The sequence below is a fragment of the Carassius auratus genome, chromosome 14, assembly GCF_003368295.1.
Source record: "Carassius auratus strain Wakin chromosome 14, ASM336829v1, whole genome shotgun sequence".
NCBI lineage: Eukaryota > Metazoa > Chordata > Actinopteri > Cypriniformes > Cyprinidae > Carassius > Carassius auratus.
In genome coordinates this window covers 19,867,281-19,980,978 of record NC_039256.1, presented here as the reverse complement: position 1 = coordinate 19,980,978, position 113,698 = coordinate 19,867,281, and the positions used below count along the sequence as shown (strand labels likewise).

The 113,698-nt window shown below is 37.4% G+C and overlaps 11 protein-coding genes and 1 long non-coding RNA gene across 18 annotated transcripts; 3 read left to right on the top strand and 9 right to left on the bottom strand.

Annotated features, from left to right (window-relative positions):
- Positions 1 to 5,419: 5,419 nt before the first annotated feature.
- On the bottom strand, positions 5,420 to 8,996 carry p2ry4 (pyrimidinergic receptor P2Y4). The gene is made up of 2 exons (XM_026280560.1): positions 8,831 to 8,996; positions 5,420 to 8,447 (listed from the first exon to the last, which is right to left on the bottom strand). Exon 2 carries the CDS (start codon positions 8,441 to 8,443, stop codon positions 7,349 to 7,351), a length of 1,095 nt encoding a protein of 364 aa, XP_026136345.1. The 5' UTR covers positions 8,444 to 8,447; positions 8,831 to 8,996; the 3' UTR covers positions 5,420 to 7,348.
- A 2,851-nt stretch (positions 8,997 to 11,847) lies between these two features.
- inppl1b (inositol polyphosphate phosphatase-like 1b) lies at positions 11,848 to 30,881 on the bottom strand. Of its 2 annotated transcripts, none has more exons than XM_026280558.1 (27): positions 29,531 to 30,881; positions 27,280 to 27,343; positions 25,802 to 25,940; positions 23,979 to 24,117; positions 23,740 to 23,880; positions 23,530 to 23,617; positions 22,423 to 22,512; positions 22,183 to 22,305; positions 21,988 to 22,102; positions 21,795 to 21,895; positions 21,623 to 21,725; positions 21,328 to 21,524; positions 20,489 to 20,606; positions 20,222 to 20,318; positions 18,434 to 18,572; positions 18,110 to 18,209; positions 17,870 to 17,958; positions 17,605 to 17,686; positions 16,904 to 16,990; positions 15,943 to 16,056; positions 15,746 to 15,834; positions 15,550 to 15,637; positions 13,751 to 13,906; positions 13,402 to 13,483; positions 12,460 to 13,267; positions 12,226 to 12,341; positions 11,848 to 12,078 (listed from the first exon to the last, which is right to left on the bottom strand). In XM_026280558.1, the coding sequence occupies exons 1-27, from the start codon at positions 29,665 to 29,667 to the stop codon at positions 11,985 to 11,987; spliced, it is 3,696 nt and encodes a 1,231-aa protein (XP_026136343.1). In that variant the 5' UTR covers positions 29,668 to 30,881; the 3' UTR covers positions 11,848 to 11,984. The 2 variants fall into 2 exon arrangements, with proteins under 2 accessions (XP_026136343.1, XP_026136344.1); XM_026280559.1 differs by having other exon boundaries at positions 15,943 to 16,050.
- Positions 30,882 to 36,696: 5,815 nt separating this feature from the next.
- LOC113114500 (arrestin-C-like) lies at positions 36,697 to 45,002 on the top strand. Its single transcript, XM_026281412.1, has 15 exons — positions 36,697 to 37,019; positions 38,915 to 38,948; positions 40,939 to 40,969; positions 41,431 to 41,491; positions 41,626 to 41,670; positions 41,751 to 41,944; positions 42,025 to 42,084; positions 42,172 to 42,248; positions 42,337 to 42,472; positions 42,576 to 42,660; positions 43,140 to 43,212; positions 43,394 to 43,531; positions 43,736 to 43,840; positions 44,117 to 44,166; positions 44,511 to 45,002. Exons 2-15 carry the CDS (start codon positions 38,941 to 38,943, stop codon positions 44,546 to 44,548), a joined length of 1,101 nt encoding a protein of 366 aa, XP_026137197.1. The 5' UTR covers positions 36,697 to 37,019; positions 38,915 to 38,940; the 3' UTR covers positions 44,549 to 45,002.
- A 915-nt stretch (positions 45,003 to 45,917) lies between these two features.
- Positions 45,918 to 50,271, top strand: LOC113113953 (NF-kappa-B-repressing factor-like). 2 transcript variants are annotated; one of them, XM_026280555.1, is made up of 3 exons: positions 45,918 to 46,057; positions 46,996 to 47,120; positions 47,342 to 50,271. In XM_026280555.1, the coding sequence occupies exons 2-3, from the start codon at positions 47,012 to 47,014 to the stop codon at positions 49,564 to 49,566; spliced, it is 2,334 nt and encodes a 777-aa protein (XP_026136340.1). In that variant the 5' UTR covers positions 45,918 to 46,057; positions 46,996 to 47,011; the 3' UTR covers positions 49,567 to 50,271. The 2 variants fall into 2 exon arrangements, with proteins under 2 accessions (XP_026136340.1, XP_026136339.1); XM_026280554.1 differs by lacking the exon at positions 45,918 to 46,057 and adding an exon at positions 46,533 to 46,836.
- Positions 50,272 to 50,365: 94 nt separating this feature from the next.
- Positions 50,366 to 54,052, bottom strand: ube2a (ubiquitin-conjugating enzyme E2A (RAD6 homolog)). The gene is made up of 6 exons (XM_026280556.1): positions 53,839 to 54,052; positions 53,534 to 53,614; positions 53,102 to 53,127; positions 52,207 to 52,296; positions 52,028 to 52,116; positions 50,366 to 51,285 (listed from the first exon to the last, which is right to left on the bottom strand). The coding sequence occupies exons 1-6, from the start codon at positions 53,880 to 53,882 to the stop codon at positions 51,157 to 51,159; spliced, it is 459 nt and encodes a 152-aa protein (XP_026136341.1). The 5' UTR covers positions 53,883 to 54,052; the 3' UTR covers positions 50,366 to 51,156.
- A 370-nt stretch (positions 54,053 to 54,422) lies between these two features.
- On the bottom strand, positions 54,423 to 61,510 carry LOC113113952 (uncharacterized). Of its 3 annotated transcripts, none has more exons than XM_026280553.1 (16): positions 60,983 to 61,510; positions 60,188 to 60,299; positions 59,672 to 59,885; positions 59,219 to 59,361; positions 58,297 to 58,456; positions 58,164 to 58,216; positions 57,858 to 58,057; positions 57,671 to 57,778; positions 57,455 to 57,580; positions 57,193 to 57,297; positions 56,955 to 57,113; positions 55,720 to 56,317; positions 55,553 to 55,616; positions 55,291 to 55,400; positions 55,102 to 55,190; positions 54,423 to 55,007 (listed from the first exon to the last, which is right to left on the bottom strand). In XM_026280553.1, the coding sequence occupies exons 1-16, from the start codon at positions 61,280 to 61,282 to the stop codon at positions 54,915 to 54,917; spliced, it is 2,634 nt and encodes an 877-aa protein (XP_026136338.1). In that variant the 5' UTR covers positions 61,283 to 61,510; the 3' UTR covers positions 54,423 to 54,914. The 3 variants fall into 3 exon arrangements, 2 of the variants coding, with proteins under 2 accessions (XP_026136338.1, XP_026136337.1); XM_026280552.1 differs by having other exon boundaries at positions 55,291 to 55,466; positions 60,983 to 61,509; XR_003293655.1 differs by lacking the exons at positions 54,423 to 55,007; positions 55,553 to 55,616.
- Positions 61,511 to 64,946: 3,436 nt separating this feature from the next.
- On the bottom strand, positions 64,947 to 67,437 carry slc25a5 (solute carrier family 25 member 5). Its single transcript, XM_026280551.1, has 4 exons — positions 67,213 to 67,437; positions 65,706 to 66,192; positions 65,485 to 65,625; positions 64,947 to 65,404 (listed from the first exon to the last, which is right to left on the bottom strand). Exons 1-4 carry the CDS (start codon positions 67,321 to 67,323, stop codon positions 65,247 to 65,249), a joined length of 897 nt encoding a protein of 298 aa, XP_026136336.1. The 5' UTR covers positions 67,324 to 67,437; the 3' UTR covers positions 64,947 to 65,246.
- A 648-nt stretch (positions 67,438 to 68,085) lies between these two features.
- Positions 68,086 to 73,222, bottom strand: LOC113113950 (solute carrier family 25 member 43-like). 2 transcript variants are annotated; one of them, XM_026280548.1, is made up of 5 exons: positions 72,805 to 73,222; positions 70,756 to 70,997; positions 70,196 to 70,368; positions 69,336 to 69,470; positions 68,086 to 69,006 (listed from the first exon to the last, which is right to left on the bottom strand). In XM_026280548.1, the coding sequence occupies exons 1-5, from the start codon at positions 73,074 to 73,076 to the stop codon at positions 68,791 to 68,793; spliced, it is 1,038 nt and encodes a 345-aa protein (XP_026136333.1). In that variant the 5' UTR covers positions 73,077 to 73,222; the 3' UTR covers positions 68,086 to 68,790. The 2 variants fall into 2 exon arrangements, with proteins under 2 accessions (XP_026136333.1, XP_026136335.1); XM_026280550.1 differs by having other exon boundaries at positions 68,892 to 69,006; positions 69,325 to 69,470.
- A 7,415-nt stretch (positions 73,223 to 80,637) lies between these two features.
- Positions 80,638 to 86,741, bottom strand: LOC113113949 (uncharacterized). Its single transcript, XR_003293654.1, has 3 exons — positions 86,656 to 86,741; positions 80,940 to 81,035; positions 80,638 to 80,679 (listed from the first exon to the last, which is right to left on the bottom strand). It is a non-coding gene; the product is annotated as an uncharacterized LOC113113949 (long non-coding RNA).
- On the top strand, positions 82,712 to 100,080 carry LOC113113948 (ligand of Numb protein X 2-like). 2 transcript variants are annotated; one of them, XM_026280546.1, is made up of 10 exons: positions 82,712 to 82,941; positions 87,706 to 88,259; positions 91,085 to 91,275; positions 92,128 to 92,324; positions 94,523 to 94,924; positions 95,077 to 95,211; positions 97,552 to 97,726; positions 97,810 to 98,053; positions 98,197 to 98,355; positions 99,043 to 100,080. In XM_026280546.1, exons 2-10 carry the CDS (start codon positions 87,865 to 87,867, stop codon positions 99,176 to 99,178), a joined length of 2,034 nt encoding a protein of 677 aa, XP_026136331.1. In that variant the 5' UTR covers positions 82,712 to 82,941; positions 87,706 to 87,864; the 3' UTR covers positions 99,179 to 100,080. The 2 variants fall into 2 exon arrangements, with proteins under 2 accessions (XP_026136331.1, XP_026136332.1); XM_026280547.1 differs by lacking the exon at positions 82,712 to 82,941 and adding an exon at positions 86,343 to 86,783.
- Positions 100,081 to 102,051: 1,971 nt separating this feature from the next.
- LOC113113947 (cysteine-rich hydrophobic domain-containing protein 2-like) lies at positions 102,052 to 107,435 on the bottom strand. The gene is made up of 6 exons (XM_026280545.1): positions 107,264 to 107,435; positions 106,278 to 106,332; positions 105,223 to 105,378; positions 104,757 to 104,813; positions 104,267 to 104,326; positions 102,052 to 103,075 (listed from the first exon to the last, which is right to left on the bottom strand). Exons 1-6 carry the CDS (start codon positions 107,404 to 107,406, stop codon positions 103,025 to 103,027), a joined length of 522 nt encoding a protein of 173 aa, XP_026136330.1. The 5' UTR covers positions 107,407 to 107,435; the 3' UTR covers positions 102,052 to 103,024.
- Positions 107,436 to 109,641: 2,206 nt separating this feature from the next.
- Positions 109,642 to 112,619, bottom strand: cdx4 (caudal type homeobox 4). The gene is made up of 3 exons (XM_026280544.1): positions 111,992 to 112,619; positions 110,150 to 110,295; positions 109,642 to 110,027 (listed from the first exon to the last, which is right to left on the bottom strand). The coding sequence occupies exons 1-3, from the start codon at positions 112,425 to 112,427 to the stop codon at positions 109,794 to 109,796; spliced, it is 816 nt and encodes a 271-aa protein (XP_026136329.1). The 5' UTR covers positions 112,428 to 112,619; the 3' UTR covers positions 109,642 to 109,793.
- Positions 112,620 to 113,698: the final 1,079 nt, after the last annotated feature.

The window sequence follows — 113,698 nt, the reverse complement described above, 5'->3', positions numbered from 1 at the left end:
GGGTTAATGGGGGGTCCACTCTCAGGTCTCAGGGCTGTGGGCTGAAGAGGGGGGCGTTTCCTGTGCCTTGGCCTCTCTCACACAGAACCACACACACACAATGAAAAGAAACTCAATCAAGATTCTTAGTATATCTACAGTCTCCAACTCGCTCTGTGCTCCCTAGCCTTATCTATACTATTTTCTATTCCTATATTCAAATATCACCATCACATCTTAAAGGGATAGTTCACCCAAAAATGTAAACTGTTATAATTTACCTCATGTCGTCGTGACTTTACTCCATGGTATATAAAACGAGAAAATAAACCCCTTTTTTTTGTCCATTCAGTTAAAGTCAATTTGGCTTTCAAAATATCTTCTTTAAGTTGAACTGTACCTTTAAGGCCTAAAGTTGACCTGAACAAAACAGTGAGTACACCATCTAAACATTTCAACTGACAGGAGAACACAAAAAATGACATTGTTGAACATAAAACACATTTATTAATCTACCCCTAGTTATTAGTGACAGGAAATGTTGCAAAAGTAACTGTACAAAGTTCACAGAGTTTTCTCTTTGGAGTTTTACATGTTCTGAAGAATACATCTCAGAAACCTTAAGTAAAATGAATGAAGCAATGTATTTTAACATCTCAATACATTTTAACAAGGTACAGTTCCACACTCTGCAACTCTTGTGAGAAAGAATTAATGAATGTGAGTAATTCAATGACAACTTAACTCACTTCTCGGGGGCATTCAGACTGAATAACCCGAGTTCTCAGAGAGCCATGAAAGCTGTCGCTTCAAAAGTGCTTGCCGTTGAGAAAACGATTCCCGTCAGCCAAAACTTCCTGTTTATTTACAGGCAATGACTAGATAAAAATAAATAAATAAACACACATTGTGTCGAGCAGAGAGACAGCGGCGAATCTGTTGGCAGTTAAGTGTAAGTGGGAATATGAGAGGATGTGCATGCGCGTAAACACGCAGTTTGGGGGTGGTATTGGAATTACCTGAGAGAGATAATGGCAATGCATTAGATTAACTCTCCTCCCTTAAATGCGACACATTTAAGTAATCTTGTCCCCCGAAAACATGTCAATGGCTGAAAGGCTGCCTCAGCGCTATCAGGACCCTCTGGTCCCCCACACTGATGCAGCTGGCAAAACGCTACCGTCGACTGTCAAAACGCAGCGCGAGATCTAGTTATAATATAATTGAATTTTCATATCAGAGGAGACCAGAGTTCTAGCAGACAATAGGAGTGCTGAGTCCTCTCTGATATTGGCACAGACCCTTTGCCACGCGCATGAAATCAGTATGTTAATGTTCCCCGGGTTTTCTTTTTTTAAGGGCACTTGTGCCTCAGCAATGTAATACCGATGTGGTTTCAAAAAATTGCAACTATTGATAAGTAGGCAGCTAGAAACCCTTAGACCACCCCCTCCTGCTACCTTCCCCATCCAAGCAAGCAAGCTCCCAGACACAGCAACACCCCCATCCCACACCCCTTTATTAAAATTGTAATTTATTTTTCTAAATCAGAATGACAGCTTGCTTTCTTTTCTCTGCAGCAGGCGGTGAATCAAGCTGGTTTAATTACTTTCGTAACTTCGCTGACCCTGGCACTGCGCGCCTTGTGCTGAGGAAAATGGGACGGCGACAAAGCTCTCCCACAGCCGCGGCCGCCTCTGTTCATTTAAAATGCAGGAATTTATCAAACTCAGGATTTTCTATGATTTTGTTAACATTTCACCTCCTATCTTTTCCACGTTCTCATTTGACCCTCTCGGACCGGCGTCTCCCAGCCTTCCACCGACAGCAAAAGCTTGGTGCATACAGAAGTTAAGTTCATTCAAGGAGAGTGAGTGCACTCACTTTGCTGGTTGGTCTGATGTACACTTATGTGCATGTATGTCAATTAAGAGACATGTTTATCACTGTCCTAAGTGGTTTGTCGTGGCCCAGGCGGTTGCACTCACAGCAGAAGAACAGATCTGAGATGCTCAGCAGGAATCAACAATGCACTTGATCTCTCAGCAACTTCTGACCAACAGAGGTCAGAGTCATCCTGAAGATGAGAAAGAGCATGTCAACACACAAGTCACATGACGGTTTAAAAGTGTCGACTGGGCCCGTTTAATCAGAAATATTTCTTGTTCAAAAGTTTCTCTAAAAAAAACAAACAGAAGCCAGATATCAGGTCTCCCGGAACCTGCTCCGCATTAACCCTCCCAAGCTGTTTGTTTTATTAAAGGCTTTAATGTGGTGTAATCCCTGCTATCACCCTCACCTCCTGACTGGCACCCCTCTGTTCCAGCCTGCCCGGCGACTGAGAAACGAGGCTAACCCGGTGGGCACGATCGTGGGCTGACGGTCTGATAATTGAATGAATGATTATCTGTCTCATTAATAGACAATGATACAGAGTGCACGACCATATATCTAGAATATTAATGAGAAGCTGCAGGGGGCTTGATAAGAAGGAAATAGTGTGGCTGCTGTAATGGGGTTTAAAACAATTTGCCCAGGTCGGGGTGGCCCAGCTGATTTGGGCTGTTTAATCCCCAGTAACCCTTACACACAGCTCCCGGCTCTATATGTGTGATCATCAGCCACATACAGCCGTGAGCCTCCAGCATCCCTGCTGCACCCGGAGCAGATTGATCAGTAACCCTCTGGCTCTGACTCAAGTCTAGGATTTTATTAGCAGTTTTTAACTCCGAAGGAGGCTTATTTATTTCTTATATATTTTTTATATAATATTATGATATCTTTGAAATATCTGAAGATTTTTCACATGCCTTATTTCAATTATTTAAGTCCACATTACATTGATTTATTTCATTTATCAGACACTTTTAAATGAATAAATGCTAATATTATTTTAATGAACGTTTGTTAATATTATTTATTTGAATCTTGAATCTTTTTAAAGAACTCCAATAAATAAAAACATTCTATTTTACTTTCTCTCTCATCTATATATAATTAAGCAATATTATTAAAATGTTCTATTCAAAGACATTTAAATGTCTGAATCAAAATAGATTTTACAAAAGCTTTTTTTATATACATAGAAAGCACATTAAATGCAAGTAAAGGGTCTAATTTTAAGGTTTCAAATACATTTTGGAAGAATTAAAATATCATAACGTGGTGGTAATAATGTTTCATTGTCATTTGTGTAACACTTATATTTATGTAAAAAGTTAAATTCTGACCTGTACATACTCACATATTTAAAATAATAAGTAAGCACACTAAATTTTATTGCATTTCCAGTGGGCAAATTTTTTTTACTGAATAGACATTAATATTTGGGATAAAACTATTTAGTCTTTTATTATGTCATAAATTAATTCTTGTGTTTAACTTGTCTGACAAGATTCTTACACGCAATTACTTTTTAGTGGTTGTTTTCTGGAAATCATAGTAAAAATGCATTCACTTCTTTATCATATAATATGATATTACTTTGTTTAGTAATATGATTAAGAAAAGTTATTTTGTGAAAATGTTTATGTGGCCAAAATCTGAATTAAGAGGCAAATTAAACATTTATACTGAAGGTCTGCTTGAACACCCATGTGAATCAATATCTACCACCTATTACACTGGAAAGCAATATTTCCCTTTTTAGCATGCAATAATTGTGTTTAGGCCAGTGAAGTACCTTATTATAGGTTTGTCAGAGAGAGAAAGCCCTGTTCCCATGGCGACTATGAAAGCCATTTGCCTCCTTTTCAGCTGGGTAATGAACTTCTTTCCTCTTTATGTCACTCTTCCTCTCCACTCTCAGCATCTCAGTCCTTGTCCACGTCCTTGAAATCATTCGTTTATTCTTGAATGTGACAAACAACAGAACAGAGAGACCATGAAAGTAAAGTCATCATGCATCCCAGGTTGAACAGTTTGCTTAGAAAAAGTACGTCTCAGTAGGTAGAAACAGAACGTCTGTATGATAGGAAAGTACAGCCTTAACTCCTCATCTACCTTTATATAAATCAGGGTTAATTCTAACATGCAGATTTTGCAAATGTGTATCATGTTTATTGTTGTTGACTGCATACATGTAAAACATATGTGGCAATGTAAAAATCGAATGTCAGTGAACTTACACAATCGTCTACATAGACATTGCTATCACTACACCTTTTTGATGAGCTACCTGAAGATCCGATGTCACCTTTCTCTAAAAAAGCAAAAGCAAAATAAAACACACTTGAACTGCATGTATGTGTGTGTGCATACAGTATGCATATATATTTTGGTGATTTCATATACATAGGGAGCATTTCAAATGCAAGAAAAGTATATAATTTAAATGTTTCAAATAACTTTTATGAAAATACAAAATTTAAAATACGGGCAAAACAATGTTCTGTTGTAATTCAGTATAACAGATACAGACCAAAGGTTTGGAAACATTACTATTTTTTAAGTTTTTAAAAGAAGTTTCTTCTGCTCATCAAGCCTGCATTTATTTGATCAAAAATGCAGAATTTTTTTAAAATATTGTGATATATTACAATTTAAAATTATTGTAATAATAATAATTAAGTTCTGCTGCTTAATATGTTTTCAGAACATGTGATACTTTTTTAGGATACTTTGATGAATAAAAAGTTACAAAAAGAAGCTATGTTTTCTAAATATAAATATTTTGTAATAACAATATACAATATAAATTAAAATCACATTTATTCCTGTGAAGCGAAGCTAGTCATCAACATTTGAAAGTGAATCAAAGCTTTTCATGAAAGTTGTCCTAAAACCAAAATGCGTTCTTGTCTAAGGTCTAACTTTGATTCACTTTTTTGATCCACTTCAAAAGTTGACTATTGTATATTATGTGTGTACGTGTGTATACACACCACACACTTTGTTTTGCTGTTTCATAGATTAATATGAAATACTACCTTTTTATTATCATTTTACAGAGCTATATATATATTTTTATATAGTGATTGATCGAAAACATGCTTTTGTGACCAAATAAATCAATTATCTTTAGACTGTGTAAAAGCCCTTATGTCAGTGAACAACACAAAACACATAAAGGTTACTTATTGCTAGAACTGATGGGAAAAACCATGCTTCTTTGGCAGTTACTTTTTTTTTTTGCTCAATGTCTTTTATGAGTATTGAATTGCGGTGCTCACAACATTGATTTCTCCCAAGCCTTGTCCTTGGGTCGTGCACAAGAATGAGAGCATGAAAACAGTTGAGGACATGAGAGACAGAGAGGGAGGGAAAATCAGAACTATTAAAGAGAAATAAATGTCAGACTTAAAACATCACTCACCTTCTTTAACAACAACATATAAAGGAATAATATTTACCCGTAAAAGTATTACAATAAAAGGCTTACCACTTCAAAAAAAAAAAAAAAAACTTGTAATTGGCAACACTCAAACACTTGTTTGTTTGCTTTTAATTATATTTTTCACAGAGGTTATTTACAGATGTTTTTTGCCATTTTGAACAAAAATCCATAGAGTAAACTTAGGCTTCACTGTATATCTTTTTGTTTATATGCATGTATTGTGTATGGGCATTGACTTATTTGATGCCGTTTGTTTCCAAATATTCAGTGTTTTTCGAACAAGAAAAGAAGGGTGATATTAACCTTCTATCTCCTGTGCATATTAAATTATTCATGACCTGAACAACCCCACAACAAAAGCAGCAGCCAACAGGTCCATTTATCACAGTCAAAGGCACTGAGCTCAAGGAGATGTGGGGATTAAGTCCATGCACTTATTACTTATCAGAAACATTTGAAAACAGCTCTGGGGACCTCTACTGACCGAAAGAAAAAAAAACTATTTCACGATCAAAAAAAAAAAAAAATCAAATGCAACATGTGCTATATTATGCCATTTCACACAAATATATAAAAATTACTTTTTTATAAAAGCACTTTCTTTATAATGACATTTGAAAATTTAAATTGTCAAATTTTTAAACTTCAGTTTAATCTTTTTCTCTGTATCCTTAAATGACACCCACAATCTCACACTGTACAGTATATATGGTTAAATATAAATAGTTATACAAAAATGCATTGAAGTGCACAATAAATGTTGGCAGTATAAAAAAAATACATGAAAATACAAATTAAACAAAAAAGAAAAAATATATGTCTGAACATATCAGACATAAATTATTGCTTTACAATACATTATCTAGCATGCTGTCAATAAAATAGATCCTTTCATTCACTTAAGTATTTTGTGAGCAAGTATGGTCTCTGCTTCAGATTTATTTTAGTTATGATTTTGTTTGTATCAGAGAGGGGCAAATAAAACACAGGATATGCACAGAAAACTCAGCCAAAGTAAACACAAAACACATGTTAATGCAATTTAAAATTAAACAAAAGCCATGACCAGAGAACCGTCATAAAATATAACATTATTTTAAAAGAAACTTAACATGAAATAATAAAATGCATAAATTCCTAAACATTCCCACAGAGGTAACATCTGGATAAAAAAAAAATCTCTCCTCAATACGCCAAAACAGATCTGATTCCTTCAATCTTTTTTTCCTTCATTCAGCCCAGCTATATAAATACTCAAACATGCAGCAACACAGCTGTAGATCTGCTCCGCCAAAGGAGAAAAACATATGTACGAGGAATAAAACCAGCCAAGCAGGGATAACTGCACAACTGCAGCTTGGATTTCAGCCTCCCCCACAACCATTCACCTTTTCACTCAAAGTGCCTTTCCAACTTTCCTGTTTGATTCAAATAAATGATATTTTAACAGCATTTCATTTTATCTTTACCATGTGTTCAGTATCAACAAAGAGAGTTGGATAAAATGGGTATTCTTTAATAATCAATACAAATGAATTTCTTTCACTGGTTAAATACTATGAAAACTCAAGTCCTACTTTTTGGCAGGAGGATTTCACTTTTACCATAGGACCTTTTCAAATAACATAAGACACAAAAGGCTTTGTACTGGCATTTCTGTAATAACATTCACAGGCCAGAGTCCATCTCTTCTCTATAGTAGGTTTTGTTTTCAGTGTTGACAGAAACCCAACACTGTCAAACTGTCCTTGACCAACAGTGAGAAACTTAAACATTACAAGTAACCAGGAGTGCAAACTGAATGAAGAAAAAAGAAGAAAAAAAAAAACATTAGGAGTGCACAAAGGAAGCAAAATGAATCCTTTACTTTTATCTTCACTGTAGTGTTTACAAGAGTGTCCTGATTTTTTCTGGATGCGTATCTGCAGAACGATGTCTGTTGACAGAGAATGCTTGGGATGTCTTTACAAAATTTGCAGCAGTCTTCCATAACTGATTTTTAAAAGATTACCCAAAATGTCTGGGTATGTGTATCTAGAGTCTCAACTCAGTGCCAGCTTTGGCATCTGGATTCTTAACGGCCAGCCCGATGTTGTTATCATGCACATTAGCAGTTGAACGAGTGTTTGGAGTCTTTCTAGTGAACACTCGGAGGAGTTTAGAGCGGTACAGATCCCCTGCCAGGAAGTAGAGGATGGGGTCCAAACAGCTGTTCATGCTAGCAAGTGGGCGAGTGATTTTATAAGCAAAGTTAACGATATTAAGCAACCTGCAATCTGCGTCTAGAATACGGTAGGCGTAGTAGAGCGAACGGGTGATGTGGAAGGGTACAAAGCAAATCGCAAACACAACCAACACCACTATGATAAGTTTAATGGACTTCTTCCGGGATGAACTCTGTTGACATTGGGACAGGCCCTTTCGGGGTTGGCAAAGGGCCCGTGCCATTAAACAATAGCACACCATGAGGACCAGAAATGGCAGGATAAACAGCAGGACCATCACCACCGAGTTGTAGGTAACATAGTTGTGAAATTCATCCGGGCGGCTGGTGTCATGACACAAAGTGTCATTTCCTCTTTGAGAAGTGCTGACAAAAATCAGTGTGGGCACCAGGCAGGCTATCACAGCAGTCCAGACAAAACCACACACCATGTGGGCATGGCGTGGCTTGATCAAAGTCATAGCACGAATGGGGTGACAGATACCAAGGTAGCGGTGCACACTGATGCAAGTGAGAAACAGGATGCTGCAGTACAAATTAGCATAGAAAAGAAACCGCACAGTTTTACAGAGAAAAACCCCAAAAGGCCAGTGGCTGCGGTTTGCGTAGTAGTATATGAGCATAGGCAAGGAGAGCACGTAGAGCGTGTCCGACAGGGACAGATGGAACATATAAATTGTACTGGGTTTCCAGGGCCTCATCTTAGTGATGAAAATCCACAGAGCCACAGAGTTAAGTATCAGTCCCAGGAAACACACTAGGGAGTATGATACAGGGAGCAGAATATACTTGAACTCCTCATTGAAGAGACAGCTGAAATTCAATTTATTCTCAGATGTCGGTATCAGTGTGGTGTGCGGAAGGGACACATTCCCTGAGATGCTTTTCCTTAAGAATGAATTCATGTCTCTGTTAAAATAACAACAAAATATGTTTATAGCAATTTTTAGAAACAGCAAGTTACAAGGCAACACAAAGTAAAGTTGATTTAAGTGTATAACATTGTCATAAGCTAAAATCTTTTGTGTGATTATAAGTCTTAGAACTCGTTAAAAAGGAGTCTAAAAATGTTTTCAAAATCCACAAGAAAACTTATTCTCATAAATCATGACAACTTCCGAGATAAGCTCACACGAAACTATCTCACGTTTGAGTACTATGCTGTTTTATAATACATCACAAAAAAGAAAGAAAAACTTTTTCGCACACATTTAGCGCACACGAGAATTTGTTTGGGAAAACACAGAGAGAAAGGGGTGCACGCGGAGTTGTTTTCACGTGCTAAAACTTACCGTTCACTCAGCTTGAACGAGGTACAAACGTCCCTTAACAGATCAAAACATGCACTTAGATGGTTGATGCTAGTGATTCAAAAATCAGCTTGTTTAAATGGTTTAGGTCTCCAGATTTAACGTACTGGGAGCTCAATCTGCTGTGGCTGTGGAACTGGGTGAGAGAGAGAGAGAGAGTTAGCTGAGGGGCGGGGAAGTTTCTCCCCTCGGAACTTCAAAACCAATTCACCAACATTAGTGACAGGCATTGGTCAATATCTCGTCACTTTTTTTGTTAAATACTACGAGAAACCTGCTAAAACATTAAAAGTCTTGGTTTCAAATAGCCTATTAAAAGAGGAACTCTTCTTTTTCTACTCTTTCATGTAATTTTCCAAACTTAATTGCTTGAACTCCTCTTAGTTTCATATCATGTGCTTATCAGTTTCTGACATCTTTTCCCGTCACACAGATAGTCATTTACAATCGAAGCTCATCTCACATGCTCTTTAAACTTTACATGTTGGCTTTAGTAATAGTAAATGATATAGCCCAGTTTTTATGATAAAATCCTTGACGGTACATCATACGATACTTTAACCCCCAACGCACGCACACATGGTGCTGTTTTCTTTCCGGTGTACATAACAACTCCAGACAGATAGGCTACGCTTAATATTTTAATTCCAGGATTTTAGAAACGTTTTAGTTGGTTCTAATTTTCCCCGCAAATGACCTTCCTTTATTCTATTTCTCTTTGTCATGTCACTTCCAGCAAGCCATGTGACTGTATGTGCTACATACCATGTGCAAGTTATGTCTTTACATTCCAAAATAATAATGCAGTACAGTTCCAAAGAAGTTCCAGGTTTTCCAAATCCAGTAACAGCGGAAATAAAGAAATGCGTTTCCCAAGAGTTCTAGGGGAGCTTATAGACCTATTTGTTTGGAGCAAAGTTAATATTTAGTAAAAAGTTGAAACACAGTCCTATTTGACCAGTGAAAGGTTAGCAGTGCATACCTGCCTTAGAGAGGAGACCTTAATGCTCATGTGCTGTAACTGATTCTTTAGTAACCATTTAAATAATCACAAACGTTTATACATCCACTCATAATATGATCCGTGTTTGGCATACAATGTAAAAATGGAAGACTGGGTGTCTGGAAAGCTAAATAAACAGGACAAAAGGTTACTGTAAGAAAGATTTTTAACTGCTAGTGATCAGTTGGAGTGCCATTAGGGTGCATTACTGCTATGCTTGCAATTGTTTTATGATGTTGGCTGCAGTAATAAACTACATAGTTTGAAATCAAATAATCTGTGATGTGGTTTTCAAATTTATTTGACATTGTGTTAGTATTATATCACTGACATCTAGGTTGTTCTAAAAAAATTTAATGTGTCATGAAATAAAAAATAAATCAGCTGTATGAAGGCTGGGGAGATTAGTTTGCATTGTCGGTAAGGTAAAACCCACTTCCTTTGCAGTGCTGACCTGATGGTTAATCCAAAAGGGAGTTATGGGATATTGCGTAAATTGTACAGGAATATGAGTGGGACAGTGATTCAGGAAATGTGATGTAACCTGTTGGTCACCGGGAATACAGCTCAGTTTCACTCTTCATCTCTGGAATACGTATAATCTGATATCTGTCAGGTGAAGTCAGGCAGGCCAGTGCAGAATAAACGCCTACTACTCCCACTTTCCTCTGTGTCACTAAAAAGCAAATCAATTTAACGAGTCAAAGAGAACCACAAACTGGAGTGATTAAAAAGCAGAGCACAAAAGATAGTTTGTTTGTGATAAGGTAATGTATCGTTTAAATGATGTAATACCCAGACTCACTGAGATGCTTTCTACAGCCAAGAGTGCACAGGATGTGAACTCACACTGAACTTTCTCCAATTCATATTTTTTCTCTCTGTACATCTGTACATCTAGATCCATCCGTCCATCCATCCATCTATCAGATTACCGTATTTATGCAAAACATGTCTCTGGACATCATTAGGACATGTTGATGTCATTACAAACACTCCAGACTCACTGTTTTTGATATGTCTAAGACTCAACTATATCCTAAATGTATATACTAAAGTTCCCAAGGATCCTTTATATATGCAAACAACCTTCTGTACCAAACTTTGTTCAAGTTTAAAGATGATCAAATATTGACCCTCAATAGTAGATTTCAAATGTAAAAAAAAAATGGCACCCTTCAGTAAAAAATGTTTCTGTGACTTAATAAAACCATCACCATAATCTAAAGTGAATATTACATAATTTATCATTATACAATTGCAAGAATAAAGGCTTTTAGGGCAGTGGAGGATAATTCAGTTAACGTCAAGGTAACATCATAAATTAAGCATACCCAGTTGGTTTTATAGCTTTATATGAATAAAAACAAATAGACCAACACTTTACAATGTGTATAAAATCCCCGTGGAACATAATTTTACACCTACAATGTTCAGGAAAAATGTGAACAGTACTTATTCCATTTTTGCAGGTTATATTTACAGTCGGCCAAGCGATGTAAGACCACACTGGAAATCATTGTGTTTGTTCAATAAAGCATTACAAATCCATGAGCTTATCTTTTAAGTAAAGAGGAGTACAGCATCACTGCAATTAAATCCCTGGGGTAAATAGTAAAATATGCATTCCTCTTAAAATGAGCAGATGACTCTGTTAGCAAACAATTGGTTTATGCACTTTTAAAAGGGTAATTATAGCAAAGGGTTTCCTAGGAATAAATACACTAGGCTAAAAACATGGATATAGGCAAGCTGTGACAAGGTACTAAAGCAGAACATTTCACAGCTAATGCTCAGATAAGACAAGGTTGACTTGTCATGCTATTATATACACATTAACTAAGCATGAGTATCAATATGCTCAATGCTAAAGTAAACAATTAAAGAGTGTGTTTTAGTGATAGATATGATTTGTTTGGATTGTTAGAAGCAAGTGTTGGACTGTAAGTGGTTTATTCCACTCTGTATGTTCAGGACCACAGGGACAGAATGAACACATTGTGTGATTAACTTTATTATTAATGGAATTTAAACTTGAAAATTACAAAGAAGAGTAAAAAAAATAATAATAATACAAATACTGAACTTGTCATTTATGGTCTCCTGATAAGACACCTGATAAGTCTTTTCAGTTCAGTCCCAGATCTTGGGAAGGTTCTCCAAAATTCTTCGTCGATGAGATGGGTTAGACACACCTGCTGCACACAGCTCCTCCTCTGTAATACCACTGCATGAGAAAAGCACACAGATTGACATATATATATGTTCATGAAGCGCTGTTGCTGCTTCTGAATCATTGACTGAAGCAAATGGCTCTGAGAACAGAAGCAAATGAAGAAGTCTGTGTAAGATGGCTACATCACATCAGCCTTACCTGAAGTAATCGAGATCATCCCAGCCATTACGGCTGAGGTCCAGCGTGTAGCGCTGCAAACCCAGAGTGTTGAGCAGCTCCCGCACTGTTTCTGGAGCTCCATGTAAGACTGACACCTGCGGACACACGTTGCTTTTCTATTCAACAAAGCTTAACCCCAAAGCTAATCCTAAAATCTATATTTACACCTTGCACTAAACAACATAATCCATATCAGAAAACCACTCAACTTACCTCTTTCTCCCAGCTGTAATTTCTCTCACTATCTAAACCATAGTTATATCCATGATGCCTTTGCTGAGACGGCATTTGATTAAACTGGTACTTTCTGTCTACTGTCTGAAAATCCACCTCACTTAGTGATTTAGCAATTTGGAGGGCTGTAAGCGAGTTGTCTCCTGAAGCTGTAGATGGCTGCTCTACTATCCAGGGTACTGAGGATTCATGAACTGAAGCCCTTGTGGATATATATGGGTACAGCTTTGGTCCATTTCTCATTGACGGGGGCAGATCTTGGTGTAGCCTTTGATGGTCCTTTCTGACTTTTTCTTTGAGTGGCGCCTGTATGTCCCGGGAAAAAACAGAACTGTTCATGTAGGAGTTTGTGACTTTTTTAACTGATACTACTGAATCCTGTGTTTTATTGTTCTTATGGGACTGTAACAGTAAAGATGTATACGAGGAGGTGGTGTGTCTTTGGTTTGGGGATGTATAAGGAATGTCTGGACCTGGGAAAAGCTGATAAGACGAGGCAGTTGACGCCAGTTCGCTTTGATTCTCACATGATGATTTATAGGGTGCTAAAGATCCAGGAATCTCAATCTCTGTGAAGTCTGACCTCCGAGCAGACCTTTTGCCATGGCTGTGACCTCCAGTCACTCTAGGGAGCTGTATCACAGCATCTTTGGCATATACCACTTGGGATTCATGGCCGGATGAGGGAATCTCTTCAACTCTTCGCAACACAGGCACCCCCTCAAAGATGAAGTACGCAGGATTGGTGTAGCTGTTAGGTGCTGCCATATATGAGGATGATGGTGCTCTGCAGATGGAACATGGAGTGTTATAAAAGTTATGTTCAATGGAAAAAGGTATCAGAAAAGGAACATCTGAACAAGCATGTGAATAAAAATTATGTACCATAGATAAAGTAACCTAGGTCTATCTTTTACTCACTGGTTTGAGAATGCACAGGAAGACTGGCGAGACAAATGATCCTTCATCATTTCCTTCTCATCTTTCTCCATGCAGAGCCACTCTGCAATGTGCAGAAGATATGTCTCATGTCTAAATGTTTAAATATTGTAGTCATCTGTGACAAAGCCACTGGGTGGTCAGTGAACAATATGTTAAAGGTCATATTTCAGTGAAGGTCTCGGAATGCATCTGGACAAGATCAGGCAGCATAGCAGCAAAAGAGGAAGCCATGGTAGATAGGAAAGTGAAAATAGAGCCAAAGCAGAGGAGAAACTAAAACAGTGTATATTTGAGGAAATGATTGAGTGAGATCATGTGGATAACCCACCATAAACCCTTTCCCGGATCCTACGGCGGTCTGGTGGTACATAAACCTCAATTCGTCCTCGAATAGAACCCATCTCTTCTCCTCTGTGAGTTAAGCATGTCTCAAATAGATCCGATGATTTCCCTGTTACTGAGCGAAGAGCCACACAGCACTCACCTGAAATGTCAGAACTCCCATTACATATACAATCTATGGGCCTCCCCTGTATACACTGGGTAACTTCATGCGTTTCATGGAAAGACGAGGTGTAAATAACCTCCAAAACGCTTTCGAGATGGATTTAAATCTGATGGCTCAGCCGACTTCAGGAGGTGGTCTGGGATGCATTCCAGATGAAACTGGACAAGTTTCAATGCATCTGGTTGTTGAAACCACATATGTAAATTTTACTCTTGCCAAAATGTTGAAATAATTAACGTTATAGGCTACATGTAGGGTGGCCGAGGGAGCTCAACGCACTGCAATTTAAGAAAACACATGCAAATTGAAAAACACCAGCAAATTAAAAAAAAACATCTTCATCAGTTTGACAACACAAGTGTTGCAAATCCTCACAGCACATGCATATAACGAAACATGCTGCAAAATCTCACAACACATGCATATAACGAAATGCGCTACAAATCCTTCACAACACATGCAAATAAAGGAAACGCTGCAAATCCTCACAACACATGCAAATTAACAAACGTGCTGCAAATAGCACAATGGAAATGTTTCAAGGAGACCCCAAAAAGTGTCGGACCTGGCTGGGATTTGCTTATTATGCAGTGACTACTGGTCAGTGTAAGATTAGGGTTTTTTTGTTTTTTTTTAAACACCCTGATTGCATGATTCATTTATCTTTTGGATATTATTAGATTAAATAAGCTGAATAATTACATCATTAAATGTAAAACGTTACTTAAGATGGCTAACTTTAATATCCTCCGCTAAATATAATTTCAAGTTTAATGATAATAAATTTGCAATGCGTCATTAATAGTTTCTTAATGTGTTGTGAGGATTTGCAGCACGTTTCGTTATATGCATGTGCTGTGAAGATTTGCAGCGCGTTTCGTTATATGCACGTGTTGTGAGGATTTGCAGGGTTTCTTAATTTGCAGCGCATTTTGTTATATGCATGTGTTGTGAGGATTTACAGTGCGTTTCATTATATGCATGTGTTGTGATGATATGCAACACTTGTGCTGTCAAACTGATGAAGATGTTTTCTTCATTTGCTGGTGTTTTTTCAATTTGCATGTGTTTTCTTAAGTTGCAGAGTGTTGAGTTCTCTCGGCCACCGTATTATATGACATAGCCAGATACGAGGGGGAGGATTAACAGAGTACCTTCAGCAACTCGACGTGCAAACTGCCACAAATAAAACTGAGAGTGAGTCACAGACACTCAACACACAGTCATCTTCATTAAAAGTAGTAAGACTAACATTGCGGTCTTTGATTCTGAAATTAGCTGATGATCAGTAAAACGCTGTGAATATCTGTTGCTTTCGTTGACATGAACTCCATTAAATTTGCATAGAGCATGGGAACAGAAGATCGGATTTATATCCGTTTTGCATTTATGTGGCCAAATGTAAATGGAACCGTTTGAACAAATCAAATAGATATCCTCTCAGAAAAAATGCACGAAGTGACCAGATGTAAACAAGCTCAATATGAACATGTTTCAACAGTGCCTTTAGTTCACAAGAAATTAAGAGGATGTGTATATTCCAGTTAATGATGTAATGGTTTCTAAGAAACCATTATTGAAACTTCATTCAAAAAGACATGATGAGCTTGATATTGTACCATATGACTCAAAGCCATCACAAGACTTCACAGACAACAGCAAGTGCTGATCCCGGAGATGCTCTAGATCCGAGAACACTGGGTGGAGCTGAAAAAGAAAAAAGATAATTTCACTTGGTGTACCAACCAAGAGTGTCAAATCCATATTAAACTGAATATATCTCCAAATGACCACATTAAGCCAAATAGTATCAACCTTGGGGAACTGTTTTGAAGACCAGCCAAGTTTGAGAAACCCTGGTACCTCACAGCACTGAGAGTCATTCTCAGCAGAACGACGAGGCTCTACACAGAAGGAGAAGAAAGAACTTTCACATTTATCATACGACCTCTTGACATTTCAAAAGGAAACAGATTGGTAAAAAGAAACATTGATTATTGCACAAAAGATACCTTCTAGACAGCGTGAGTGGAACTCAATGAAGAACTTGGCCTTGCTAGCAGTTTTCACTATGACCTCAATCGCTTCCAGCTCAATGCTGGCTCTCTCTGAACCCAATTCTACATCTGTAGAGATGGACAAAGAGGACAGTCAGATAGTTATGACACTAAGAGAAGCGCTAAACAAATACTCAATTTAAAAAATACTTGTTCAATTATGACAGCTGATTGTATCTGTGGGAGTTAGTTCACCCAAAAATAAATATTCTGTCACCTTAATGTTATTCAAATCCCTTAAGACATTTGTTCATCTTTGAAACACAAATTAATTTCCAATGAAATTTCCAATGAAATCTTAAATGTTTATATTAGGTTTAAAAAGATTGCAAAGAAATCCATTTGTATCAAAACATTTCAAAGGCTTCTGAAAAGGTACAACTGCATAGAAAATTAAATGTATGATTTATTCACATAAACATTGATCAAAGCACATACATAAATCACATCAAACTCAGTAAATGGAAGCTCAAATGTGTTTGGTTGACATGAGAACCAGTGAGGTTTGTCCTCATGTACTGTCACATTTTAAACTTGCGCAACAAACAATGTGGTTTGTTCTGAGTATCAGATTTGATTTAAAAATTTTGATTTAAGAGTTTCTAAGATGAACAATGAGTTTGGAACAACATTAGACTGAGTAAATGATGACTAATTTATACATTTTAATTTATGGGTGCACTAACCCTTTAAGAAATATCTAAAAGTTAAACTGTTTTAGGCTTAATCATGCTGGTGCTGTTAAAATGTACCAGCCTCGTAAAAAAAAAAAATGTGTTCAGTAGCAAGGGGAAATGGTGGTTCCTTAATTAAAAATGCACGTTCAGCAACCTCTAATATAACTCTCTGAGTTATGCAATGACCCAAAGGTCAAAAACTCCAGAGTCAAAGACTTCAGCTGGAAAGGACCCCATACCTGTTCTAGAAGACTGTGATATCACACCCACTTCGAAAGTTGCAAAAACAGGAGAGTGATCACTGGTGAAGATGTCATCTGTGCATCCTGATATGATAAGTAAAAATATTAGTTTAATATGTGCCTATTTGGGGTGCATGCTAAGAAAATCTGTCATTAAAGCTGTAAAAGTTTTTTTTATTTTACGAGTCTAAAAACATAAAACCATCACCATCACATAAACATTAGTAACATCCCATTAATAAATAACCTAATTAATCAAACATCAAATTCCCATTCCATTGAAAATACTGCAATTTAGATTAGTTACTAAACATACTAATGTGATGTAGTTATGAAATAATAAGCGTCTGGTCAGTGCTTGCTAGCTTAATATTTGTTGGAGGCCTTTGCTGAGGAGGCTGAATTGACATGTTTGAGAAGCAGACGGACAGGATATGACTTTGATGGTGGACCACAGACCTACAATCATACCCAAAGTAAACCTTTGTAGTGCAGGGTAGCTACACACATCTCGTTCCAAAAAGCTACAAAAATAGCAGTTCAGTGTTTTAGTTACTTCCCTCGAGCTAAAGTGCAAACCAACAAAGGATTTTGTCAGATCATGGTGGTTACATAGACTACATTTCACATAACTTTTTTTTTTTAGAAAGCTTCTACACTAATGAGAATAAGAATCGAAAGAAATAGGAGTAACACACCATATGAGGTACAGATTATGTGAGACTCAGGGTAGGACTTCCACAGAACTCTATCACACCATGAGGGCCCGTTGACTTGCACCTGAGGAAAGTTTGAATAGTTTTAATAAAACAAAATAATACAAAACAAGAAGGATGAGATGTGTAACTATAATATTCTATGCTGTCACACCTAATGACTCCAGTAATATCACTCATTTTGATTCACAGGTCACTAAATGTGTAAACAGGATAATATGATGTCATTAACAACAAAAAGTTTTACCCCACTGGACTTGTATTTCTGCCATAGATAACAGTCTCGAGAACCACGTTCATACCGATAGGTGGGTGGAAACAAAATCTTCTCCTCCTCTAAACAGAGAGAGCAAGAACAAAATCAAAAACGAAATATTAAAGTGTCTTTTAATGTCCAAAATCTTTTGTGCAATCACTGATTACACAAAAATTTGATTTCATGTGTCTGTGGTGTCCGCGGGAGGAGATCAGCAGCCGTGGCTCTTACTAAAGTTAAAAAAGGCCTTTCTTCTGTGCCGCTCTCTAGTCAGTTGGTCTGCGCACATTAGCTCCTCAAATTCTCGCTTTGAAACGTGCTTCAATATGTCCTGCAAAAAGAGAGACATCGGTCAGGGACAGATGATCTTCAATATATGATGCAAGCAAGTGAGGACAAGGATTCACAAAACAACTCAATGCACTTAATGGGGTCTCCTTGGAGCAATGTTTGAATGGCTATGGATCAGTTAAATAAAAAGCAGTGAACAGGAAATAAGTAAAGCAAGAGTGACTAATATCTAGAGAGAAATAAATTGGATTTAAGTTATGTGACCAGTGCATCCAGGTCCAGGCGGTAGTTGAGGTCTCCACACCAAAAGAGATGATTGAAGCGAAGGCTAATGTCAAAAGTGCCGAGCTGCTTTTCTCCAAGAGACAGGAGTCTGAGGATGTCTTGGAAGTTGTGGTTCCTCCTAAGACAACAAAATTCGGGGTGTGTAAAATGTTTTTGAAATCTGCAATTACTTTCTCACAAATACAGCAAAACCAGTACTTGTTTTTCTATTTTAATATATTTTAAAATGTAATTTATGACGGCAAACGTTTTCAGTGTCACATGATCATTCTAATATGCTGATTTGATTGTCAAGAAAACATTCCTTATTATCACTGATGAAAACAATTGTGCTGCTTTATATTTTAATCTTTGATGAATTGAAAATTCAAAAGAACAGTGTTTTTTTGAAACATAAATATTTGATATCAGTGCAAGACTGTCACTTATAATCAATTCAATGTGTATTTTTTTGAATAGAATTATTCAACTTTTATCCAAATTTTTGAACGATTGTGTACCACAGATAATTACACAATGTCATCTAGATGTTTCACATTAAATATTACATATCATTTGGTAGTGAACCATAGATTAGTTTGTTCTTTTGAACATCATTAGCAACTGCTTCATCATTTAATTAGAAGCACCATGATTACTAAATTGTGTCACCTGTTATAGAGGTTACTAAACGGAAATTTAGAAGTGTATTTTTAAATGCAAAGTACTGAAAATCTAAATAAAGCAATGTAAACACTTGCATTTTGAAAACACTATAAGTGTGTCCATCGGATAATGGAAAATTGTACATGCACTTGTCTTTACGGCCACTTTAACACTTGGGCCAAATACAGGAAATGCGTCATTTAAGTAGTAGTCAAGTGGTCAAGTGCAAAGACCACAAGTATGTGTATTTGGGCAAACTCATCCTGTGTTTATTTGACATAATTTCCAATGAAGTCTCAGGCCAAAGCTGTTGAGCTCGGTAAAGCCACATTTGACTGCGTATAGCAGCCACAGTCTAATAGCTAATACTGCAGTCTAACTGTTACTAAAGTAAAACAGTGGTGATCATAATCATGCTGAGTATGTGTAGTTTGAAAATATATTGGTAAATGGCACCGGTGTTATCTGATACTCATCAGTGCTGGTTCTAATATCGAGTTAGTCAAAACAGTTTCTCCTCCTAACGTCTCCGCCGATATGTGCATATGGATCCATGCTATCATGCCTCTGGAGCACACCGTGTGCATAACACAACACCAAACCAGACTTAATTTGCCTAAATGAAAAGCATATTCATACTGTCTGTATCGTGCACTGTGTGGTGATCATCAAAATTGATCATCAAAATTGTTGATCCATATTAGCAGAAGTGAGAGACTGAAAGTTTTGAATGCTTATATCTTCTAAATGTAAAATTATAGATAGAACTCATACTGAAATCCAAAAACTATTCATGGGGACTTTAAGTAGAGTAACAAATGCAGTGGTTCTCAAACAGTGGTCTGCGAGTTACTAGCTGTTAAAAAAAATATTTGATCTTAATAAATAATTAATACACATTAAAATAATCAACTGAGTCATCCACTCAGAATAAACTCATTCAGAATAAACTGATTGTGTTAACACTCATAGTTGATAATCTTATATTTTGATATGTTGTCATGCGTTCATGTTCTCTTTTGTCATGCGTTGATTAGCCACCTGTATGATGACCAGTTTTTCTCTGTAACCATTTAAAATAGTTTGAAATCACTGCTCTATTTTAAAGATATGTGTGAATACCTGAGTGCTTTTTCACTACCAGAAGTCAGATGACAGTTCACAAAGCCCATTGAAGTGCCATTAAAGAGAACAGAAACTCCTACTGCTCCCTTATTTCCTGTAACAACCGAGAAAAAAAATTTACATTAAAAAATATATCAATATGATTAATTTATTAATTTGTTTTGCTTGGCTAAAAGACAGTGACATAAAGGATATGAGAAGACAGCAGAAAAGGAGAGTTAGGGAGTGTGTTTATTTGTTTGTTTAAGCAAGACAGACTTGTACCGAGTGTGTTCCCCAGGCCAGTTTTTACACTAGCAGTGTTTACTTGACTGATGCGTCCTTCATGCTCTGGTTTCACAAACACAGCCAGTCTGATATTCCAAAGGGACTGTACTGCCACCTACAGGAGAAACACAAAAAACACACTCTACTCTTACCAGTTTAACAAACGTTAAAGGCATAGTTCACCAAAAAATAAAAATCTTGTCACTAATTACTCACCCTCATGTCGTTCCAAACCTGTAAGTCTTCATTTCATCTTCAGAACACAAATTAAAATATCTTTGATGCATTCAAAAGAGCTTTCTGACTCTCCCAGAGACAGCAAGGATCTTTACACAATCAAGGCTCAGAAACGTAGCAAGGAAGAGATGGTTAAAAAAACAACAAAAAACAATGTGACATCAGTGGTTCAACTGTAATTTTATGAAGCTACGGAAATATTGTGCGCAAAGAAAACAAAAAGAACGACTTTGTTCAACAATTGGTCTCCTCCAAATTCAAAATGGCGTATATAGGGTGAAATTGTAAAATAAAGTCATTCTTTTTTGCGCACAAACAGTATTCTCGTCACTTTGACGTGATGCAAAAGTGAGCCTTGATTGTGTAAGGATCCTTGCTGTCTCTGGGAGAGTCAGAGAGCTGTCAGAATGCTTCAAAAATATCATAATTTGTGTTCTGAAGAAGAGAGGAGGACTTACAGGTTTGGGAGGACATGAGGGTGAGTAATTAATGACAAGATTTTCATTTTTTGGTGAACTAACCCTTTAATGCTATACAATCAAATGATTCATACTGCTATGTGATTACATACGAAGAAGAATGATTTCATGAAGTCAGACCTGTTTGAAGTCAATGTTGGTTGCACTCCGAAGCGTGGCTCTGATGTGTTCAGCCCATTCTCTCTCGCCCTGTGGGTTGTCCTGAGTACCCACTGCATAGATATCATGAGGCAGGGAGGCGATGGACTCATCTGGGGTAAGACCCAGACCACAGCAAGTAACCCAGGACTGAAGTGAACCGGGTGGTGGAGTGCCCCCTGCAGGCAATATAAAAAACAACAACAATGAAATATTTTGCTGCAACTGTTGAGGCCATACTATGTTTTACTTTTAATGATACACTGCACATCCATACCCATGTTCCATGTTCCCACAAACACAGAGATGACATCCAGCTCAGACTGCTGGCAGTGAGCAGTCTTCATAAGCTGCAGCAGCCGACAGAAAGCTTCTCGCTTCTGTGGGAGACGCATCAGTACTTAGATTTAGACCATTTAAGGTAAGCCAATTCAAGTCTTTCTACTCACCTTCATGCTTTCAAACACAAGTTCTCTCGGCGGATTGTGATGACTGTCTATGACCATTTTCAGCTTGGCAGGGCCTTTCTGAATCTTCACCAACTGCACGACTAAAACATAAAGTAAAAGATTCCATTTACTAGCCTTGAATGATAATAATAGAGACTGAAGTATCTAAGGTTTTAAGGCAAGATAAACTCACTTCTGTCGTGTGTCACAGTCTCCAGACCGAATGAGCCAGTCTTCTTGTCAAACAGAAGCACTCCTGCATCTATGTCTACCGACACTGTTTGCCTGCCATACCTGACCACCTTGACCTGGACATCCAAACACATGCACATAAATAAAATGCAAAAACTTGCATATTACCAGCGAGCAAAAAAAACGAATGTGCTACCTGAAAGCTGTGGACAGAATTAGGTCTGGCCTGTTTTTTGGAGGCTGTGACAGATTCAGGAGGTGTGGATGCTTGCAAAGATAAGTTGTGATTGGTAACAGCTTCTTGTAAAGCTTTGAGAACCTGAAAAAAAACATTACATTGTTATCATCATCATTTTTATAAAAACAGCAGTGCAAAAAGGATGACATGCATGTGGTTTGTGCGTGTTTGCATGCTGTTACTGTCATGTGTCTCTACCCTTTTCTCCAGCGATGACAACAGGTTACAGAGTGTAGTGAGCTTGTGAAGTAGATTATCCATGTTTTCTTCAGGGCTCTTCCCTGTATTCTAACAAAAATAAAGTTTATGAGACAAATGGAATATATGAGATGAAGGAGAAGCTGAGCCTTATAGGCACAAAACCTGCTTCTACAGGTCGTTGCCTTTACACTGCATGCAGAAGTCGCCTACACAATGCAGAAGTGCTGTGGGTCATGCATGGTGCTGCTAAGACAATCTGGGGTGTTGCAAAGGTATTTTGGGTGGTTGCTATGGGATTGTTTCCTGGCACAATTTATCTTATGACATTCTGGTTTCAGGCATGGGTTCTCAACTGGGGGCCTAAGCCCACTAGGGGGCCTCAGTAAACTTCCAAGGGCGCTGCAGGATGGCATTTGTTTTTAATTTATATATAATTATTATAGTAATAATACAATTAATAGTAACATTGTATTGAAATGCTTTATAATATACAATCAAGATGTACAGTGAACTATTTTTCCTTACAACCCAGCATTAATTGTGGTTCATTTTTATATGAACACACTTAATTAAAGAAGCTGGAAAACAAGCAGATCTGTCATATTTACAGCAGAAATACCATATGAATTAACTTGCATTATATTGTGGGGCCTTTGAATATTGAATATCAATATGGTTGAGAACCACTGATCTAAGGTTTTTTTCTACCTGTTTAATCACCAGCGAAATTATGTCAGTCAGATCACTTAGAAAAGCAACAGTAAACCTTTTTTTCAATGATGATTTGAGCTATTATACACACATTATGCACTTATAAACTTAGGGTTTAGGCTTGGGGCTTTGTTCAAATTCCTAATAAGAAGTATGAGCAATAGTAATAGTTATGCCTGTCTGTGCAATAAAGACCAAAAAAAATCCCATTCCTGTTTGAACATGTTATAAATCTTTGAATCTGTGGTTCCCTATATGAGCCACACAGAGTGAAATGCTTCATATTTCAGTCAATGTTGCATGTGAAGCCAATTTTTTAATAATGTCTTTTTGATAATAGCAGCCTGTATAAGCCTTATGTATTTGTAAAAATAACATTTAGGGGGGTTGTACCTGCATTGTGGAGAAGTTGAGGTGAACACTAGGATGATCAAACACTTTTGCTAAGGTTTCCAAACTGGACAGCGTCTGGTCAATCTCACTATTGTAAACAAATCATGAATAACTTTTTTCTTGCAAATGTAACAGTCATTATTCAGATATTCATATTTCAAATGATTGCAGCAATGTGTGACGGGACATGCGGTGTCTGAGAAACAGCACCTGTGCAGACTGTCGCATGCACGGCTGAGGATGCACTGAAAGTGTTGCAGTCCTGATGCGCCTCCTTTCACATTCTCCAGGTCCTTACAGACATTACCATGCAGATACTCATCCAGTAACATGATGATCTCACAGCCTGCACTGCAGTGGTTAAAATTGGTACGTTAACATTTTATATACAGGCACAGACAATAGTTTGATATTGATCCATAGGTCATGTCATGTGTGAATGAATGTACCTATTTGTGCTGAGCTCCTGAAGCCTCTGCAGCAGTAAATGAGGGGCTCCTGAACTGGAGGGTGGAGGATGGCCTGTAGGGGACTTTGCACGTGGTGGAGGGGTGGCAAATGTTGAACCTGGCTTCTCATCATCACCATCTGCACCAAGAAGACACCTGCGTTTGAACTTAAACATTTGAATGTTATACCTGTGGGATGAAGTGTGCATTAGCAGCCTCACACAAAATACAGGCTAATAACGTGTGCTCCGATTAGCTATTAAAACAGTCGCAAACAAAATAAAAATGAGCGACAATAAGTTTAAATCTGTTTGGGAATACTTTGTGTACTCCGTCCATATGGTTTTCTGTCACAAAAGTGGGCAAATCCATGATGTCCAATTCACAAACAAATTATTCTTTTTAACTGGTTCTCTGATGAGTCAGTCAAAATGATTCACTAGCAGTTTGAATCAGACTCACTCAAACAGTGAATCTTTCGGAGATGTTTGTTTTCACAATAGACTCCTTCTCAATGTTAGGGTTGAAATACATTGGTATGTTTAATCTCTAATATATGTATAATAAAGATAGTTATAAATAACATACTTTTTATTATTGTTGTATTTAATTAATCATTGTTTTCTGAAATCATTCAAATAGCGATATTGCACAAATACAACCAGGATCACACAATTTGTAATAAATGTATACTAAAACAACCAAAACACTATAATTTTGTATAAACTACAGTGAATCATTGTAATCTACATAGCTACCGAAATGTCCCTTCTTCACAGCTCACAGCATCCAGTGAGTGAATGTTGGTTAAATGCTTAAAGCTCAAAGCTGCAAACACTAAACTTAAAGGGTTAATTCACCCAAAAATGAAAATAGGCTGCATTTTACTCACCCTCGAGGCATAGGTGTATATGACTTTCATTTTTCAGACAGTTGTATTAAAAATTGTCTTTGATCTTTCAAGCTCTATCATTGCAGTCAGCCGGTGTTGCACTGCTTCAGTCCAAAAGATTTTAAATAAAAAGCACCCATCCATTAAAAAAAAGTGTCTCACATGGCTCTGGGGGGTGAACAAAGGCCTCCTGTGCGTTTTTGTGAGAAAAATATCCATATTCAAAACCTAATAATCACATTAATTTAGCTTGTGCCAATAGTTGTACACAAAAGCAGCTCTGGGAGCATGACATATGAGATCAGTGTTGTACATGCGCCGGTGAGTCTTGAAGCAAAGGAAGCAAAGTTTTCTTACTTTAGCAAATTAAAATCAGTCTCTTCTTATACTGAAATCCTCCAACATTGTTCTTTACAAATCCTTTGTTTTGTTTTGGTCTCTCTGCTGCTTTTCCGTGTTCGTCACTTCTGAGCGGCGCATGGGCAAAGTTAAACTCATAAATCATTCTTCTTGAATTACTTCATTTACAACAGTGAGCGCCAGCTAGAATCAGTTAATTATATTACTTGTTGAATGTGGATTTTTTTCTTACAAAAATGCATTGATTGATGCCTTTGTTCACCCCCCGGAGCCGTGTAAGACACTTTTGATTATGAATGGGCGCATTTTATTAAAAATCTTTTGGACTGAAGCAATGCAACTCCAGCTGACCGTAATGATAGAGCTTGAAAGATAAAAGACAGTTTTTAATATCACTCCGACTGGACTTGTCTGAAAGATGAAAGTCATATACATCTAGGATGCCTCGGTCGGGGGTGAGTAAAACGCAGCCTAATTTAAATTTTTGGGTGAACTAACCCTTTAAGCACTACTAACAACTTATTGAGAGATTGTTTTTTTGTGGGTTAAGGCTTTTATTATCCCATCTTACCTGAGCTCTCATCGTTGGGCTCTGATTCACGCATAACAGGGTAAAGCAAAGGGGCCACCAGACCTTTGTGTGGGTGTTGATAACCCACAACTAAATCAATAAGAGTACGGAAACAATTCACCTGCACTCCCTGTGTGGCCTGAAACAAAAACACATGTCTCAATTACTCATACAGGCAAACAGATTCAGAGATCAGTACAACATAAGTATTTACAAAATATCACAGTTATATCCTGATTAAGGGAAAGTGCAAAGGGAACATCAGTGTTTTAGAAGATTAACAAGAAAAATCATACAATCCAAAGTGTGAAAAAGTGTGATGACGAAAGATTTTGAACTTTTTCGTTTTTAAACTTTTTTTTTTTCACAGCTCAGCTCAATAATTGAATAATAATCAGCTCAATAATCACTTTTATTAAATAAGAAATATTTGGAATTCTTGTACACACAAAAAATAATTTGAGACACTATATCCTGCATAAACTATAAAAGGAAGGCAGAAATAGCAGAATTACTAGGTTTGCCACAACAAGAAGTTGGTCTAGGTATAGGGTAACTCCCAAAACATTACAGTTTTTCCGCTTTACAGACCAAAGGTACAATTACATTATGATGTCCTCATTCTTGCATCTGCCAAACTCTGCATACCGCGAACAGCCACTAGCCAGCTACCCACTGTGCACAAGTGCACACATACACACACACACACACACACTCTGTCTCTCTACTTAAACCATCAGGCATCATGACAAATAAAATAACCCGCTCTTTGAATGCCTTTTTTTAGAAGCTTGTATTTTCAAAGCATGGTTGATGAAACCGTTTTGGCAGAAACATTTCATTATTTCCCCTAAAATCTCCAAATAGCAGCATGTTTTCCTTCCAAGAGCGCAGCTCTTGAAAAGCGATTAAAGGAAAACAGAAAATGCCTCTTTTTCACAACACAAAGCAACTTAATATGACTCTTTTTGTGCATGTATGTTATTCATTCTGCGTTTTACATGAAACACACTAACATAATGTATCTCATCTCATGCATAGAAAAGAATTCGCAAAAAGACCAACAATGGATCTAGTACTGCTGTGTGGCCAGAATCTTTGACACAGAAACAATTATGTCACACATATCTTAATCTCCACACAGACAGACAAACCCATTCCAGTCATTCCCTACTGGATCAGGAGCGTGGGTACAGGAGGAATCTGTGTGAAACATTTTATTGACAGCAAGTGCCACCGAGGTCAATTTGAAACCACGCAGCTGCATGCTTCAGACAGCAGACAAGAACAAGTCGGCTTCTTTTTTGAAGAAAAAGAAGAAGTGAAAGTAACTAGATGAGTGTCAAGTAATTTCCATGTGAAATTGCAAATTCATTCAAAGGTAATACCATCGCTTAAGGTATCCTGTCTAACACGGCATAATTTTCACCTGCATTTTCTTTCTTGCATATAATTAGCAAACTCCTTTGTCTGCTCACCTGCACAGCCAGTAACCCGTCTGCATCAGGGAGGATTCGGTATGTATGAACATGTCGCTGGAACCTATGGATAAGACAGACACACTGTTGAAGATACAGTGAAATAAATCATTTTAAAGCAGAAGTTCACCAAAAAACATTCTGTCACGTCAACCAAAATGTAGCGAATGTCTTTCTGCTATGGATGTTCATGCTGCCTTTTACCATACAATGAAAGTGAAGGGTAACATAGACTGTCAAGCAAGATTTTCACTGAACAGCAACTTAAACTACAGTCTATTTTAAACTCATAAGGCTTCATAAGACTGCACATTCTGTGTACAATATTTATAATGATTTCTGCGCTTCTCCTCAGCTTGTACAGAAGAGATCAGCTCAGACATTCTGCTAAACTTCTCATCTGATGTTTAGTGGAAAATAGCTAGCCAAACAACATAAATGGAACATTATGTGGTTTTATGAAACGATATGTGAACGCCTGACATTGATGGTTTCCATGGTCATCACAGGGCAGCATATTCAATTCTGAAAGTAGGGTAAAAATTAATTTATACCATGTACAAGGCCACAGTCAAATAAAAGACAGCCTGTTAATGTGGTCACCGAGGCCATCAGTATGTGTCATATCATAAAAGATCATATTTCTGTGCCCGTAGGAGGTTAGACAAACCAGAATTTGTGCTCATTTGCATTTGGCCACACAGCCTGCATGCATTTAACTGGGTCCAATGAAGACACAATTAGAAAGCTCAGTGTTTCTAGGTAATCTATGAAGAGAACAAAGCACAGAGAGGAAGTGTGATTGTGTGAGTAGACGTTTTGCATGTGAAATGTCTTCTCAGAGAGAAGAGATGAGGTAGAGAGCATAGGGAAAGAATGAGCCAGAGCTAGACAACGAGTGAAAAGGAGAATGAATGAGAGAGTAAGAAAGTAGGGAGAGCAGTTGGAGCTGGAGGGATCAGCCTTCAGGAATGTGTCTGGCTGTGGGCCGCAGTGGATTGAAAGCAGTGCGGTCACTGAAGCCTGTTCCCTCCTACAGGGGCCAGAGACAGGAGGAAAACAGGGAAAACTAAGTCCTGAATAAAGCTGGGGCCTAGAGGGACTGATGTGGACCGGATCTTGTCTCCTGGAGCTCATGTGCATTGAGATAGACAGTACTAAACTAGCTGAAAGGTGACCATCTTGCCAAAGTTCTGTTGAAACCTGATGGTGAAGGCAGACACGTGGCTGTAAAATCCATTTCACAGTTACAGACTGTAGAAAATGACTGTAACAGTTCACTGACTTATGTTATTGGCAATACCTGGTAACTATTGTGATTTACTTAAAAAGGTCCTTGTGACCAGGAAGTGGTGTGAATAGACAGCTGGGTGTGGTGCTAAACCCATTTGATAAATAACTCACATCTCAATCAAGTGTGTGTAAAAGACTGGAATACAATATATGAATTTTTAAAATCTGAACTGTTTTTAAAAAGCTAGGCACCATACACCTAACCTAACCCTAACCCTAACCCACCATACACAAACGACTGACGATCACACACTATCAAATGTGACCCTGGACCAAAAAAAACCATCATAGGTAGCACAGGTATATTTGTAGTAACAGCCAACAATACATTGTAAAGGTAAAAAAAATAATTATTATTTTATGCCAAAGATCATTATGATATTAAGTAAAGATTAAGTTACTTGAAGATATTTTGTACATTTACTACCTTACATATATGAATATATAATTTTAATTTTTGATTAGTAATATGCATTGCTAAGAACTTCATTCAGACAACTTTAAAAGCTATTAAAAATTTCAAATAGTTGCATCTCAACCAAATACTGCCCTATTCTAACAAACAATACATCAACGAAATGCTTATTAATTCAGCTTTCATATTATAAATATGAAATATATTATAAATCTAACATTTTACCCTTATGACTGGTTTTGTGGTCCAGGGTCACAAATCTCATGTTGTGCTGAACACAAACTCATGCAAAACATACACTTTGTTGCTAGAAGATGCATGACTATATGTCGTGCAGATCTGGCTAGATATATATTAGCATAGAAAGCATAGTCTGAATACCTTATTAGACACTATGTTAATTTTGGATGAATACTTTAATTCTAACCACCCAAAATCTGCAAACTGGTTCTGTCTTTTGGCAGTTAGCATTGACTCATTACTCATCTGCAATTCTGTGCAGAAGTTGTGTAGTGTATTCCATTCTTGAAGTGTTTTACTCACAGCAGACACAAGGCGTAGGCTCCAGGCACAGATTCGCTGTCCCTCACCAAGAAGCTGCCGTCTCTCCCCGCGCAGGCCAGCAGCTCTTCGGCTCGAACACGGGTGATGTCCCGATGGTACCATGCTGCTGCTGTCATGGTGCTTTCAAAAGAGATTCTTAGCAGAGTATTCTACAGACTAATTTCCAAAAACCAGAGTGGTTGATACAAGTGAGCTGAAAGATCTCATATTGATACTGTTGATTTCCAGTGATGCCAAAACCAGAGGTCCATACCGTCATCCCCTCTCTGTCATAACATGAGCATGCAGAATCAGTTCCTGAGAGTGTTACGATATCCAAAAGCTTTGTTGTTTACACTGTCTGTTGTGTTTGCCTTCCAGTGAGCATTTTTGTGTTCTAAAGGCAGAATGCGTATTTGGCTTGAGGGCAGATACAGGACCGACCTACTCCTCTCGTGATTTGCGCCAACTCCGCTTGTGAGAGTGAGACTGAGGTAGATGACAGAGCGTCCATATGCATGCTGCCCACCCACTGACAAACACTCCTATTGTCTGGCAGCAAACATCCTCTGTGCAAACATATTCAAGAAGAAGAACCAAGAGTGAAGACAAGCACCAGCTCCAGACTTTGCAGATATGAAAAAGCAGTGGAGCAGTAACACCGCAAATTCAAATACTTTTCCACTCGGTTGCTTTTGCCTTATAAGGGCAAGGCAACACCCCTCTGAGAACTTCAGCTGATGTCTGCAAACTCTACTAAAGGACAGTTAATTCCAGCCAGAGGTTCACCAACAAGCCTTAAGGTAAGAACTAGACCTGGAAGTCATCTAGTTCTTAACATCTTGAAGATGTCAAATCAGAATGTTTGGAACCCTGGAGAATGGAAGGAAGTGCTTCACAGCTCCAGATGGCAGAGGAGGAAGAGATCAGAAAAACTGAAAACACTATCCTGAATTCCTCTAAGTGACCTCACGTCATCAGTGATGCATGAAGCGGAGTGCAGCGCTTCTGGGAACTTCCAGTCTCTCTCATTCTTCTCTCTATCCCTCCCAGGGATTTTCAGAAAAACCTATCCTGTCCCATTCACAATCAAGCTGTAACTAAATTATAGTCACATGCTTTGAGTCAGAATCTACAGCTCTCTCCCAGTCATCCGCTCACAGCTTCAGAAGATCTGGGTTACTGTGCTATACTTCCAGTTGTTTTTCTCTCACTCCTTTTTGGTTTTCCAGCTTTCTCTCCCTCTTCCTCTAGCCTCTCTCTCCGTCTCCCTCTCTCTGTCCAGGAAGTGAAGAACACAAGCTCCACCATATGGATACGATCATCCCCTTTTCTCTGCGTCTCTTGTTTTGTCCTTTTTCTCCTCCTCCTGCCCTCCTTTTCTTCTCTCTTTCTGTTTCCAGCTGCTTGACTAACACCATCCCACATTACTCAGCAAAAAACAGTCTGCAAACCTCACCACCAAACACAAATAAAGCACTCCACCCCCAAATCTCTGTTTGTTGTGAGTGGGCTATAAAAAGTCATTGTTTTTCCACTATTAAGTAGATATGAAGGAAGTCAGTCCCTAGAAGTTTCTACTGCACCCTTTATGCGTAGTGTTGTCTGTTCAGTGTTGTGGCAATAGACCACAGAGGTGCCAACATTTAGAGCACCACCAGTGAAGACAAACGATCACAGAATGTATATAACATTTATTTTTTATCCCCTTGAATATGTAAACCTGAAATGTTCGTGCACAATTTTCCAGCTCTGCTCTTGCTGTTGCTTTGATACCTGGATCTGATTTGCATTTACATTTTGCATTTGAAGTCAACTTGAAATGCTGTTAGCAACCTACTGTGAAATATATACAGATCAAACACAGTTAGCAAATATGTGAGGACAACAGGAATGTCTTATTTTTCCACTGGAGGAAGTGTTAACATGGATAATACACTGAAGCCACGGGTTAAGGTTAAAATGCAGTTTTCACTTCAGAAGATGTTAGCTGTTGGACTGGAGTTGTGTGGACTCTCTTTCTGATGGCACCCATTCACTGCAAAAGGATCCAATGATGAGCAAGTGATGTAATGCTAAATTTCCCCAAATCTATCCCAAATGAAGAAACAAATTCAACAACATCTGTGATGGTCTAAGGAGAAATAAATATTTTTGGGTGAACAGATAAATAAAGAAGTGAGTGAGTGAGTGAGTGAGTGGGTGAATGTATGAATGAATAAGTATTATATACAGTATACTATATTTATCTTATTTTTCCAGTTAAAATATCAAAAATATAAATTGACATACAGAATGCAGAAAACATCAAGATTTTTCATATTTCTTAAAGTACTACTATCTACCTCCAAATTTTTTTTATTTTGTCTTGCTGTAGTGAAAAAAAATACTGGTGTATTAAGATGAACTATGCTTTTTATTAATCATACATTGTCCAAAAGCAATGAAAATATATTTTGAAATTTGGCTTCCCAATTGAATTTGTCTTATTTCACAGATTGAACATTTTAGATATTGTTAAGTAAAAATAAAAGAGATTAATTAAAAACATATGAGGTCATGAAGTCTTATTTGCAGTGTAAACCTGGTTAAAGCATCTGAGTGTGATCCAAACTCTTTAGATGGCCAGTCATGGATACATATATGAAGGTCACATGGTTTAACCTGCCAGTTTTTCTGTGTTCTTTTCTGAAGGTACAGTCCATCCAATTACCCCCTGAGGCATGTTTACAAAACACACAATGGATTACATCCATCTCTGACTAAGCCTAAGCCATCTAAGACATGCTCTCAGAGTCCAACTTTTCATACAGTCACAGAATATATTTCTTCTCTTCCAGCTGAGGGAATATTGGTCTTTGTTAGCACCAAACACGGGCAAAGAACTGTTTGCAGGTTTTCTTTTTTTGGCAAACTGTTTAGATGGATCATGACTCAAACCGCACACTAAAACGCCTCAATCCTAGCCCAAGCAGAGCTTAAGCTTTATGTTAATCACATTAATTTTTGACTGCATTGGCTGCTAATTCAGAGTGAGCCATTAAGACTTGCAAAAATCAGACTAGCAAAGAGCATTACCTACTTATTCCAAAGTATTATGTGAAACAAACATGTGATGGAAGAGGATTTGCCCTCTCTAAAGATAGATCCCTCATGCTTAAATAGAAAAATATATGGCTATTTAAATTGCTTAAGTAAAAAACACCTATGAAAATAATATTACATTGTCTAGCCTACTTTCTATGAGTGAGTAGTTAATTTTAAAAGAAAATGTTTGAAATATATATATATATAGCTAAACTCAACTACATTTTTTTCTAATTAAACATGATTTCTTCTTGTTTTTTTTTTAAGTGATGGGCATATCTGCAGTCGTTAGATAAGTCATTTAAATTAGTCATATGGGGAGTGACTAAGCGAATGAGAACACAGGAAATGAAACCAAGATGTTTAGTGCAAAGTTGAAAACAGAATTTGGTTTGGAAATTCTGCGATGTGAACCTCAGTAAAAGTATTTGTGGCTTGGAGATAGCAAAGTCACGTGTTGTCATCTAGACCACCCAATTTCAATATGTCTCTGAACCAAAAAGACAAATGAAACAATGTCATTTTCAACATTCCTTTTATGACAAATAAACTAAAAAAATAACATATTTGCAATGTTCCTAAGTGAAGTCTTAATTTTGAAAGTAAAAACATCATACAACATATTATACACATACATATGTGATTGTGTCTAATCAATAACTTAAACCAAAATAAGCCTAAAAAATATTTTTGCACATAATTTGCACAATTGGATGCTGACTTTTGGAGTGTGTTTGTTTAAACTGCCATCAGTTAGAGACAGAAGCTCTCCAAAGCTTTGTCATGAAACACTAGATGGCGCAGTCCGATAGGTCCAACTCAGTCTGACATTGTGACATCATCAAATGGTGTAGCTATTGTTTTTATATATATATCAGCAGCCATTAAGATATTCTGCTTAACATTCAAATAGCCTACTTGAATACAGCAAGTGATTGTGATAGCAGTGCGCTTCAGAAACCCTCCACCTTCCCCAGCTCCACCTGTATAGGTCTGCTACAAGGTGATTCATTATGCTACATATGGGGGTTTTCCTATATGTTATATGTGCAGCAGTAGTATTTCTTACATGTTCACAACACATGACAATGTTAATGTGTTTGGTTTTGGCAGAATAGATCTGCTATGCTGTGGCAGAGCAACTGAGACTTGCTACTGCTAATACATCCACATACATGCTACTGTGAGCATCCAAGTAATCTTGTTGCTGCACATATGACATACATGAAATTACTTCCACAAATATAAAGTACAGGAAACTACCCCTTAACAGATATATACAGGTGGAGCTGGGGAAGGTGGAGGGTTTCTGAAGCGCGCTGAAACTGCAATAACAAGCTCAATGGCTGCTGATGTGAGGGGAAAAAAAACAGTTGTGCCATGTGAATGATGAAGTGTTTATATCAGATTGAGTTAGAGCCTATCAGCCATCTAAAGTTTCATTACAGAATTATTCATTACTCATAATTGGTGTCAGAGTGAACAAAGCATAATATCGATCAAAACACCTTTGCATGCCGTTTGAGCAGAGACCACAAGCCCTATAAACTTAGACCATCTGTTACAGCAGGTGTGAGGCATGATGAGAGCCCAGATGTCCCAGTCTGATCCTTTTTCATCCTCAGAAAAAGGTTTACACCAGTCACTAGTCTACTTATAATAACAATGTTCAACACTGCATTTGCCATTCAACGCCCTTTAAATGAAGCCCTCAAAGGATAACATAATAACAAAATAAAATAACCTTAACAAAGGTGCTTTAATATATAAATTATACTGACATATTGTTTTAACAAACCCTTTTTTCTAATTTTGGTTGTGTAAGAAAGAGTTAGGACTAATAACAAACCTTTTCAGCTGTGTTTTAGGGTCATTATGTAAAACAACTCATAGTGGCACCTAGTGGCGTGGATGCACTGTCATTGAAAAATATGATCAGCAGTGACATTGTGCATTATGGCAGTCATGCCAAATTTATTCCACAAGCAAAATTATCTAATAAAAGAGGGGTTTTCAAGTTTGTGCATTCCGCTTGTGTCATATATATATATATGTGTATATATATATATATATATATATATATATATATATATTAGTGCTGTCAATCGATTAAAAAAAATTAACTAATTAATCGCACAATTTTTAAAAATTAATCGCGATTAATCGCGATTAATCGCAATTAAAAGACTGAAACTTTTTGGATATGTAAATGTAAAATGTAAATAATTAATGTAAACTCAAGACATTTAAATTTAAATTCAAAATATTTAAATTCAAAATATGATTGTTTATTGGAATTTTTGTTTAACTTGTAACACAGATTTTCTCATGTAAACAACATACCTGCAATAAACCATCAATATCCTCCAAATTAACTGTTGGCTTGAAAGCCATATTTATTACAGAAATAAAAACACAGGCATGTAAGTACCATTTGAATTTCAAAACAATCAATGCCAATGAAAAACAAAAATGATTTCCATGTTGAATTCTAAGTGGACTGCAAAAAAATTCCAAAGTATAGTCATTGCCAGTGCTTTAAGTGAGCCGGTATGCACCGGTACTCAGTAGCCTACCGCCACTTCCAAATATAGCTCTTGAGCGTACCGCCACCTCTCCGTGCGCCCAGAACGTGCTTGTAGCGTACCGGTACGCTCATTTGGACATCTGTTTTAATAGAGGTTTTAATCTTTTACCTGCACCGCCGATTTTCAGAGCGCCCTTCACAATGCAAGCTTCCTAATTCATCCCACCCAGGGCAGAAACTACATTACCCATTCACCCTTAAGTTATACAAGTGAATAGCGCATGTGTCGCTTTTCCCGCTGTTAAGTGTCAACAACTCAACGTGGCCGGAGAAGGTGTGTGAAACTCGTTGTGAGTTATACTAAAGCAAAATCTTGAGTATTTATTGTCTGATAAACATTAAAAACTGTCTGCGGAGGTTGAGTCGTCCTGCAGCCCCCGCTGGCTGTTCATTGGCTGCAGCATCTTTTTTCTAAGTTCTAAAAAAATACCGTAGACGGCAAGGCACAAATTTAGATATTTATTTATCTAATTAATCTATAGCCTATGCACAAAGACAATATGATCTTTTTGTCCCCTTTTTGTTTTAAAGCTTGATGAAGAGAGAGAGCGCAAGTTGCTGCAGCTGCGAGGAGGACAGTGATGCACGCGCACAGGAGTGATTGACAGTTCGCGGCACTGTGTACAAAAAATACTCCGCTACACAATTATTTCGTTTAAGCTTATTAACGTTAGCGTTACAGAAAGGTCTGATTTACGCACTGTTACAGTCATTTTTTTTTTTTTTTTTTTTTTTTTTTTAAACAATGACATTTGAGTTCATGATTTTAATGTTGCTGTTTCTTGTGGCAGACTAAATGAAGAGTAATGTTTCTTGTGGCAGACTGAAGAGTAATCCGGCAGATTTTTATACTGAAACTTTCCGTCTAAAAGTCCTTCCTTGGTCTTATCCATATTTCTTTGCACGTTGAACACACATAGGCCACAACTGGAAATAAAAAAAACTGCAACCGCGTTAATTGCGTTATTTTATTTTAACGCGTTAAATATTTCAAATTAATCGAATGCGTTAACGCGCTAATTTTGACAGCACTAATATATATATATATATATATATATATATATACACACAGCTGAAGTTATTCAACATTAGTGTAGATGCATTTAGACCTCTTTAACCTCCTGCTTCGTAATTGTGATTGATAGACCTCTTTGTTAAGCAATGCAAACAAAATTAGTGTTATCGAATAGCAAATGGGTTTTTCACTGTGAATATCAGGTAAGTTATGCCTAAGAAATCAAATTCAAGTTCTTTTTTTTTTTTGTATAGCACATTTACAAGCTGATTGTACTTTGATGTCTATCCAAACTCATCCTGTTAGGATGAATGTGTTCTGCGTTATGAAGCTTTGGGAGCAGTTGTTACTGTTATTCTTGCCTCATGACAGGGAAAGTGATGCCACGGTGAGGACATTCCCTAAAGGGACACGTGCTATGTTGGAGGTGGAGCACTGAACACAGACAAGAGATCCAAGCGTATTATCACAGTTCTGTTGTCCAACCAAATGACCCTGAGGCTGACACTCTCACTCATACGTGTACTTCTCAATAACTAATTCCTAAGTCCAATTCTGTGTCTATTTTTATACATATTGTAGCCAGAAAAAGACAAGTACTAATCAACTAATAGGATTGGCAGTGAAATTAACATTTTATAACGTAGGCTGTGTAAGCCAAAGAGAGGGAGGAGAGTTTGCACTATAAAGGAAGACAAGACAAACTGGGAGTCACACTAGGAAACTATCTACACTTGCTACAGAACAGTGCTCACGTGCAACAGTCAAGAGCAAAGCAAAAGACGTCCTCTCAAAACCAGGTAAGATCTGAACTGTCATCACACTTTAGGTTAGCTGTTGACTTGCGTTCCATTTATATGAGATTATTCAGTGTGAAGGCTAGCATTATTGTCCACTACGAAGATTGAAATGTAGCATAGTATTTGTACATTTTCAGAAAAAAATTTGTATTAAGGTGAGACACTGCAGCCAAAAACACTGTTTTTTCAAGCACCTGTCAATTTTGAGATTTTGGGCTTTTTAGTTTTTCATAAAGTGCTTTTTCAAACTAGTGGAAGGAAAACATCCAAAAGACACTGTTAAGTGTTTCTTTTATAGCACTTTATCTGTTTGTGTCAATAGATTTCAAGTACAATACATATCTTTAAAGGCCGTTTTCTCAAAATGAGTTTTTTCTTCAACACTGAGCCATAAATCTCCACTTCAGTAGCACTTACACACACCAAACTTGACATTTTTATTCCTGTCTATGTTCTGAAGGTTTTTACAGAGGGATAAACATATTGTTTTCTGGCTGTTCAAAGTATTTTCTGAATTATGGAGTGACAAAAAAAAAGATAACCAGAATTCCCTCTGTAAAAACATTTGATTCTAATATGTCAAAAAAAATTTAACAAAAATTTTGAAACTGACTTCATCTAGTGTTCAGATTTTTGTACTAGACATAGTTCATTACATAATGCTTCAATTGCATATTTAAACATAACATTCTTTTGCAATAATCAATGTAATCAATCAACTGGGTAAGTAAGGGGATAACTATTAGTTTTTGTTTTTTTTGCCCTATTCACCTGCAGTGTCTCGCCCTATTCACTTGAAGAAGTTGTCAACACATTTTTACCTCATTTACACCTAAAGGATGCATTTTAGTACATAAATTGTACATTGGGTACTGCCCTTGTGGACAGCTTTGTATCTTTTTTTTCTGATAGTTAAATACAAGATAACAAATTGCTATCATGTAGACTACACACTGAGGAGCATCGGTTGTTTGCTATTCAGTGTCTTGATTTCCAATTAACTAAACATTATGCTAATTGATTAACTCTAACCTAAAGGAATGAGGTCAACTCTTTATCAAGAATATCCATAGTCGATAATGATAGTCAGCTAAATGTGACATATGATGCTTAGACCTTGCATCTTGATTGCACTTGAGAAAAGATTGTGATCATAAATTCTATAGCACAACAAAAAGTTTAATATTGGTTTCGTTTTACTACCTTTGAACCACACAAGCGAATCAGTTTAACTGAACATACAGCACACTAAATCATACTATAGAAATCTAGTGTGATTTTTAAACAAGAGCATGATGGATGAATTTTCCTGGCCAAATAAGTGCCTTACATTTCATGTGATTTATTCATATTCATTTACACATGAATAGTAATTTAATAATCTCAACTGTTGGGTATGCTCCTGTTTGAAATATTTCAATATTATTAAAAATGTGTATTTTTTTAAATATCTCCAAAGGCCATGCAGTCCCACATTTGAAATAATTTAACTTATCTTCTGTTAAAATGTTCATGCCCATTTCTATAATGTATTTAGCAAAGTATAACTCATTTTGCACCATGTGGCAAAGATGACTTAACACTTTTCAAACATAGTGCTTTATTATTCAACGTACATTGCCACTAGTTGGCCTCATTCACAAAGACACATTAGAAACAGATAAGAGCTAATCCTGAGTGCTGCTTCTCCGGAGGCTTATGAAGCGGTCTATCGTTATGCTAATCTCCTCTTCCCTGATTAGCTCTAGTGGATTGAAATCACAGCAGGACAAAATACAAACACGAATGGTTTTCCAAACACTATTTTTAATTCGGTTACTTTTCATGTTGCTCAATCACAAGACTGTTTTCTACTGGCACATTTTACACTCCAACTTTTTCCCTTGTCATTTCAGAAAGCCTCAGGTGACTTTCCATTATCATGACAAAGTAAGTCTATGCATTTCCAACAATTTATAAATACTTGAAATAGGAGTCATAAAGACATTAAAACATCATAAATCAACATTTAAATGCATTTAAGACGATAATTTCTCTGTATCCTATTCCTACAGACTATTCAATATTTTATTCATATTTATGACACCTAGATTAAGCAGCCTTCATGTAATGCGCCTACACCTTGTTTACTAGTAGTATTAAATCTGTAGTGGTCTTTTTGGTTTTCAATCCTAGTGGATTACTGGATTTATAAGAAATCCCTTTTAGAGTGGATTGACAGGATTACCACAAGAGTTTAAAAGTAACAGTGCAAAGCTTGGCATATGCAGATGACTAATCACCTCATGGAGACTAACATATTAAAAGCATGCAAAATACAGTGGGTACGGAAAGTATTAAAGACCCCCTTAAATTTTTCACTCTTTGTTATATTGCAGCCATTTGCTAAAATCATTGAAGTTATTTTCTTTCCTCATTAATGTACACACAGCACCCCATATTGACAGAAAAACACAGAATTGTTGACATTTTTGCACATTTATTAAAAAAGAAAAACTGAAATATCACATGGTCCTAAGTATTCAGACCCTTTGCTCAGTATTTAGTAGAAGCACCCTTTTGATCTAATACAGCCATGAGTCTTTTTGGGAAAGATGCAACAAGTTTTCTCACCTGGATTTGGGGATCCGCTGCCATTCCTCCTTGCAGATCCTCTCCAGTTCTGGATGGTAAACGTTGGTGGACAGCCATTTTCAGATCTCTCCAGCAATGCTCAATTGGGCTTAAGTCAGGGTTCTGGGTGGGTCATTCAAGAACAGTCACGGAGTTGTTGTGAAGCCACTCTTTCGTTATTTGAGCTGTGTGCTTAAGGTCATTGTCTTGTTGGAAGGTGAACCTTCGGCCCAGTTTGAGGTCCTGAGCACTCTGGAGAAGGTTTCAGTCCAGGATATCCCTGTACTTGGCCGCATTCATCTTTCCCTCGATTGCAACCAGTTGTCCTGTCCCTGCAGCTGAAAAATTCCCCCACAGCATGATGCTGCCACCACCATGCTTCACTGTTGGGACTGTATTGGACAGGTGAGGAGCAGTGCCTGGTTTTCTCCACACATACCGCTTAGTATTAAGGCCAAAGAGTTCTATCTTGTTCTCATCAGACCAGAGAATCCTTCAGGTTTTTTTGTTAGCAAACTCCATGGGGACTTTCATGTGTCTTGCACAGATGAGAGGCTTCCGTCAGGCCACTCTGCCATAAAGCCGCGACTGGTGGAGGGCTGCAGTGATGATTGACTTTCTACAACTTTCTCCCATCTCCCGACTGCACCTCTGGAGCTCAGTCACAGTGATCTTTGGTTCTTCTTTACCTCTCTCACCAAGGCTCTTCTTCACCGATAGCTCAGTTTGGCCTGACAGCCAGCTCTAGGAAAGGTTCCGGTCGTCCCAAACATCTTCTATCTAAGGATTATGGAGGCCACTGCGCAGAATTTCTTTTTGTAACCTTGGCCAGATTGGTGCCTTGCCACAATTCTGTTTTTGAGCTCTTCGGGCAGTTCCTTTGACCTCATGATTCTCATTTGCTCTGACATGCACTGTGAGCTGTAAGGTCTTATAGAAAGGTGGACTCAGCTGGCCTCAAATGAAGGTGTAGAACCATCTCAAGGATGATCAGAAGAAATGGACAGCACCTGATTTAAATATATGAGTGTCACAGCAAAGAGTCTGAATACTTAGGACCATGTGATATTTCAGTTTTTCTTTTTTAATAAATCTGCAAAAATATCAACAATTCTGTGTTTTTCTGTCAATATGGGGTGCTGTGTGTACATTAATGAGGAAAAAATTAAAATTACATGATTTTAGCAAATGGCTGCAATTTAACAAAGAGTGAAAAATGTAAGGGGGTCTGAATACTTTCTGTACCCACTGTATATTGTACTCTCTCGATGATTATAATATCAAGGCATTTATGTTGTTTCTACAGGGTTTACAAGAAGAATAGTGGCAATGGTATGGTAAGGCTCCCTTTATACTGCCCATTACTTCTAGCTAATCTGCTCCGTATGCACATGCTCTCAACGATTGCCACATCTGAGTATCAGAACTAGCCCAATGACCTAAGCCCAAACATCAAAACTCAAACCATGCCACTCCAAGACCTTAAGTAGATATTATGCATTACACATATTTTTAAATTAATATATAGGCTAGTAGTAATTATTAAAACAGTCAATTTTATAAAGTACCTCACAGGAGTTCAATGGCTCCCATCCCTCACAAAACTCATCAACTAGCATAGTTTTATCATTAGTAGAATACAATATATCAGTTTAAGTATTTCAGTCAAATATAATATGTGTAACCTTTTCATTTTATTGAGTTGGGAAGTTGGGAAAACCACAGAATTGGCAACCCTGCTCTAAATATATTTCTAATACACAAGCACACTTGATAATCAAGTAATCATTTATTACAGTTATGTCTTTATTTGGGGAGAAGAGACTTTGTGGACCATGTGGAACATGTTGACCCAGTTGGTACGTTCTTGGTTACTTTTACTTAGATTATTCCTTAAGATTGTGGTAAAGTTTTAACTTTTTTAAAATTAAATGTTTACATGTATATCTACACACATTATTCTAGTTCAAAAGACTTGTAATTTCCCTCTCAGATGGGGTGCTCAAAATTGATCCTTCAGCTCTCAATGGAAAGAAAGGTATGAATTCATTTAAAACATTATCATGATGAAAACATGTCATTTATTACATTTATTTAGACACTATTTAATTTTTGTAGTGTGGATACAGCTTGCATGTGCCTTCCGTTATGGACGAGAGGATCTGGACGTGATTGGAGTTTCCTTTAGAAAAGATATCTGGATAAAGCGCATTCAGATGCATCCCTTTGAGGGTACCAAGCCCCCAAACACTCCAATGCAGGATGCGCTTTTAAAGAAAGCTGGAGAGCAAGGACATCCCTTCACTTTTGATGTAAATTCACATTTATGCATTAGGCACTGTGAAAACAATCAAGGATGTCCTTCATTGGTGTCTCTTCTGTTCTGTCTCAGATTCCAGTACATCTTCCATGCTCAGTGTCCCTTCAGCCAGGACCAGAGGATGCCGGGAAGGTACAGCAGAAAAACATACATATGTGCAAATGCACTCACAAACATAAAACTATGATTCTTTAATATGCAATATGTCTACTTTTACAGCCTTGTGGGGTTGACTATGAAGTCAAAGCCTATATTACAAATGAAGAAGACGAGACAGATGAAAAGGTTGTCAAGAAGTATGTACTGCTCCATTTTAACATAAAAATACTCACCAACAAAATGAATAAATTGTTATGCTGATTCCAATATTTCTACCAATAATAGGGATACCTGCCGTCTGATTATTCGTAAAATCCAGTATGCACCAAATGAGCTAGCACCCGGACCCAAAACCGATCTCAACAAACAGTTTATCACTGCAGACAAACCAATACACGTGGAGGCCTCCATGGAGAAAGAGGTAGTGTTTTAAATGCCTGTTGTTGATCGTTTATGAAACTGTGATGTTTTCATCATTTGCAGTTCTATGTATATTCATTCACGCTGGATTTCTCGCCCTTCAGCTCTACTATCATGGAGATCCCATTCCTATCAAACTGAAAGTGAATAATGAGACCAGTAAAGTAGTGAAGAAAATCAAAATAAGCAGTAAGTATTTTTATAATTCATATTAGAGAACTAAACAGCCACTTTTTCGCCCATTTAAAGCATTTAAAAGTAATATATACAATCATCAAAGACCAATCTTCTAAGTACCCTGCTGAAAACAAAACTAACAAAAAACAAACAGAAACCCTTATAGAATTTGTAATGGTTTTAATGGGGAATTGTATTGGATATAATCAGGGGCATATACAGATGGGGGGGGGGGGGGGGGGGGGTTGGGTCCATTTGACCCACAAAAAAACACACTACTTGACAGTGTTGCCAGGTCTATGTAACAAAACCAGTCCAGCCCAAAGGTCAATATCACAAAAAAACTTTGTGTTTATTTTGGTTTGAGATGTGGTGTTCCCTTGCGATATCTAGTGGTTGAAAATCGTTATTCGATAATCGTCATTATTAAGTCATCATTAATTGTATCTCACTATGATCCACAATAAACTTTAATTAATTGTATGTTTCAGTTCACCAAATTACAGATGTACTGCTTTACTCAGCGGACAAATACCACAAATGTGTTCTGAATGAAGAGTTTGCGTGAGTGAGAATTTGTATTGTATAATTTATGTATGTATAGTATTTGTATTATTTTGTGCCACATTTAATAAATAATTCTAAATAATATTATAATCAAATAATATTATAATTGTACACATTTTTCATATCTTTAAAAAAAACATTGTTCTTGAGAGGTGAACAAACCCCCTTTTTGAAACAGGGACCAAATTAATGCGAACTCCACCTTTGAGAAGGAATATAGAGTCACTCCTCTGCTTGCTAATAACAAAGAGAAACGTGGCCTTTCACTGGATGGAAAACTGAAAGATGAAGACACCAACTTGGCTTCTTCAACAATGTCAGTTAATCTTTATTACAACGTTTGAGTATATCCATACATTGATAGCTGGAAAATATAAAAGTCTTCTGTATTAGGCAGATAGTCATGCACTTAGTCCAAATAACATATCTGTATGTTTATAAAGTATAAAAAACTTGTATTTATAAAAATGCAAGGCAGATAAACAAGGTGACTTGTCTGAATCTCTGAATCTCTCTGCAGTCTGCTCCCCAACATGGATAAAAAAATACAAGGCCTTGTTGTTTCCTACAAAATTAAAGTTACCCTGATGATGGGAGGTGGTCTCTTGGGAAGCCTAACATCAAGGTTTGCATCTTGACATCCCTAAATCTTCTCATCTCAATGTCTCAGTGAAGAGACATAGAGAGCATTTTACCTCCTTCTCTATAATGACTTTTGCTGTGTTAATAAGGAAGATCTTTCCCTTGATAATGCCCAAACACTGCTTAATGAGGAACAGTCTGCTTAGAGTTACCTTGTCATTAACCAACAATGAAAATAAATCCAGCAGTACACTGTGTGATGTGGTTTACCATTGTGAGTAGTCAAAGTACTCAAGACATGTTTATCTTCCATACACAGTGATATTACTGCTGAACTCCCCTTGGTTCTGATGGCACCTAAACCAGCAGGTGAGGTTTCTGTTCTTTTATATCTAAAATGAGGGTGGCTTGGGTGTGTGAGGTATATACAGCCCAGTTATTCAAGGATAGTTCTGTATTTGTGACCACAACATATCTTCAATTTCAAGTAATACAAATTAGACAGTTTATAAAGTGGCACTGCTATGAAACATTCTAAAGAGCATAATTTTCTTGTTTTCTAACTGCATCCTTGTCTATTCTCAAATTGAGCAGAAGTGTAAGTATCAATGTAAACTTTTTTTCCCATCTTGAGACAGAATGTTATTTTTGTTTTCATTTTGACACTTAGACTTTGAGGCTTTAACAAAAATGAAACTTTTTTTAAAATGCAGGACAGACATCAACCTTGAATAGACTCAACAGCCAGTGATGGAAAAGAGCAAGTCAGAAGGAGAGACACTCAGGAATAGATGCAGATTCCAAATAATTTCATTTCATGAGCCGTAGACCATAGATGATTTCTTGTTGCAAATATCGGTGTAAAAGGAATTACCTGTATAGTGTTAAAAATGGGCTAAAGGCCTTGTGCACTAAGAGGAACTCAATGACACTGATCAAGCATTGGTCTGATGCTGATGTCATGTTTGTTTCTTCTGCCTTTATAATGGGATCTCAGATTAATGTTTTAGTTTCTTTTTGTATGTGAATGTAAAAAATTAACAACTTACGATAAATGTATTATTATAATTGTATTAAATTGTATTTTTTTCCTGTATGTGGTGATGGTGGAAATTAATAAACATTGAAGTGTTATTTGGACCACTATCAAATTTTTCCTCATTCTTCATCATGACATTATATAGATGCAGGGAATTAAAAAAAAATCATCCTAAAATTATACCCACAACCACTATACAGTAGTGTCACATGATCCTAAGAAAGGAATTATTCTTAATATGCTGATTCATTATTAGAATGATTAATGTTGGCAACAGTTGTGCTGCCAAATATTTATTTATTATTTATTTATTTTCAGGATTCTTTGATGATTAAAATTTTTAAAAGAGAAGCATTTATTCAAAATATATTCAAAATCCTTTCTAACAATATAAATCTTTGCTATCACTTCTTAACAATTTAACACATCCTTGCTGAATAAGAATTGTAATTTCTTTCAAAACAAAAAAGAAAGAATACAAATGTATATTATAATAGGATGATTTATATTTTGAATAAATGCTCTTCTTTTTAACGTTTTATTCATAAAAGTATCCTTAAAAAAAGTCATCACAGGTTCCAAAAAAATATTGAGCAGCACAAAAGTTTCCAGCACTGATAATAAATCAGCACATTAGAATGATTTCTGAAGGATCATGTGACACTGAAGACTGGAGTAATGATGCTGAAAATTCAACTTTGCATTACAGGAATAAATATGATTTGAATGTATATTAAAATAGAAAAACGTTATTTTATATAATTTTTTTTCTGTATTATCATATAAAATCAGCCATGATGAGCATTAGAAACTCGTGTAAAAAAACATTAAAAATCGTTCTGACCCCAAACTTGTGAACGGTAATGTATGTATATATGTGTGTATTGTAGTGACGTGTATATGTATATGTGTATGTAAAGTCAAAACATTAACAATGTGTCATGTACCTGTAACATTACTTACATAAGAGAAGCAATGTAGGCTTCTGATTAAATGGATGTAATGAATCATTTATTAACAGATTAGTGCAGTGAATGTCACTGGTAATGATTGAGTCTCGGTTTCCGAATTAATTAATGACACTTTTCCTGGTTACAGCAGTGGATTAGTTTTAGCAGTGTCAGTTTAAACTGCATATTCGTTTGTTCGTCTGAATTCACCTCAAATAGCAGCGTCTTTGCACACTCAAGGTCCCTTAAACAGACAAACTATACGACAAAGGTAAGCTTTACTTAGTATTATGTTATACATTCGTGTACATCGTCGTGTATCCACAAAACGGCAAAGAACAGTGTGAGAGAAAGAAGACGCTACTGCGTCACTTTAAGTGCCATCTTATTTAAACTGTTGGTTAGCTTAACCATAAAGGGAAAACAACAAACGTAATCCAGATTGCGTGTTTGACAAACGCTGTATTTTAAAGAGCTGCGGTTTTTCTGTTTAAAATACAAATTCTTTGCCATTATGTCCAGAAATATTGTAACGTTAACTCTGTATGACAGCCATCTCTGTAATCTTGTTGTCATATGTTAACAGTAAATATGTTGGGCAAATATAGACAGAGCATATTGAATTGTTAAATTTGTTACGCAAACGAATCCATACCACGCAGCATCTGACTCCATACTTAAATAGCAACTGCGTGACTGTTTTAGCAAGCCCACATATTCTGTATCGTGCATCATAATATTATTGGGCAGTGTGACGTTCCCAGCATGCACTGCGCGCACTACGTTGTTTCCGGTTAGCTGCTGGCTACCGTCAAACACCGGGATGATCAGACCTCATTCACCGGGCCCGTGTGTTTCAAGTAAACCCGCTGGTCTTCGTCATTGGAACTGTAATATCGATGATTACCGGCAGCAGTACGAGAGTGACAAGCAGTGGTCCGTTAGACGTCAGTTCATTGTGAAACACATTGAAGAGTACGAGGGAAATGCTCTTGATAAGCTACTGGCCCTGTCGATGGCGTGGGTTAACCATGTTTTCATGGGATGCAGGTGGGGATTGTTTTGAATAGAATAGGATGTGAGAACTGGGCTGTTTTGGTGGTAGTTTGAGTGAATACTTTTTAAATTACATTTTAATTTCAAAGTTATACATAAGTAATGCTAACCAAAGCATGTTGTCAACATTATGGCTGTTCTTTCTTTGACCAGGTATGGCTCCCAACTGATGCACAAGGTGCTTGGTATGGCAGAAGGGATTGATATTGGTGAAATGCCCTCATATGAATTAGTTCCAAACGCTGACGCAAATAAGAGGCCATATTCATCTGATGGAAGTAAGTCTGTCAATGCTTGAAAACAGTCTATCTGTCTGTATATTGATCAATCAATCTTCCTATCTGTCACAGAAACATTTTTATAATATAGTTTTTAGCTTTGAAACATTTTTGTTGTTTTGCAACCAAAATAAACAAAGTAAATATTTTATGAATAATTTTTAGGCAATCATATTTGCATGCAAATTGATATTTTAATCATGTTTTATTTCACATCTCAGCTGAAGAGCCCATGAAGAAGATGTCCGTGTCAAAATTCACATCCAGACCTCGATTTGAACCAGTACACTTTGTAAGTGGTGAAAGCAGTGGCAGTGGAATCAGAGAAATGGATGAGAAAGAAAATGAGGAGGAGCGCAGGAGGGGTGAGATGAATGATTTAAGACAAAGGGAACCAGATCATCCACCATATAATGGTAGCCCTGGCAATGGCTCCTCTTCCTCCTCGTGCTCCCTTGAGACTGGGAGGTACGGTTATGATTCTTGGCCTGAGCACAGAAGTAAGGATGTGGCCTTGGGCGGCACAAGTTGCCTTGGCTATGGCAGCAGAGGGTCCACCCCGAGCTTCATGGGCAAAGTGCAGCAGGAGTACACTGCTAGATATGAGGCGCATACTGCCAGACAATCGGACTCATACTCACAGGCAGGCCAAGCTAATGGATACAGAGGTTCTGGACGTCCTGGAGCCTGGGATAGTGGATCGCGTGGACTGGGATTTGGACATCAGGATAGGCCGACCTCCAGCAAGGCTTCCAACAGGGTATACAACGGCCCAAGCAAAGCTGGCACTGGCCTTCTCCCAACACCTTCACCGACGTCTTCTCTCCATGAATCAACAATTGATGAAAAACTGAGGCTGATTACCAGAGTATCATCAACTGTTGTCGTTACCCTGAGAGATCCGGCGTTCATCAGTGGACCTGACATGCCAAACTACAATTTCATACTCAGCCGCAGCATTCAGGCTTGCAAGACAAACCCAGAGTACATCTATGTTAATTTAAGAGATATTCCACCTGCTGACCTTCCTAAAAACAGAAAAATACCCTCTGATGGATATGCATGTGAACTCCGGTGTCAGTCTGTGTACCTTGCCACTGGGTACTCTGGGAGCAAAAACGGTGCCAGAGACCGAGCGTCAGAACAGGCTGTCAAACTATTCATGAGGCCGGTGGAAATTCGTGTCCTGCAACGGCAATACAAGCGTACTTACGTTAATGATATGGTGGTGTGCCAGGTAAACACTCCAAACCCAATCCTTCCCCCACCTCTTCGCAACCCAGAGGACAAGCCACTCCCTAGTACCAAGGGCCAGTATGAGCCTGACCGAAGCAAACACTGGACAGAATTTGTAATCATGGAGAACGCATACGATGCCATCTGTATACTCAACAACTCTGCTGCGTTCAACCGAATGAAAGTTGATTATACTTTTGACCCGGTTCCCAACAGCAGTTTATGGCTCTGTAGTGTGTACTTACAGGACGAGCTGGTGGCACAAGCCAGAGGGACCAAGAAGAGCTCAAAACACGCAGCGGCGGAGGAGGCAGTAAGGAAGTTGCGAATGAACCAGGCCACTCGTCAACAAGAGCAACAAAAGCAACAGAATTTTTCTGGAGGGAACCACACTTCTGACCAGCCTGCAAGTCGCTTCGCCCAGCAAAGCAACAAAAAAGCGCAGAGAGGTGAATTGGTCATCCTTGAAAACTCAGATAACGCTATTTGCATAATAAATGACACTGCTCAATTTAATAAAGTGCTTGCTGACTACAAGTTCACTGTCCTGCCGGACCATCGCTGGCAATGTGAAGTTTACCTCGATGGTCAGTATGTGGCTGCAGGCATTGGCCCCAAAAAGACAGTGAAGCACATAGCAGCAGAGGAGGCCCTCGCCACACTTCGGCGCACACAAGCTGTGGTGAAGTCCAACCTCTGGAAGGAAAGCCATGTTGATGCGATTAGCCGAAATCAAATTATGACTCGTTCTGGTGAGGAATCCATGCAGCAAGAGATCAAGGAGGACAACATTGGTAACCAGCTACTCCGGAAGATGGGTTGGACGGGTGGTGGTTTGGGTAGAGAAGGAGAGGGCATTGCTGAGCCCATCAAGGTCAAAGAGCAGTTTACCAGGGAAGGACTCGGTATGGACATGGACAGGCAGAGTAATCAGATGACTAAGCGCGATATTGAGGAAATAATTCGGAATTATGCAAGTTCTGACCGTCAAGATGACCTGCGATTCTCCACAGAGCTCAACAATGAGGAGCGCCGACAGATACACCAAGTATCACAAAGATACGGGCTGCGCAGCAAATCGTACGGACAGGGTCGACAGCGCTTCCTCGTGGTTAGTCGCAGAGTTCAGAAGGAACAGCTGATTGGTCAGCTACTGCAGGAGGGGCAGGTGGGACGATATGAGCTTGTGAAACCTCAAAGTTCACAATGACTAGGCTCAACAGGCCTCTGAGAAACCAACAGATGACCATTGATAAAAGCAAATCAGTTTTACTTGTTTCCCGTTAATTTATTTACAAAGAGAATAAACTATTTTTTTTTAAAACGGAAGATGGACTGGAAAATCTGTCAGTTCTCAATGACAACAGTGTGTACCCTTTGCCACTATTTACCATGTATTTCTGTACAGTTCTTCCAGATTTGCTGTTGGTTAGTTTGAGACCATATGATGAACAGACATTACACATTAGCATGTGCTCCTCTCTGAAATGACATTCCATTTTATGTTTTCACAAAGGACAATATATCATTCACATGTCATTCATCTGTTGTAAAATAAACACTTGAAATATAAAATTATCTAAGTAACTACAAAACAGTAAATATTTTTTGACATTTTATGGTTGTTTGTAGAATTAAATCTTTATCTCAACCTTAAATCTCTGTCTGGCAAATGCCTAAGCAGCAATCTCTGTGAAGTTGTCATTGCCAATATTGTCATCCAGTCTGCTTGTAGTGACATTAAATTTAGTCTGGTCGTTGTCCATTTCCTAGTTCATTTAATGAAATGTAAATTCTTATCTTTGTTCAAGAAAAAAAAACCATAGAGTTTATTTTACTGTTTATTTACAAGAAGTGAGAAAATGTACAGTTTCTTCCACGGGTTACTAGTGCAAATCCGACACTCTTGGTAAATTAGAAAAAAAAAAGAGGATTAGCTTAAATGGATACTGCATGACAGATTCACATCCATATGGTTGGAGAAGCAATTTAAAGTGAAAATAAATGGACACTTTAAATGGAACTTAAGAAAATCAGAAAAATAACCATGCATCTGGGGTGCAACACACACTCAACTATGCAAATTTGTAATATTCTGAATCTCAGGCATTTGGCTTTGTGGGAAAGACAGATCACTGTGTACCTTCAAACAATTACACAGTGTCAATAGAAAACACCTTAAACAACAGTAAGAACTGCCATATTAAAAGAACAAACCACTTGCACTGGATTAAAAAGGGCCATTTCCAGCATTTGGTACATTACAATTTTCAAACTGGTTTTAAAAGTTCAGGTTTTCCAAGTGCAGTTATAAAAGGCGTGTTTCTGAAACGTAAGCTTTCCATACAAAACAATTTATATGCTAACAAACATCCATCTTTAATGTCCTTGCAGTTTCACTTGGAACTCTGGATTCAACCAAGGATACTCAAACTTGCATTCATACTGAAAACAGTAACCAAACATGTTAATACCCCAAATGAAATAAGCCTACAGTGTAGGAGCAACTCATAAAACCAAAGAAATAAGATGACAAAAATGAGGGCAGGCCAAATAAAAGGAAGTAACCCTAGCAACAATATTTGTAAAACCTTTATCCTCATCCAGGATAAGGTTCTGCATGAAGAGGGAGACCACAACACAACATCACTCTAATCCTGCAACAGCTACAGAACAGACAATTCTACTGAGTACGTAGAGAATGATTGAATACACGATGTGTTGTATTTTATTCTTTGCAAGGTGGTTTTCCTCTTGTTGGCGAGGCAGACTATTGTTCATATGTGAACTGTACGGATGGTCAACAGTCACGCCAGCTCTGTTCCACAATTGCCGACACACGCTTCTCATACTCTCTCTTGTTTTCCTGATACAGCTGAGCTGCCTGGCTGTTGGCAGGGCTGTTTGGGTTGGGCTCATCCAGTAAAGACTGTGATAATGAAAGGTAAGTTAACAACCTGAATAATGTAATAACATTTTTTACAAAGACATCAAAAAGGCATAAAGAAAAGTTTCAAGCAAAAGAAAAAAAGGAAGTCATGTTAATTAGATAAAAAAAAAATCCATACTCCTCTTCACAATATTGAATTTACAATAAGAAATAATAAGTAATAATGAAAGCACACAGAACTTTAAACCTTGTGCTGAATAAAAACTCGTAAGTTTTGAGTAGAATTCTCTGACTCTACACAAATGATTGGCAGAAGTGTTCACACATGCCACCAATCTATAAAATATCTATCATTATAGAAGTACTGGTATTTTTGACTACTACAACCAAAGCCTGAATGAAGAAAAACAGAATGTTTAATTACTTATGCTAATTAGTTTCTTTAATTAAAAAAAATATATATAAAAAATAAAGATAAATAAATAAATACTTTTCATTACAAAATGACTCAACAGGAATGGAGTGAGACTAAACATCCACCAAGCATAGGGTAATGGTGACACACCTGATAAAAAAATAAATTGTATGCTATTTATTTTTTTTTAGTTTTGTATTTTGGAAAATAAAACTATAGAAAATAGAACACAAAAACGTTTTTAAAACCTTGGTTGTCCTTTTTTTCTATACTTGATATCATGATGTGGAAAATAGTCAAATCAGATTTCATAAATTTCCATACTGTAGAGGAACCTTGTTGGTAAGAAGTGCAGACATGTCATACCTGTATTGAGGTTAAAATTGAGGAAACATCATATGTTGGACTCCAGCGATTCTGAAGAATGTCCAAACATATACTACCATCTGCATAAACTGAACACAAAGAAATACAATTAGATTTTATGGTCCACTGAATCAAACCTCATCAATGCAATACTAGGATTTAAGAAATATATATTTTACCATTAGGGTGAAACATTTTGGAGACAAACCGGACTGTGGGAGGTTTGTTTGGATATTCTTCTGTAAATTCTATTGTGAGTTTGAAAGTTCCTATGACAAGTGGAAAAAGAAAATATGAAGCAAAACCATTTGCCACATGCAAGCAAAAAGAACCATACCATGCCAAATGCTAGTACACAATTATACAGTGGCACATACAATAAAATCAGTTGTCTGTATTAGGAACCCAAAGCGCAATCCTTATTCAGCCGTCAGTGTGGTTTAAATTAAGGTTTACATTATATTAATCTGATCAAATGTGACAGTGAAGACATTTGTAATGATAGACAATTTGATGACAAATTTTAATAAATAAATATTGTTATGAAATATTTTTCTAAAGATAGCATTATACCAAAGTATAAGAGTCAATTGGAGTCAATAAGTATTTATTTAATAGAAACTGATAACATTTAACATTAAACTGACCAAGTGTGACAGTAAAGACTTAAAGATAAGTAATACCTTTATAAAAAATATATAATAATAATATATTAACAGCACAACTGTTTTTAGCATGGACCATAGAGACATGTTTCTTGAGCAGCAAATCAGCATATTAAAAATGATTTCTGCAGGATCTTGTGACACTGAAGACTGGAGTAATGTTTGTAAATCTAACATTGCCACCAAAGAAATAAATTTAATTGGAAAACAGTCATTAATTTTGAATAGTACTAATAGTTTGCAATATTATTAACTGAATTTATTTATCAAATAAAAGCTGTCTATGAGCGAAAATAATAATAATAATAATAATATTTTTAATTGACCCTAAACTTTTTCAAATGCTGCATTGGAAAATTGGGAAAAATAATGAAATTAACATATAATAGTTTGTGTTTTCTTGCCTTACCATCTTCAAAGGGTGTTCCTTCAGGGCTGTAGGCAGAAGAAATGGGTCAACATGTCAGGTTATACAAAACACTTGGCATGACAGCAAGAAACAAAGCCAAAATCACCAGCCAAGGTGCAGCAGACCTGCGCATTTACCTTACTGTAATCCAAAAATAACAAGGCACATAGTCTACGGATATGACATTATAACCTGTTTTCTCCACCACAACAACACACGCACAGCTCTATTCAGGACACCGTCGCTTCAAAGATCAAATAACAAGCACCTCTTATGGGGGACCACTGGCCATCTGGCCTATTTAAAACTGCTTACATTACCGCTAACAAGCTGGATGTCATCTCACAGCCCTCGAGTAGTCGGAGATAAACTAAATTGCCAGTGTGTTCTGTACATTGCTCATCGCTGTCAAAAAATTCACAAGATACAAACCCAAAAATAACAGCGTTCCAGACCATGATGTTGTTTTCCGACGGGGCTCCGCTAACTCCTGCTGGTGGATCCTCCTGGAGACTGAAAAATAAGTTACCCGGAGAAGTTACATTACATATACTACACAAACAGTACGACAAAACTAAATACTGCACAGATAGCATCCAAATACATGGTCGGAGAGGAATAATGACGTTTTTAAATTGCTATTGTGGGGGGAAAAGTCGCCATGTTAAAGACTTGAGTCCAGCCGGTGTTCATGCAAAAAGCTACCGAGGGCCTTTAGCATTTTCTGTGTCGCTTACCGTTTAAAATCTCTCATCAGACGCCGTCTTGCTGGGGTTGACATGGTTTAATTGGATAACCAAGACGTAAACATAAGGTATCAACGCTGTTATTTTGAATCGGTTTTAATTATTTTAATTCAACGGACGTCGGCTTCGTCGATTCGGTTAAATACCGACGTTAGCCGTTCTCTTGCTTGGATCCTCTCTAAACCCGTCTCTCTGGGACTGGACCATATCGACGCAAAGTGGGGGACAAGCAACTGCTGGATGATATAAAAGTGAGCTCGTTCACACAACTGTAAACCTATTCGTGTTTTAGAAATCATTAGTAAAGAATACTTGTGACTGGCTTTAATAATTCGAGTGATTTCGATTAATAGGAAATACAGATATATTTAAAGCCGTTTACAGGAAACCCTTCAAACACGTATAGTTGTAGCAGCCCATCATAGTTACGTCATCATGGGTTTGACAGTCGTGGTAGTTACAAGATCGTTTAATATTTGGAGTGGGGTAATATATGTTACACAGCGGTAACTCCGTTACATTTTTACAGTTTACTAATGTGCAAGAAATTAAATCACTCGCAATTAGTAGTAAAATATATTTATTGGCATTATTATTATTCGGATACATTCCTCACAGACCATGTGCTGATTAAGTCTTATAAAAAAGGATCATCAGTATCACAATGACTTTATCTGTTTTGTCCTGAGTAACCTGTGCTGTTTATTAAAATAGAAAATCAGTTCTTCACAGTGTACAATTTAAAGATAGGAAACAAAAAGTGAACTTGCATATACAATGAAATTTTTTTTAATGGCAAATTAAAATTTACACCCAAGTTTTGGTGACATTATTGAAGTGAGACATAATTACAGTACATTTGTTAAAATGCTACATTTAACAGGCTGGCATTTTTGTTCAATTAAAAAAATATCAGTGTTTGCGTTGCTCAAAGTGAAAGTAAAAGGCTGACATGTCTGAGGTATATCACAATCCATCCTTAAATAATATAAACATTAAAGAATATAAACATTAAATAATGCACATTTTAAAACATTAGACAACTTACATTAATAAATATCTATCAATTATGAAAATAAATCCTTCACAGTTAAATTAGCTATTTCACTGAAGGCAGGCTCTCCAGGTAAGAACTCCCCAAGAATGTATGACAGCAGCATCTATGGACACATAAACACAAATAATAAAATGTTAATCTGGATATTTGTTTCTAAATGGATTTAACCACATAAGAATCTTAGCTAGAGTCCTCACATAAACCAATTTCTTGTTCTCCTCAGTGTCCTGGAAGATCTTGAACACAGTTTCAACATCAGTCTTCTTGAGAATTAGAGAGTTTGAATCTAAAACCACCATAACAATTACTGGATACTGGTTAGGGTGAAAGAAACATTTGTAAAAATGAAGTGGGCAGTCTAAGGCATGGGGAAAAATTACACATACATTTAGAATTTATAAGCTGCAAAGCCTTCTCCCTGGTCTTTTGTTTCTCCTCACTGTCACACGGCGGCTGGAAGGGCGCGTTTACTCCTGGCCATATCTTCTCCCGGAAACTGTCAATGTAGGATGCAATCTGAGCTTCAGTGGGATGCATCTTTTTTAAAAAGTTGTTTATTTTCCTGCATGGGAAGAAAGCTTATGCTTATCTTCACATCTACAGTTGAATATCTATGGTGTTTGAATAGATATGAAATGGGACTCTTACTTCTTTAACAAAGGCTGGACTGCTTTTAGAATAGCATCAACAATGTTAATGAAGACTGAGTTACCTGAAGATGGTAAAGACAAATAATGAATGGCAAAAAAAATCTGTTTTAGATTTAGTCCTTGGTGATCATAAAAGCAAAACAGAAAAAGGGAGTTACATCATACCAGTTATTTCCTTAACTAGCTCAAATATGGCTTTGGTGGCCTCAACTTTGTCCCAGTTGTTCTGGGGTTCCTTTTTCTGTGCCTGAGGCTGATTTGCCATCTCGTCCTTGAGCTGTCCCATTTTCTCTTTTATTTTGGCCTTTTGAAATCCATTTGACTTTCTTTGAGTTATCTTTTCTTTTTTGTTTGTTTTGCCCCCAGACTGAGCACCTGCGAAGCCATCTACTGAGTCAGACTGCAAGCCTTCAGTGTGGTTCATGACTGAGCTTGAGATATCACTCAATTGTCCTGAAGGACTGACTAATTTTGACCTATTAACAAAGATATCTAAACTTTCAGCAAGACTCTCCTGTAAATCTGAAACCACGTCCTGTTCATCAGAGGTCTGATCTTCTATATCTGGTTCTGTACTTTTGAAGGTTTCAGTTTCTTCACTGGGGTTATAAAACCTAACGCGTGTAGCCACTGGTCCTTCTACAATGCCCCCCTTTGGTTCTTCATCTGTGTTGATGGAGGCTGGCTGTCCTGTCGACTGTCCACTGTTATGTCCTGAGGATCCTGCTCCATCAACCTTTTCTTCTCCTCTGGGATTATGGGACTGAGAAAAAAAACACATAGTATCACCAGAGGGTGGCAGTATTCTCAATAATTTGCATTTTGCTGAATCTAAAGGTATACCTCTACTATAAATCAACAAACTTTAGCTCTTTGGATAAGAAATCAAATCTTGATACATGTATATTGATCCAATTACATACAATATTGATAAAAATATATAAGGTTTGTGGTAGGTAACACACAACATAATAAAAAAAAAAAATTTTAATTACTCTAAACTTTTGACCTGTAGAAAATGCTCTATTTGGACAAGATTTCAAATCTAGCTGTATTTATATTGATCCAATTATATAAAATATTGTTATAAATATACTACCATTCAAAGAGTTTTAAATGTCAAAAATACTATATCAACAGTAATATTGTGAAATATTATTACAATAATAAAAATACTTCAGAAATCATTAGAATATGCTGATTTGATGCTCAAACATTTCCAATTATTAATGTTGAAAAAAGTTATATTTCCTTCTTGAACCTTTGTTCAATGTAATGCATACTTGTAGAATAAAAGTATTTTTAAATAAATCTAACTGACCCCAAATTTTTGAACTGTAGCTTTTCATCAGTTTTATCATGAGGTTTCCATTAAGCTATTAACCTAAATCTGTTTTTACCTCATCCTCATCTTGGCTAGGATTAAGAAAGCTTGCAAGGCCATTCAGGAAACTCCAGACACCTCCCTTATGGTCCTTATTACTCAGCAGCTGTACAATGGGACACAAGAACTGGAACACAGGCTGAGTGTGACCAAGCTGTGCATCAGAAACCACCTCCTGAAGAGAAATGAGGAAAAGATTTCAACTGATAAAACCTTCTTTGATTCTAGATGTGTGTGTCTGTGTGCCAGCTTACTTGTAAAAAGTGCTCCAAGGCTGATGCCACTTCTTCTGCATGTGCACCATCAAGACCCTGCTTTGTTACTACTATTGCAGATATAGAGGGTAAAGTGGAAGTATCCTTAAAAAAACAACAGAAAGAGAACAAACATTTTTAAGCAAGCAGCTACATACATTAATCAATAATAATGAGTAAAATATTAATTACTGTAATAAAAAATAGTATGGGTTTTGATACAATCGATGCATTGAAGATCCCTCACTATTTCCTCTCTCACCTGCCAGAGGCTGTGAAAATGAAGTATATCTGACTGGGTCTTTTTTACATCCCAGTTGAGATTCTCTGGGTTATTTTTCTCCTCCAGGTGAAGCACGAAACAAAGCTCTTCATTTTCCTTTTGGACCTAAGACAATGTTTTTTTTTTTTTACTTATTTAACTTAACGTAGCTTGTACGTTGTTTAGCTTCCCTTGACTTTTAACATAATGCCTTACATTTGTAACACGGACTGCCCACTTCCCCACCCGCCACATCTCATAAGAAAGCTTGAACTCCATCATATCTTCTCGGACATTTGTTGTTAGGTCATCCGATTCACTGTCCTTTTAAAAGAAAGCACAGACAAACTTAGTTGCACCGAAAACTTAATGCAAATCAATTCAATATGCTCATTTTCCATACATAATCGGAGTCCATGCCGCTTCTAAAGGAGCTTTCTCTGCTGTTTGCAGCATCATCTTCAATAACAGCAAATCTTCGTGACGATAAAGCCCTGTGTAAAAGATCATGCTCCTTCTTCTTCTTCTTCTGGTATTTCTTTTTGACTTTTTTTGACTTGACCTTATCAACAAATTTAGAAAACTGTTCTTTGATCCTATTGCCTGCTTAGATAACATTGAAAAAGGTAATTAAATTTCACTTTATTACATTATGTACAATTACCGCTCATAAATCAGATTACTGAGATGAAAGAGAAAGAAACATCACCCTTCTTCTTTTCTTTTGTGTCTTCATACTGAGCATCAGTTTCATCCGTCACTCTGCGTAATTTGTAAATAACAGAATTAAGCCACCAGGTGAGATGAATATGCTAAAATGTTATGTTTTTGAGGTAACTTACACTTCTGCTTCTTCACTTCCCGTGGAAGATGGTGTGCCTTCCCTATCGGAGTTTAGCAGGTCTTCTGTTGAGCTTTTAGAGGTTACTCTATCCAGCTGCGAAACCACCATCTGATTCAAGATGTCTGGGTTACAGAGGCATTTCACGAGCACATCAAGAGCTAGAGATGGACAACAGGAGTAGCAAAGAATTAGTGAATGAGTAGAAAATACACTATACAATTAAAACAGCACAAAAATAACTTAAACACTACCATTTTTTAAGTTTTGGGTCAACGTTTCACACAAACATTAAGCAGCACATCTGTTTTCAAAATTGATAATATAATGAAATATTTCTGGTTTACAAAATCAGCACATTAGAATGATTTCTGAAGGATCATGTGGCACTGAAGATGGAAGTAATGCTGCTGAAAATTCAGCTTTGCATCATAGGAATAAACTGAATTTTACAGTTTTAAATTGTAATATTTCACATTAGTTTTTACTGCATTTTTTATCAGATAAGTGTAGCCTTGAAGGGGATATGTTAAGAAAGACAGTAAAGGTTTAATAAAGCACCAACAATCATGATTTGGTATAAAAAATTAATTCTATAAAACAAATTTAATTTTGAATGTAAACTAAATATGACGTTGGAGGCAGTTAGAGAAAGAATTCACTCTGAAAATGCCATACACTCAACATAACCATTGTGAACGAAGCTAATATTAATTGTTTTGAAATCCATGAGTATTGTGGCACACAAAAATGAAGTTTGTAAAAGCAGTGAAATCTTGTTGGGACAATCTTTGAAGCATTTGTTTCAGAGAAACTGTCCTAAACAGGACAATGAATGCTTCATATGTTGATGCCAGATATCTGATCAATGTTCAGATCAAGATCTTTAGAAAGTATTTAGCACAAAGTTCAGTAGGACTAACCTTTAATAGCAACAATCTCAGTTAGGACACACCGGTACAGTTTTGCTTCCCAAAGGTGCTCAGGAAAAAGGTTTCGCAGTAGAGCTTCAGAAAAGGCCCTGAGGACTGTCATCTCCTCAGACCTTGAACCGAACATTGGAGAGCTAAAAAAAAAGGTAAACAAATGAACATGCTGGTTTTCATAATGATTCAATTTACTATCAGTATTCCTGGAACTACATCAGGTGATGAGTCATAGGTTAGGACGGAAGTCCATGAGTTTTGGCAGAAATTCTTTGATTTTAAAACGTTAGCTCAAGAAACATAAGACTCAGTTGCTGTGCTGATGGTCTCTGAAATGGACCGGAAGGAAAATTATAAAAAGATAGTGATGTCACTTGTGTGAGATATTACAAAATACCCTCAGAATAAATGAGGCGTACACAACATAATGACACAGACAAACTTGCTCACCCATCTGACTGCTTTGCGTTATGCAGGTGCTGAGTGAAGATCTTAATACAACCCACACTGGTGGCAGACAGATCAAAGCTTTTTGCCTTGCAAATGACTCTCTCGACTAGCAGGTTAAACTCCATCTGTAGTGCCCTATGAAGGGGCTGACTGTCGCCCAGTTCTGGGACTGTGTACCACGGCTGGACCAGGTTAACATAGGCACATTTAAACACTGCAAAGACATTTAAAAAATCTATTTAATCATGCACAACTGTAATGATCATCTAGTAATGCCATGTATGTGCATTATCACTTTACTTACGGAAATGAACAGGGTATAACATTTCCTCAAAGTGTTATCAACACACAAACCTCTGAAATATTACCATATTATCTGATCTTCTGCCTCCTGTTCTGTCATGTTTACAACAAATCTCATTGTCATGTCATGAAACTACCTTCGGTCACTATCTCCAGATATGAATAAGAGGCACAATGGGAGCGAAGCTTGCAAACAACAACATTTGTATTTACCCTGGAGGAGTGACCTCTGTACATTTGGATAATGCTTTGTCTCAGACTCAGTTTGTGCGGTTCTGGCTGCATCAGTCTCATCACTGACACCAACATGGTGAGCCTTCTTTGTCTGAAACAGGAGGATTAAGGTGCAAGGGATTAAATTCCAGTAATTTCACTGATGATGTCTGATATCAGTCATGAACACAGAAATGAGGTCAGTAAAAGCTTAGGGTTTTTGCTTTCTGGAAGACCCTCCATACAGAAACAAAGAACAAAAACTGATCTGATGGTTTCTTTTTTTACATGAAACCCGGAACTCTCTCAACCAAAGCAATAACGATGTTAATGATGCTATTCAAATTCTTCCCACAGTTAGTTCTGCCTATAAATGGACTTTATTGTTATGTATCCATTTACAGTTGCCATTACAGTATGTATTCAGTTGCCCTGCTGAAAATTTCAACTTATGATAGAAGCTTTGAGTTGGGACACAGACAGTGGTTTCTAGCTGGTCAGCAATGGTTATTTACATTGTGTAAGCAGAAGGACCATCTTAGAGAAACAATAAACCAGGTACCAGCTGGTCAGTCCAGTCCAGCAGGTTTTGGGAACATAACAGCTGGTCAACCAGCAAATGACCAGCTTGAAACAGCTAATGGAAACTTTAGAAACCATGTTCCAAAATATAGTTATGTTAGATTTTACAACAGGACAGTGTCAACCACTCTATGCACATATTCAAAGTAGTAGTAGTAATAATAATAATAGTACGTGCGTCAATAATAGTACGTGCAGAAATAATCTTGTTACCTGTTGTTCTGTTTCTTCAAGCGTGTCGTCCGTCTGAGTGCTTGTTTCATGGTTTTGCTTTTTGAAAGGTAAATTGAAAAAGCATAAAAAACAAACGAAGGCTTGTGTCCATATTTGTCCAAACTCTGAGAAGTAACAGACAAGTACAAATACAATGGCGAGGAAGCACCGCCAAGTGTACATTGTTAAAAAGGTCCAGGTTGAGAAAGAAATTCCTTTGCATTCGATTGCTTCATTCGTCCACTTAAACGCAACCCTGTATCCCTCTCCTCTCTGCTTCCATTGAGACTCATGTTGCATGCAGAACCGGAAGGTAAGTGTTTATGGTTTGAGGAACTTGCGATTGTAATGTGATTGGTGCACTTGAAGATGTCGTATTTTGTCCTCCCAAGATGCTTAATCTTTACAATAATATGCTCTCTGTAGGTAATAACTGCATGATGCAGCTGTGATTTCATGAACAAATATTTCTCGTTTACTTTACACACAACCGTTTACTGTGTAAAGAAATGACAAAAGTACAGCATGCACCATGCGACACCATCAAGTATATGGTGGTGAAGTATGATAACACATGATGCACTTTTTATTCAACCATGTTCGCCGCAAGGTGGCCCACGTTTCATTTAGGGTGTTTTTAGTCTTCGAAAAACAGGTGGTAATAATGAATTTGTCCACTTATATTCTTGTTCATGGTGACAAAATGTAACATGACAACCTTATATTTAATACTTATATTGTTAATTAAATGCATTATACCACACACACAATCTACATGAAATATTTAAATGTTTATGATTCGACTCTAATGAACGAATCGTTGCAGATCTTTAAATGAACGATTCACCGTCGTACACGTTCGCTTGTGATGAACCGAGCTAAGCATACGGAGGAAGGGTCTTGTTTCGGTCAAGGATTGTGTCAGAGTGCATTAGTGATGTGTCGTTCGTGAACGAATCGTTCTTTTTGAACGAATCTTTTAGGTGAACGAATCGTTCTCGTTCACGTAATCCACTGACTCATATTTCTCGTTCAGTGAAGTTCCTCCCTCCACAGCAGCGCGGCGCTATAAGCAGCGCATGCGCAGCTCAGTGCACCGGGTAACAACTATTTCATCCTGTCAAAGAATTACTCAACCTCGAGCCAATAGCCTTCGAGTATGAGATGTGACAGAGTATTTGATTTGTTGAATGTAGTGAACGAATACGCCCTTCAATGAACGCGTTTCATATGAGTCTGAACTAGATCTAGAGATCTTATCGTTCGTGAACGAAATTACTGAACTGGTACCCATGTCGTTCGTGAATGAGTTGAATGAGCTGATACATAGCGTTCGTGAATGAAATGACTGGACTGGCACACATGTCGTTCGTGCACGAGTTGAATGATACATCTCGGTCGTGAATGAAATGAGTGACCTGATGGTCAGGGTATATTCTGGCAAACAGTTTACCAATCACGTTTCTCAATCGGCAAAGCATATGTCGTTCGTGCATTAGTTGAATGATTTAGTAAATCTCGTTTGTGAATGAAATGACTGAACTGGCACACATGTCATTCGTGAACGAGCTGAATGAACGGATACATGTCGTTCGTGAATGAAATGAACTGGTACATAGCTTATCTCGTTCGTGAACGAAATGAATGAGAGTAAACCGGGTCAGTCTGCCATTTAGCATGTCAATCTCGCAAAAATGCAAAGCGCAGTTATAAGTACTGTATTGTGCACATACGCTTGTTTTGATATTTAGCAACTCCACGTTTAATCCCCGATATATGAATGTGAATATATAATAAACAAACTGTCTGACCAAACAATTAAAATGCTATTTAGGCTAGAAAACCTTGTGCTTTGTTCATTTGAACAACTTAATTAGACTTTATATATTGAATGCGATTATACACACATTTTAATAAAGCCAGATCAGTTTTTGTAACAAGTGAATACGTTCGTTGACTTAAGACATAACAACACAATACACTTTTTGCCATCTGCTGGCTTATTTTGTGTAATACGAAGAAATGGTCACTGAACGAATCAGTGAACGATTCTGAACGAATCATTTTGGTGAACGAACTGAAAATGAACGAATCACTAGAAAGAATCATAATTTCCACCACTAGAGTGCATGGTATACACGCATAAACGCAACTCTGCCACCTGCTGGCATAACCTTGTAGTCTACAAAAAAAGGACCAAACAGTGAACGCATGAATCTTTTTGTGAACTGATTTGATTGACGAATGGTTCATAACTGCTGGTTGTGCACAACCTCCCTCTATCCTCTTTGGCATGATCAGCGATCCAGTTCGCAGAGTAGAAATGGATTTCTGGACAGGTTCATTCAGGAAAATGGCATATGAATAAACCTCTACAGGCACATGATGGAGTACAGCACCCTGACACCGCCAGCCAGAGATTACACCCCTAAAAATAGACCCCTCAGTGACTGAACAAGTCATGTGATCTGCGAGTAGAGTCTGCCGCCAGCCAGCGCGAGCTTGAACCGCCTTCCCAGGATTACGTCACGTGCAACAAGACTGTCAGAACAAGTCTGCCTCTTGTGTAATCGACTCATCCCCTTAACGCATAACACGATCCATTATACAAATTTTTGTGATTTGTTTTACTGAACTTGACATATTTCTCATCTAGCATTAACGAAAGAGTTAGCAGGACAAGTGACAAATTCATAGGATGTGCATAATTCATACCACTGTTTACTCGTTATACTTCCTTTGTTAATTAAAACTTTTAATTTAAATTAAAAATTAATCCCAAATGATTTATTGATCCTGATACAGCTGTCACATTCTTGTGTCAGGTAACCAAAAAGTGCTTCTTCAAACACAAAGTATATTATGACTTTTTTTTTTTTAAGCCCTTGCCCAAAATAAATTAGTTCAACTTCTTGCACCCAGTCAGGAGGCCATGATGCCCAGAGTCCATCCACTGTTAATCCCTGCTGAACATCCTGTAACGCCATGCTCAGGATCTCACCATACTTGAAGTGAAGGTGATACAAGGACGGATTAGCGTGCTAATTTACGACTAGCCTGATGTCAGTTAAGAGGTCAGCAAGGTTTTTAGCGTAAGAGGGCACGCACAAGCCGGCTTTTCCAACATACTGGATTACACTGGAGGAGAGCCATTAGCCTTGCAGCCTTTATAAACCTTCAGTTTCATTCATTCCTTTTGAATATTATCAGATCACCTGCAACACATGGACAGAGGCCCAAGGTTAAAGCCATTTTTTCCCTTTGATATCTTTCCTCTGGTTCCTTTACTGGTTTTAAGATCAACTGATGATTTGGAAAGATATTTGCCTTTGGCTATTCAAGACTCGAGTAAGGAATCTCTAAATTACCACAAACACAAAAATTCAGATGCACATAAATTAACAATTTAGAGGATACTCCAATACACTTAAATATGTAGGGCTCCAAAATAAACCAGGACTGAGTTACATTCAGGGGCACAAGTGTCCCCTCAGCTGTCCTTGGCTCAGACTCAAGAACTACTATGAAGTCCAGCAGGGTATGAGGTTGCATCTTATGAAAATAAAATACTGCCTGACACTCAGAAACATGTTTAAAGGCATGCAAGTAGTCTAGCCTTTGAATAAACACTTGAACATTTCCAAGTGACAACTCTCTGCAGTGCAGTTTGAGGGTGATCTAACAGATTTGTTTCAATACGATGCATAAAACGCCCCACTACTCTTACTGTATAAGGATATCACTGCAATTTCTAACAATCCAAGACTTTATAAACTGTATAAAAAGGCCTTAGAGGGCTTTCTGCCTGCCAAACATGTTGCTAGTTCAGTTTGCTGACATGTTTTTAAAGGGTGGGGACAGAGTTTGTTTGAATTTAGTAAGAGGGCGGAAGCCATCCAAACGGCTGAATAACACCACCTGAAACTCAAGATAAAAAATAAATAAAGAAAAACACAAGTTATGGTGTAGGTTCATTCAGTGGGTCTTTATTGTTGCATTGACTAAAAACAGACCAGCTGGAAAACAGGTAGATTTTAGTACCTGGCATTCTTTCTTTTTGGGAACGACAGTATGGTGAGGGGACCAAAAACAGAAAACAAGATAAACCGGGGCAAAAGAAAACCGCAAAAACAATTTCCCCCAGTACAACCAGTACTGACATACTAGTTGGTCCCTATAAATAAGGCGGAATTTGAGAGTCCTTCCAAATGTACAAGATATGTTACAGTTTAACATCTCACATTGAATGATGGACAGGAAACCCTTAAATGACCTTCTTCAGCTCATCATACAAGACCAGCACAAAGGCACCACCCATGCCTCTGAGAACATTGGACCAGGCTCCCTTAAAGAAAGCCTTGCCGCCCTCATCACGTGCAATCTTCTTCCAGCAGTCAATTGTGCCACTGTACATGATGTCGGCTGCAAGAAAAGAAAAATAATCAATCCACTGCTTCATCTTGTCAACTTGTACTGGAAAGGTGTTTAAAGTGGTAACTGACCTCCTTTGCGTCCAGACTGCATCATCATACGACGACGGACTGTATCGAAGGGGTAGGATGCAATACCAGCGACAGCAGTCACAGTCTGAGCGATCATCCAGCTGACAAAAATGTGGGTGTTTTTGGGATCTGGCAGCATACCTAAAGATGAAAGAGCAGATGAAGTGAATGCAGTAATGGCACACATTGACATTGATACCCCAAATGCAACTCAAACTCACCCTTGGCTGTGTCATAGATGCCGAAGTAGGCGGCTCTGTAAATGATGATACCCTGTACAGAAACATTGAAGCCCTGGTACAGACCTCTGATGCCATCAGACTTGGAGATCTTTACCAAGCAGTTACCCAGGCCGCTGAACTCTCTTTCTGCTCCAGCCTTACCGACATCAGCGGCCAGACGGGTTCTTGCGAAGTCGAGGGGGTAGACGAAGCAGAGTGACGTGGCACCAGCAGCACCACCTGAAGCCAGGTTACCAGCGAAGTACCTCCAGAACTGGGTGCGCTTATCTATACCATCGAGGAAGATCTTCTTGTACTTATCCTTGAAAGCAAAGTTGAGGGCCTGGGTAGGGAAGTATCTGATGACGTTTGCCAAGTTTCCTCTCCAGAACGACAGGAAGCCCTGCTCCTTCGGAATACGCACCACGCAGTCAATTATGCCCTTGTACTGCTTATCCACTGTAATCTGTTTGCTAGCATGTTGCACCTGTAAACACGAAAGGAAACATCAATAAATGCACACAATGAAAGACAATACAATGGAAAACAGTGATTTAAATTGATAATTTGAAGCCTCCACAATTACAAATGTCATAAAATGAAGAAATGTACTGAATGAAGTGGGTTTAAAACCCAGTTTCTTCTTTATAGAACAAAACCAAAGAGGAACCACGAACACGTGATTATGCGAAACGATAAAAAGCCGGCAATGAGTTAATACGCGATATCTTCCGGTAGGCGGTCTCCGTAAAACTATCCGAAATCGTCCGCAAATACAATTAAATTCTTGTAAAATGTTGTGCACACAGAAACATTAAATCAAAATGTTAGTATATCAAACGCCCCTAGTATAACATGTCCTTTTAATCAATACCTGGGTCTTCGTCGCTCTGGAACGCGAGCGTTAGCTTGGAAGCTAGCAATCAAGGCCTAGCTATTCAAGGCCTCCCCTTCTCGCGACCTTGGCGAAATCTATGAGGATGCTGGTCTACCGTGTCTCGTGGAAAAGTATTAATATAAATAAAAATACGCATTTTAAAATCGATACTAAAGGAGCAAACCCGTTCAGCTCTGTTAAATTCCAACCAAATGCTCGCTGTAAATGCTTGAGGCGTGTCTCAGGATGTTCTCTCAGGGAGGCTTGGTAAAGGTTACGGAGCTCTTAAGGCCTAACTTAGTCGATGTTTTAACCTATTATTCAACGACCAGCTCGATTTTAAACGGCTCAAAATGTACCAAAACGTCCTTTACTCACACAAAGATTAAGATTCTCGTTTAGTCAAGACGTTCACAATTTCGTTGGACTCCCTTAATTCAATGATTAATTAAACATTAAAATGCCGCCAACTAAAATCTAAAAATGATATTGGGTTTTAAATCAAACTCTTCTAGGATTACACTGTGCTGGTTGTACTCACATTTTAGTCCATTATGTAACCGAATTTCTTACAAACCTAGGATTATATAATCCCGATAATATTACTGCGTGTATCTAACGTTACGTTACCTGAAGCAGCAGTTTGACTCTCTCGATGGGGGCCACGGCAGTTTTAGAGATAGCAGCGGCAATACCACCGGCCAAGAAGTCCTTGGCGAAAGAGATGGCGGTCTCGTTCATTGTCGGGTGTTCTTGGAGAGGTGTAGTCTGAAGATGTCAATCCCGCTCTGCCGCTGGACCAGTGTGGAATGCCGGCTGATTCGAAATGGCCGAATGAAAAGTTGAGAAGAGATTTTTAAAAGGTTCGTCTCGCGAGAACACACGTACCCAACGCTTCTAAGACTTGATTGGAGCGTGGACTAAACGTCACAGATTCCAGGAGGAGGGGCCCTTTTATGATGACGGAGATGAATGGCTCAAAGTTAGAAAGGTAACCTTAAGCCTTCTCAAGGTGGAAAACGTAAATGACAACAGGAAGTTTTTAAAACATAGAAAATGTATTTCCAATTAGTCAATAATTCATGAGTAATATGAAAAAACGAAACAAAACCCCGATTTTGATGCATACTGACAATTCAACACAGCAAGAGAATCAGGATTGTCCAGTTTTTCATTTCACATCCTGTCAAGTCGAGAGCAGTTCTCCAAGGTGACATAGCATACATGTTTGTCCCCAGCTCGATCGCTCACTGTCTTTAGTTAATGATCTCCAAGGGCATATGTGTAAAAGAAAAAGGGCCAACATTACAGTACAAAGGCCTTCACATGACTTGACTGTGTGGTAAAGCAAGTGATCCATTTGGAAACATGTGACCACACGAAGCAATACAAAATCAATACTATCTGCATCACTACTAACTCTACTAATGCAATTCAATTTTGTTTGTATTATAAAATACTATTATACAGCAGATAATAACATATGATAAGTATAACCATTGACGATAAGGACTAAAATACATTTATTTCTTACACTTTATAGTTTTTATAATATGCTTAAAGATTTCATCTTAATGTGCCACATTTTAAAAATGCATTGATATTGCAATGAAAAAATCAAATACATTTTTAGTAAACAAATCTTGTGTTTTACAGCTGAATCAGAGTCAGTGCTTACTGGTTTACCGTGTGTCTAGATCTGCATGATGTATATTACATTACAGTGCACACTCAAAATCATACTGTCATTTATGATCAAATATGCAAAAACTGCACCACAATATGACTTTTAAAGCATGTGGTTTATAAATAACAGAAGCCCTTTAAAAAGGCCCAAGAGTTAAAAAACAAGAAAAAAATTTATACTTTGTTTGACAAAGGCATTGCTCTATATTGTTGAAATGATGTTCAACATATTTCCTGAGAAGTGATTAAAACAGAGGTTTTAAATTTCCACAGTTCATAAAAACACTTTTTTTTTGGTGGAGTTCAAGTCTGTAAGTCTGATGTGTTTGAGGCACTTTGGAACATACCAAATGAACTTGTTTCAAGTGTGCATGTGCAGAATCCTTAATATCGGAAGTTAAATACAATAACAGGTAAAACTTGTGAATAATACATTGTGCCTTCCAGCAGTACAAACAATTTATACTCATTATCAATGCACTTCTCTGAATTCTGTTTATTACTGATAACTCCTTGGATTAGTTACCAGCGGTTTCCTATGGATGAACTCTGTGCGTTGTGTGATTTTCTGTTTCTCAGGTAGCGCTTAAACTCCTGCAGTTCATGTGGGCCCAGACTCTGGTCCACGCCTGGTATAGGCTTGTAGCTTAGTGGAGAAATTATGTAGCCATTCCGGTAAAGGCAGACTTGCTTACACATCTCAAAGCAACTGAAAAGCAGGCCAAAATATGGGACGATCTATAATGTTAAAATAAAACAAAACATTAGTTACACAAGGAAGTGTAAATGTATTATTAATATAAGGTGTTTCCACAAACACCCATTAAAAATATGTAAGCATGTTATTTCATGCAGAGGTGGCACAAGAAACTTGTGGTACAATTTGTTGTATTAATTTCATAAAATGCAAGAAGCAGACTGTTGTTCAGGAAATGTTTGTGTAATATAACCCTGTGAGTTTTTTATTGAAATATTAAACTTTGTAGAACCATTTACACAGAAAACATGGTGCTTGGGTTATTTTTATCTCTGTCACCACATAAGCATATAAAACACCTTCATGTCACCTTCACCATGTTGGCTGTAAGGCCACTCCAAAGAGCCATGACGCCCTTGTTCTTGATGACCTGTCTGAAGCAGTCAATCATTCCATTAAAATGGACATCAACTCCTCCACAATGGGGCAACAGAAGACTCTGGGCCTAGAGTAAAGATTGAAGAAATATTCCTGATCATTAAGAAATAACTGCATACTTATATAAGATTCCATAAGAGAATTCTCACACTGTTGTTTATAAACAAGAATAAGCTAAAATGTTCAGTTTATATTTTATTCATGAACATTTGTTTTCCAGTAACAACTGATTGCCCTACTGTCCCGCATTGACCTAAACTTATCTACCCTTAAACCTTCTTGATGTGTGTTCTTTGGGCTTTGTTTAATGTATCTATAGAGACTTTGTTTAGCACCAAACTGACAGTCTCAGAACATTTAGCAGCTTGCAAAAGAGGAAAAAACTTTTTTGTTTCTAATTTAGCTAAATGAAACATATAGGAATCAGATCAGATACACCATTATGTGTACTGTGTGAGAGGTCAGCTATCTTTAGACAATTTATCTTTGGCATAGACAGACGCTGGACACTATGTACATTCTAGGCTGCTGCAGGGCCTTGTGTCCTTCAGAATGGTGTCTTGCATTGTCCTGTGTGACCTGTGCCAAAATCTATTAAAAATTAAAATTAATGTTTCTTTAAAACATTTTAACGTTTCATACTTAACATAAATGAACAAAGGGGCCACAGCAAAGTTAAAAAAGTATGAATTTTTACCACATTAAGGGACACTTACGTCTTGTACACTAGTACTATCATGCCCCCTTGTGGTAAGATATAGCAACACATTATTATGTCTCAAAGATTTTCACCTGCATCTTCTTTTTAACAGATTCAAAGGGGAAGGAGAGCGTCTGAGCGACTCCTGCTGCAAGACAGCCATTGATGAAGTTCTGTAAAGATGTGAAGCGAACATGACGCTCCTGCCACAGCTTATCCAAATTGACATACACCGCATAGCATCCAACGGAGAAGGGAACAGCACCTATCCACAGAAATCCAAACATCAAGTTCCATTAACTTTTCAAGCAGTATTGTGAGAGATCCAGAAGTAATATTATTAATTAGAAGGTTATGAGCTTTCTATTTCTTGGCAATATACCTGATTCAGTTTATACTTCACGTACTCATGCTTAAAAGTAGTAAAGTACAAGATTTCTAATGTCAGTAAGTATTAAATTATATTTAATATGAAACAGTGCAGTAAAAAGTACAATATTATGATTTTGAATGTTTTGAAGTAAAAGTTTTCTAAAGAAAAGCACTTGATAAAGTATAGACACTTGAAAGATGTACTTTTAAAGCGGAGTAAAAATACTTCCGCCTCCTTAATTTGATTATTCTGATGTGTAAACAGGGTTGAAATACATACCTAACACTGTGAGGGAAAAGCCCCTGTAGAGAGCCTGAAGTCCTTCATTTCTGTAGATGGTGGAGAGAGAACGCAGCAACCCTCTGTATGTTGGTTCTCGGCAATTCTGAGCAATAAGTCTGGTTTCAAGCACCTCCAGTGGATACGTCGCTAGAGCAGCAGATATGCCTGCCAGCCCACCGGCTACTATGGCTCGCCATTGTGAGATATCACCCAGTTCATCAACGTGAAGATGGACAATACTGCCAAAAATATAATATTGTGGTATTACGATATAGCATAATATCATTAAAACAGAACCTATGTTTAGATGACCAGTCCTATCAACTAGATCCATCTAACTAGAAGCTTGCGTTCTGCAAGTGAACGTCACTTGATTGTGCCATCCCAAAGAAGCACAAGTCACTTTTACAGACTTTTAAATTAAATGTTACCTCCTGGTGGAATAACCTCCCCAACTCAATCCGGACAGAGGAGTCCTTAGCCATCTTCAAGAATCGTCTTAAAACCCATCTCTTCCATCTTTATTTGACCCTCTAACTTTAACACTCACTATTCTAATTCTATTCTTTAAAAATTTCAAATACCTTTCTAATCTTTTTGTATTCTATTTTATTTTAATTTATTATGCAATTGTATGTGTGTGTGTGTGTGTTTATGTGTAAAGATCTCTAACACTAGCTTGCTCTATTGTTTTTTTATTCTGTTTTCTTTTTATTTATTATATTATTTAAAATCCCATATGTGTACTGTGTTAACCTAACTGAGACTTGTTATTACACTTATATATCATTGCTCATTTTGTTGTTTTTAATTGGTTCCACTGTCCTCATCTGTAAGTCGCTTTGGATAAAAGTGTCTGCTAAATGAATAAATGTAATGTAATGAAATGTAACTGATAATAAAAAACTAACTATCTAAAGGCTAAAATTTTGACTACGTAGGTTAAAAATGTTCATAACCTTAACAAAAAAGGACATTATACTTTTTTATTATTATTTTCTGTATTTTCAATGATTAAAAAGGACATGAGGATATTAGAATTAGCATACAGAATGATTTCTAAAGTATTGAGTAACACTAAAGTCTAGAGTAATAGCTGCTGAGAATTCAGCTTTGCCACAGAAAACTGTTTATTTACATTTTATTAATATTACCCCATATAACTGTTATATTATAAAGGCTTACTACTTTGGGTCTAAAATTTCTAAATGATTAGAAAAAATAGCCTAAATCTTTTTGTGGTATTATATGTAGAGATAATTATTACATTGTTATAATATAGATTAATAAAGTATTAATAGTATTACTGTAAACAGTAATAAAAACGATATCCTTTACTATAATTTTTGATTATTAATCAATGACATAAGCTTGCATTCGAGAGGTTCACATTCTTTTCATAGGAACAGTGTGTTCAAAACAGCCTCCACTCTTTTTCCTGGAATACTGGAACACTATGTACGGGTCTTTCTAAAACAGTTTCCGGTGTCTCAGCATGTGAATATACACGTGTATTACACAATAATGGAGTTCTTCTGAAAGCCCCCTCTGGTGCTCTGATGGGCGTTGCTAAGTGCATAGTTTATAACCATAGAAACTCTACAGCTGATATTGGCATTTAATTAAGGCCACGCCCATTGTAGCTTCAGGATGAGACCACCATCGTGCTGGTTTTCTGAGCTACGTGATTGGCCAGGAAATGAAGGCATGATGTATTACGTCACTTTGAGGCCAATGAAGGAAAAACGGGAAATTTAAATTATAATTTCTTTAAACGATCTATTGTAAATGTAACTTCTTAAGCATATTTAAACGAATTCTCACTTGTTAGAATATAATTACTTCATTATGTAAGTCTGTTTACTCGTCTATTTTCAAACGCTATCAAGCTGACGCGTCAACTTCCTGTTGTCTTTGTTTACCGTCACTGCGGATCGAAAAGTTTATCATATCTAATGAACTACACAAATCAACAAGGCATGCAACAGGCATAAATGCTAATCATCAATCATTCATTGCTGAACGTTAAAAATTTATTATACTTACTTTTTGTAAGTTGTTAAATGTATGGCACTGTAGGGGAACAACCGTAGACAGGAAACCATGTTACCCTTCCAAAAAGCTCGAAGTCCCTCATTCTGACAGATAAAAACAAAGCTTTGCAGAAATCCCCGTTTACAGTGAAACGTTCCTATTTGACTCAAAATCTTCACGACTTCCAGAGGTGACGTTACAGTTTTGCTAAAAACCCCGGCAAAACCGACGCACAGTAAACTTTGAGAACTTGTCAGTCGATCGTCCTTTTTGACTGTGGCCATACTTCATAAGAAAAGCGATTTTGTTCTCCAGCCGTTAAAAGAGACAGAAGAATCGCCGGAAAATGAACACACTAACGGTTGTGTTTATCATTCAGCCATCCAGCTGCAGCGCAACTTGTCATTCAGTGGCCAGATACAGTCACATTGGTGGATATTTTGGTGAAGGCGGGGTGTGGTTAGTGCAAACGCAAGTTTGGTTGCAAGCATCCAAATCAATACAAAATAGCTGTCAAAAAAACTACAGATGGAAAGACATGCCATAAACCATGTCGTGTTTCTCGGAGAACCATAAACAAATTTAATGTGCTTTCTTTTTTCGCTTTAGGGGCCACTATACATCATATGAAAAAGGATGAATGAATGGATCATTGTGCTTTTGCAAAGCCCTTTTGTCAAAACCAAAACAGCTACATGTAGCATTTTATTTTCTTCTTCAATGTATTCTTTTGTGGCAGGAGAGATGAATGAAGGCTTATTGTTTCCAGAAGAAATAGGTCACAACAAAAGTAATTAGTCAGGATAGAATTATGAGCATAATAATTTTTGCATCATATTTTGTGTTTGTTCACGCAATGTATTATCTATCTATTATCTGTTCGATAAAGATACTGTATGCCTATATAATAGTATAATATAGTTAGATGAATGTACATTATGAACAGTATATTCTAAATAAATCTGAGCAATAGAAATGTAGCAGTAAATGACCTGCAGATGACAGTCTTGGCCCAAAATCATGAAATCAAGTTATGTTGAATCTTTTTGCTGAATCTTTAATTTTTCAATTGAAGTTGAACAAAATAATAGAATACAGTATTACAAATATTGAATCAGCTATGTATATATATTAAATATACAGTTTAATATAAAAATGCATGCTTAAATAATTAATAAAAATATAATGAGATGAAAGTTTTAACAAGAGTGCAGTAACATTACAAGTCACATTATACTTATAACATGTATGTTGAATGGGGAAAATTAACTCACACAGTTCTTCACATAGAATATTACATGATTACAATTTTCACATAATATTATTCAGTTTTCAACAGCATTTTAGAATTTCTGAAGAATAATGCGACAATGACGACTCTAGTAGTAGTTTTCCTTGCATGCAAGTATTGCTTTTCTTAATTGTATACTTTGCTTTTCTTAAGATTTTGACAGATAGGCACTTTCTATATAATCAACAAATAGACAAAATTAATTGTCAAGCAGTGTCTTCTGATGATCCACAGTCTGCTGGTCAGACAGCCAGCAGATGGCAGTCTTCACTCAAAACCAGTATTACATGTATTTCAAATGAAATATGCTGTTAACCTTTGCTATGACGAAGTGATGTGTGTAAAGTATTATTGATATTACCAAGGGAAAATATGTGGAACGTCTTTATAATTTCAGTTTGTTTAGGTTATTAATATGTTGTAATTATTTCAGTGCATTCATAACCTCACAATTATTAGCACAGCAATTCGTAGTATATAAAATTAGAAGCATTGTTTTATTATTTAATGGTGGTTGTATTTAATGTCGAATCTGACAAATGCATCAGTATCAGTTCAGTGGGGAACTCATCCTGTTCATCAAGCTTATGGCTTCATTTTAGAACTTAGAGCAAGTATTTAGTAAAATACATGTAAAAGGGGGTCAGGTTTTATCTTCAGAGCAGACACTGGTTTTGTGGGTGTTCTGTTGTGTCAGTGTTTTCTGATCCACCAAACTGTTAGTTGTGTAAACGACTGCTCAATGCCAGTCAAATCTTCAAACCCTTCATGAACAACAAACGCAATAAAGGATGCCACATTGTAGCATGTTGCCCTATGTATGAAAATGAGCACATGAGTCCCCCTAATTTCCCAGCAGGGTCTTGTAGTTCCTTTCCTGTAAGGGCCAGTGTTTGTTTTCAGCCTGTATCCCCCTGCGATGTGCGCCTCCCTCCCCTGCTGAGTCGACAACCTCAGCTGCCTGTGAAGATCCCACCTCCTGTCTGTATCCAGGCCACTTGGCTTTTTCACAAAGGCTACTGGAATAACAGTGCCTCGAGAAGGAAATGACAGTCTGTTCAAAAGAGCCACAGCATTGCACTGGGGGGCTGGTATAACTTAGAGCAGTGCAGGAAACATTTTATCATTGCATATTGAGGGATTATTCAACATCTGATAGTCATACCACTCAAGTAAACCCAGGTTTAAGTCATAATGCAGCATAGACCGTGAAACAGTAAACAGCCTCCTCTGGGAGTTACTATATTTACACATTGAATATTTACAGTCATGTGGACTGTCACTGGAATCTGACCACAGTGATAATGAGTGAATTTTCAGCCCTCAGCAGCAGTAAAATCCCAGCACTTCCTTTGTATGTGACAAGAAGGACTTTGTATGTGGCTCCAATTACAAGATAATGGAGTGATACTTATGAAAGATCAGGTGTGAAGTGTGCGCATGTGCTGCATCTTATCAATTAATGGACGAGCCACTTGACAAGACGGACACATTGTGTGCTACCGAGAGAAAATATATTCTCGGGCCCCTTTAATGTGTCTCTCAATCATGTTCTCACCTTTGTTTATTTACTGTTAGTCATCCTCTGTGATCTGCATCTACCAAAGTAGATAGGGCACTGATTTCCTCCTCCTCTTACAAAAATTCACACAGTGCCCTTCCTGACTCCCACATTTACTCTGTGTCCTGGACTTATTAACCCGGGAATTTGCAGAGCTCCTTTGTCTTGCTCTTCTCTCTACTTTAGGGGGCTGTGAGCAGGGGGGGCAGCTTTTGTTGTTCACTGTATACCATGCACAAGTCTGCCCTTGATCCCTGGATTTGAAATGGAGTGCTGGAGGAAGAGAGACTGACGCGTGCAATACTTTCTGAACTAGATTCTCTTTCTCGTCCTCTTTATAAAAGTTTCCGCTCACAAATGATGATTAAAAGTTCTTTGCGATAGAATATGTAAAGCCAATGTAAACTACTATTTGGAGGTCCTTCACAACCCTCAAATGATATAAGCTGTTGTGAATGTAAAGTGTCAAAGGAGGGCGCTCTTTGACAGTCAGTGCTTCTGGAGACAGGCCTCCTCTTGCAGACTGCTGCCAGGCCAGAGACAAGAGCAATAAAGTTCTCAGCTCATTATCAAGAACACAACCACTGCCAGGTGGGAAGGGGGAAAGATAGGGGGATGTGGAGATAATCTGGAAGAAAACTCTGATCTGACACCCTTCACCTGGTAATAATGCAGATAGTTGACTATTCCATTGCACAGAAAGGGCATATTTTATATATATAATATTTTTTGTAACATATTTTGTAATATTTTTTAGTGATGTAGTATAATATATACTATAAACACTGCAATACTGTATTAAAATAATATATATAATAAACATACTATAATAAACATAAATATGAAACGTAATAATGTTTTATTCATCTGCTGACATACTAAATACATCTACCATTTACTATCAAATGTGTGTATGTATGTGTGTGTGTGTGTTAAATACATTTTTTTAAGTTATGTCATAAAACGCATCTTTTCTAGTTGGCTTTTATATATATTTTGTATTATATATATAATACGTTTTAATAAAATAACTGAAATAATATATTTAAATAAAATAACTATTATATATAACTACTTGTATAATTACAAGTCATGTGACTGTTATCCGACAACAGAGAACTTTGAACATGCAAATGTGTTAAATTTGAATAAATAAATAAATAAATATTATTTTTAAATTTGAGGGGGAATGCAAAGGAGTTCAGCTGACAAAAAGTTTGGGAATCCTTGTTATAGGCAATTTAGGTCAGTGTTAACATTTCCTCATTACTATGAGCACTGAGAAGATTTCATGAGAGCCATTTAGTTATAGAGGCTAGATAGACCTGTGTTCCTAGCAGCTGGTCCTCCTATCTTCACATGTTCAACCAATAAATCAATATCAAATCTAGCAGGAAGCCAGATGGCCTTCTTCCAGACCCTCGATAGTGGGTCACAGGCCTCTCAAAGCCAGCATGGCTACTGTAAGCCAGACCTTTGAAGGCTTAGACATTCAACAAGGAGGCTATGAATGACTAAAGGGGACAAATAAGCTGTTACGACTCGGTCAGATCAGTGTTTGTGTTTCTCTGAACATCAAAGGCCCGAGACTGTTTGATATGCAGCCCCCACACCTTGATCCAGAGCCGGGACAGGTAATGGGGAGGAGTAGTCCATTGAGTAACAAGGAGGGGGGGCTTATAGAGTCCTCCTTTTAGGTCTTGCTGTAGGGCACTCGATTCAGACAAAGAATCTTTTAGGGCCTCCGACTCCCTACTGAGCAGTCAGCCCCATGAAACCATGAGCATCTTCTGCGCATGGCTGTGACCTGTGCCAGGGTCTGGTGGTTATATGGGCCTCTCTGTGGTCCTAGTGGGACTTATGTATCCAGTATCCGGTAGATAAATAATAAAACAACAATTTCATTATTATATATTTTTTGTATCACATGGTAATACTGTGGTACATTGTAATATACCTTGGTGCTCAAATTCCATGGTACTTGATGGTACTTCCAAGGCCATCAGGTACCATAATAGTCTGTAATCTAGTACTTTTTTCTCTCTTTCTGACCATACACTACCATTCAAAAGTTTAAGGTCATTAAGATATGTAAAAAGGTTTTTCAAATATTAAAAAATATTTAGATAAATGGTGTTATTTTGAAAAACTAAAAAATATAATATTAAATATTATAAAAAATTACATACTAAGCAGCACAACCGTTTTTCGAGCAGCAAATCAGCAAGTTATAATTATTTCTGAAGGAACATGTGACAAGGAAGAAAAAAAAAGTTTAGCAGGGATAAATTACATTATATAATATATTCAAACTGAAAACTGTTATTTTAAATTGAAATAATATTTAGCTATTTTTACCATATTTCCTGGTCAAATAAATCTTACAGAACCTATTAATACTGCACTCATCTAATGCCTTCACATTAAACATCATCTAAAATGTCTTTAATTAATGGTTAATGTTATTTTCTTTTCTTGACTACATCTGGATACTTAAATTTGAATCAAAGCCTACTTTCGTCATAATTAAAACAACAAAACATAATATAGGCCATTATAAGAAACCATTTTTCACAGCAGACAAGATTCAACACAGATGATGTCACAATTTTAAAAAGCTAGACCCCAAAAACAAGTTAAACAGTAGTTTGATTGAATGGCTGTTCACAGAGGAGTGTGAAATGCCCGCTCTATGGTGAGGTGTGACTAGGGTGAAGGGGGCAGCTCTGGTCTTTGTGTAACTCCCAGGCTGAATGTGCGGCGGCTATTGTTCAGGCACGACCGCCTGTCCTCTCAGTCTCTCTCCTCCACAGCTTTGTCCAGAGCTCCATGACCACTTCCTTAACCCAGGTCAGGGCAAGGTCGTGACTTTGGTAACTTACCCCTAGACTATCTGTGCAGTCTGCACATCCATAAATGCATAGATGTTCAGTTAGGTTGACTTTGAAATACACTTAAGGACCTAACTAGGGGCTCTATTCAGCTGAATTTTTAATGGTAGGAAAAATTATACAAGATTGGCTGAAAACCAGCTAAGGATATAGATCAAAAAATGTATAGCATAATAAACAATACATTACATGAATCACTTCACAGAGTGACTGAGAGTTTAGATAATGTGCTCAGACTTACAATGTTGAATTAACCCCCCTGTTAACCCTAATGGGCTCTTCTATGTAACTGTGAAGACACAGGTCAGTCTGGTCTCTTTCTCTTGTTCCAAGGCCTTATTGGACTGTGAAGAATGAAACCCCTTTTCTGTTGATAAGAAAAGGAAAGGCTAAAGTGCTTAAAGGCATGGTATACACAGTTTTGGTACTTTGATGGAGGTGGAGTGAAGAAGGAGGGGAGGTATATCGGCTGATAAAGATCACCATGGGTCTTTGATCTTTAAGAAACTGATAAGATGTAACCAAGTGGCATGCTGGGTGGACAAGCAGGCCCGCATGACAGGTACAAACAAGTAAACACAGCCCCAGAGGTAATGTCTGCAAAGAAAACCAGATAGCTACAAGAGGAATGGCAGATGGGCAATTAGCCATTTCGCTTTGGAGAGAAGTGGAGTGAAAAGTTAACAAAGCACACTTGCCTTACTGAGCGAAGTACTTTAGATTTATATTAGATATGTTATGGATGAGTAGAGAGAATTATTTATGACTTGAAACACTGTAGATCATGTTTCCATTTACCTAATGGAAATAATCTAACTTTTTAACAAAATTAACTTTCACAGAACTTAAGGGTATAAGTAAGAGCTTGCTTCACCAAAACACAGAATCAAAGATTTTAAATACATTTTTCTAATTTGAGGGCTGAAGATAGTTAAAGTGACACTCGAATGTCAAAGTAAGGCGTAGCGGGGGTGGGCTGTGTCTGTGTGCTCCCTAGGCCCTGATTTAGGGCCTGCATGTGGATGCCAGACAGACCCCGAAGGCTGGGGTGCAAGCTGCAGCCTGAAACAGATGCCTGACTGTCTGGCTGAGGGAGGAGGGGGCTGGGTGTTGAATAAGATGTGGGGAACTGCCTGTGGAGTTAATGTGCTTTCATTGGTCCTCCTAGCAACAGAGCTGTAATATTCACTGCACCTGCACCAGGTCTGTAACTGTGCATATATATGTATACATATATGTATATATATATGTATGTATATATATATATATATATATACATATATACACATGTGTATAGGTAATTATGTGTATTGGCTGGTATGAATATTGGCTGGTATTCATTATATAATGGGGGGAAAGTGATAATTAAATAATCTAGCAAAGACATTTCTTTAATGACAATGCACTTTTGCAATACACACATGTAAAACTTAAGAAAAACTTGCTTTGTGTTAATAAAAAAGTTTGAAATTAAAATAAAATCAACTATGGACTGGCCATCAGATAAGTCGAATCAAATCAATAAAATAAAATAAAATGGTCATCCATGAAGGACAAGCAGTCTGGAAATTAATGGGTGAATGAAATACAATAAATATAATTGTAAAAATCTAATAAAATCAAATGAAATGAAATGGTCATCCATCCAGGACAAGCAGTCTGTAATATAATAGTTGAATAAAGTAAAATAAAATAAAATAAAATAAATATTTATTCAGGACCATTCACCCAGGTCGATTGGGAAATTAATGGATGGATGAATCAAATCAATGGTGGATTGACCATGACAAGAAGTTTGGAAAACGTATAAACAAAATAAATTCTTTATATTAAGATTTCAGTCTTAAGAATTAAGTCTAATTTCTGTTCATGGCTTAACGACAAAGACATAGGAACCTTCATTATCAGTTCCCTCCTACAGACATCTATAGACACATACAGTGAGAGCGCAGCTGGCCTGGTGGTGTGACTTTCTTCTGTTTGTGTTGAGGATGTTTACCGATCCCAGGAAAGACAAACAGGTTCTTTTTTTTGAGGGAGTTGTGCTCAAACAGAGGAGCCAATAGGACTGATTCAGCAAAAGGGTCAGTCTTTTACTCATTGTTGCCATTGTTGTCTTTCGTTTCCTTTCACGTTGACTGTGTCTAAAAACACAGACATTCCCGTCAACAGCCAGGGTCACAACTGGAATGTTTTAGAATACAGTGGCTATACTAATGCAGGAAAATGAATTTCTGTTGTATTCACATTTGATGTATTGTATTGTGATGTATTGATACATTTGAAATATTGTACCATTATCAGACCTCACTATGGTTATAAATGGCAATCAGTTTATAAATAAAGAGTGTACATTGAAGGATTTAAAACATATATTATTTATTCTACAAGTTACATAACTTACCACAGCCGCGATGACAAGCTTTCACTGTCAGTCATCCATCGTGAGTGTAAACATCTGGGGACAGCTGCAAAAATGTGGCACTCGCACAGCTGATCCCTGCATAAGAAAAATATTTTATTTAGTTTGCTTTTGTTAAATCATTTTACCTTATGTGATGTTTGTGTATCACTCTGTGTATTGTTGCTGGACAAGTGTACATGCTCACACAACAACATTTAGTAACAGTGACAAACATAAAAATAATTTGCATAATTCACTGCAAAACCAGCTTTTGCTTGTCATAATGCCTGTAGGTTTGACCTTGATTCTTTTCTAATGACTGTGTAATTTCTAATGGACACTACTTAGTATAGTATTTTGACGGATGGACAACCTTATGAAACAAAGAACAGTGATTGGTTTGATCTGCAATAGTCTTTGCCTGCTCTGGACTTACAGGGGTATAAATCAAAGGGGGAACAAGCCTAAGTGCAGAGGTTTTATGAGGGGAGACTTCCCTTGCATCCTGCAGGGGGTAGAAGCTGACACTGTTCACGTGTCAAAAAGCTTTAACAGGCAGGATCACAAACAAAGAATTATTACTTTATTGGACATCATTTAGGAAGACTTTTTTGCCCTCACTAGTAGAAGAGAGTAGAAGAGAACAATTAACACATAAGAGTTATTATCTTAAAATTATAGTTATTATTAAAAGTTTAATTTGATATATACTTCAGCTGAATTGTCAGTTGATAAAAAACACTCATATAATATAGCAAAGGTCTTTGCAATTAATATGTTAATTATGCATCCATAAAACAATTATTCACATGAATTGTTTAAATGAGGACACTTAACAGTTAGACAAGTGCATTATACCAAAATGAATTATGCCCATACAAGTGTTGTCTGAGTTCATATTTCAGCTATTCTCACAGCGCTAATGAATTGCTGACACTAAACAACATTATTGTCAAAACATGTGGAGAATGCACAATATTCATAGCTACAGTCATACAGAAGACAAATAATATAGCCCTGCAGATTAACCAAAGCCACATAAATAAATCTATTGAGATTTTGTGTACATGGGAGACTGGGGATAGTTGTCAGACACTTTTTTGAATTAGAGGGATATTAGGAAATTTAATTTTAAACATAATTAAAATAAAAATGTCATTATCATTTTTGTTATAACAGTTTAGAAAACAAGAACAATAAAACTAATTGGAAAACATTCAAACAAGTGTCAACAATATAGGCTAATAATGAAGAAAGTTTTTAACTGAGCTGCGTTCTCAGCATTTTTTGCAGCAGTTTGTCATAAATGTAAAGTCACATTCTTATTGCTATTGGGTATGTTTACAAGTTCTTGTGTTTCATATTTACTAAGTTTATAAAATGTAGGCCTATTGTAGGCTATATATTTGTTTCTGAATTGTATATTGATTGATTGGTAGGCACACACTGCCCCAACACTGTATCTTAAATTATTTACCAAAAAAAAATTTGATAATTTTATATGGTTTCTTATCCATATTGTCCTCCTGTTGCATGATTTTCTTGGTATTTCATAATTATTTATACCGTTTATTAGCACTGTGGCAACTTACCCCACACAGTGTAAGAAGCCCAGGGGGCAATAACTTCACTGTGCTTTGTAAACATTTAATTACTTAAAAATTATCCCTTCTTCACAGTTATATTTTACAAATGCAGTATTCTTCCCGCGTTACACATCGTCGCACCCGCACGCCACGCGCTGAGTCCAAAGGTGAATCTGTTCTCTACCTGCGCAAACTTCCTGTGATAGCGTCAGATCCGACTCGTTTGTCTGAAACTCGTGCTGGTTGCCTCGCCCACGGTTTATTAATACCTGCCGTGTTGCCCAGTTATTAAAACATGGGAAAGGAAATGATGAGACGCTAATATTTTGGAGTTTAGCCGAAGCGAAGGCGGTTTATGTTTTATATTTCAACCGCGTCTTTATTTTATTAACGTTACTTCCGGAAAACCCGCACAGGTAAGAGTAGTTTCGGTCTTTTCTTACTTAACAACACACTAATCTAACGATATTTACTTTAACTTCTTCTGTAAAGTACTGTTGTTGTCCAATCGTCAATGAATGTGAATAAAGAGAGGTTAAAAGGACAGTAAAGCGAACATTAAACCGCTTCTTTCATAACAGGTCACCTCGAACACATTAGGTGTTTTTAGCAGGTTAGGTACGTTGTGAAGATAAAGGTAATTAGGCTGAGTTAAACAAAGAAACACATGCGTTATTTGTATTGCTTCTTTGCCCAACATGTAATTCAAGGTCACTCGGTTGTCCAGGTTACCATCAGAATCACCAGTCAGCTGATTGATGAATGATTTATGGCTTCTTCTTTCTCGTGTGTCTCAACGTGTAGGTCAGAAGATATAAACCGAATTAAAAAGGTTAGAAAAGTTAAATAGTTTATATGTGATGATTTGTGTTATTAAAGTAGCCTAAAACATATTGTATGTTTTTATATCATGCTGTTTATATTATTAGAGTATGACTTCATAAAAAGGTTAAAGTCACTCCCTAGAGAAGGTGGAGTCTCCCTTTCAGAATATACAACTGCAACAGACTTCCAAAAGTAAACAAATATGATTCATACGTTTTGTGTCCCATTCTTCTGGTTGTTTGCTTGTGGCGTGTATTATTTAGATAGCTAGCTTGTTTATTCCCGTGGAAGATAAAGTATGTTGTTCAAACTTGTTGTAACATTAAATGAGTTCATTAAAAAAATGAAAATTCTGTGGTTTTTTACATCTAGTCTTGTAGCTATAGTATGGCTTTCTTCTAACGCAAAACACAAAACAAGATGTTGAAAGCATACAGAAGAGGTTAAAGTGAATGGTGACTAAAGCTGTCATTCCCTATAATTATGTCTTCTTATTCCTTTTGTGTTCCACAGTAAAAAAAGAAAGGTATGGAATGATGTGGGGGGAGTAAATGATGAAACAGTTTTCAGTTTTTTGCGAACTGTCTCTTTAAGAAAGAAAATGTTGAATAGAGGCAGTGCAAGTATTAATGGTTAGAGTAGACAATGTTTAATCAGGCTTCTTGCATGTTTGTATTGAATTGGAGGGCGCTAAAGAAAAACTCCAGGGTTTATTTTCATATTTTCCAAACTTAGTCATTCTGTCGGGGCTGTGCCATTGGTCCATGTATTCATTCTTCAACTGTGTGTCTGAGGGAATGATTCATGGCCCCTGCTAGAATTTGGTAGGTGAGATGTTTCAGACTGGGTGTTCACGTTTTCTTTGATTTGCCATTTGTTCTGTAGGCGGTGGACAGGAATAGTGCTAATTTATGACATCAGCACCCTGGTAATCCTAACATCTGGAAACACTATATGGACTTTGAAACAATCAATGTTCAGTGACTGTTTAGTATACAAACAGGTCAATGACACATTGTGGAGGTATGTGGACTTAGCTTTCTTTAGGTTTTGCAGTGGAGTTCAACCTTGAAAGGTTCACAAACTATCATTACGGGACAGGAGAGATTGACAACCTGCTTGTCTCCATCCATTGTTTAAGATACTCCCATGAGGCTGTGGGGTGAGTCCATCTATCTTAGCCAGGGTCGCAGCTTTAGTGGGGAAGGAATTTTAACAAAATGCATCACTGGGCATTGGTTTTTTTTTCTTCAGTTTTTATCAAGGCTGCTCTTAGTTTGTGTAGTTTAGTAAGTAGGGCTGTCACTTTTGTGAAAAAATCATTTTCAATTTTTAAGACGTAAGTGTTCATTGAATCGATTGTAAAATCGATTTTCCATGTCTAAAAAAAAAGACGTTTCCTTTTTCAACGTCAAATAACGGACGAACATAAAGAGAGTGCAGGAAACACACAAGTCAGCAATATTTCTTATTTATTGGCATACAGTTTCGTGCAGAATAACAGCAACAGGAGTGCAACATTCTCGAAAAAAATATATGCAGAGGGGATGGCTGCCATAACTAAAGAAAAACATCACTGCAGGCTTCAACCCAGCTGCATTTATGATTTAGGCAATTCAAAAATCTCCAAGATTATTTTAAATAATGATTCAATCCATTTCAAACAACTGTTCAAAAAGAAAACGTGCTCCCTGGGACACTCAGGTACAGCTGCGCAAGGTGGGGGTATTACTGCCAATTTTTCACCACAAAAGCCGGTCACTGTCAGCTTGGTATGGTGCTTTTCATAACTCAGAATCTCCTGTAACTAGATATGCGAATGAGGCGAATTCCATGTCTTTTTTTTAGACATGGAAAATCGATTTTACAATCGATTCAATAAACACTTATGTCTTAAAAATTGAAAATGATTTTTTCACAAAAGTGACAGCCCTACTTACTAAACTACACAAATCAAGAGCAGCCTTGGTAAACATAAAAAAAAAAAAAAAACTAAATGCTCAATGATGAACACTAGCGAATGCACACAATCTGAATGACTGTTTAAAATTATTTAAATATGTTGTAGAAAGTAGCAGCTGCTTTATTTATTGGGTTTTCCGTGTAAGGGCAGCATTTTCTGCAGTTTAGCGCCATCTGCTGTCAGAGAGTGAATGTGTGTTCATTCAGCGAGTCTCTCACATGTTCCCCCATGTGCTTCTCATGTGTGCTTTAGATCAGAGCGGCACATGCGCCTTTCAAGCAGCATACAGTTGTGTTGTGCATTTTGACCAGTTGGTGGTAAAATTATGCTTAAAATTAGGGGTGTATATATTACATTATTGCCAATGTTTCAACTTACAGCAACAGTGTTAAAGTAGCAATTCGCTGATGGACACCGGCATAAAAAATGTATACATTTTATATTTTAAAACATTTTATAGATATTAGTTTTAATATATTAGCATATTAAAAAAGGAAGATAATGAGGAAATTGTCGCTCCCTCTGCCAAGTGGATTATTCATTACATATTCATTGCCGTGATATATCGCATTACGAAAAACCCCTCACATGTCTATTCAGTTCATATCACAACAGTTGCGCCCTAGAATTGAAGTGATACATTTTACACTGGCAAGCATCAGTCAATATTTTTCTACAGTAATTAAAATTCTGCTAGGTTATTTTCATGTTATGTCTGACATGAAAATTCTATAATGTTTTGTTTCTAAAGCAGTGTTTAAACTTAACATCAGGTATTTTAAATATTGTAAGTGAATTTATCAGAATGTGACAATGTGCGGTATTAAAATGGTATATTTTGATATTAGCTAAAGATTGTTTAACATTGTTACTAAATCTTTGAAAACCGTTGATATATATTATATGTTAGATTATTTTCCCGCTTTACAGCGATAAATAAATTCCACTTGATTTACCCCTAGTGGTTATAATTTTTTGTGTTAATTATTGCACTCGCTGGGTTATGTCCATTCAGTTATCTGTAGAATATGAAGGAAGTCAGTGAGTGAGAGAAATATGTCCTGCTTGACCTCGGACTACACACACGCATAACTCACTGTGTAATATCCAGAGGTTGAGCTTGGTTCTTAGAATGCTCTGCCTGCACTAGTACCACATCAGCAGTCTACACTCCCCCTCGTCCTTCGTCACACACACACACACACACAGACACTCACTCTTTCAGCCCCTCCCCCTGGGTCGACACAGCCGGACTCTGAACGCTTCTCTCCGGTCTATTGAGGTCTACTTTAACTGCATGTCCTTGCATACACACACTCACACGCACAAACACACTCTGTACCTAGTAGAGTGGAGATGATGGGCTCTGGTTTCAGTCAGGCTGCAGGCGGCCAGCGCAGCTGTTGGGCTTGAGTTTCTTGTTTTCATGCAGTGGCTGCTGGGAGTCTGACTGCACTGCCAGCATCTGAGGTGGGTTGGAATAATGATTGAGATTTATTACCTCACATTCATGGCAGACGGTGTGTTTGTTTTGCTTATCCATTATAGTGCCAGTTTGTAATTGTGTCATTGCATTGTGTTATTTTTTTTTATTTTTTATTTTATTAAATCAATAGTAGTTTTGATCTAGTGTTAGCATTATTTATTTATGGTATTCTAAACAAGATTTTTTAAATATATATATAGTGTTATTATGAGGGTCACTGACATGAGTACCCACAATAAATAAAAATAAGAATCAAATTTTTAAAACATGCACTAAATTTCCATTATGTATTGACATTTTAAATATTATGTTTGACCAACTGAAAAGTAATTGCTAACACTTTGAATACATGTGACTACAGATTTGCATCTTTTTTCCCCAAGTAAAATATATTATTCAAAGTCATTTTTTTGTTATTATTACTTCATAATATTATTATTAAATTATTTATTCATAAAATATTTTTGAGTTTTCGAATAGTCACACCACATAACATCTTGAATGTATTGTATTTAAGGTTACGTTACACAAGGTTTCATTGTAGAGGGATTTAGCAGAGATTATGTGGCTCACAGAGGGAAATGGCCCATTACTGATTGGGCATGAAGTTATAACAACAAGCTTGTAATTTCTACACTATTCTTTTAAATTCTTGCTCTTTGTTCGCCTTAGTAGGTGAGTTTTGACTGCTGCCCTCCTGTCATTTCACAGAGCTTAAACCGTTTAATGAATTGAACAGTGATAGTTAGCCAAGTTCTGTATCCTCATGGAAAGGATACAGCTGCAGCCCTCTTCCCATATTGTTGTGGTTAAGTGGATCCATGTCATTTCCTGTCCAGCCGGCATGAGCCAAAAAAAGAATGCTTGACGTGAGTTTCAGTTTTTCTTTGTTCTCTTTTCCAACAGAAAGTTGGGTGTAGATGAAGCGTCTAGCAGCTTGTTCTCTTTCTGGATTGGAAATATTTGAATGCTTCTCATCTGATGAAGCTGATGTAGAGTTTGCAAGCTGAGAAAGCGGCAAAAGCTCTCCAGCCCTGCAGACGTCCATCTTAACTTCTTCAGGTCATGGCTGAGCCCAAAGCGTCTCCACCAGCGGGCGGTGTAACATGGGCGCGGGTGTGTAAGGAATGTGGACAGTGTCATGATGGTCGGGACAGTCACCTTTTTGAATATCAGGATGAGGTGGATGACGAGCTGGTGTGCCACATTTGCCTCCAGCCTCTGTTGCAGCCCATGGACACGCCGTGTGGCCACACGTACTGCTTCCACTGCCTCAGCAACTTCCTGCATGACCAGGACTTCTGTCCCGTCGACCGCCAGAGGCTTCAGCTACAACAATGCCGTGCCTCCAGCCTGCTGGTGCGCAACCTGCTGGACAAACTGACCGTGCTGTGCCCGTTCCGCAGTGAGTGCCAGCAGAGCATGCAACGCTGCGAGCTGCAGCCCCATCTTCACAACAGGTTAGTGCGTGCCACCAAGGAAATGTTTACCTATCACTAGGGCAACACAGCATAAAGTCGAAGAGATGTAGACATTGATAATGCAGATATCATTCTGTAGAAATTAAATTAAATAAGTTATGAGAAGTCAGTGGATAAATATGCACATGTAGCCATTAAGAAATCTGCTGAAAAATTTGGGGAATTCCACTTATCCAGGTTTCATGTGAACAGAGAGATTTGAGAGAGCTGAGCAGGATTAAAGAATAGACATGAGTGGACCATATGACCAACCACTGAAAGAACAGGGGGACTCTCTTTTACATAATGGAGTTACTTAGGAATCACATGAGTGATTACTATAAAATGTGTGCAGATAGTTCAGCATCGTCACTTCTTCCAAGAACACATGGGAGTTGACGTGTTTAATTTTTGCCTGTTTAATTAGAGGCTTTAAAGGGGTCATATGATGTTACTTAAAAGAACATTATTTTGTGTATTTGGTGTAATGAAATGTTTATGCGGTTTAAGGTAAAAAAAAAAAAAAAATTCCACATACTGTATATTATTGTTTCTCCTGTATGCTCCGCCTTCTGAAAAGCGTCGACTTTTACAAAGCCTATCGTTCTGAAAAGCAAGGTGTGCTCTGATTGGCCAGCTATCCAGTGCGTTGTGATTGGCTGAATGCCTCAAGAGTGTGATGGAAATGTTATGCCCCTCACCACACCGTGATGACTTGTGTCAGCATGACAAGACAAAAACAAAACTCATTACATACGAGGCATTTGTTGCATCCAGTGGGGACATAAATACTGATTATAATGTCTTATTATGCATTGCGTTGCGTTGTGTATCGCATCTGCCCGCGTTGTGTTCCCCCCGAGAATGGTTAGACGGTGAGGAGTCGCTGGTGGAGGGACACTGGAAGACTAGAGAGAATGAAGGTCAGGCTGCTATGATTCATTTTAGTGGTTCTCTCTCATGGTTTGGCAGAGGATGTGATTACTAATGGCAAATTGGCCGTGTTGAATATCTGCGTATGGTTCTCTCTCTCGAGGTGGCTGGATGTTGATAGTGGTTGTGGTTGATAGCGGTTATTGATAGTGAATTGGCCACATTGATTATCTGCATGTGCTTCTCCCAAAATTAGTTAATTAAACATCACGTTGTAGGCTACTCTCACAGGAAGCAGTCCTCATCCTCCATAAAATGCATTGCACACATATTTGGGTTAAACTGTTCTGGAACATTTCTAGTTGTGTCCTCTTTTGTAATTTTGTAAACAACTTATTTTCGCTTTCACAATGAAAGTGAAAAGTGAAAAGTGAAAAGTGAAAGTGACGTGACATTCAGCCAAGTATGGTGACCCATACTCAGAATTTGTGCTCTGCATTTAACCCATCCGAAGTGCACACACACAGAGCAGTGAACACACACACACACTGTGAACACACACCCGGAGCAGTGGGCAGCCATTTATGCTGCTGCGACCGGGGAGCAGTTGGGGGTTCGATGCCTTGCTCAAGGGCACCTAAGTCATGGTATTGAAGGTGGAGAGAGAACTGTACATGCACTCACCCCACACACAATTCCTGCCAGCCCGGAACTCGAACTCACAACCTTTCGATTGGGAGTCTGACTCTCTAACCATTAGGCCACGACTTCCCCGTTCCCTGTGAAACAGCATCTCCACAACATGGTGCCGGTGGCAACAGCGAGAATAAAAGTTACGCCTCCTTTCTTTGCGTGAACATATGGGCGGTGTTATGCAGATCTTCCCACATCTTGACGTAGATGTGGGGGCGTGTTAGAACAAGCCAATTTAGGAGAGCGTGGCAGTCTTAACTTTGATAAAGAAGAACTCTTTGAATTTGAGACTTTCGTCTTTGCAACTTTACAGATCTTCTTTATACACCAATAGCTTGTAAAACTCCAAAGGGAAAGGAAAACTTGAAATCGCATCATATGACCCCTTTAAGCGGTATTAAGTGTTTAACCCTGCTCACAATTGTTTAGTTGCACAAACGTATAGTTTTTACAGTTCAGTATAAAATATAGAAAATCTAAAATATATATCACTAAATGGTTAATTCACTGAATCCAAACCCATAGTATATGATATAGGTGATATGGAATGCAAAAAAGGAAAATCCCCTAGGGAATAAAACCCATGACTTTGGTGTTTTTGCTCTACTGTATAAACTATTGGAACACTGCACAGAATGACCCTGTGCCTCAGTGTTCATCTCCCTTACATGGGTTTTCTTTCTGCGGTTTTATCATATTCTTATCTTCTGTGATGTAAAGCGTGGTCTAAAGGTTTTTTGGCTGATAGTTCATGTGGTCAGGGAGAGCCCAATGTAAACAGAGAGAGCAGCTGTGGGATGAGGGGGAGGTGTTGACATGGTGAAACCCGGACTAGACCTGATTATGCTGTTTGGAAGGGTTTTTTTTGTTGTTATTTTTTTTGGTTTGTTTTTTTACCTGTACCATCTCCATCCCTGCAATGCAGCAGAAAAGCCTCTTTGCATCTTCATCTGCATAGCTCCACTTGTTTCCGTACTGAGAATTCACACTCCCTGAGTATGTTCAAACTTTAATAAATGCGATGTAATTTTGCACCGAACCGATTAAGCACTGACTTGTTTTTCGCTGCTGTTTTCTGCTGACTCCTGAATATGGAAGATCCAGAGCAGTAGTCAGCACTGGTGCATGTTTAGGATATTTTTAGTTACTGTTGCTGCCATCTGGTAATGAATGTCTTGTAGGTTAATTAACAGCGGACCACTGAGTAATGATGCAGTAGTTCTCTCTGACTCTGTGTACTGTAATTCTCTCTTTCTCAGATGTCTTGCATTCAGACGACTCAGGGAAGAGGCAGAGAGAAAAAAGAGACCCTCCTGGAACCAGTTAAAGGGAAGCAAATCGGATGGAGATTTAGCTGACGACAAGTCTACCCCGATCACACGCACATGTCAACTCAGTGGACCCTCAGAACCTGGATTGGTCAATCCGGCCTTTGAAGAGGGTGAAGATGGTATTGCAGGACTTTCTGTTTTTCTTGTACCCTTTCTAACAAATATTATTACAAAGCCCTATGAGCGTTAGCAGATCCATATCAAAGTATTTATGATATTCCAAATTTAATTAAAATCAGGAGTATGTTCAAAATTAAAGTTAAAATAATTATTGGTTTATTGGTAATGGCTTAGAAATTAAATTTTGCAGTCTCTTTACATATATAATATTTGTATAATATCTATTTGTGTACTGTACACCACCTGATAAGGATTAGATTTAGAAAAAAATAAAGCACATTCTTGGTGTTTTTTTTTGGGGGGGGGGGTGATTTACAGTTGTAACGTTTTTGATTTGTGGTAGCTCAGGAGTAAAGGTGAGAATAGTTTAGCACTGACGGTGAAAAGCTGTGGAAATTGATTTGCAGCTGTGTTTACTTTTGGTTAACCTAAACAGAGGGAATTTTTCATGATGCCCTTAATTTTGGCAGTAGATACCCGAGGCGTGTCAGGATGTTATTAATATTGTATCAAAATAAATTATGGCATTAAAAGCAACAATTGTCACTGTCTGAGAACATGTACACTCATGGAGATTCACATCAACTTTTTTCCTGATTAGAGCTCTAAAACACCTGGGGGTAGTCTGGACCTGTCATCTGGATTAATGGAAATGCTGTTAGTCATAAAGTCACCTAGCAACTCTCTCAATATCTCATGGGAATATTACATCATACATGTGTGTTTCCCCTTGATAAATGACTCATTCCAAAGCAGCCACGAGCAAACTGCTTATGTTACTGCCATATGTTGAACTACTTAGATTTTAAGCATTTGTAAATCAGGTTCCTGATGGTCTTTTGGGTTTCCAGACACCTCTCTGAGGTCCAGTCTTGTGGCAGAGGCGACTGTGGTGGAGCTGCTTAAAGAGGATCCAGATGAGGATCTGGGATTGCGTATAGTAGGAGGGAAGGACACACCCTTGGGCAACATCGTCATTCAGGAGATTGTGCGTGATTCACTGGCTGCACGGGATGGCAAGCTGGCTCCTGGGGATCATATTCTAGAGGTGAGGCATATCTCAACTAGTCATGCTATTGTGTTTCTTTTAGGTTGTCAATCACTATGGATTTGAACCCATTAGATGTTTTCCACTGGTTTTATCTCTCTGAATCTGTTTTTCTATCTAGTTCACATGTTGTCAGTGTACACACCCCAGTGTCATTGTGTTTCACATTGCAATCACATCCCTGGATAAAGGTCACAAGATCCTGCTTTCCCAAATGTCAGGAAATTTCCATTATTGACCATTTAAAAATGTAGCAGTTTTCAGTTGAGTAGACAAATTCTGTCATAGGACATGTATCGAAATAGGTTTAGTTCAATACATGTCCTAAAGAACTGACCCACTTTGCACAAGTTTTCACTAATTGGTTATGTTTAGCTGATTCATAGTTTTGTTTGTGTAGTTCCAGAATGGAAGATGGAGAAGGGAGTCATTCTCATGTTAAATTAGAAAATTCAAATTCATTTAAGACTGATTTCAGAAAAAGGGACATTCAGTAGTTCTTTAGCTAACGTTAGCATTGCTGTTCTTTGTGTACTTTAAGTACCAATACCACAGTGGTGTTAGATTTTGCACTGCCATCTGTCGATGTGGATCAGGATTTTATTAAAACGAATCTAGTCAGTTTTAGAGCCTGGTCTACTACACGGCAATTAATTCTTTTATCTGTCCCAGCGAAAGAGAAGCAACTCTGTCTCAGTCATCAAATCTTTCCACCTTGTTTAAGCTGTACTGATGTTTATGCTCATTTTTTGCCTTTGTAAGTCTTTTGGTCTTTGGCTTAAGACCTTGTTTGCATTTTTGGTCATAATGAGAGGATCAGAATCTTTATTTAATCTCATAAAGCACGATAAGAAGTGTTCCACCATCTAATTTTTCTCTTCATGTCAAACAACAATACTAGTGTTATCTGCAGATGCGGCAGCTAGCGAGTATGAGCACCACCTTTTACTGAAACACAGTGGATCATGTCATTTCAAAACAGCAAAATACATAATTAAATCACTTTGTCCAGTCTTCATCCTGTGCGAGTAACACTATTCACATGAATCTTCACAAAAGCACATTGTTTGTTTTATTTGTAAAAGATTTTAACTTCGTACTAAACCACAGAATTCACCTTTAAAAAGCTCAGTTACACAGTAGTGCTTCTCAGTTACAATTCAGTTCAGTTGAGCAAATTTACATTCTGGTTCCCACAATCCTACGCTCTCCTAGGATTTCTGCTCCTGGTCGTCCTGGAATGCAGTGCCTTAGTAAAGCGAACCAGCACGACTGTCTTCACATTCAAATTCAACCTTGAGTTTTAATGAATGCCTCCAGCTTGTCTTCTCTGAGATCATATATATGGAAATCTGAATTAATTCAACTGCCAAGCCTAGATTGACCTATATCCCAAGCGGAGTTTCTCTGAGCTAAGGCCTATAAAGACATCTGTGGATGGCTAAGATATCTTATTTCTTGAAATGGGATCTCTCTTTCCCCCTTCTGGTTCAACACAGCATTGATTATCACAAAGGGTTGTTCCAAGCCTCAGGCAGGAAGCTTTTCTCTCTTTTTTGGGGTCCAGAAGCATAAATAACAGCATTATTTTAGGATCTTTTAACATGGTGTTCTTTAAAGAAAACAAAGCATACTGGTTGGATCTTAAATAAAGGTTAAACATTAACCTGAGTTGCCACATGAACAGATATCAAGGCAATGCTTTCACTTTATGAAGGACTGAGTCTAAGTACAAATATTGACTTAAAGTCTTTAAAATCATTTGAATAATAGAAATAGTAGTGTTGTTTTAGCTTTTAAACATGATGCATAATGAACCAAAATGACTCTCCAAATGATCTTCAAAGGTGTTAGGTGTAAATTTGGTGTAATTTGACAATAACCTTTATCTATTTTATAAATGCATCTTATTTAACTTGTTGTAAATGATTCATCCATACTTATTTAAAAAAAAAAAAAAAATTTTGTTTAATGTTCTCTTTGGTGGCGTTTACCAGATTTCTCCAATCATTTCATCCATATAAACCCTTTAGAGCTGCCTCCACCCAAACAATAAATGGTGGACAGAACCAAGTCCCTGTCTTTTTTTCTTTTTTTGATAATCTGTTTCACTTAGCTAAATGGTACAATATGGAAGAAAAGATATGTAGTTAATTGCATTACACTGTAACCTTAACCTAACGGTATTATCTTTGCAGGTGAATGATGTCAGTTTGGCATCCATCCCCCACAGTCGTGCTGTTGCTGTGCTTCGGCAGTCATGTTCCCGCGTCAGGCTAACTGTCATGCAGGAGAAGGGCTTCAAGCCCCGGCCTGAGCATCTTGCTCAATCCTCAGCTTCTCCACCGTCACAATCACCCAATCCTAACCAGAACCATGGCACCATCATCCAGGTCACCCTGGTAAAGCGTGAGCGCTCTGAGCCACTGGGCATCAAACTCATCCGTAAGTCTGAGGAGCCAGGAGTCTTCATCCTGGACCTGCTGCCTGGGGGTCTGGCTGCCAAAGATGGCAAACTGAGGAACAATGATAAAGTGCTGGGCATCAACGGACAGGACCTGAGACATGGCACCCCAGAGAGCGCAGCTCAGATCATACAGGTCCGGAACAGACAGACAGAATCACTTCAGAGAGAAAAAGTGGATGTCTCAAACTACTATTAATACAATCTCTTACTTTTAAACACTAGATTAAGTTTTCAGGTTTTATAGTAAATGTAAGTGATTGTTATGCTCTGTTATGTGTATGGCAGGCATGTGAAATGCGTGTGAACTTCGTTGTGATGAGACTTCCTGATCTCTCGGAGGAGGGTGGTGAGGGCCAGAGCAGAGGAGCCAGGAGGGTCCAAGAACCGCAATACTTCAAGCGACGATCTGAATACATGAAGGTAAAAAGTGTGCTTCCCAAGCCCTAATCATAATGTTCACAGTTTTAAAGGCACAAATAGTCATAGCTGTGGCCTACCATTATGCTTACTTGGGTGATGCAAGTTTTTGCTCACTCCCAATCCCAATTAATATATATATATAATATAAATAAAAAAAATATATATTGTTGTTGTTTTAAATATTTAAAAAGGCAGTAAAAGCAACAACTGTTTCTGATTGTAATATATTTTAAAATGTGATTTATTCTTGTGATGGCAAAGCTGAATTTTCAGCAGCCATTACTCCCGTTTTCAGTGTCACATGATTCTTCAGAAATCATTCTAATATGCTGATTTGCTGCTTAAGAAACTTTTATTATTATTATCAGTGCTGAAAATAGCTGTGCTGGAAATGGTGATTCTTCATCCAAAAGGATGTTTCCCAAAGAACAGCATTTTCAGCAATAGACTTTTTGTTTTGACTTTTTATTGTCACTTTTGTTCAATTTAATAACATCTCAGCAATTATCAAGAGAAATGGAAGGTACTTTTCAATTGTTGTTGCAATATTTAAGTTTATAAATTTACAGACATTTCTAAAATATATTTTTCACTTTGTTATTATGTGGAAAAACAAGAAAAAAAATGAATTTAAACTATTTTAGTATCAGGCTGCAACATAACAAAATGTAAAAAAATGAGTTTGGTCTGAATACTTTCTGAATGCACTGTATACATTACCTGGCCATGTAAATGGATCAAAAAGTAAAGGAACAGTGTTTTGTAATTATAGTTCAACTTGTGGGCAAAAGCTTGGTTCCATGTTTCATGTAATTGTGCTGCCTGCACATGTGTGCACGAGAGGTGACTTTTCACCCAGAGACCAGTCACACCCTGCTTTTGTGACACTTCCTCACCAGCTGAAGGCAGAGGCAGCAAACACAGGCTGGATAGTGGGAGATGAAAGCAGAGACCCCCCTCTCTCTCTGGGACTCGTCCCTGATCAAAAGGCCGGGGTGCTGCTCTCTGAGCTGCTGCAGCCACTGTGTTTGTTTATAGCTGGGGATCAAAGCTGGTGACAGTTAGCTTTCACCTGCGGAGATGAAGCTTGAGCTCACGCTGGAAGGAAGGGCCACCCCTCCCCCTCTGGAGGTCTGGAGAAGATGCTGAAAGGAGAGCGTTTTGACACAATCTATGAGTTATGATGGCAGTTCATCAGGGCCACTCACATTAATGCACCTCTCTGCTTTGCGGTCACCATGATTTTGCCAAGTAAAACATGTTCCTGGATCAACATCTTTTGCTGATCCTGGATAAACATTACTGTCAAAAAAAAAAAACTAAACTTGCCTATTAAAGGTGTAGAAGCACCTGTTCCTGATTGTAAGCCTTATACTGACCATTCCTTAAAAGTTGTCTTTCAGTTTTGATTTGTTGATTGGAATGATGTTCCTGGATCAACAAGGATGTTGTTCCAGGAACATGTTGTACTTGTTCAAATCATGCTCACCCTGCTTTGCAGCAGGATCTGGGATGTTTGCTTTTACAAATGTTTTCACCGCAGGAGTCCGGCACATCTTAAACTTTCACTTTTCACCCATCCCCCAAATACAGAACTTTCCAAAACAAAATTACTAAATATTAAGCATACTTGCATGCAGTTACAATGGGTCTGCGGTAAGTTTTTGCATAGCTAAGGTACAGTCTTTTGAGGATACATAACGCAACTTTAACCATCATTAACATTTAAAGAATTAAGCATCAACTGTCTTTCAGAGCAGGCTCACAACGCAAGGCCAGCTGTAGTCTGCATTTTACATTGTTACAGAAAAAAAGAAATTCAAATAAAGTTATGATTTAAAAGATATCATGGCTTTTACAGAAATATTAAAGAATGCAACTGTTTTCAACATTGGTAATAGTAGTAAATGTTTCTTGAGCCTCAAATCAGCATATTAGAAAAACGGGAATATATTACAGTTTCAAATGTTGAAATAAAAATGTGAAAACGCATATAGTACATTATAGTATAGTAGTTATCTAATAAATACGATTTCACAATTTTATTTTACAATATTACTGTTTTACTGTATTTTTCATCAAATTAATAAAAATTTGGTGAGCACGGCACACATTTCAAAAAGTTATTGTGCATAGTAGATAAAACCATGTTACAATCCCATTGCAATATCTAGATCTGGTAGTCCAGTTTCTGGCATAGTTACAGTGTTACAGTGTTTACACGACTATTTGAAAGGTGCATGAAACTTAATTCAGCTGTTGGAAAAATTGCTGTTACTTAAATTTTTTTTAATAAACTTGTGTTGTGCAAGTCATTTAATGTACATTATCTGGATCCAGGAGCCTCCTGTTGGGTTCTCCAGTCAAGAGAAGACAGTGAGTCTAAAGAAGGAGCCTCGACACTCTCTAGGCATCACCATCGCGGGGGGGAGAGACTGCCGCAGCCGTTTGCCCATCTACATCACTAGTGTGCAGCCGGTGGGCTGCCTACATAGAGACGGCACCATCAAAACAGGTCATTCTCCTCTTGTCTCCATATAAAATGCTCTAAGCATTATGTGCAATGCTTGTTAACTGTAGACGTAATGGCTGCTGCAGGTGATGTATTGCTGAGTATAAACGATATGGACCTGACCCATCTTACATACAATGAAGCGGTGACCATCCTAAAGACTCAGGCCGCTCAGAACACAATAACACTGCGAGTTATCCAAACCTTTGCTGAGGAGGAGGAACAGGACGGAGAATCCAGCACCAGAGAAGACATGGACACACTGGAGGGACCCAAAGAGGACGACATTAACTGGGCTCCTCTCTGGACCCGCTGGTTGGGTCTGCCCAGGTACCTCTTTTTTTTGGAAATGGATTATTGAGAGCAAAACTCAAATTTTATGTCCTCTTCTGTAACTTTTGGGCAAATATATGGTTGTATGGGCTTAGTCTTGATCAAAATTCATAATTTGACCACATCTATTTAATCCCTAGTTACATCCACTGGTGTCGTGATATTATGTTGATGAAGACCAACTGTGAGAGCTGGGGCTTCAGTATCGTGGGAGGATATGAGGAGAGTCGTGGCCAGCAGCCCTTCTTCATTAAAACCATAGTGCCTGGAACACCAGCTCACTTTGATGGACGCCTCAAGTGAGTCTTCAGTCCTCTTTAACAACATTACCATTCAAAAGTTTGGGGTCAGTAAGGTTTTGTTGTTTTTCATAGAAATTAATTAATCTTTTTAGCAAGGATGCAGTAGGTTCTTTTGAAATTTTCTCTTTATCCAAGAATACAGAAAAAGTCACAGTTTCCACAAAAATATGAAGCATCACAAAATGTTTTAAATATAAGAAATGTTTCTTGAGGAAGAATTGTTGACACTGAAGACTGGAGTAATGATGCTAAAAAATTCTGCTTTACCGTCACAGGAATAAATTATCTTTTAAAACATGACCACAAAACATTGGAATGGTAATGTAGAAGACATTAAGTGATAGTTCTCCCAAAAATGAAAATTCCTCATCTTGTTTCACAGTCTAAGATATTTTCTATGAAATCAGAGAGCTTTATGATTTTGCATACACAGAAATGCAACCACCACGTTCAAGGCCCAGAAAGGTAGCAAGAACATTGTTAAAATAGTCCATGTGACAGCAGTGGTTCAACCATAATTTTCATGAATGTCAGAATTTTCATTTTTGAGTCAACTATCCCTTTAATTGTTGTGCTCCAGTTGTCATCACTGACAAGCTATTATGAACATTTTCTCGAGTGCAGCGAATTTGCCTCTATAAAAGGAGCTGCTTTGTTAATTGACTCCCTCCTGTTCTCCTGCAGGTGTGGTGATGAGATCGTGGCTGTGAATGGAGTCACTACAGTTGGCATGAATAACTCCTCCTTGATCCCAATGCTGAAACTGCAGAAGAACAAAGTCACATTGACCGTAGTCTCCTGGCCTGGCAGCCTGGTTTAAAGACTAGCCTGAACTCTATCACTGTTACTGGATCCACCACTGGATTTCAAGTTGATGCACAAGTCTGTTATTGGAGAAGAGATGTCTATTCTCTTAAGAACAGGGTGGAAAAGCTGAGGAAGTCTGCTAACAATCATTGACCCAAGATTTAAAAGCAAGCCAAAAGGTTGATATTATTTAATCCACTACAGGCATTTAGTGTTTCACAAGTGTGCATTGCTCTTTGAATAGCTGTAATGGTGAAAAGGTGTGAACTGCTCTTGAGGGCACTGGACAAGCTTGAATTCCTGTTTAAAATAGGTTTATTTATCATTTATCGTGCCACTTGCCTGGGTGTATATTTTAGAATGGAGCTTCTTGTTTCCATATATAACCAGTAATAATCTTTTAGAAGGTTTATGATTGACATCAAGTGGTCAGTAGGGAGGTAATAAATATAAGTAATTATTTTGACACTACCTAGAGTTGGACCACATCACATTCTTATGCTGATGGCCTCTCTAATGACACTTTTTACACTGTTTTATGTTCTGAGAATAGTTACACTAGTGTAAAACTATGTAGTTGCTGTTGAGGTGATAGTATGAGCTGTTTTTTAAACCACAGCTTGGCTTGTTTGACACATTTTTCAGAATGTGTCTATTGGGTGCCTTGGATATGAATATGTACAAACACTGATCCACACCTGCCTTAATTGCTTGTATACCAAAAATGCCAATTTTTATCTTTGGCCTTTCATCACCTGTAGAATGTTTATTTGCCTATATTATCTGTATGTTCAACCCTTTTACTTTTTAATGCATTTTAGCCAGTTTTAATGATGTTCGGTTTTTGGACAAGCACAGCAAATGTGAAAAGCGTTGTTATGATGACAGAATAAACTTTTTTGTTTTATTTTATTACATCCTTGTTCTAAGCAGTAAACCCGTTTTGTTAACTTTTCTGTTCTGTAGAAAAATATAGTTGTAATTGATTATATTAGGTATTTTCAAAAATTGTAATAACTCTTACAGATGTCCAAAAAATGATTTATTGATTATAAATATGGATGTAATCTGCTGATAATTATCTACACTGTTAGAGATCTCAGTCTCATCTGCCAGAACAACAGTGGCTTCAAAATTTTAACCTTGTTTGGATTAGTGGTGCTTTTCTCTGTTACTCAAGAGTCAATGCTAAAGCCACATATTTCCCTCCCCTTCCAAATCGTTCATTATAGTCCCTGTGGGATTCCCAGGTAATATCTGCGGCTTTGCACTGTTGAGGATCACACCATCTGAGCAGTTTGAAGGGCGAACGGGCCACGTGCCGTCACACAGGGGACCTGTGCAGGATGTAAATCAGCCCTGCACAGTTTGAATTTCAGCCTTGAACTATGAACCAAGGATTAAAAGGTTTTAAATCCTGCTGACAGGCTAAACTAATGCAATAGGTTGCCAACTGTTAAAGAAAAACATGAATGATGTGAAGCATTCTTTGTTGTATTGGAATTTGAAGTTAGGTAATAACCAAACACCTGCTGAGAATGTAAAATCCAACTGCGGCACAAAAGGATATCTTGTTGATTTAACACTGACAAATTCAGATTACACATTTCAGAACAGAGTAAAAAATATATATGTTACTAAAAGCTAATGTACATATGCCAAATGCAGATGACATGTACCAGGACAATCCCAGACATCATTATAGGCCAAATATTTTTTTGCTCCACATTCTTCATTGTGTTTTAGCCTGCCCCCTAGAGGCCATATAAAGCTCAACATGTCAAATTAATATTATTATTTATGTTTGCTGTAAGCTGTTGCTAAATGAATACTAAGCAGCTTAAAATTCATAAAGCACTAGTGAAAATGGACAAACTACCTTAAATGCAGCTTTTTGTATCTGAATCATTCATGCTGAGTTACATTTGTTCTTCACACTCCCCTCTTTTCACCCCCGCTCTACATAATGTTAAAACCAACGGGTCATTTCTATCTTTGCCAAAAAGCAATCAATATTAATATCACAACTTTAAATGTCATGTATCTATTTAATCTGAATTATTTCCATTGCTAATATAATACTATAAACTCTAAGGATTACTTTCTACAGCTTTTTGTGTACTTTTGATTTCAAATGTCACCGTATAGTATAAAGCAATGACATCAAGCAGTAGTTAAAGGCTGTATTTATGTGTACTATTACACAGACAGTAATCACATAGTAAGTGAATAAGCCTTATAAAAAAAAAAAATAAACCTATGCAAAAAAAAAACTATCAAATTAAACGGCTTACCTCATAAGTTACATAAAGTTAAACAATGAAAGGCCATATGTAAAAAATTTATAATGAAATAAAGGAAAATTATTTAAAATTGTACATATACACACACATATATATATATATATATATATATATATATATATATATATATATATATATATATATATATACATACATATAATTTTCTTTAATGTTTAATATATTCCTTTTATGTTTTAATGTTCCTATTTTTTAGATACGGCCAAATATATCCATATAAAGAGAATGTTGTTCAAAAAGATGAAAATCAGGAATTTATTGAAGCTTTCCATAGGATTAGGTAGGGACTAACATTTACAGGTACTTTAACAGAACCAATACTGAGAGCAGATTTCCTTTCTCTCCATTAGATTGCTAGGCAAAGAATCATTCGTCCTAAGCACAGCTCCCTCTCAAGACCATCTACAGAGGCACTCGACTAATGCAGTCATGTCTACAGCATATGGAGCAAAGATGTCATAGTTACAAAAAACAGATAAGGGGAAGTTAACAACGCTGTGTCTGTGGTTACCCCAGTAGTAGAACCACAGGATACAGCATCCATGAACACAAATTAAACACACACTCCATGATGAAGCTGTATTTAAAGAACAAAAATAAGGTACAAAGTATATTCCAACAAAACCTTGAATAGGTAAATATCACTTGGTGCAAAACTGAATGACACATTACTCTTGGTTACAAATTTTGCTTGATTGGCATACATTATCATTTTTAAACACACTACTAATGACATTGTAAAACAATGTCAAAAGCCTCCAGGACAATCAGCTTGTCCTCATGTGCAATTTTCAGCCCTAACTCGGGTGGCATCATGTATGTACATTTCATGGCTTACTGGGTAAACAGGTCCATATAAACTGGAAAGTTACAGAGACGCGGCTTGTAAACAAACTATGCTACAATAATATCTTGGCGAAAAACTAATAACCAGCTAAATTACATTATGTAAACATGTTATACCGCACTGTACATCCTGTCCATGATATTTACAAGTCAGTTTGTTGACTTCCCCGTGTAGTAGACAATCGCAGAAGTGCCAGATCACGGTGCTGACTGTTCCTCTGCTAGCTTCAAAAGCCCCAACGCTAGTCATCGCACTCTGAAAACATTAAAACAAGACACACTTCTGACTCCTGCACTTACACTCCCGATTTAAAAAACCTTGTCCTTTAACATAAGGCAAATTCACACCATAAGGTGCCTTGTTCATAATAATACCATAATAGAGTACGTGGGGAGGACTTGATGGCTCTTTGGGGTAAATGCACTTTTTAAACCGTATCCGAGTTTGCATTTTTTCGCCATCTCTGATTATATGTAATAAAACATCTGAGTGCAACACAGGAGTGCTTCTACTACATTAGGAAATGTGCAAAATCTGCTCTAAAGCAAAGTGACAGTGTTGCGAATTCTACTGTACAAGGTACTGGGAGAAGGGTCTTGTAGAAACCCAGTGAAGACCCTCGATCCGACATATATACAAGGCACTAAGGAGAGGAATGAAGGGCCTTCCACGAGGATCCAGCAGAAGTCCTTTAGTCAGGTCTGAATATAGGATATTTTGGTAAGAACTCTATAAGAATAACCTGTAGACAGCAAATAAGACAATGTTATGCAAGCACACACAAGGGGTTAAATTAACCAGCATCATGGTTTACAACCTTAAGGTCTGACTTTGTAAGACAAAGAAAAGAAATGACTGAATAAAACATTGAGGAGTCAGATTACATTTTTAGTTACATATTACAGAATCACATGATAAAAGATGATTGTTGAGAAACACAGCAAAAGTGCAAAGCTTCCTACTTTAGCTTTTAACAACAGTCAGTACTGTCATTAAGACGGTTTAAGTTATACACACTATTGTTCAATAAGTCTGGCGTTACTATCGTCAGTAAGATTTAGATTTTTTTTTTTAAAGAACTTATACTTCTCTTCAGCAAGTATGCCATACATTTTCAAAACATTTTTGAAAGGTACGGTTAAATAGTTTTTTTTTCTTTGTATTTACCATACAAAGCTGTCACTATAATGAACATGGTTGTACTTGCGACACATAAATATCACAGTTTTAAAAGTTATTTCTGCCTGTTTTTAAAATAAATATGAAGAGTTAATTTGCAAAAACAGATAATGTTTTTTTTATCCTGCATTCCAATCAATATTAATCAAACTGCAGTTGGGTTGTTTTGATTAAATAATAACTAAAAATATACAGATAACTAACATAATATAAAACATGATTTATGAAAATGTTTTGTTTTTTTCAAATAAACTCTTCATATATATATATATATATATATATATATATATATATATATATATATATATATATATATATATATATATATATATATATATATATATATATATATATATATATATAAAGCATTGTTGATTATGATCACTCAAACTAATATTCCCTTAGAGCTAATTCAACCATAAAATTGGGTCTTGTTTTAATTTTTTTTTTTTTACAAAACGACAAGTGGGACTTCACCTTTTTGACTGAGTCATAATTTTTTTTAACGTACATAAAAGACCTTTGTTCAAAAATTTGTCATCACAACCCACTTGTGCATGATAAATCAGATTAATACTCTTATGAGATGATACACAAAGTTTCCCTGACTTTTAAATTATTGCTGCACAATCAATTTTGTGGTGCATTTGCAGTAATTTAAGTAGCAGCTAATAGCCCTGAAATAAAAAAAGAAATACTCTACTTTTAATCCCCGTTAAGAAGCTTTCACGAAAAACAACATCCACAAACTTACATATTCCATCATGTTGTTGCTCTCACATTTTCTCTTGCTGAGTTTCCAGTGCAGCCCGAGCTGAAGGCGAGGCAGAAGAGACCGGTTAGACAAAGCCATGCAGTAGATCTTCAAAATAGATGCAAGCACTTCAGATGCTCAGACACACTTTACACACAAGGGTTAGCTGAGGTCAAGCGGTGGTCAGCGATTAGCTGAGTTTCCTCAACATGTCTGTCAGTCAAAGCTTCGAGACACAACAAAACGAACGTGGCTTTTTACTGCTGACCTTTCCACAGTCTGGTCAGACTCTGCACTATATCACCGCATCAGACCAAAATGGCTGCGAGGGCAACAAGCATTTGACAGGGGTCAAATGTTAGCAACCATTTTAATGATTGTTATCCACCACACACCGAGCCTTGAACGGCTCTTAAAATGGCAGCTAAATTGGAGATGATCCGCTGTCCTTATCTTTATGTGTCTGAGGTTAATTCTGCAATGAGCTTACCTTATGATACAATCTGTTGTTTTCCCATTCTAACAATTTCTGGATGGATCTTCGCGTCTGAAAACACGAACAAAAATGAGCTTATACAAATAAATAATTATACACAAACAGAATAGACAAACACACAGGATTTTATGCTAATCACCCTGTCAAACTCTTCAAACCAGGCTGAACAAATGCCAATAAAACTCCCAGGGCATGAAGACTTCAGAGGCATTTATGGACCGAAGCTCGTAGTTAAGCACCTTGTAAGCTGCACGTCACGGCCAATAACTTAAAATTTGTTGTTGTAAAATTGCCACCTTTCCAGAATTCAACAAGCCATGACTTCTGACGTATATCAGTTTCACACACAGCTAAGTGGATGCAGTTTGTTACTTGCCTCCTCACGGGTTTATTTATTAGGTGTTCAAACGAGGCAGTAAGTAATTAATATAGATTAATAGGGGTAGGACCGGTCACTCACTCTCTTGTTGAGACATATGACAGGCCACAGACTGAAGCCCACCGTACAGCAACAGCACAGGCAGCCGCAGAGCAGCCATTTCACATTAACCGGTAGGTTCTTCCTCAAGCAAGCGTTTACTCGATTGATGCTCGTCTTGAACTCCTCTGGAGCAAGCTAGAGCAGATGAGAGAGATGCAAACAGGATTGTAAATAAGTTAGTAAATGATGATTCTGTGTGCAATTTTAGTAAAGGAATAGTTAAATAGATATACAAATATTTCAATGTAAACAACAAAATGTTAATTGAAGAAAATGTTCATGAAAGAAAAGAGTTCCATATAAAGTCAAAACATTTTCCGTTTGCAGATGTTCTCTGGAGATCTTGCAATTGCACGCTTGTAACTTGCCTACCGAGCTCTGACACTATCAGGGCAAAGGGAGGACAAAAAGATGAGATAAGCCTGTGGCCTGTGGCCGCGCCGTCTAAACAGCATGAATGGCTGCTCATTCCTCTCTGGGTATGTACGCCATAAAACCGGGGTCGTAATCTTTTATGACAGGATGCAAAGTTCTCTTTGCAAACAGCAAAAGACCTCGGAATAAAGCCCAGCAGGCCTGATCTGCACCCTTCAGTCATCATAATCCTGACCTCGTCCATCACATGTCACCCTGGGTCACAATACTGGAGCTCTGCTTTATTGCCCCGCACTTCCCTCGGCCTGCTCTTCCCCCTGCAGCCTTTTTGTATTTCTGCGTCTGTCCCAGGAAGCTTCCTATTCTTGTGGACGGCAGAGTGTTTCTTTCATTATTTAGTCTCTGGGAGCGGTGTCCTCCCAGCGATGGGATCCCTGCCCTGGACGGTTTACTTATTGACAGATTCTGTTGCAAAAATGCAGCAAGCTCGGATTAAAACCATTTTAGAGACTTCATCAAGGGATTCTGTATTAACCAGAGGCTCATAGCATGGTGAATTATGGTGTAAGGTTAAAGGTCAACAGGGAAAGATATTTTATTCACACCATAAACAAAATTCAGTAAGATATGCTTTGTAGATGTGAGTTAGAAATCATTACCTTTCCTGTGAGAACAGAAGGAAACTCGGAGTCAAATTTGTTGTTTAGTCCAAACCTGCAAACACAGATTTTTTAAAAGGTTATGATTATGGGAAATAGATGTTCAGGGTAATTTCCACCACATAACAAAAAATATAATGCATTGGTTAATAACAATCATGAGATACTATATAATAATTCTGATAAAAAGACAGAATTACTAAATAGAAATAATTAAATTATTCCATTCCAAGTTGTAATTATGTGATAAAGTCGAAACTAATGGTATAAAAAGTCAACTGACTTTGTGATAATTACTTTTTATGTCATAATTATGACATTTCTTATGTGGCAGAAATGATCTTACAAACAGAGGCTCTGTTTGTCATGACAGGGGAGAAAAGATAGCTAGGTTAACACTGGGTTCATTTCAGTTAGATGTTAATCTCAATAAGGACTTGAAAACACAGACACAACAAAGTGAGAATGTTGAGTTTCTACATTTAGCTTGAATTGCGTCTTGTGTGATGTCTGTTTACAATCCATTGCAGAACTAGGTTTTGCTGTCCCATGTAGAAACATCACGTTGTTTACTTCATTAAATAATAAAATACCTTAAAGCTGTAAGGGTACTTGGCACTGTACAATGAAAGCGATTGAATTAACTAAAATATTATCTCATAAATTTACCTCAGCGTACAGTTAACGTTACCCGCAACTTCAAATTAAATCAAAGCTCTAATGAGTTTGAGTGTGGTTACGGGGCAGCCTTTATCCACGGACAGCAATAAAACCATAAATCTCTGCGTTAGCAACAAGGCTTCGGGTAAGAAGGCTGATTCTTCCGCTTAAACTCACTGTCGCAGCTGGAGAAGCTCGGCACGAGTGTATTTTGATACCACAACTTAGCGACAAAAAACATGCAGTGAGCTTAGCATGGAGGCTACACACACACAGACGTGAGCTAACAGTGACTAACAGCGCTGCTGCCGCATTCATACGCTTACACGGTGATGTGACCAGCCCCACGCATGACCACAGGCTCGGGACAGTGTCTGGCGAGATGTTCTTCACTCACAATTCTCTCATCTTCTTCTTCTAACTCATAAATGGTATCAAAGTCCGCCATGTTGGGCAGTAGGACGCTCATGACGTCTCCGGTACAGCGCCGATGACGTCATCGCACTAGTGCTGTGGAGGGAGCGTCATCGCAGCTTCGACTGGCGCTGTACAGAAAACCCAGCTTTTAGTTATTTCGGATATCCTTGATATGAAACATTATATTGAGTTACTACTTGGGCTAAAAATAGTAATATAGTGTGAAGCCCATAAGCTATTTGTGTGATGGTTTATTTTATTATTATTGTTTTTTTATTACGTGTATTCGTTTTTTTTTCTGTATAGGCTATTCTTATTTTCTACATATCTTAGTCTATATTTAATGTTTTCTGTGCTATATGTTGGAAATGATTACTGTCATGTTTATTGGCTGTAATAGGCGTATGACTGACATTAAAAAAAAAGACTAGCACTGTACACGAATAAATTACAGAAGGGCCCTGAAACTCTTTTTGTAATTTATTCGTGTACAGTGCTAGTTTTTTTTTTCACACATTCTGTATAAGCTAAACATTTTGAGTGAAGTGATGAGCTTATGCCCAAAATGTTGTTTTGTCATCAATTTCAAGAGCTGATTATTTGAGCTGTTTAATTAGATTTTCAATCTTACTTGGGACCTGTTTTCAGAATATTTAAAACCACGAATTGTGGGATTTTGTGGTTCCCTATGCGATAAACAATAAATAAAGTAAAAACTAAATAGACACAGTTTTTAAAACTCCACATCAGTGTATAACATAGTTGAACATTTTGTTTAAATTACGCTGTGCTCAGTAGATAGGCCTATGGTCAGGGTTTGTGATTATTGACAGGGCCTAACATTTATATGCATATTTCCAATAAAGTACAGAAAAAAATATGTGGTTCATCCTGTTTCTGGGTAATACTGAATTAAGTTAAGAATTCTTGAAAAAATTTAATGTGATTATTTTCTTGTCTACCTGTAGTTCCCCACCCCCTCCTCCTCAAATAATTTGATAGAATAATAATAGATTATTATTACAAAATTGACTTCTCTGGTTCTGTCAAGAAGTTATGAAATGGCAACATTTTAAGCCTGAATGATAAAGACCAAAATATTAGGAAATATAGGCCTATTTTGATGTGTTTTTGTTTGACATTTTTCCTGCTTGATTAATTGTTGTTCAGTGATAATTTTTTGTAATAGTCTCACATCAAAGGGATTTGTGCCTCTAATGCTTTTAAAATAATAAAGTCAAGACTGTATACTATTACAAATAGGCTAAAAGCAAGGCAGGGGAAATCAAGTTCTTATGCATAATGTCTCACTCTCAACTCAAATTAAAAAATAAATAAATAAGTACCAAGTACATTACAACATTAAATACTTGGGAGATTCAGAGCTTGTAGCTATGACTTAGCCTACTGATGCACCTTGCAAACAAGGAAGTTTATTGTTTTCTTCCCAAACAGGCTATGCTAGATTAAGAGGTTCCTGACAGACACAGATTTACTTTTAAACCATTTTTCGATATTTAATGACATGCAGCTGTTCCTGAAATGTACTTTTAAGCTATTACTCGTCTTATTTTTTCGTCTAGTTTTTTCAACTAAATCCTGCTAAACCAATGGTTTATAATATAAACGACATGTGACGCCAAAATACGCAATTTTTGTTGGTCTAAACATCCAAATTCATTGAATAGGCTACTACATTCGTACAGAAATACATACTAAGAACTTTACAAGCTCTTGTACAAGGTAGCCTTAAATCAGACTAAATGCTTGCTGTCCATCAAGCAAAATGCCTAAACCAAAAGAGCACGCAATATTTCATTCGTTTAAGAATAGATATATCATCAAGACACGCTAAAAATTATTGCAAAACTTTTTATTTACAGATTGTTGGAAACAAACGTTATACCCGTGTTAGGTGTGTGTCATCACCTGCACATCACCCCTGTGAAGAGAAAGTGAACGACGTGCGCTTTGGACACAAACTGGAGCATAAAACAGCCTTCCATCGCAGGTCATTGGTTTACACAGACAATAAAAGTTTAACAGTTCCAGTGTAAGGATCATTATTCATCTCGAGAAACGCTGTACCGGTTTTATTTTATTTACAAACATTTAGATACACTCACCACATACAGAAAATGATATTTATATCTTAATTGAGCAAATACAAACAAACCATTAAAATATTTAGTCTCTGGATCAGACGAACAAGATTTGTGTTTTTTTTTTCTTCTTAATCTTAAAAACTATTCTATTAACACAATATTTGAAGAGCCTCCAGCATTTCGTTGCATTTAAGACGTGATTCTTCTGTTGTAATCCGCAGCACGCGCCTCGATGCCTGTCATGTAATAGTCTGTAATCCGTATTGGCCACGCGAGCGGTCCGCTTTCAGCGTGTTGGAGTGCTCAGTTAAAGTTGCATCTTCTAAATTCGAGTTCACAGAGTGACAGTCACTTGCTGTATGTTCCTCATAGACGGTAAGGCGTTCATTCCTGGGGGTGGGTACAGAGAACCGTGTATGTCTGACGGACTCATGGACCCTGGTACCGGCAGGGGACTGACAGAACCGGGGTCGCTGTGAACTGACCCTCCGCTGCCGTCACACTGACCCAGCTTCTTCTTGATTAATTTCCTTTCCTTTGCTCTGCGGTTCTGAAACCAGATCTTTACCTGTGATGACAAAGGACAAACGGTTAGAAGTAGGCCTATACCACTACGTATACCAAATAGTTTTCAATTATAGTGAGATGAATCGTTTTCCCAGGTAAAAATCTAAAGTGAAGTCGTTTTACCTGTCTTTCTGAAAGCCCGAGGTTTACTGCCAATTCTGATTTTCTTCTGATTGTGATGTACCGATTAAAATGAAATTCTTTCTCCAGCTCCAGTCTCTGATGGTCTGTGTACACAACTCGATATTTCTCCTTCGTTCTCGTTTTGCCTTTAAAAATGGGAAATAAACGAATAATTATGAAGCGATGTTCATAAAATGAAGAATTAGGCTAATTCTGAAATAAAGACCAAATTAAACGTCATGCTTGAAAGATGTCATATTGCGATTAATACAATTTTAAGGCAGAGGAAGAACTTGTGCACTGTATAATTTCTATAGACTAGGTTATAATTATTGACTTCTCGTACACCTAGTTGCATTTACTAGGGGTATCTCTCATTTTAACTATAAATCATAACGCCACTGAAATATTTAGTCAATTGTATAAACTAAGATTACGTTGGGAGATATGCAAATTGAGCTTGTGATCTTCTTTGAGGAGATTTTTTGAACAAACTGCAGAACAAAGAGACGCAAAGACACATACCCAAACGCCATTGAGGTGTTAAGAGACAACACACGTCTTAACAAAAATTACAAGGAGATAACATCAAAAATATTTTCCTCAAACCCAGAAGCTGCACTTGTTTGATGTACAGACCAACCAGCTTTAACACAACGATATATTTTTATGTTCGACTAAACTCATTAAAAACACAATTAACTAGTGATTTTTAATTAAAAGTTTAGATGCAGTCACTGAAAGCTCGATAAAGTCTAACATCTAAATTTAAATATGCCATCTTAACGTCGCAAACCTTTCAGTTTTTAGCCTCAGTTATGAAACAGGCAATCTACAGTAAGGTCATGTAACTTTGTGGTGGTTTTCTGTGTTGTTTTAACATGCGCCGGAGACAGGAGAACTTATGTGCTGTGAAGTTTGTCACTCTTTGAGGTAATATAACCCTCATCAACAGAGACAGAGGAAGACGCGCTGCTGCATATCAAAGTGAAAAAGGTGTTGAAAGAAGTCGCCCTGAATATGACAGATAACCCTCAAAACCCGAGACAAAGTAACAGGAAAACTAGTCCTCACATCTTGTTTACGGGAGTCGCAAATTAGCATTAGAAGTGACCCTGGCGCCAATTCCCAACACCTTCATTTTGCCACAACTATGTGTCCCATGCGTCAAGGAACAAATATATTAATATAACTCAGATATTCCGCTTTTTTTTTTTTTTGATATAGGCTATACGTTTTCTCAAATATAAAGGGAAGCAGGACAGTTAGCGTTTTCATTTCGTAATATTTTGCCAGATGTGCAATTAGCTACTTTAGGAAAACTTAAATGTAAAGTGAACACATTTTTAACAGCGTTGCATTTAGCACGAGTGGTCCTTGAGTAAATTATGTGTTCAATATATATATATAAAAAAAAGCAACAACAATATATATATATATATATATATATATATATATATATATATATATATATATATATATATATATAATGTTAGACATACACATGTTAGACATACACTATTTTTTTCTAATTATTTTTATTAAAAGAAAATGTAGCTATGCCTACATCTTAGTAGGCCTACACATCTTAAATTGTCATTTTTATTTTACAGCACCGAGAAAACAAATCATAATCATGAACTTCTGTCATTTTGTACATTTCGATCTCTGCTTTCAATACCTCTTAATTATTGCGCAGTTACATGTTTTAAGGTAGCTATAACTTATAATCCTTTTTGCGTGTTATGCCATATGTTTTAAATTCTAAGCAAGCTTTTTATTTATTTATTTATTTTATTTTATTATTTTATTTTATTTTTTGAAAGACATGTGTTGCCTTACCGGTCGACGAGGACTGCACGGTTTTGCTCATCCACTGATAGGAATTGCGTCTTTCTCTCTCAGGTGAAAGCTGGCCCACGGAGATATTTTCAGGTGGCGGAGGCAGCACCGCTGATCCCGGGCCGTGCATGCCATTATAATCTGAAGAGCAGTAGGAAACTTGTCCCGGTGATGAACTGCTCATAGGTGCAGAAATAGTGTTTGGAGGTCCCAGGCTGTATGCGCCCCAGTCTTCTCTCGGTGCGCCGTAAGGAGGGCCCCATGACCCCGCTGACTGCGCGTGTGTGTCCATGTTGGGCACATGATGGTATCCTGCAAAATCTGAATACTGAGGTGTGGAGACAAAATTCTGTGGTGGAAGACTGATGCCAGATCTTCGCACGGCTCCTTGGTGATACATGCTTCCCTCTTTATCCAAAAGGTATCCAACGTACATGATTCGAAAGAAACCCCTAAAATTATTTTTTTAAGGCAACATGCCAGCCATACATCAAGCCTAATATCTCTCAGAACCAAGGCCCGACTCAATACTTTTTACTCAATTGTGGTAGTCCAAAATGATCTCCAGGTCACGCGACGTAGTCCTTGACGTGCTTCAATCAAACATGATGTGACCCTGTTGTCAAGTTGGTGGTGGCAAAGGTATAACCAAGCCCTCCTGACGTCAGCCACGACTTCAAAACCTCCCGATTTGCATTCAAATGACCAGCCAATAACGCCATCAAGCCCTCAAAGATTCCTCTAGTGCCAGATTTTCGCATCACCTCAGACTTACATCTTCATCACTAGCCTTTTCAATAGAGCTGTAGACTCACTCAAGGAATCAAAACATTACATGCAATATTAATATTTAGTTCAAAATTATTTTCTTTACTCGAAACCAATTTTGTCACATGTCATATTTTGACAAAGTAAAAAAAGTTCAAACCAGCTATTACCTTAATGATTTGTTTGTTATATTTTATTATACATGTTTAATATTATTAACAAGATAATCGATTTGATTTATATAATAATTTATTTATATTTATTTTGTTAATTTAAATGGCTATATGATATATTTTAAGTGTATTTATTTACACAAGTGAAAACAACAACAGTTTTACTTTTAATTTTATTTCTAAATAAGTGTTCATCATAAAAGTGGAATAAGCTGTGACGTGCTCATCGGCAGGCAGCGTCATTCAGCGATTAATGCTCGCTTGAAGTTTTACTGCTCTTTTCTCTCTAATGGAGCTAAACCTGTGGATATGGGAACGCCACGTCTGCACGGTACCCATGCCACTTTGTCGCCTTCTGAGTCCATGCGTCTTTGTTAAAGGATACTCTTGTAAAAGAGGTGCAAAGCGGGAGAAGGTGTCTTGAAGTAAGGCGAACTTTTCACATTTCGAATCCCTCACACCATGACACTCTCGGGTCACACTTCACAGCTAATTCCGGTTTATGGAAATGTGAGCTATCACCTACAGTACTCATGTGTCGTGCGTGTCGCCATGTAGTCGAAATATTTAACGAGTTGTTAATTCATTTTACAGCGAGGTTTCTGGGGTATTTTAAACATTAACATATGCAGACAGTAGCTTGTTCAGGCTTGACTGTCATTTCTCAGATGTTAGGGTAGAAAAGACATGTCATCAGTTTCTTACAACCACAATTAATTTTACATTCACTACACAAAAATGTTATTATTGTATGTATGTGTGTGTG

Bases quoted from the DNA above. Each gene is read 5' to 3' on its own strand.
- p2ry4 (XM_026280560.1), bottom strand. From the start codon at position 8,443: ATGAATTCATTCTTAAGGAAAAGCATCTCAGGGAATGTGTCCCTTCCG.
- ube2a (XM_026280556.1), bottom strand. From the start codon at position 53,882: ATGTCAACCCCAGCAAGACGGCGTCTGATGAGAGATTTTAAACG. The intron at 53,615-53,838 runs GTAAGCGACACA...CTTATTTTTCAG, and splicing joins CTGATGAGAGATTTTAAACG to TCTCCAGGAGGATCCACCAG. The intron at 51,286-52,027 runs GTATGACATGTC...TCATTATCACAG, and splicing joins CAATTTTAACCTCAATACAG to TCTTTACTGGATGAGCCCAA.
- cdx4 (XM_026280544.1), bottom strand. From the start codon at position 112,427: ATGTACGTTGGATACCTTTTGGATAAAGAGGGAAGCATGTATCACCAA. The intron at 110,296-111,991 runs GTAAGGCAACAC...CCATTTTTAAAG, and splicing joins CGTGCAGTCCTCGTCGACCG to GCAAAACGAGAACGAAGGAG. The intron at 110,028-110,149 runs GTAAAACGACTT...TTGTCATCACAG, and splicing joins TCGGGCTTTCAGAAAGACAG to GTAAAGATCTGGTTTCAGAA.
- LOC113113950 (XM_026280548.1), bottom strand. From the start codon at position 73,076: ATGGCCACAGTCAAAAAGGACGATCGACTGACAAGTTCTCAAAGTTTA. The intron at 70,998-72,804 runs GTAAGTATAATA...TATTTTTGGCAG, and splicing joins CATTTAACAACTTACAAAAA to TATTGTCCATCTTCACGTTG. The intron at 70,369-70,755 runs GTATGTATTTCA...TTCTGTGGATAG, and splicing joins CTTTTCCCTCACAGTGTTAG to GTGCTGTTCCCTTCTCCGTT.
- LOC113113948 (XM_026280546.1), top strand. From the start codon at position 87,865: ATGGCTGAGCCCAAAGCGTCTCCACCAGCGGGCGGTGTAACATGGGCG. The intron at 91,276-92,127 runs GTATTGCAGGAC...TTGGGTTTCCAG, and splicing joins CTTTGAAGAGGGTGAAGATG to ACACCTCTCTGAGGTCCAGT. The intron at 95,212-97,551 runs GTAAAAAGTGTG...ATCTGGATCCAG, and splicing joins GACGATCTGAATACATGAAG to GAGCCTCCTGTTGGGTTCTC.
- inppl1b (XM_026280558.1), bottom strand. From the start codon at position 29,667: ATGACAGCAGCAGCATGGTACCATCGGGACATCACCCGTGTTCGAGCC. The intron at 22,103-22,182 runs GTAGCACATTCG...TTGGATGTCCAG, and splicing joins ATTCTGTCCACAGCTTTCAG to GTCAAGGTGGTCAGGTATGG. The intron at 17,959-18,109 runs GTAAGAGCCACG...CTCTCTGTTTAG, and splicing joins AAAGGCCTTTTTTAACTTTA to AGGAGGAGAAGATTTTGTTT.
- LOC113113953 (XM_026280554.1), top strand. From the start codon at position 46,610: ATGATCAGACCTCATTCACCGGGCCCGTGTGTTTCAAGTAAACCCGCT. The intron at 46,837-46,995 runs GTGGGGATTGTT...TTCTTTGACCAG, and splicing joins CATGTTTTCATGGGATGCAG to GTATGGCTCCCAACTGATGC. The intron at 47,121-47,341 runs GTAAGTCTGTCA...TTCACATCTCAG, and splicing joins GCCATATTCATCTGATGGAA to CTGAAGAGCCCATGAAGAAG.
- slc25a5 (XM_026280551.1), bottom strand. From the start codon at position 67,323: ATGAACGAGACCGCCATCTCTTTCGCCAAGGACTTCTTGGCCGGTGGT. The intron at 66,193-67,212 runs GTAACGTAACGT...TCGTGTTTACAG, and splicing joins GAGTCAAACTGCTGCTTCAG to GTGCAACATGCTAGCAAACA. The intron at 65,626-65,705 runs GTGAGTTTGAGT...TTTCATCTTTAG, and splicing joins CATCTATGACACAGCCAAGG to GTATGCTGCCAGATCCCAAA.
- LOC113113952 (XM_026280552.1), bottom strand. From the start codon at position 61,282: ATGCAACATGAGTCTCAATGGAAGCAGAGAGGAGAGGGATACAGGGTT. The intron at 60,300-60,982 runs GTAACAAGATTA...CTCCTGTTTCAG, and splicing joins TTGAAGAAACAGAACAACAG to ACAAAGAAGGCTCACCATGT. The intron at 55,008-55,101 runs GTGAGGACTCTA...ATGTGTCCATAG, and splicing joins AGAACAAGAAATTGGTTTAT to ATGCTGCTGTCATACATTCT.
- LOC113113947 (XM_026280545.1), bottom strand. From the start codon at position 107,406: ATGAGCGTCCTACTGCCCAACATGGCGGACTTTGATACCATTTATGAG. The intron at 106,333-107,263 runs GTAAGCGTATGA...CTGTGTTTGCAG, and splicing joins GGGGCTGGTCACATCACCGT to GTTTGGACTAAACAACAAAT. The intron at 105,379-106,277 runs GTAATGATTTCT...CATCTGCTCTAG, and splicing joins CTTCTGTTCTCACAGGAAAG to CTTGCTCCAGAGGAGTTCAA.
- LOC113114500 (XM_026281412.1), top strand. The intron at 42,661-43,139 runs GTAAGTATTTTT...TGTATGTTTCAG, and splicing joins GAAGAAAATCAAAATAAGCA to TTCACCAAATTACAGATGTA. The intron at 44,167-44,510 runs GTGAGGTTTCTG...TTTAAAATGCAG, and splicing joins GATGGCACCTAAACCAGCAG to GACAGACATCAACCTTGAAT.